The sequence below is a fragment of the Peromyscus maniculatus genome, chromosome 6 (genome assembly GCF_049852395.1).
Source record: "Peromyscus maniculatus bairdii isolate BWxNUB_F1_BW_parent chromosome 6, HU_Pman_BW_mat_3.1, whole genome shotgun sequence".
In the NCBI taxonomy this organism is placed as follows: domain Eukaryota; kingdom Metazoa; phylum Chordata; class Mammalia; order Rodentia; family Cricetidae; genus Peromyscus; species Peromyscus maniculatus.
This window is the reverse complement of record NC_134857.1, coordinates 81,262,778-81,406,277: the sequence shown is the minus strand read 5'-3', so window position 1 is coordinate 81,406,277 and position 143,500 is coordinate 81,262,778. Positions and strand designations below refer to the sequence as shown.

Below are 143,500 nucleotides of genomic sequence, written 5' to 3'. Positions count from 1 at the left end.
TTTCAAGTTCCATTCATTTCCTTGCAAATGTCAAAGTCTTATTTTTCTTTACAGGTGAATAGTAATTCATTGTGCATAGGTTGCATATTTTTATTGTCCATTCATCAGTTGACATATATTTAGGCTGATTCCATTTCCTAGCTATTGTGAATAAAGCAGCCAGGAATATGGATGCACTGATACATCCTTCACTAAGATATGGCATCCTCTGGATATATGTTGAGGAATGGTATAGTTGGGTCATATGGCAGTCTTACCTTTAGTTTTTTTGAGAAACCTCCACACTGATTTCTATAGTCGTTGTACCAATTTACATTTCTGCTAACAGTGGATAACAATTCTCCTTTTCCACGTCCTCACCAGTATTCATTGTTACCTGTTTTCTTGCTGATAGCCATTCTCCCTGGAGTGAGATAGGATCTCTAAGTAGTTTTAGTGATGGCTAACAGTGTTGGGTACTTTGTAAATGTTCATTAACTATTTGTATTTCTTCTTTAGTAGTTCAGGTCTTCATTGCATCATTTATCTTCTTGATGTTGGTTTCTTAAGTTCTTTGGATAGTCTAGGTAGTGATCCTCTGTGTAGCTGGCAGATTTTCTTCATTTTGTAGGCCACCTCTTCATGGCCATTGACACTTTCTTGTTCTGTACAGAAGCATTTACTCTTATGAGGTCTTAGTTGAGGCTGTCCTTCTTTCCTGACATATTATCATCCTATCCAGAAAGTCCTTGTCTCTGCTTACCTCTTGAAGGGCTCTCCCTCCCTTTTTCTCTAGTTCAGAGTTTCAGGCTTTACACTGGGGTCCTTTATCCACTTGGAGCTGATGGTTTGCGCAGGATGAAAGGTAAAACTCTATTTTTATTCTTCTATAGGTAGACATCCAGTTTCCTGGAACTACTTGTTAAAGACTTTTTTTTTCCAATGTGTATTTTTGTATTTTTTATTTATTATTTTGTATTTTTCAATGTATATTTTGTATTCTTTGTCAAAGATCGGGTGACTGCAGTTGTGTGGCTTCGTAAGCTCTGTTCTATTCCATTGATCTAGGGTTTGTTTGTTTGTTAATGCAGTAGCATGCTGTTGTATTACCATGGCTCTGTAGGATAACTTGAAATCACATATGAGGGATAACTCCAGCAGTGTTCCTTTTGTCCAGGATTGCTTTGGCTGTCCGGTGTCTTTTGTGCTTGCTTTTTGTTTCTGTGAATGTCACTGAAATTTTGATTGGGATTGCTTTTGGTAGGAAGACCATTTCCACAATATCGATTCTTCTGATCTGTGACACTGAAGGTCTTTCCGTCTTCTAATGTCTTCCTCAATCTCTCTCTTTAGTGTTTTAGAATGTTCATTGAAGTCTTTGGTGAGTTTTATTCTAAAGGTTTTTTTTTTTGTTGTTGTTGTTTGGCTATTGTGAATAGTATTGTTTGCCCGGTTTCTTTCTCAGTGTGTTTGTCGTTAGCAAATAGGATGGCTTCTGTATGGTAACTTTGTATCCTGACACTTTGCTGAGTAAGAGTTTCCTTGCATAAAAAAAAGTCCGTTATGTATAGAATCATATGTGCAAATGCAGATACTTTGATTTTTGTCTTTCCCATTAATATATTTTGTATTTGCTTCTCTAATCTTATTGCTCTAAGAATTCCAGCACTATATTGAATCAGAGTAGAGAAGATGAACATCCTTGTCTTATTCCTCATTTTATTGGAAATGCTTTGTGTTTTTCCCAGTTTAACATGATGTTGGCTATGTTTGTTATATACAGTCTTTATTATGTTGAGATACATCCTTCCAATTCTGAGTTTCTTCAGGACTTCTAGCATGAAAAAGTGTTGGATTTTGTCAAAAGCATTTTCTGCATCTATTAAAAATGACCATGTGATTTCTGTCCTTAAGTCCATTTTTGCAATGTTTAATATTTATTGATTTATATTGAACCATCCATGCACCTCAGTAATAAATCCAATTCAGCCATGGTAAGTGATCTTTTTTATATGTCCTTGAATTTGGTTGGCAAATCTCTTGTTAAGAATTTTTTTGTGTTTGTGTTCATCTGGGGGATTGGTCTATAAGTACGTTGTTGTTGTTGTATCTTTATCTGCTTTGGGCATCAGGATAGAACTAGCTTCATGAGAATTTGGTGATGTCCTTTCCTTTCTGATTTTGGGTAACACTTTGAGAAGCATCAGTTTATTTCTTCTTTAAAGATTTGGTAAAATTCACCAGGGAGTCCATCTGGAGCTGTTCTTTTTTTAGTTGGAAGATTTATAATCACCACTTCAATCCCACTGCTTGCTACAGATCTGTTTAAATAGTATATCTTGTCCTGGTTTAATTTTGGCAGGCCATATGCATCTAGAAATTCACGTATTTCTTTAGATTTCCAATGTACTGCAATATATGTCTTAAGGTAACATGCAATGATTTTCTGAATTTCAAAGGCATTTGTTTTGATGGCTCCATTTTCATCTCTAATTTTATTAATTTGAGTTTTCTCTCTTGCTATTTTGGCTAAAGGTTTGTCAGTCTTGTTTATCTTCTTAAGAACCAACTCTGTCATTCATTCTTTGTATTATTTTTTTCTTATTTCTGTTTAATTAATTTTGATATGAATTTGCTTTCTTTTCATATACTGAATAGAGATTTGGCCTGTTCTTTTCTCAGGGCCCTGTGGTACATTATTATTTCTTTCAGACCGCTCTGATTTCTTGATGTAGGCATTTAGAGCTATTTACTCCCCTCTTTGGACTCCTTTAATTGTCCCAAATAGATTTTTATATGTTGTGTATTCGTTTGATTCTATTTTTTCCCTTATTCCCATCTTGATTTCTTCAAGGACCCATTCATTGCTCAATAGGTTATTATTTAACCTCCAAGAGGTTGTATACATGTGGAGGGTTCTCTTGGTATTGATTTGTAGTCTTACTCCATTGTAATCAGATAGAATACATGGCATTATTTCACTTGCCCTGTATTTGTTAAGACTTACTTTGTGTCCTATTATGTGATCTACTTTACGTAAAGTTCCATAGGTTGCTGAGAAGAATGTATATTCTTCAGTGTTTGGATTGAATATTCTTAGATGTCTGTTAAATCCATTTCATCTGTGATGTCATTTAATTGGTCATTTAAATGTCATTTAATTTCTCTGTTAATTTTATTTTTGCAAAATGACATGTCAATTGATCAGAATTAGTTATTTTAATTACCAGCTGTGGTGATTTGAATGAGAATGCTCCCAGAGACCCATATTTGAGTGTTTGGTCTACCATTGGTGAAAATGCAAAGGATTAGGAATATGTCCTTATTGGAGGGGGTGTGTCCTTGGTGGAGAAGGTATGTCACTAGGGGTGGGCTTTGAGATTTCAAAAGCCCACACCTGCTGGGCATGGTGATGCATGCCTTTAATTTAAGTACTTGAGAGGCAGAGACAGGTGGATCTCCGGATCTCTGTGAGTTCAAGGCCAGCCTGGTCTACATAGTGAGTTCCAGGATAGCCAAAGCTAGGTTGAGAGACCTTGTCCCAAAAAATGGATATGTGTGTGTGTGTGTGTGTGTGTGTGTGTGTGTGTGTGTGTGTGTAAAATACCATTCACAGTTAGCTCTCTGCCTCTTGCCTCCCATTTGTAGATAAGATGTAAGCTCTCAGCTGCTGCTCCAGCACCATGTGTGCCTGCCTACTCCCAAGCTTCCCATCATGATGATCAGGGACTCATCCTCTGAAACTGGAAGTCCTCAATTAAATGCTTTCTTTTGTACCATTGCGTTGGTCATGGTGTCTCTTCACGACAACAGAAAAGTGAGACACTAACTCCTATCATGGTAGTGCTAACTTGTATTTTGTCTCATGAATCTGGATACACCTATGTTTGTGATGGATCTGTTTAGCATTGGGACATGCTCTCGATGGATTGCTCCCTGACAGCATGAAGCACACTTCTTTATCTTTTCTCACCAGTTTTTGTTTAAGCTTACGTTGTCAGATACTAGAGTCTGCTTGCCTCCTAGTTCCATTTGCTCCGAGTTCCTTTTCCCCCCTTTCTCCCTAAGGTAGCATCCATCTTTTGTCATGAGGTGGGTTTCATGGAGGCAGCAGATAGATGATTGCTGCTTTTTTTTTTTTAATTATTCAATCTATTAGTCAGTGCCTTTGGTTGGGAGACTCAGACCATTAATATTCATAGTTATTATCCAAAGATATGTATTGCTTCCTGTCATTTGTTATTTTGTAGCATTTATTTTTTCTCTTCTCTTGCTTTTGTTTGTTTTTGTTTAGCATGGTTTACTTTTTCTTGTGGCTTCACGGATAGATTTGTTTTTGTCTTCAACCTGACGGACACCTTCAAGTATCATCTGTAGCGTTGCCTTGCCAGGTATAAATCCCTCTATTTTTATCATGGAAAGTTGGGGTTTTCCTCCAATTATGAGAGGTAGCTTTGCTGGGTATAGTAGTCTGGGCCGGCAGCTCTTTCCTTTCAGAAACCGAAACACATCATTTCGAGACCTTCTGGCTGTTAGGGTTTCCGTTGAGTAATCTCTGTTACTCTGACAGCCTGCTGTCTTTCTGTGCGAGTCAGCGTTCTCTCTTCCCCTCTCAATGCACTTTCTTTGATTTGCATATTTATTATTTTATTATAGTATGGTAGGGGAAGTTCTTTTCCAGTTTTTCTATTTGGAGTCCTAAAAGCCTCCTGTACCTGCACTGGCATCTTTTTCCTAATTCTGGGAATTTTTCTCTTTTGATTCTTTTAAAAAAACGTTTCCTAAGTCTTTAGAAAGAGGGCCAACAACCCGTATACTTGGTCTCTTCAGAGGGTCCCGCAGACTTTGATATTCACGTTGGGACCGTTGTATTACTCGTCTTCATCCATGTTTGATTGCCTCAGTTCCTCCACCTTGTCCTCGGGCTCACATGATCTGTCATCTCCTTGATCCTTCCTGCTGGAGAGACTTTTCACCCGTCTTTTTTATTGATGTTTTTCATTTCCAACATTTCAGATTGTTTTTCCCCCAGTATTTCTTTCTCTTTGTTGACTTCCTCTTACATATGTAACATCATCTTCCTTATTTTATTCAGTTGTTTGTATTCTCAATCAGGATCTTGTTTTCCTCTTTCATTTCTTACAAGACACTTATGATCATTCTTTTGAGTTCTCTGCCTAGGAGTCCTCTCACTCATTCTCTTTGGATGATATTACCATCAGGGTTGCCTTGGTTTTTCATGTTTCTTGTGTCACTGAATTGGGATTTATGCATCTAGGGTTAGTTCTCTGAGTTTTTTATGTCAGCTCTATTCTTTCAATTGAAGTATTTTCATGTTCATGTGGGACTTGGATGTGATGGAGTTGAAATCCATTATTCAGAAAACAGTTGCTTGGTCCTGGAGCTCAGGGTGTTGCTGATGCTGTTTTAACCCCTGGGTAGAATATTAACTCATCCTGAAACCTTTGGCAGGTCCAGTCTCTTCTTCTCTACCTTTATTTTTAGGACCATGATGGGTCTTCACAGTGATGCAGATGAAAATCTGGGGCAAGGCTGAGATGCTATTTTCAACGTGGTGCGGGGTCCTCACGGTTTTCAAGTGCATCATCTGAAGGATGAAATTTTTAAAAGTAATTTTAGAAGCAAAAATATGCATGAGTGTGTGAGCACATGCCTGTCATCCTGGCACATGGGAGGCAGAAGCAGGAGCATTACCCTCCCTGGGCTACACAGCAAGACCCCATCTTAATAAATCAATGAATAATAAAGCAAAGCAATAAAAAAATTAAAAGGCCAATAAAGCGTGAACTGAGAAGCTCAAGTCCACCTCTGTACAACACACTAAGCTCTCACTCTCCAGGGGTTACCCTGGTAACAGAGTTTTGCATACCCTTCAAGAAAATGCTTCTGCATACATAAGCATCTGCAACCCAGATGTTCCTCACCCGTCTCATCTGTTTGGCTGACTCTCTTTTGGCTCCAAGCTGCACTTGACACAGAACTCAGCCCTTTGACCAGCATTTACAAGAAATCCAATGACACCAAATATATCCCGATTTTTAAAGCATTATTAAAGATTGATGGGGCCGAGGGGAAAGGTTCACGTTGCACAGCATCGGCTCCTCTCCCTCTCCAACCCAAACAAAGCTGTGTTGAATTGTTGCCACGGTCTTGTCAGCCCACACTACAAACGGGGACTGCTCTCCCCTGGCCTCCACTTATCCAATTTGACACATACACCGTGTTCCAAGGCCCCTGTCTTTGCACCACAACCCTTTCCCTCCCAGTCCCTGCCACCCCGGTTGTAAGGACACCCCACACTCCATCTCAACAGCTCTTGTCTGGCTGGCAGTTGGCTTGCTTCTGTTTTTTTTGTTTCTTTAGCTCGTTAACCCTTGTCATAATTAGTATGGCAGAAGCTACATCGCTGTGTACTTGTGAGGTGGCTAGGGGGCAAATTCTTAGAAGTGTAAAATCTGAATCAAGCATGCAGGCTTGATTTGCAGCTTGATGTATTGTGATAACTGGTTCTGGCAAAGAAAAAAAAAGTAGTGTGAATATTGTAACTTATAGATCATGGGAGTGGCCCCATGTCTCAGTGTCTTGTCCAACACTGAACGTTACCCAACGGTGTCATCCTCACCAATATAAAGGTGGAAATATGTATTCTTTTAATGATGAGTGGTATTAGGCAACTTCCATCTGTGTATCTGACACACACACACACACACACACACAGACACACACACACACACACACACACACAAACACACACAAACACACAGTATGAGAATGAGCCCATGCTTCACATGTGTGAGATAAGCTCTGCCTCTGAGTTCCACTCCCTCAATAGCCATTCATATTTCTTTCTTATCTTTTTTTTTTCTCTCTGATCTGTATCCCAGGCTGGACTCAAACTTGAGTTCCTCCTGCCTCAGCCTCCCCAAGTGCTAGAATTCCAGCCTCCTGTTGCTACACCCAGCTGTTGCATTTCTTTTCTCTGAAAGTTTTCATCCTCCCCATCTCCTCCTCCATCTCCCCCTCCTCCTCCATCTCCCCCTCCTCCTCCGTCTCCCCCTCCTCCTCTCCCTCTTCTCCCCCTCCTCCTCTTCTTCCTCCTTCCAGCTCTTTATCTAGGTGTCAGTCACATTAGGAAATCTTTCTCCTCTCTCCTCCTTGGAGGGATCAACTCCCTTTGCTTCCAAGCCACATCTATCTTCTGATTCTCTGACGCCCTTTTGTGGTTTCTCTGCTGGTTTTTTGTTGATCTGTCTCAAGAAGTCACTGTCTCAAGTTCCCCGAGGCAGGTGTCAGCCACATCCTGTCTCTCCTGTCCACCATACTGTGATCTCAACTCCTGGATAAGAGGAGTTATCTATTACTTATGTCATAGCTTGCCACCAGGCGCTCTGAGTGCGTATTATTGTGCAATAATTCTATGAGGTCAGTTTATCAGCCCCAGTTCTCCAAATAGGGAAATGGGGGTTACAGGCTAACCTGCATGCTGTTCTCCACTAGTAGATGGGACTGGATACCTGCTGTGACTCTCCACTGTCCCCTCCTGTCATTCACCTCACCGTGCCCTCATTTACCTCCAGGGAGATGACCCTGACCTGTACTGTCACTCAAGACCTCTTCCCTACCTTCCAACCTGTCTATCCAAATCTTCCATAGAAATCTCTACCTGGATATCTGCCTGAAATCTATGGAGCATGCTCCCAAACCTGCCTGAACCTGCCCTTGCAAGGAGGTCCCTCAGGCTCTGGCAAGAGTCTCCAAGCCCTATAGAGACAGCCCTCTCCTCCTCCCCTGTCACTCCCTACTCACAGATGCCACATGCCTCCTACCCTGCCTCTGCATCACCAAGCTCTGCACTCTGCTTCACCCCAGCTCTGCAGCCAGACGTGCTTCTCCTTCAAGCCGAAGAATCCCGATGCTCTGCCTCAGACTCTGTCAGAACAGCTCTTGTTGGGGTCACAAAGGTCCTTGTGCCCACAGGTCACTAGGGAAACCAGGAATGTTAAACAAGCAGGGGCTCTTCTCAGTGGAGGAAATAAAATACTTGTTTCCCCACCCAGAAGGCTGGGAGTGGATTTTAATGACTTGGTGACCTTTTTGCTATCCGTGGAGGCAGACCTTACCCTAACTCCCCAGAATGGTTATTCCAGACTCTTCTCTCCCTAGACCATCATCCGTCCTTGGGGGAGATGTCACATGCACTGTATGACCTGCTGACCTCTATGCTATAGGTCAGAAATCACATTAGATTCTTGGCCTTTTAGCTCTAGAGGCCACCCTCATGGTCACCTGTACTTTGTAAAAGAGTTTTTATGTAGTCACACCTTAAGAGGTATTGTACAGCTGGAATTGGAAAGACTGTTGCCTGGAAACCTTTTCCCAAATCATACTGTGTTTTAAAGATGCTGATAACGAACTGCCTGGCATTAGACTCCCCAAAGTCTGGTCCAGGTTGAGGAAGTCAATCAATCTGCACTGGGTTTTCATTCTTGTCTCTTCTCCAATCACTGCCTGTGCTGATGCCTACAGGGTCCCCTTCACGCTCTTAAAGGAAAAAGTGAAACAATCTGTGTAAAATAGATGCTTTATGCTAATTTCACAATCAGCTAGACTTCTCTCAGCACCCAGGAGGCAGAGGCAGGGGGATTGCCACAAGTCCTTAGCCAGGCTGCTCTACCTAATGAGTTCCCAGCCAGCCAGGGCTCCATAAGAAACTCCGTTTCAAGACAAAACAAATCTAATTTCTCAATCAATACCAGACTCTGACTCGCCTGGTGGAGAGTCAGTCCCTGTGGTCTAGAGAGGAACGTGGCAAGCCCCAGTTTTCAAGGCTCTGGTAGACAACCCTGGCTTTGCTGCACATCCCCATATCTGGTCAACCGAAGTCCTCTGTGCCTTTGCGCACATCGTTCTCGAAGCTGGGAACTCCCTTCCCTCACAGTGCTGGGAACTAAGCTCAGGTTTGTGGGGCAAATTCTCTGTCACTGAGCTGTGTCCCCCAGCTCCCATATTTATTTATATTTTGAAACACCGTCTCACTAAACGGCCCAGGCAGGTCTTAGCTTTCCTTTGTTGCTGTTTATTTTTAGAGGGCATGTCTCACCCATCTCAAGCTGCCTCTACCTTGCTATGTAGCAGAGGCTGGCCTTGAACCCCTGGCCCTCCCTTCTCCGCCTCCCAAATGATGTGGCTATAGGTATATGCCAGCATGCACGGTAACCTTGAGCTCCGGATCCTCCTGCCTCAGCCTCCAAGTATGTGAGTTTACAGGCCTGAGTCACCCAGCCCTGCTTAGCGAGTGAGCATTCTCACATCTTTCAGAGCTAGCTTAACGGGCACTTTCCTCACGGTGCGGCCTGCATCCCTCCATTCAGGTTCCCAGGCATCTTCTCTGGCCTCCTTTTCCATTCTTCTGACATTGCATCATCGCTCTTCTGTGTTCGACTCTCTCCAAGCCAAGGCTGCCAGCAAAGGCTTCGTTATCCATCCCCAGCTCTGAGTGTGGCGCTCACGAGGTGCCTTGGGAATGTGTGTGGAATTAACGTGTTCCACGCGTGAGTAAGTCTCATCACCTGTGCCCCACCCCTCAAGAACTAGAACTGTGAAGAAAAGGACCAACGGTGTGGTGGTACAGTGACAGAACACAGGGACACACGGGAGGACAACATCCCTATTTCCGCATCCTAGCCTGAGGTGGGAGCTTAGCCCCATCACCCCGCAAAGTTGTTCCCCCAAATCTAGATAGTCAAGAAGATCCATCTATATATGTTAGCGTACTTGGAAAGTAAAGCAAGAGGTTAGTAGTTCCGGGATAGCATGGACTACAGTGAGACCCTACCCCACAACAAACAAACAAACAAACAAACAAAATCAAGAGACACTTGGGAGCAGCCAAAAAATGCAACCAAGACTCAAGTAGATATGAAGTTGTAGCTGTCGGAGCAGGAAGGTGGGAAGCCTTTTCCTCCTCTCACCCATCATAAGGAGCGTGGCTGAAGCCTCGACGACAAAGGACAGGTTGGCGAGGAAAAGCCGTGATGAGTTTGTCTAATCAAAGCTTTATATCATGGAAGAATCCACAAATGAAGATCCAAAGACCCCAGGAAATGTCTTTACACTTGTGATTGATGAAGAAGAGATAGCCATGAGCAAATGGATCCGCCCAAAAGGTGTGACTGATATAAAAGACAGAGGGGACCCAGCGAGGCCTCTCTGGGCAGCCTTCCTTCCTCCCTGAATGAGACTGGACCCACTGGAGTGAGGGCTTCAGAGGAGAAGGGAAAGAGTGGCCTTGTGAGGTGGCTTTGGGGGAGAGATGTTCTAGTCTCAGTGCTACACTCTGGGGAAGGGGAATTCTGGGACCTATGATTCACTTTAGGGCACAGAGACAGGGAGACGACAGATGGGCAGAAGAAGGCCAGACAGAGCTTGCTTCTCGGGCTGCCTTGGAGGTTTCCAGTCTCCTGGTTTCAAAGTGTCCAGCAGATCCAAGTACTGTACTTCAAGATGTTTTGTCGTGTTTTTTCCTTTGTGCCCTAACATAGCCAAGGCCAGAAGACAGATAATCATTTTCAGGAAACAGATTGATACTTAGAAAGAATGGAGGTGCTAGAGACAAATTTAAATTTAGTGTCATCCTGTCCTGACAAATTAACCCTGAAGCACCCTTGACCTGACAAAACAAGAGTCGCTTTCACGCCGGGGACATGTCCACTACGGGTGGTGTGGGCCCTGCTCTATACATTATTTAGGGACCCACTCTAATGAAGTGTGGCAGATTGAGATTTTCCTCAAGAGCAGATTTTAAAAGGTTCCCAACTGAGAACTTGTCAGAATACACAAAAACGAACACATAGCATGTTAGTTACAGAGGTCCCCTGGGGTACCTTGGGGATCAACCCCCCTGAGAAAAAGCCAAAGGGAAGGGCCGAGGACTCAGGCAAAGCAGTCCTTTCCCCACTCAGGGGACAAAGAAAAGGTGGGCTGCGTCACCAAAGCCACTCCCAGAAATGGCCACTCTCTGACATTTGTCACCGGCCTTGGCCGCTTACACCAAACATTACAGGTCACTGGAGAAGGAAGCCGCTGATGTGAAGGGGCGCGAGGTGAAAACCAGCAGTGTCTGCCAGGCCAGCGGAGTCTAAGCCACCTCCAAGAATGACTCCTCAGCCCAGAGGTGGACACGTTCAGATGTCCACAAGGAGAGTCCATCACATGGTCTGCCTCCTGGTGATGGGGGCGGGACAGGGGGCCAGCCTTGCTTCCCTCGAGACCAGAGAAAGGGTTTTGTTGAGAACTGATAAGGTACACCCTGACACATCTCCTCCCTCTTAGCTGCATGAAACTGAGAAGGGCTTGTTTTTCTATGCCTCGGTTTACCAATCTGTAAAGTGGGAAGGCCGGCACCTATCTGACCAGAGTGTGGGAAATTATGTGATGCGCACAGCATTCCCGCTGTCTCCTGGTTCTAATCTGAATCAAATGAATGTAACGAACCTGACATAGCTCCTCCGATGCGATTGTTTTACCTTATAACACAAACGCATTATGGACGTTTTTATGTCTCAAACATAACATTAAGTGGCGAGGTGTGTGCATTTGACGTTAGGTATGCTTGACATTCTAGGACTGATTTCAAATATGCAAATCTCCCAAAATACTAAATGAAGGAGCACCTGTGAGTGCTAACTCAGCAAACTGACTAGGGTGCAAGCAAGAGGACCCCAAGTTTGGATCCCTAGTCCTGATACCAGAGGGTCGAGTGAGAGCAGGATGGAGATACCTGGATCCCTGAAGCTCACTGGCCAGCTAGCCACCTGCTGAACTGAGCCTCAGGTTCAGTGAGAAATCCCATCCCCACCCACAGGAAGACACCACTGTCAGCTCCTGGCCTCTACACTCATGCCAGCACATGAGCACACTCCACCCACCCACCCATCCACACATAAACACATTTTTAAAGCTGTAATGGTCAACCACAGTGCTTAGCTCATCCAGGGCCTTCACTAGACAGTGACTCATCATGGCTTGGGAACTTTGGAGCATCAATCTCATAAGTCCAAATCAGACAGGAGTGTGAGTCGCCCAGATAAACAACCGACTCTCAGGTCTCCTGCGGGAAGTGGAGGGCTGACCCACGCCTGGACTCGCCATGTAAACAAAAGTCACAGCCATTTACTAACAGTGAAGATCTACTTCCCACTGAGCTCTTGCAGTCGGGGCTCCAGGGCAAGGGGTCAAACACGCTCACGTGGAACCTGCTTTTCCTTCCCACCGGGTTCTGAGCTGCAAAGGCTCCAATGTCATTTGAATGAGACACAGAAATTCCTCACCTGCCAGAAGCTGGACAGAGCTTTTGAGATGCAAACCATATCAGTCCTCTGAGATGAGAAGTGAAACCAGAGAGAGAGAGAAGTCACTTTCAAAGCACTGCCCACCTCTTTCTTATACACACACACGCTAAGCATACACCGCTTGCTCAATCTGCTACGAAAACAGAATTCTAAAATAAGCCATCATCTACCCTCTCGAGTTGGGAATCTGGAAGAAGATGGATTCGTGTATTTGGGTGAGCATCACCCTGATGAGTGCACTCTCTACCCTCACCTCCGTTCCCACAAAGGGCAGCACTGGTTGGCAGAACCAGTTAAGAACAGGAGAGAGACACCAATAATTACAAGGGCAGGCTGCAAGGGCCGTGAAAATAAAATGCACAGAAGCCAGCAGATGGCACTTAATCATAATTTTTCCTACAATTTCTATTAATTGTCGAAGATCCTTCATTCTGTCTCCCCATAAGATGAATGATAGGCTAATGTGGCGTAGTAAGTAATGTTTCCCCTTTGAGATATTAAATAAGCTTGTTACATAAAGGATCCCCTCCCACATAACCAGCCCCAGACCCGCTTTTCTCATGCATATATTTATCATATCATAGCATGTCATGCATATGCATGCCCATATATCTGTGCACTTCCCAGCACGCTGCGAGCTTGATCAATGTATAAAGTCAAAGCTAACGCCTGGGTTTATCTCCAGAAGCGAGACTGAATCAAGGAACTGTTGTTTCTAAAACAGTGCCGAGAAACCATTTAAACCACATTGTTGGACAGAAATAGCGATGCAGAAATACCTTAGGGAGGCCACTGGGGCAGTTTCCTCCAAGGCTCTTATTACAAGCATTAACAAGGTGTGTGACCCCTTCCAGGCTGCTCTGCCTCACCTGCCAATCCTTCCCCCTCCCTCTCCCTCCATTTCCACAACGCCTCTCCTTTCCGATGTCTCGTTCCCTTCACTCTGCTTCTCTTGTTTTCTTTTGCACTCGTGTGTGTGTGTGTGTGTGTGTGTGTGTGTGTGTGTGTGTGTGTGTGCGCGCGCACGTCTTGCAGGGACAGATGCTGTACCAGGCAGGGTTCTTGATTTCCAACACTACAAATCGACTCTTGGTAGAAAAAAAAAAAAATTATTGGACAGCGCTCAAGTAGTTCACAGAATCGATGGGAAGCCTGGGAAATTTGGCTCAGTACACAGGCAAGAACCAAAGGATCTGGCACCCAAGAGCAGAGCCAAGGTCACACTACTGAAAACTACCCGGTGTGGCTGCCACTGGCATCCAGGCCACCAGTCACTAATGACCACCGCTGCCAGTTGACTCTGCGGAAAGGTGGTCTACACCCACCTGAGGCAAGGCCTCGCCTCCTGCAGTCTGGGCTGGAGACCAATGCCAAGGTCTAGAGGGAGAGGCTTGCGCACAGCTTTCCAAGAGCTGGGCTGTGGTTCCGGCTCAGACCACAGCAGGGTCAGGGCACACAGCCCAGAGGCTGAGAGGCTAGCAGAGTGCAGGACACATTGGGTCTGGAGGGGCATTAGGTGTCACTGGCAGGGCCCAGGTTAAAGTCACCCCCACCCCACCCTCTCCCCGCCCCCCACACGTGGAAAGGTGTGGAGATCTGTACTTTCTAGCTGATAATAACTCTGGGGAGAGGTATTTGGCCAGACACATCAGGATTAGCGATGCCTCCTCTGGAAAGATGATGTCTGGTGAAATCCTGCTGAAGCTGAGGCCCTCCCAGCCCACTCGGTCTCTCCACACATACTCAGGCCCAGGCTGAGCAAGGCGCTGGGATGTGAACGCTCTTTGTTCTCAGGTTCGCTTAGCCACTTTCCAGTCCTGCTCTCAAGGACTGCTCTCCTGACCTCCCACATTTTAACCCTTAATGGAGACTAGTTTTTTTTCTAGGGAGCGAATTTGCAACCAGATTCCTGGCCCAGCCCAGGGCCTTGCTCTCTCCTGCCAGCTGTTTTCAATTAGGAGCTGGTTTAAGTAATTTGAGCGACAGAGGGTGTCAGTCAACAGGAGTATTTATTTGTTAGTACCTAGTTTCCCTTAGGATCCCAGCCCCACGACTAATAGATTCTCTAATATCCCGAATTACGAGGTGATTTTTGTTGGTTTTCCAAGGAAGGAGAATAAAACATATGATTAAAGTCTCTAAGCTGTGGGCCCGATGGTCCCCGCCACTGCAGGGTGAGTGATGGAGACAGTTCTCTGTGTTATTCTGACAAGGCTCTGACTTTGTCGACTACATTTCTTGGGCGGTTACCTCAATTCTCCTCCATGTTTTAACGGAGGGTCTCTGTGTTGCAAGAAGCTTCCTGGAAAAGGACACCCAGGCAGGGCTCTAGGGGGCTCCGGCATAGCGTGAAAAGGACTCCACACACACCCGTGTTCACTTGGTTTCAGCCTGGTGTTTGTTGAGCATCTACTACAGCTGAAATACCTGCATATTTTGGAATTCAGAATGACATGAAAGCCACCATTTGGTAATACGGACCCCTTCTGACCAGCGTCATTTTCAGAGGATAGAAGACCAGTCTTTGGCTATATTTGTCGCCAACTGTTTGCCATGGCCATGGCCATGGTGATGATATAAACCAGATGGCTTTTAGTTGGTTTTAGTATTATTTTTAAACTCTGCAGACTAATATGGCCCTTATTGCCTGCACCTGGTTGGCTCCTTCCCCTGACTGCCTTCCAGAACTCACTGCTCTCAATCACTCTTCCAACTGACAGGAGCAGAGAAATGGAGGGGGAGGAAATGTTGCCCGAAGGCAAAGGGCCCTGGCTAAGCGGACTGTGCTGCTTGGCTGGTTAAACCGCTTTCTGTTGCTCTGGATCTGCATTTGGGAAGCTATCTGAGGCCCTCCCTCCATCTCTGCAAGCTGCTCCTATTAAGTGCAGACGTAGGCTCTGGGGACAGTCTACTCTTCTGGCGACACTCACATGTCCTCGGGGCACATTGTGGGCGTTAACAAGTCAGCTCCTTTTGTCTCTTATTGTTTACTGTCTTTGGGCCTGCACTGGTCTCACTGGTGGAATGTGCCTAAGCACGGTCTCTCCTGGAAGGACTCTTGTCAGGAGTCAGCCAATGAGCAAACACTCGTGAGATGACCAAGTCACGGCAGGGGCTCCGTGAACAAAAGCTGTAGTTACATCAGCATTCTGTCAGAAGATGTGATGCTGTGCTTACAGTTAAGGAGCGGTTTAAGAAAGCTGTAGAACTCAATTCGAGGTCATAAAGACAGGGCTCGGGAGTGATGGAGACAGCCTGGGGGACACACGGGACTGTGGACCCAGGTCAGCTGTCCAGGCGACAAAGACACAGTTCTGAAGGATGGAGGCGGAGTGGGTGGATCAGGGTCCCAAGTCCTCCCCTACTGGCCTCAACCACAGGGTCCCATCGTCACTGTCTTCTATTAACGTTTCTGGCCTTTGGTACCACAATGACGCCCCTCAGAGGGGGGCTTTCTCCTGCCATCATCTGCTCTATATTTATTAATAGACCTTGTACTTTGAGAAATACTTTCTGCATGTATTTGTTCATTCATAGAATTGTATCTGGGTGAGCATATGTGTTTGCATTTTATCAATGGACCTTTACTGTTATTTTGACCCTCAGATTGTTTCAGATTTAGCCAGTAGAAGTCCCTTAAAGGCCAGGCAGTGGTGGCACACGTCTTTAATCCCAGCACCCGGGAGGCAGAGCCAGGCGGATCTCTATGTGTTTGAGGCCAGCCTGGTCTATAGAGCGAGATCCAGGACAGGCACCAAAACTACACAAAGAAAAAGTCCCTTAAAGCTGGTTTCAGTGCTCTTTTAATATTGTCATCATTTGGGGGAAAACCTACAACATACAATCATGTGGGTTTTTGTTGTTGTTTTCTAATTTGTAGCTGAGAGGTAGACTGTCTGTCTGTCTGTCTCCCTGTCTATCTCATTATTTGCACTAGTAGCTTCAACTTTAATCCAGTACTAGTTAAGTTTCTGTCAACTGGCTTTCCCCTTTCTACATCTGTGCCTCTCTTCTCCAGTCCTGGGAAAGCAGGCTCCCACCACGTCAGTCTGTTTGTCCGTAGCCAGTCTCCAGCACCATTGGGCATGCCCCGGGCCCTCGGTGGGTAGCATCCTCTGAACTGGTTATCTACTTCCTTCGGATTTGTTTTCATGAAGAAAGAGGCAAGGATTCTGGGAGTGGAAAGGTCTGTATGGGGGTAGTGCCAGGGAGATTGGGAAAAGGAGAGCGTGGGGGGAGGCTGACCAAAACTAAGGATATATGGAAAGCTTTATGGAAACCCACTACTTTGCAAGCTAATTTCACAAATATAAGTAAAAAGAAAAAAGTTTGAGTGTCGGTATCCTGACTGAATGCATACTGCTGCTCCTATACAAGCTGTAGGTCATTAGACAAAACCCTAATGCTGGGAGTGGATACCTCCCTATGGTCAGAGAGGTCCCAGAGGCTCCCCCAAACAACAGAGGCCATTGCTATTGTTTTGCTTTTGCTCACCAGAACGAGATGGGAAGACCCTATTGCTGGCCTGGACAATCCCTTGTTAGTGAGCTCTCGTAGAGCCAGAATGGGCCACGCAGGCCGCTGAAGAACAGTCACCGATGGGCTTACCACAGTGGTGGGGCCGTGCATGCTATAATACTGACCTGCTAGGCAAGATGGACCTACTGGTGAAACAGACAACGGTTGTGAGGCTAACCAGGCACATTCTGGGTAGATATGAGGCCTGCTTCCCAGGAGGGAATTCATGCCTGGTGCTGGAAACCTGCTCAAAAGCCCAGGGCTGGGAGATCACAGGCCCTAGTGAGGGACTGTGACTGTTGTTTTGTTAAATGGCCATGTTGTTAGCTGCCTTCTCCATGTCAATGTTTATGCTGATGTATTAGTACTACCCTCAGCCTTGGGCAGAGAAGCTTCCTAGTGGCTGAAATGCTGAGAGCAAGTGAGGATGGAGTGCTCAGTCCTACCAGAGCATCTACTTACTCCCTCTGCCCCTAAGACTCAAGGAACATCCGGCAAGAGGGGTGGAAAGGGTGTTAGAGCTGGAAGATGGTGAGTGGGACTATGACACGTCATCCTCTGGACATGACATGGGGCTGGCACACATGAACTCACAGTGCTGTGGATACCTGCACAAGCCCATTAATAGTCCAGCATGGATGAAGGAGGGTCATATGAAACCCCGCCCCCAGCTGAGTTAGTTAATAGTTTCCTGAGGAGGGGGAGTCGTTTTTTCTTCGGAGGTACAGCCACTGGTGAATTACCCATGATGTAGGAAAACAAACAAACAAACACCTCACGCCCATGCACATGCCAGCGACCTTACCTAGACTCTGACTTTGTTTGTTTATTTTAAAGACATGGACGTAGGAACAGGGAGGTTCTGGGAAGAAGGGCTCCAGAGGAAGCAGGTTCAAAGTCCGTTATATACACGTATCAAATCCTTAAATACTAAATAAGAAATTAATGGTCAAAAAATAAACAAGGAACCAGTAAATACTTTTTAAAGAGAAGAAAAGCAGGAGAAAAGTCTGAAGAGAATAGGAAGAAAAGAAAGTGAATGGCCTGAGCGGCAGGAGAGGGACGGGGTGAGGGGGGGGGAGGAAGAAGGGAGATCTAGGTTCCATTTGGCGTAGCATTTTTGAAGGGCATCCTGGCGGTTCTGAAGAGAAGGAATTGAAGGGTAAGTTCTCCTCATACTTATTTTCTCACTTTGTAGCCCGTTCTGTGGAAGGCACTGTCTGTCTGAGGATGGAAGGCAGAATCGCATGTCCATGGTGGAGAACTCACAAGACAAAACCGTACTCAGTGTGTGTCTTCTTTGTGCTATAAAGACCCTCTTAAGTGGCTTCCCGTGGTTTCTGGTGTAAGATTGGACCCATTGTCTGGGGAAGGGTACATCATTTTGGAGTAGATATTCTTTGCTTGGTGACAAAGCACTCATAGTCTGTTAGTTATATACATGTAGGTCAGATACAAGCTTTGTCCTGGGAGACATTTTGGCAGGTCGTTTGTTTTTTTCTCCCCTCAATCTATTTCTGTTCAAGACTTTTCTCTTTCTTTTCTACACAAAGCTCACATTCTAGACATGGAGACCTATTTCCTTGAGAGCCCAGAGATCCTGGAAGAGAGGGGATTAAAGTTCAGGGCCCTGCTCCCTGAGTTCAAAGCTGGTAGACAGCACAGGTGTGGCTCACGCTGAAGCTAGAGTGACTAGGAAGCTGTGAGTCTGTGCTATTTGGGAGCTGGCTGGCTGGGTCATGCGAACTGAAGTTCTCCGAGGAAGCCCTGTCTCTACTGAAGACCTTTCGGACTGATTTATCTTGTGTATCTCCTTCCAGGAGAGAGTTAGAAACATCTACCCCTCCTCCTAGGGTCCCAAGGGCAAACTAAGGCACCGATGAATTCACTGGGCTTACTTAACAGAGCAATGAGTGAGGGATTGTGGGCAGGAGCACGGGTGACCTTAGGGTAGTCACACTGGAAGGTCTGCACCCGTCACGGAGGACGACCTCCCCAGGACCAGGTAGACGGGACTCCCTTTTTTCATCTTCCCCCACCTATATTCTCTAGCCCCTCCCCCAAGACAGAATTCCATCCAACTGGTTGGGAAGGGTGGCTAGAGTCTCAGGTGAGATTTCCATGACCCTCCCCGGCCCCTCCTTCAATGAGGGACCCAGCAGACTCCTGAAGACAGTGGCAGTTTGCCCAGAGGACAGTCTTGTACAACACCTTGGCTGAACATCGTGACTGTAGAGAGATGGACTATTGTAAATGGAGAGCTGAAGTTATCTTGGGCCCTCTGAGCCATTTACTATCAACTTCTGTTTCTGACCTAACTCCATCCTGACCACTAGATAACATTCCTAGAATGTCCCACTAAGCCTGTTAGACCTCTAGGCTCCACCCGGCCCCAAAGTAAGAATGCATCGAGATAATATCTGACGTCCATAGAACACATCGCCTCACCTTGCTGTAGTTGGCCCAGCTGATATTCCCACTGCTGTAACTGATAAATGTATTGATTCCTGGCTTTCTTTTATTCTGTGACTACAAATATTACACATAACATCTTCCATGGTGGGAAATGTCACTCAAGATAAGTTGAACCTGTGTTCGTATATCACGATCTTACTTCCTTTAACACAGGGTACCCATTGACACTTATATGAACTCTTACATGTTCTTAAATTTAGAAAGCTCCTTGTTAAACGTATCCTTTAGTAATTGTTGAATTATGTAAACTTTCAACTAAATAACTATATTTCAAGCTGTGAGTGGATAAAGGTTCTGCTTGCTTACTACTTGGAAGCCAGTATTTAGTAGTTGAGAGCTAGTTAAAAGAACTGGAATTTTTAAAGGGACAGTAATATTGAGGAGATGGGGGTGGGTGCCCTCTTTGAAGTTCTTTCTATCTTGGGTGTCTTTAGGGACAGGTCATAAAGGGCTTTTCCAGGAAGGGAAAGGAGGAACAGGAAAGCCACACACTGAGTGGGTCTCCATCATCATCATCATCATCATCATCATCATCATCATCATCATCATCAAAGCCCGTGTCTCTTTTGTTCTTCACTGGAGGATTGCAAGAGACTAACTTCCTCAAGCAAGTCCCTATACTTTACAGACAGATATATGTATAGAAAAAGACTTAAGGAAGGGTGTGGAGAGAGAGCTCAGGTGGTACAGTGCTTGCTATGTGTGCTGGCTAGTTTTACGTCAACTGGACACAAGATAGAGTTATCTGAAAGGAGGAAACCTCAAGTGAGAAAATGCCTCCAAAGATTTGGTTGCAAGGCATCTTCTTAATTAGTGATTGCTAGTGGTGGGTGGTGATATCCCTGGGCTGGTGGTCCTGGGTTCTGTAAGAAAACAGGCTGAGCAAGCCAATAAGCAGTACCCCTCCATGGCCTCTGCATCAACTCCCGCCTCCAGGTTCCTGCCCTGTTCGAGTTTTTGCCCTCATTGCTTTTAATGACAAACTGCTATATGGAACTGTGAGTGAAACAAACCCTTTCCTCCCCAAATTGCTTCTGGCCATGGTGTTTCATCACAGCAATAGTAACCTTAACTAAGACCACCATACAAGCGTGAGGACCCACCTTAGTTTGGATACTCTTGCTGTGATAAACATCATGACCCAAAGCAACTTGGGGAGGAAGGGGTTAATTTCATCTTACACTTCACAGTCTATCATCAAGAGAAGTGGGGGCCAGAACTCAAGTCAGGAACCTGGAGGCTTAAACTGAAGCAGAGGCCATGGAAGATGCTGCTTACTGGCTTGCTTTTCATTGCTTGTTCAGTTTGCTTTCTTTTTTTTTTTTTTTTTTTTTTTTTTGGTTTTTCGAGACAGGGTTTCTCTGTGTAGCTTTGCGCCTTTCCTGGAACTCACTTGGTAGCCCAGGCTGGCCTCGAACTCACAGAGATCCGCCTGGCTCTGCCTCCCGAGTGCTGGGATTAAAGGCGTGCGCCACCACCGCCCGGCTTCAGTTTGCTTTCTTACACACCTCGGGACCAGCAGCCCAGGGGTGGCACCACCCACCACAGTGGGCTGGGTCCTCCCATACCAGGAAAACTCCCCACAGACTTGCCTACAGGCCATCTGATGGAGGCATTTTCTCAGCTGAGTTCCTTCTTCCCAGATGAGTATAGTTATTGTTAATTACCATTATCCAGGTCTACAGTGAATCAAAGCCGAGTGGAGAAGAAAGATGTGGGAAATGTGCAGTTAGGAGTGCGAGCCAGTTAAAGCTGCAGACAAGGGTGCAAAACAGGCAGAATTGTTCAGGATGTTAGCACCGCGAAAGAGAAGCCTTGTGTTCTGCGCTGGGAAAATAGCAGAGCTGGTCTGAGGACAAAACCCCACCCAGGGATGGGTCCAACTTGTGAAAATAGAGATGAATTTAAAAGGAGAAAAATCTATACTGAGCATGCCACCACGGGGTTTGGGGTGGGGGTAGGGGTGGAGGGGGTCTATTCTCAAAACACATGTGTAGAAGTGTTTCCCCAGGATCAGACTCAGAGGCATGCAGAAGCCACTGCAAGCTAGGTTGTATCTTATCTGGCAGCAGAACTCGGCAGCATTACCCACATGGTACCCAACTGATTTTTGCAGGCATGAAAGCTACAGTGGTTTACAGGGGGTGGGGACTTGCAGCAATATTCTAGAAAGCCCCTGAGCCAGAGCCAGATTTCCTGAGGGAAGCTCCCCGGCCCTCCCCCGCCCCCCCATAGACCATTGCATGAACTTGGGAAGGTGAAACCCAAGTTTCAGTGAAGATCCTGGGATGTTAGAGATGCCTGGGATTTGTGAGATGTGTGTCCAGGAAGGTGACAGGCAGGAAGGGCAGCTGGTGGCCTATGGGAGAGTTTGCATGTGTGGTAGGTGGCAGAACGGGAGGGCCAGGCATGTCCAAGCCGTTGGAGTCCAGATGATTCCACCACAAGTATAGATATGGAACCTAAGGGTTTGGTGTGTACCTTGCTGGATATGGCTCTATCTTTGAGTCAATATTTTCTTGGTGTGCCTCTATTCCTCCATTTTGGAATAAGAATATTTATTCTGAGCCATTGTATACCAGAGTATGCAAGCTATCTTTTTTAAACTTTATAGGAGCTTATAATTAAGAAGTTGTCTTGAGTCTCAGAAGAATCTACTTTTGAACAGTGATTGAAACCATTAAAGACTGTGAACCAATTGCTTTCTGTGTTCCGAGCTGAAACTGAGTCCTTTGGGTCTTGGGATGGAATGTAAGATTATAAGTGTTGTGTTTGGTGTCAAGTGGACAGTGGGTAAGGATGTGGTGGCCGTTCTTCATTGTCGAATTGGCTGGATTTAGAACCATGGAAACACACTTCTGGGTGTGTCTTTATGGGGGTATTTCCAGAAAAGTCTGACTGAGGAGGGAAGACCCCTCTGTCGAGAGTCAGCCACCCCTTCCCATGGTCTGGGGCCCTGGACTAAATAGAAAGGAGAAAGTTTGCTGAGGACCAGCATTCATCTCTCTCTGCTTCCTGACTCAATGTGACCAGCTGTTTCACATCCCTGCCATGGCCATCACGATGGCCTGTAACTGTGAGCCAAAGCCCAGCTTTCCTTCCTTTAGTTGTTTCTTTTCGGGCATTTGGTCACAACAGGGAGAAAAGTAACCAATGCATTGTTCCTTCACTACACAAGAGAAGCTGTCGCTTCAGAGTCTGTGTGGTCAATGTCTGTTCCCTAAGACAATCTTCCCCTGGACAGCCACATTCCTAGCCCCCAACTTCTCTCTGCCCTTAATTCAAAAAGTCTGCTCTCAAGGGCTTGAGAGATGCTCAGCAGCTAAGAGCGCTTGTTGCTCTTGCAGAGGACCCAGGTTAGGTTCCCAGCACCCATATGGCAGCTTACAGCCATCTGTAACTCCAGTTCCAGGAGGTCCAAAGCCTCTTCTGACCTCCAAGGGCATGAATGTGGTGCATAGATATACATGCAAGCAAAAACACTTACACACATATAAAAAATTCAACCTTCTCAGGGAGCCCTACCCTAGCTACTCACTCTTCATATTCAACTTTGCCTCCCTATTTTTTTATTACACTGTCGGGGGGGGCACACACATTAATTGGCTCTCTCTCTCTCACTAGCATGTGACTTCATAGGGCACATTTGTTTATTATCTGGGTTCTAAAACATTGCCTCGTTCATGGGAAGCACACATTTCAACTGTCTACTGCTACATCATCAACTATCCCACGACACATTGACTTAAGACAACAGTTTATCATCATCTCACTCCCATGGGTTGAGAAGGATCAACTGGGACTTCTTCCTTGGGGATGCTATGTAGTTAGGGTCAGATGGTCACCTGAAACACATGGCTGTCACAGAATGCTAGCTGTTGACTAAAGTTGACTGAAGTCTGGAGTGGCTGCAGGTAGTGCTGCTGCTAAGTCCATCAGAGGAACCATGCCTAAGGGTTGGTCACAAAACATCAGTGAGCATTTGGGGGAGGAAGGAAGGCAGGACAGAAGAAGGGATCTCAAAGATTGGAAACAAAGAAATAAGGAAGGGGGTGGGGAGGAAGAGAAGGGGCAGAGAGGGGTTTCTGAGCCAACGGTAGCCTGGTAGCCCTGGAATACAAGCCCTGATTGCCTGGCTCTATTTCCCACCTCCCTCAAGTTACACAACGAGCTGGCTCAGAGGCAGAAATTCATCTCATACGGCCGATCAGAACTGGAGTGCTCTTGGCAGAATCTTTTACAATTTATGCCCCACGTTGAAAATCAAGCCAAGGCATAACTCCAGGGGAAGAACAACAGAGCACTTCATCTTGAGGTTGCTCCTTCCCCTTGATAAATTCAAGGCAGTTTTATAAACAAGTGTTATCATTGTCCGGGGAGGAAATGGAAAGGAACTGGCAATATTTAGGTAACGAATAACAAAATGCTTGAATCAACATACTGACATGATTAAGTAATTATGTGGAATCAGAGGCAGGCTACCAACTGCAGCAAATTAATAAAATATAATTTGGAGGAAAGAAAATGTTGGAAATTACACACACACACACACACACACACACACACACATACACACACACACACGTGAGTGGGGGAGGGAAGCAGGACAGCAGAAGTAGACTTAAACACAACCAGGTAGAGAGAAATGTAAACGGCGGAATGTTTAAAATGGACTAACTTTTAAAACAGCTTGGAAAGAGTCCGTCATTTTCCAGAGCCTCAGAGGGTCTCTGCCAGCTGGAGGCCTCTTCCTAAGCCAGCCTGGCAAGCCGTCGTCTAATAAGAGGCTTCACAGACAAGCTTCTGGCTAACACTCAGAGACCGTGGGCCTGTAGATCTCAGGTTTCACGGTCAACGATGGCGGATGTTCTCGGAACTGCAGCCCTCCTCTGCCCTGGACGTACCCAGGATGCAGTGTTGCTGTGCATACGGTAACCTTTGCTCCTACAGCTCAAATAGGCTCATTGTGGGGAAACCGGAGCAATTTAAAAAAAAATCAAATGACCATTCACCCCATCCATCTCTGCAAGAACAAGACAAAACACCACAAGCAAACAAACAAACAAACAAAAACAGCAGTGGAATAAGTAATTTACAAAGACTCTTCCCTTTCATACAAGCCTGGATATGGGACACAGACTATATTTTTCTTTTCTATCGAATCTGCATTGTCTAATCATCTATGGCCCAGCGTGACTGTGTTAGCCCGAGCTCTCACGTCCTCCTTCTATTCAGGAGAGAGAAGACACAGGTAAGGAGAAGGGACCACCTCCTCCTTTTAAAAACGGTTGCTGTGAGCTACTCACGTCACTGCCCCAGGCAGCCCTGTGCCCACACCTCCATCACCTCACCTCACCTGACTGGCAGGGAGTCTGGGAGCCCAGGAAGTAGGGTCTTTGTGGTATCATGCACCTGGCAAAGCATGAAGGATTATCATATTACTGAAGAGAGTAAAATGAAACAAATATTTGCTTGGGAGATGGAGACAGGGAGATCAAGAGTTCAAGGCCAGTCTCAGCCATGTATCGAGTTTGAAGGCCAGTCTGCTTTTTATAAGAACCCATCTCAAAAAAAAAAAAAAAAAAAAAAAACCTGAGGAAAGGTTGGGGGAGGGGCACAGATCAAACAGCCTCTGCCACAGTTCTACCCCTTTGTCATCTTAAAAATTCTTCTCTTACATAGGGCACGCCCCCTCCCCAAGAGAAGAAATCACAAAATCCTATCAAGAGTAAGATGATGATGATGATGGCGAAGAGCAAACTTTTAGGTACCGTTTCATCTCCCTCCTTGAGTCCAGACCACACTGTTATGCAAACCATCTTAGTCTTTTCAAGCTGCTTTAATAAAATGCCCTAGACGAGGTGCCCTCTTATACACACTAGAACTTTATTTCTCACAGTTCTGAAGACTGACAAATCCAAGATCAAAATGGCAGCAGATTTGGAGTTTGGTGAGGTCTTCAAAGACAATGGCCCCACGGAGCCTTTAGTCAACAGCTGGCATCCTGTGACAACCATGTGCTCGGGTGCTCAGGTGACTCCAGTCCTAGCTGCTATTTGGTCCCAACTACATAGAGATTCCTAAGGAAAAACTCTCAGCTGATCCTGCTAAACCCATGGGATTGTGAGATTATGATAAACTGTTATCTTGTCATTGTATAGTGGGATAGTTTATGGTGTGGCATTAGATCGCTGAAAAGTGGCCAAACAGACCTCCTTATGCCCTCTATAATAAGGGTGGTCCTATTCACAAGGACTAAGCTTTCACAGGTGTGTTCTATCTTTTGACATTGCAACATGCAACTAACACCTCCCCAAAAATTTATAATATATTAAGTGAGACTACAATTTTGGATTAGGCCACATCTATAGCTATCCCTGGACACATGTGGCCCCAGGACTGCAGGTTAAACACAGCTGAAAGTCTCCTTCTTATACTGTTGAATTGAGGATTAAGTTCTATGTGGACTTGGGAGAGAAAACATATAAACCATAACATAAACCATGAACCAAAAGACCAGTAATTTGCCCTCTGGTCCACTCCATATACTGTAAGACAGGAAAACTATAGTTAAAATTACCCTTCAGAAAATGCAAACCCCCAGAATGATCAGATCCCTGGGGAATCTTATAAGAATGATCAAACTCTGCTGGTAAAGAACAAAGGGAGTCCTTCTAACAGCTGACTTCCCTGGGGGAAGTGCTCAGAGTCCAGCATCCTCTACTGCCATGTTTGAAGCAGGAAGTAGAAAGTTTGCTCTCTTGGGACTTCATAGCTCCCAGAGCCCACTTTCTGCTGATAGAGATTTCTTGGCATGGGGGCTGCCTGAGGTATAGAACCATCTTGGGCTCCAGTAGGTTGGACTTATGGATTTGGGTTCATTTGGCTCTCCTAAATTTCAAGAGGCACCTCTTCCTTTTGCCTCCCATTATTTCCTTGCATGATTAACAACATCTAAAGACCTTGTATAAAAATATTTTCTAAGCTTAAAGACTCAAGTCTTTTATCTATAGTGGTGTGCCCTCTGATCACCTTCCCCCAAGTGTGATGCTAGTAAGTTGAGACTATCTTTAGCAACAGAATTTGGAAGGGAAGCAACGGCTTTAATTGGATAGTAGCCACGAAGCTGTCACCCATCACCTCACAGAGAGATTTTCATGCCACTTGGATGGAATTTAGCTTTGGAGCTGCTACCTACGAATGTATCTTTTCAGGGTCAGCACATCTGTCTTTTTTACTTTGAAGTTCTCAGATCACTGAATTGCTAGTCAGTTTAGGTGACAGTTAAGACAGAGGGCATAACCTGTGTCACCTCCCTAACATAAAAATTGGGAGGTTTAGCTTTTGTTTCTTACTCTCCTGCTGCTCACAGATTTTAGGGTTTCATAATGATATTTCTCCATTTATTTTAGGATTTTCTGATGATACTTTACCATCCTACTCCTGGTACCAATTTATGTTTTGATTGGAGTAAACTAAATTGCTCCAGCAATAGACCTAAGGGTTTAATTGCTCTTCTACAAAATGAAAGTATCTCCCTTTCATGTAACTGTCCAGGATAGGTACTTTAGAGATTCAGCAACTCTGACTGCTAGAGTCAGTGTCTTCATGCTGTGGATGACTGATTGATAAATAAAATTCTGATTGGCCAGTAGCCAGGCAGGAAGTATAGGCTGGACAAAGAGAGAGGAGAATTCTGGGAACAGGAGGGCTGACACAGAGAGACCCTGCCAGCCACCACCATGACAAGTGAGATGTAAGGTACCGGTAAGCCACGAGCCACATGGCAACTTATAGACTAATAAATATGGGTTAATTTGAGATATAGGAACTAGATAGCAAGAAGCCTGAGCCATTAGGCCAAACAGTTTAAATAATATAAGCGTCTGTGTGTTTATTTTATAAGTGGGCTGTGGAACTGCTGGGGCTTGGCGGGAGCTGGAGAGAAACTCTCCAACTACATCTTCACAAGCAAATCACCTCATATAACGTCTGATGAAGGCCTCCTGTCAGACTTACGATTTATCTAGATTTAAGAAATCTAGATCTGTGATCTACACAGCAGGAAAATAGATTTCACTAGGTAGAGAGTAAATAGAGTTTCATGCATTGACAATGGAGTGTCTGTATTTAAAAAAAAATGCCCATCTAACACTTCTCTCAGTCTCCTAATCTGAACCCCCAGCCTCATGGTGCTTTGAATAGACCTGCATTCAAATATCCACCCTATTACTTACTAGCTGTGTCTTTGGGCAAATTAGTTAATTCTTTTGAACTTCCGTTCTTAAATGTGGAATGCCATTTAAGAAACCTACTCTCTCTGCAGATTTGACATCATACCCCTCAAATACACACATACTTTTTAATATTTCATAAATGTTGAATAAGTGATTCTGACCCATCAGAGGAACACATGCTTAAGATGATAGAACTAGGGTTTGGATTTTTACAGACATGGGATGGATTTTCATCCCTCCCTCCCTTGTTTTATGGCCCTGGGAAAACTCTCCTCTTGTCTTCTTCTTGTCTATAAAATAGCAACCATGATATCCATTTTTGGGGTCCATTCTTGTTTTTATCTTTTGTTTTCTAATTAATAGGGCAATGTTTAGAAAACATAAATGTTATGGAGACGTAGGCTCCTACTGAACACCGACTGCTTGGATGGAACTGGCACTATTATAGCTTTGTGATTTCATTTCCATCATCCTTGGCTCGCAGGCTGTTACTTTTTACAGCTGAAGACCATGAGATGCCCTTTGGTTCTATCCACTGTGAGTTCCTTACTCTGTGCTATGAAAGAGGAGCCAGAAGTCCCTGCCAGTGTGGAAAGAACTACCTAAAGGCTCCAGTTAATATACGTGGGGGCTCCCAGTGAAAAGAGCTTCAGTTTGTCTAGACGGCCAGCCATCTTGGAAAGAGAAACTGGACCGTATGGGAATAGGAGATCCAGGGTGAGTGTGAGTCTGTAACTCCTGAGACCAGACATTTGCCCAATTCACAGCCTCGCCTTGGGCTAGTTCTGCTAAGGGAACAGTTAGTGCTTATTCCACTCAATGGGGGTATTCTCATCACAGAGGGATTGTGAGATTTGGCAAAGATCACAAAGGGGGAAAAATATCGACGGAAATACTCAAGAATTGCAACTCGGGATGGGACAGAAATAAAGCCCTGATTTTGATTCACATATTCTGTCATAGCCAGTTGATCTGGAACAAAGATCAAAAATTTAAATTGGACACTTCCCAGCCAGGACTTATTTCCTTCCCAATGGGCTGTGTAGTATTAACAACCAAGGAATCTCTTTTATAATCACCATTGATAAGCTGATAATGGAAAAGCAGACACATTTGTCATTTGTAATTTCTATACCTCCCCTTTTTATTATCAGAACCTCGACATTTTGCACCCATCTTTAAAATGTAAATTTACCTACAGCTATTCATCCCGCCTGTCCTAATGCCTGTCAAACTGAGATGAAAGAAAGCTGTACCAAGGCAAGGCTGAGATCCTCCTCTCAATCAGTAAAATCTTCCAGGGAACCTTGCATTACTCAAGCAAGACAGATCTGAGCTCTTGATACAGTCAGAAGAGGTGACCTACTTAAAAAGCCAGCAGCGTGTGTGTGTGTGTGTGTGTGTGTGTGTGTGTGTGTGTGTGATGAAACGAAAGTGAATTGTTTTGCTGAAATCTGACACTAAAAATAGGGCACTGGATCCTTCCCCTGCTGGAAAAAAAAAAAAAAAAGCATTAAAATGAGTGTGTCTGTATGTCTGGGAATATGTTTCCATAGCAACCATTGTCCCACCTCCCCTATCAGCAGCATTACCCTTCTCTACGAAAAGAGGGCATATGCACGCCTTTCCCAGCACCCCTCCCAATCCCTTACTCCATGAAATCTAATTAAAGAGTGAAATGAATTTTAGCGATGGTCCTAGAGGCTGGGAGAAGTCCAAGGCTGGGGAGGGAGGCACTTGGGAGGAGGCACAGGGAGACCTGCCCTTCCACGCTGGAGGAGCGGCATGCAACTCCTTCCTCATTTTTAAAAAGAGCCCCAGCTTCCAGGCTGAGGGGCTGCAAGGGAGCGATAAAGCCGCCATGCAATGATGTTATTACTTTAATGGATGCAGGACTGGGTGAGCACTTTATTTCCACCAGGGCTTCTTAGTTTGCAGCTTCTTCTCTTTATGCAGCGTCTAGTTTTCCTCAGACCCTCCTTCTGTTATTAATGAACGTTGTCCCCATTTCTTATGACACTTGGGCGAGGAAAGAGGAGGCGTCATTGGAGCAAAAACATCTGTCTCTAGAGTGAGGTGAGTCCATCACCATTAGGAACCTCCCCCACCTCCAACCTTAACCACTCTTCATTTAGATTGTGCCTAGAGGGGCACATCGGGCAGATACCCTAGGAGGCAGAAGCTGCTTCAGGCAAAAGCTGCAAGGTAGATTTTAGCATCTGCTAGGGACATTCCTTCAAGTCCTTCTAGGAACTGCTTTGCCTCCTTCCTTCTTCCTCCATCACCCACCTCAGTGTCTAGTCACCAGCAACCCAGCACCCCACAACCCCTCTGAATATCCCCGCCCTTGGCTCTGTGGTCACATGGTTCTGATCCTTACATTCAAATGTTTTCTCCAACTTGGCTGCTGGTCTGACTTTTGTTGTCTAGGTCCCCTCAGAAGCAAAATTGCCCTCACACAAGCATTTGGTCAGGTCTGGACTTGTCCCCCTAACATGCAGAAGTCTGTGGGGTCTTCTGGGGTGGAGGGGAGAGTTAGTTACTCATAGCACACAAGCTGGCATGTTTCGGAGCTGAGAGGAGCCACAGTCAGGAGAGCAGCTAGGCCCTGTCCTCCTTCCTGGTGGAATGGGCCCAGCCAGCTGTGTGCACAGGAAAAGTCAAAAGCTGTGAACTCACGCGGGATGGAGTGGCTGGCACAGGGCAGCCGGCATGTGACTCCGAGCTCTGGGCAGAGCCAGCTGTGGCATCTGCGGTAGCGTCCACCTCAGCTGCCAGCACTGCAGCTGCAGCAGCGGGCATCTCCCGTCCTTGGATGGGATAACCAGCCTCCCTGCTGGGGCCACTGGAGCCCCCCTTCTTGCTAGCCAGCTGAGGCAGCAAGAGCCCCTTGATTGCCAAATACCTGGGAAGCCTCCTGGAAAAAAAAAAAAAAAATTATGAAAGACCCAGAAGAACAGGTCCCGGTCAGGGGCCTCAATGCTGTCAATGACCTCAGTGCTTTTACCCAGGCTGACGTGGCTTAGAGCTCACTGCTTCCTTGCAGTAGAATCATGAGAACTAACATCTAACTGAGCACTCACTCTGGGCCAGGAGTTTCTCTGAGCACGTCTAAGGGTGATTTACGAAGAGGGAAACAGTTATCATTCTTATCTGTGTTTGACAGACACGGTAAGATGAAGGCTAAGTTCCCAGCCCAGACAGTTTGAAGCCAGAGCACACAAGCAGTCCGAGAAGGCTGGTGAGGGAGAGAGACCGCAAGAGAATGCTGCCCATCCACTGGCAATATCTTCAGTTTTCGGACCATCTTCATTTTTTTTCCTCCCCCAAAGTGCTGAGGGATTTTTTGACATCCCCAAAAATCTATCATATAATCGTTATGTAAAAAACATCATTAAATATTAGTGTTTAGATGAGAAGAAGAAGTCACCGTTAAGCTAACCATCCTGAAGCATCCACTGCCACCCCCACCACTTGCTTGTGAGTTCATGTTTCACACAGTGAAATAAAATTCTCTACTCTATTCCCACTGGTTTTATAACAGATGCTATAAGCGCATTTTCACAGGGTTGTATTTTAATTGCTGTATCATACTCATTCCTTCAAGTTCATGTACCGAAACTGACTCTGCCAGTCTCTCATTTTGGACTTTTAGATGACTTCCAGCTTGTCACCATTTAAAACTAACGAAAGCAAATCCTTTGCTCCTTTTTTTTCTTTGTTCTTTTTATAGATTCTTTACAGATTGGGGAGGGCTATTCACTCTGTGCATTCCGGTGACTTTGATAACCTTTGACCTACAGTCAAGGTTAACTCGAAGGTTAGAAGTACTCAGGCTGGAAGGATTTCACTCAGTGCTGCCCATTGCCAAAGGACTTGGAAGGAGTGAAGGTGTGAACAGAATTACCCTCAGCACCCCAGCACTACTGCCAACATGCTAGAAACGGCATACACACCAGTCCCAGGTTGAGCATCCATCCTGCAGAGGACATGCTGAACTTAGTAATAGATAGCCTGAGCTCAAAAGGCCAGCAGGACACAAGTATGTGATTCAAATATTCTCTGTAACCAGAGGGACGGATATTGTCCACTTGCCAAGGGCTGTTGTGGCTAGCAGTGATGCTAGGGAAGCAAACACATGGCAGTGTGTGTGTGTGTGTGTGTGTGTGTGTGTGTGTGAGAGAGAGAGAGAGAGAGAGAGAGAGAGAGAGAGAGAGAGAGAGAGAGAGAGAGAGAGAGAGAGAGAGAGAACGCTTTGGGATGTTCAGCTTAGCAGTGACTTCTCTTTCTACAGCTCTTTCCTATCCTAGGTTGGGGCTCTTCAAAGTAAAGGACCATGAACGGGGTCCTAGCCCCAGCTGGGCTCAGTCCTTATGAGAAACCTCAAGATCCAGTATATACCTGGGTTAGATGAGACTCAGCTTAAACCTCAGCAGAGACAATCCATTTCCCCCTGTTTTCAAGCTCAGTTCTGGGCAGTACATCAGTCTAAAGAGGCAGAGGGTCAAACTGAGTCAAAATGAGGCACATACAGGTGTGTCTAGTGCTCAAATCTTACTTTAAAAGTGTGCTTATTTTTATTTTCTGTGTGTGTGTGTATTTTACTGCATGTATGTCTATGTACCATATGCATATAATACCTGTAGAGGTCAGAAGAGGGAGGTGGATTCCCTAGGACTGGAATTAGACAGTTGCTAGCCACCAAGTAAGTGCTAAGAATTGAACCCAGGTCCTCTGCAAGAGCAAGTGCTCTTAACCTCTGATCCATCTCTCCAGCCCGACAGTATTCAGTTTTTAAAGATGCCTCCTTTGCAGGTACTGACCCTATACCCGTGTGACCCTGAGTGTGAAAGTCACTTAAACTTTGTGTCTTAGGCACAACCTCACTTGCCTCAGCCCTGTCCTGGCCTTGCCCTAAGTCACAGCAAGGTTCTGGCTTGTGCATTGCTGCATTTACCAAGTTCCTGCCCTGTTGGGCTCTGAATAGCTCAGTAAATCTGGCTTCCTGGCATCGGCAGGTTAAAAAAAATAAAATAAAATAAAGAAAGAAAGAAATAGGTGGCCACATCTATAACAGTAAGACAAAGGACTAGGCTGACCTCCTTTGCATGGTCAGCTGGAAAATGAAAACCCATGGATTTCAAGTGGCAGCCCAGGCCAATTGACAAAAGGACCAGACAACCCAAACCGTGAGTTCAGTATGGACTGGCGCTTGTGCTCTTAATCCTGCTGAGGGAATTAGCATTGAGCAGCTGTGCGTATTCACACTGCTGAATGAGTATTGCACAATATTATCAGATGTCCTCCTACGCAGAGCGGCAGTATTGGCCTGTTGGGTGATTCACCAGGATCCCACACAAGCTGCCAGAGAAAGGGAACCATCCAGACTTGGGTGAGGAGAGAAACCAGAACACATGGTCGCAGAGAAAGGCAGGCCGGGTAGCTTTCCAGGCTGGAGCAAGAAAAAGCTTTGACAGGATGGCATAACTTTCCTTTATCTAAATTCCTTCAGCTCCACAGATCCATAGTCCAGTGTTTGGACCAATTCGAGGAGTTACTCAATCCTCAACAGCTGAGAAAGGAGAAGGCTGTGAAAACCGAGGAGGCAGACAGTGAACTCGGGTTTGAATAATAGATAGCCTGCTTATATAAGTGCAGAGAAAGCCAGGGCTGACCCAGTCTTAGTCTCCCCCAGTTTACACTCCTAAATAGGCCACAGAGAGCAAGGCTACTCTAAGACAAGACCCTTCAGATCTCCCCTGTCGCCTGAGTCAGTGACCCACGGTGTGGGCAGTGTGCACCTGAATCTTCTAGGGCGGGAGGATATCAGAGTTATCTTTAACTCACTGCCTCAAGTTCTATTCTTGAATATTTTACACCTTTCCTTCATACAGGAGGAATGAGAGTCATCTGGACAGAAGGTAGTAATGAGATTCATTTTGACAGAAGTACTCCAAAAACTTCATGCTAATGGATTTCAGGATCAAACATGTTTGGAAATCCCTCATCTGATAAGAAGATGAAACTTCTTAGCCTAATGTTCAGAGTCCTCTGGATTTTACCCATTCAAACTCCTCTCTGGTTGATTCACTTCTTGGACCATCTAGTGCCATAAAAGGAATCTGGTTCTAGACCTATCTTCTTCAACGACAACAAACCAGTTTCTTGTTCTTTTTCTTTAAGATTGATTTATTCTTATTTTACATGTGTGAGTGCTTGTCTGTCTGTCTGTATGTATGTGTGCTCTGTGTGCACCCGTGCCTGCAGAGTCAGCCGAGGGTGTCAGATCCTTTGGAACAAGAGTTACAGATGGTTGTGAGTCACCCTGTGGGGGCTGTGAGTCAACTCTGGGTCTTCTGCAAGTGTCCTTAGCTGCCGAGCCATCTCTCCAGCCCCCACTTGCCTGTTCTAACTCTTGGCCAATGGAACAGCAACAGATGAGGTCACACTGCATTGAGCTCCCATCCATTTTACTTAGAGGAGTACCACTCTTGTCAGAGGACACTCCTTCACGGATGAGCTGTCCAGGGGAAAGGACCACTATTGCTCAATGAAACACAGCCCGCTATTGTCTGCTCAGGGGGCCCAGGTGTAAGAACTTGCATACATAAACTTAACTTCTGCCTCCTCCATTGGCAGCTGTCCTACTTCTGATAGGCCAGAATCATTAGATTAATATCAATCATGTACCACCACCACCACCACCACCACCCACCAGCATTGCTGCTAGGACTTGGGCAATGCCAAGCAAGAATGGTTCCAGATGGCATGGTATGGGGATCCAGAGAGCAGTTCCCCTACCTCTGCAGTTCACATCAGCGGATCTCCCAAATCAAAACTGCTGAGGGTGTCAGTGGTCCCTGCTCTGCAGACTTCTCATTACATAACGGTTCCAGGCAGACAACAGATGAACTCCGCCATCTACTGCTGTTTCCCCAAGGAACCTGGAAGCAAGTTGCTTCTTCCCAAGATGGCAGCCTCAATGGACCTCTCTTTCAAGATCTCTGACAGTGTGACATTGACACTCTTCTTAGGGAGTGCTGAGGTCAAGTGCCACCTCTCTTTCTACTTGAGGATCTTACAATGTTTGGCGGAGATGAGGATGTGACTTTCAAGGCTGGCCATTAAAATGCCACGGCCTCTACAAAGCGCCCCCTCCCTCCCCCCGCCGTAACCACTGTCTGTGGCCTTTAGTGCTGTCTGTTCCAGAGGAGCTGTGTGACTGTGGGTCCACCACCTATGTTAGCGGGCCTTCACTATCTCCATAAACTGGGGATAATATTGATCTCTATTTCCTGAGGATTGAATAGTTAACCCATGCAAGCCTGAAGTATAATGTCTAGCATTCCATAGCTACACACTTCTAGCAATCGATATCACTTCTTGACATTTGGGAGGGGACCAGTTGTTATCTGTTCATTGTTTGGTCAAAATTCACAGTGTATTCATGGGGAAAAAAAGGGGGGGTGAAGATCCAATCTGGAGACAGTGGCATAGAATTTGCTTGTGTCCAGGTTCCATCAGTGTCTCTAGTCTCAAGCCATGTACCAAGTGCCTTATACTAGCCACCGAAGGATGTCTCTCATCCTAACCCTTTCTACTTTTCTCTGGATTTCCCTCCAAACTCTGTTTTGCCAGAGTATTGCTTTGTGGTTCTCTCCTCCCAGAAGGTTCCCTTCAAGCCCCCGTCCCCCCTTCTGCTGATGCTCACTGGTGCTTCAGCCCACACACGGCCTTGGAATCCCTTCCAGACCTTAGGAGTAAATAAAGTGTCTATGTTAGTAACTTTTCTCATGCCGTGCGTGACCCGAAAGGAAACTTCAGGGAGGAAGAGCTCATTTTGGCTTGCAATTTAAGAAGGAATGCAGCCCATCACGGTGGTGGTGGGGTGGTGGGGTGGTGGGGTGGTGGGGTGGTGGGGTGGTGGGGTGGTGGGGTGGTGGGGTGGTGGCAGGTGTGATAGCAGGAGTGGGGAGCAGCTGGCCACACCGCCTCTGTATTCGGGAGCGAAGAGCAAGTGGAGAGTGGAGCCACACTATCAAGCCTCAAGACCCCAGTGACTCATTTCTTCCAGCTAGACTCCACTTCTTAGAGGTTCCACGGCCCCTCCCAAACAGCGTTTGGGCCTTGGGGAGACACTTCACATCCAAACCTCAGTGGTGTCCTCCACCAGCAGCAGAGCAGCTGTGGCTCCTGTCTATCTCCACCTTCTCCAGTTTCTGGATGGACGTGGAGGACAGGGTTGACAGATTGCCTTTGGCACTGCTCTCTGAGAACTTAGGAATGTACAGTCAGTAGAAGTCACTCAGCAAACCCTTGACTAAATGGTTGCAAATGAACAGCTATCCTAAAACATGAAAGAATGTTTAAAGAAAACCAGCAGGGTCTGGTATCATCACCATGGTAGCTCTGTTTTTCATTTTTTGAGAGATCTCCACACTGATTTCCATAATGGCTTTATTAATCTGTATCCTCACCAATAGTGACTAAGGTTTCTTCCTCTCTACTCCCTCTCCAACATTTGTTGATGATAGCCATTCTGAGGTGGGGAGACGTATCATATCAACGGAGTTTTAATTTGCATTATCCCAATGGCTTGGGATAGTGAACACTTTTAAAAATAATTTTTCACCATTTGGGCTTATTTGTTTGCAAACTTTCTATTCAGTTCATTTGCCCATTCGTTGACTGGCAGTTTGATTTCCTTGGTAGTTCATTTCTGGTGTTCCTTGTAAATTCTGTATATTAGCCCTTGTCTGAAGTGTACCTGCTAAAGACTCTCTCCCATCCTGTGGGCTCTGTTAACTCCGCTGATGGTTTCCTTGATGAACAGAACTGTTTATTTTCATGTAGTTTCGTCTGCTGATACTCAGGGTTAGTTCCTGTGCTGTTGGTGCTCTGTCTCACCAGCGCTTGCCTACCCCCAAAAGCTTGCGTTTTCTTTGCAAAGTTTCGGTGTGTCAGATTTTAAATTGTACAAGGCGAAAGAAAGATACAAATCTAATGCCTTCTTCTGCAGGTGGAAACCCAGTTTTGCCAGCACCATTTGTAGGAAATCTCTTTTCCAAAGCAGTTTTTGCCTTCTTTGTCAACATTTTTGTGAGCACAGCTCTACCATCTTATTTTCGGGTTCTCTTTTCCATGCCGTTGCTCTGCCAGGACCAGCCTGTGTTTATCACTGTAGCTCCATGGTATAATTTGAGGTAGGGCATTGTAGTACCTCCAGCAGTGTTCTTACTCTTTGGGATTGCTTGCTGTTCGTGGTCATTTGTGGTTCCTGATGAATTCTTATATTGTGTTTTCTAAACCTATGAAATATGACTTGGGAATTCTGACAGGTATTGCATTAATTCTGCAAATTGATTTTGACAGTATCGACATTTTCCCAATATTAATTATGCCTATCTAGGAACATAGAATATTTTTGCATTATCTGGTATCTTCTGGGATTTTTTTTCAATACCTCGATTTTTCATTATAGAGATCTTCCACTTCTTTGGTTAGATATCCTAAATACTTAAATTTGGAGGTTTTACTTTGAATGGAGTATTTTTTTTATTAATTTCTTTCTCAGGGAGTAGAATATTACTATAAAAGAAGGCTACTGGTTATGAGTATATAAATTTATGTATAATATATTCTTACATATAATGTATTTATATGTATCTATATAAGATAAATATATAGATAAATATAAATGTATAAGTATATATTTATATATTATCTATCACTAAATATAATATATTTATTTATATATAACAGTAGCCTTCTTTTATAGTATAGTATTATATATAAATTTATATATATCTTATATTATATAAATATATGATTTATTATATATACATTTCTCATATAAAAATATGTGTAAAAATAAAATATAAGTAGATATTTATACATGTGCTATATAATATATATGTTATATATAAAACAGTAGCCTTCTTTTTATAGTAACATTCTACTCTCTGAGAAAGAAATTATTCATATTTTTTTGGGATCCTGCCTAATTTACCATTATCACTTTTAAGGTGATGGGTAACATATTTTTAAAAGATTTGCATCAAAACAGACTCAAATATAACCTTGGCACATAGTAGAGTAAGCTTTGGCTGTGGAGAAGGCACTCACCTGCAGGGCTTCCGCAGAAAATGGGAGGTGAAGGAGGATGCTATTCTCTGTTTCTCACTGGTGCATCAGGTCGGCCTTGGAGGACAGGGCTGGGAGGAGTCCCTGCTGCCTGAGTGGTGCCCCAGGTCAGGTCTTAAATGCTGCCTTGCCCTGTGAATATCTGATGACTGAAACCTAAGTTTGAAGCTGAAATGAACCTTGATGACCGGCTGAAGATTGATTGAGAACTGAACCATTACAACCCTGGGGGATGGACCACAGAGCTGTCCCTGCCTCATAGGGGAAAGGAACACGTCCCTCTGAGCCAGTGATCTGACCCCAGGTGTCTGCACTGAGTGGCTTTCCAGGAACCAAGACACCCTGCCAAGTCTGTGTTCTCCGCTTTGACACTAAGGCTCTTCGCATGGAACAAGGGACTCTGCAGTGGTTTTTGTTGAAGTGTGTTTAGCACAGCATTCTGCGACATTCCTTTCCAAGGAAAGCATATCACACTTCACCTGCGAGAACACCCAGAATTTCCACTGTGAGAGAGAGATCCACCAGGGCAGAGCAAACAGCATGTGCTGACACCCCACAGAAGGTTCTGCCTGGGTTTCTCTGACCAGAACCAGCTGGAGTACTGCATGTCAGGACCCGAGCTCCTCGATCTGCTGCTTGTTCTATTCACAAAATCCCAAGACTATGACATAGTGACAATGACCTTTAGAATGAACAGTGGAGTTTCCTCCTAGCCTGGGAAAGTCTTCTGCTACACAGGCTAGCACGTGCCAGTCAGGGCTCATTTTATCTGCTTCTGCCCATGGAGACTGTGGAGGCAGGTGTGTCCACTTACGACTCCACCTGTCAGTTCTAAACCTTCCTCTTTTCCAACAGTGCACACCTCCGGGGACAGTTCCACCCAATGCAGTCTCGGGCAGGTGATTCAACACAAAGTCAAGCGTCACTAAGTACACCATGAAGAGATGCCTGACATCCCAAGGGACGAGCGCGGCTGTTGGACAACTCAGGGTCCCCCTTCACACAGGCCATCCCGCCAGTGCCCTGGCTTTGGGTGTTTTCCGTTGTTGCTCAGTTCTCTTGGTACAACCATAAAGTCTCAAATGTTTGATCCCTGGCTGCTTCTTACCATAGTCCATATCTCCTTCTTCAAGGCTCTGAACTTGACATTCCTGCTGGCGTAAAACGAGAGCATCTGACTTTCTCTTGTGCATTTTATAACACGTGCATACAGCAGTCTCCTGAGAGATGGGCAGTTATGACTACCCTGTTTTTTACTTTTTATTTTATTTTTAATTATGTGTGTGTGTGTTTGTGTGTAGACTTGCACATATGAGCACGGTGTCCACAGAGGTCAGAAGAGGGCGTCAGATTCCCTGGAGCTGCAGTTAAAAAACAATTGTGAGTTGCCCAGTCTTGGTCCTGGGAATGGATTACCAGTGGGTGCTGGAAATTGGGTCCTCTGCAAGAGCAGTACACATCCTTAACCTCTGAGCCATCTCTCCAGTCTTAATATAATCCTGTTTTACAAAGTGAGAGAGGTCAGGGTAAAAGATGTCATAACTGGCCGGCGGTCCCCCAACTAAGCGAGAGCAGAGGTCTTGACTTCTTGTGTGTAATTTATTCAATTTGAACTATAAAAAGGAATTATCCCAATAGCGCTGTGGCTGGGTTTCCAGTCGCCCTGTCTTTCCTGCTTATTTTTAAGATCCTAGGGGAACCGATGCATAGATGTGAACAAGAGCCGTCAGTGGTCACGTGACCCCTGCCATCCCGTTTGTACCTCTGGTCCTCTGTCAGTGTTGCCCATTGCTGGTGCCCACAGCAAGGAAGACTGAGCCGCTGCTGGGTCAGTCCTCCCCCACAGGGAGCAGGAGAAGGGAGGGCACCAGGAAACGTCCCCAAGGCCTTCCTGCTGTTGTAGGCACGTAGAGAATGCCAGGGACCCTGACAAGCCTATGTCTGACTCATCCGAAAGTCTCTCCTTCCAGAACCTTTCTCGACCCTTCTTGTCAAAAGCCTACTGGTGGCCACCTCCATCGGGATTGCAACCAGAGCAGGAAGAAGAGGCCCTGGAGTGACCGCCGGGATACCGAAACTGGTGCCGGAGGTACCGGTGTGACCTGGGAGCCACAGCCACTTGACTCACGTTCCCTCCCAGTGGTGTGAATACCGGTTCTTCCCCAGTAGTGCACGGCACCCTTGACAGGAAACGTACAACACTGCTGTGTTTCCTATCTCTGTGGACTACATGCTAGTGTCCGTGGAAACGGCTTAGTGCAACACTGCTGAAGTCATAACCCACACTTGGGTACATTGTGAACCGGAACAGGGGCAGCAGTACCACCCTCCGTGAGACCGGATCATCCCATGCTTCCTTCTCATGTGTATTTAGACCCTTTCGTATTCATGTTGTGAATCTTGCTTGGGAAACTGTGAAAGAAAGCTGCATTGAGAGCAACATTTAAAAAAAGGGTTGTATCTTGCCAAGTGTACCCAGTCAGTACCCAGACTCTGTTTGGGCCAGTGGAAATGGATCCATAGGAAAATCTCCTATGAAGAGCTTTTATTGATAGAAAAGTAATGTATTCTTGGAGTCACAAGCTAAATGTTGAACAAATATTTCAAGCATATAAACAAAATCAAGCTGGGCATGATGGCACACACCTTTGATCCCAGCACTCAGGCAGAGGCAGGTGGATCTCTGTGAGTCTGAGGCCAGCCTGGTCTGCATAGCAAGTTCCAGCTAGCCAGACCTGCATAGACAAGACTGTCTTTTCCTTTATTCCTTCCCTTCCCTTCCCTTCCCTTCCCTTCCCTTCCCTTCCCTTCCCTTCCCTTCCCTTCCCTTCCCTTCCCTTCCCTTCCCTTCCCTTCCCTTCCCTTCCCTTCCCTTCCCTTCCCTTCCCTTCCTTCCCTTCCCCTCCCTCCCTCCCTCCCTCCCTCCCTCCCTCCCTCCCTCCCTCCCTTCTTTCTTTCCTTCCTTCCTTCCTTCCTTCCTTCCTTCCTTCCTTCCTTCCTTCCTTCCTTCCTTTTTCTTTCTTTCCTTCCTTCTCTCTTTCTTTCTTTCCCTCTTTTGTAGTTCCATTTGTTTGATCCAGCCCCAGACAAGGGAGTGTGTCAGAGAACCTGCCTCCAGACTCACCTGGCCCTCACTTGCTCTGGCATGACAAGACAGAATGAAGATGGAGCTTAATCAGCACCTGGTAATGGAGTAGAACCTTTAGAACCACAGGCATCACTGAAGTCCTTCCAGAAAGAAGCCCTCAGCTGGAGTCCAGGAACATCTTGCATGAGGGATTTCCATGGCAGTGTTGCTGTGGTAATGAGATCTGAGTGAAAGCAGCAGCCACGTTCCACCACCCCACCAGGTGGGCTGGATTCCTCGACTTATGAAAAAACAAAAACCCAAACAACAACAATAACCGGCCTGGAGATGAAGCCCGGTTGTAGTAGAGCAAGTGCCGGCTGCTGGGTTACATGTTTGGTCTCCAACACTAAAAGACAAAGACCTGAAACTCGGTTTCCATTTGTGCCTTTATGGGTTCTCTGGACAAGGATGGGAAGGAGGGTAGTTGAATGTTATGATTGGAATGTGGGATCCTACAAACGCTTGTTTGAACACTTGGTCCCCGGCTGGTGGCACTGTTGGGGGAGAGTGTGGGGCCTTTGGGAAGTGGAGGAGGCAGGTTGGTGGTAGCAGGCCATGAGGTTTCTAGCCTGACCCTGCTCCTTGATGCGGCTCTGGTCCTGGCCTGCCCAGATGTGAGCAAGCAGCCTCATCTCCATGTCTTCCCCACTGTGACAGACAGCACTTTCAACCTATATGCCCTAGTAATCCCTTCCTCCACTACCAAGTGTGGTGGTGCATTCCAATAATCCCAGATCCTGAGGGTGCCCACCACCCCCTTCAGGGACATGATCCCAATGACCTATACACCTCTCATGAAGTCCAGCCTCTTGGAGGTTCTACTTCCTCCCAAAACTGCCACCCCAGAGACTTTGGGCCCATACATGGGTCTTTGGGGACATTCACCATCTACACTACAGAAAGTGGCAGCATCTCTGGGAGACACAAATGTCCTTTACTTACTCTGTGTCCTCTGCCTAGTTCGATGTTGGCATTTAAGGTCTCCACAGGAGCTTGCTGACAAAATGAATCAACCAATTTTGACATCCCACTGCCCCCCCCCCCCCCCCCCGCCCTCTGCAGTAGAATAAATGTAGCATAGATTTACCCTTTAAAGCACTTCAAGTGGAGAATTCCGTGGAGGTAAGAACAGTGGACAGCCAGCACTGTGTCTGTCTCCGGAAGTTTTCATCGCCCCAAACTGGCACTATTCCTGTCAAACAGTACAACCTGTTCCCGACTGCCCCTGCGCCCGGTAACCAGTCTTCCGTCTCCCGTCCCTGTGCCTGGCTCTTCCAACTCCACCAAACAAGCTGGATTATCCACTACCCATCCTTTCAGCATTGGCCCAGTTCAATTAGCTTGTCTTCAGCGTTCATCCATGTTGTGCGTGGTAGAGGTCGATGCTGGGTAATCTCAGTACTTGGGAGGCTCGGACCGGAGGATGACTTCACATTCCATTTCAGCTTGGGTTACATGGTGAGTTCCGGGTCAGCCGGGCCTGCATAACCAGACCCCGTTTTAAGACACTTAGGCTGAATACTACTCGGCGGCAAGCCCATGATACACCTAGTTGGCCACTCAGCCATCCGGGGGTCCTCTGGCCACTTGCACCTTTGAACTGTTGGGAGGGATGCCGCGTCCCTGCCTTCACATCTTTTCAGTATAGTCCTGGGAGTGGGTTATGGGCTCATACGTTCATTTTCTATTTAGTGTTTTCAGGAACTTCCTCATTATTTCAGTTTTGTTTTGGTGGTGTTCTGAGGCAGGGTCTTTCTACGTACTTCACCATGGACCATCCTCTTTTCTGCCTCCCAAGTGCTAGGATCATCAACCTGCCTTGCTCTCTCTTGTTGGTTTAGGACAGGTTTCATTCACTGTGTAGCCCAACCTGGCCTGGAACTCCTAATTCTTTCCACTCGGCCTCTAGTGTGCTGGAACGACGGATGTGGGCCACCATTCCCAGCTCTCAATTTTAAATTTTAAAAATATCAGTCTTTGCATAGTCCAGGAGTTGGGAATGTCAGTGGATTCTCTTTGCCTGGGGAGGCCTTCGACTGTGCTGACTGGTCGGAAGGTTCCCTCTTTTGGACCCTCCCCTGAGAGGCAGTGGTAACGCTGGTAGGTTGGCGGTGGTGGTGAGACCGTGGGTCACAAGGTTTTCTCCACACTGGACAGGCCAATCCTCACAGTGTCAGGTGGGCCCGCCAAGTTAGGCTTTCAGCAGCCAACTCTGAGAGTCCCCCACCCCGGGGAGGAACAGGATGGATTTCTCTCACAGAACACCTGAAGAGCAGAGCCAGCCTGGATCTTGTTTTCTACAAGCCGCAGCCCTGGCGGGAACATTTTCCAGGCAGGCATTGTACTCGCAGACAGCCAAGACAGGCGCACAGCTGCCCAGAAGCTTGGGGAGGGCGTGGCTGAGGCTCCTGCAGGCCGGAAAGGCTGATCCACAGCTGGAGGCCCTTAAAATGTGGCATGGGCTCTCTTCTTTGTTCTCAGGGTAAGTGTAAAGTGCTACCAGCCTGTAGGGCAGGGAGTGAGATTCTAGGAACAAATGGGGAGACTGAGGAATATCCTGACAAAATCCTGACTTTGAAACACAGTATGCCATTCTTCTAAAAGCTATTTATTGAAACAACAGACGTTTTAGAAAGCATCCAAGATACCAACCTTAGGTTTTGGGTGGTGGTGGCGGCGGCGGCGGCGGCGGCGGCGGCGGCGGCGGCGGCGGTGGCGGTGGTGTGTGTGTGTGTGCGTGTGCGTGTGCGTGTGTGGTGTGTGTGTGTGTGTGTGTGTGTGTGTGTGTGTGTGTGTGTGTGTGAGTGTGGGGGGGGTGGGAGGGTAGGTGAGTGTGTGTGACAGTGTTTTCATACATCCTGCTGCTGCCTCAAACTTGGCTGTGTAGCTGAGAATGACCTTGAACTCACGGCTCTCCTGCTTCCATCTTCCCTGATCTGGGCCTTCTACAAGCTACCTTTCCTGTCTCCCCTTATGTCTGAGGTGGTTTTATTTAAATTCTCATCATCTTTGGCTTTCTGGGATTGAAGGGGGAGGAAGGTAAGACCCTTCGCTGCTGTTTCCAGTTGCGTGGGTCCTTTGTCCAAGATCTGTGGGAAAGGTACCAGGAAGGGAGGAAATATGCCAGTTCAGCTTTATGATAGGTCTCCAGTCTGCCTGGAGTGATCATTACCAAAGCCATGAGGGGTCGTGGAGATGCCTCAGTGGGTAACGTGCCTGCCTCAGACCCCTGACACATATAGGAAAAAGCTGGCCAAGGTGAACGCTCTGGAACCTTGTGTGGGTAGAGACAGGCAGATACCTGAAGCTTGCTGGCCAGAGCACCTGTTGGCAATCCTGATGACCCAGTTCCATCTCCAGGTCCCACATGTTGAAAGGAGCAAACCAATTCCCACAAGCTGGGCTCAGACCTCCACCATGGCATGCATGCACCCACATACATGCACTAATAAATCAGTGGAATTTAAATTGTTTAATAAGGTAAAGAGCAGTAGAGGAAAGCCCCAATGCCAACCACTGATCTACACACACACACACACACACACACACACACACACACTCGAGACATGGGGACGCCCTCTTGCAGCTCAGTGCCAACCATTCCACACTGTATCAGAAGAACCGTTTTACTGATCCTGCTTGTGGATTTTTTTTCTTCTCGTCTTTTTTCCCCCTTGAGACAGGGTTTCTTTGTGGAGTCCTGGCTGTCCCGGGACTCACTCTGTAGACCAGGCTGGCCGCGAACTCACAGAGATCTGTCTGCCTCTGCCTCCCGAGTGCTGGGATTAAAGGCGTGTGCCACCCTCCCACCCCAGTGGTCCTGAGTTTTTTGAGTGACAGCTCAGGACAGAAACAGAAGATGAAGATGCTCCTGACACCAGACGGGACTAAGAGCAGAGGTGAGCAGTAGGAGCGTCCAGCAAATCCCTGGGAGCCCTCAGCCTCCACCAATCAGAAGCAGGGATCAAAAAAAATCTGCAAGGATGAGATAAGCTTTTGAAGGGCCATAAAAAATGCAGGCCCCGGCAGCTCAGCACACTGGTCCCCAACATTCCTCAACACACAGGGGCCACTTGTCCTAGCAACAGGGGACCCTTCCCAATCTTTGCCTCTGGCCTGGCTCTGGCTTTGGTGTCCAGCACCGTGGCTGACCTGACTGAGTACAACTGAGGCCATGACGACCAGCAATCCTCCATTGCTCTCATCTGCTGCAGAGCCCGCATCCATTCACTGTCCTTCCCATCAGTGGATGTGGATGTGGTGGCATCGGACAATTGGACTTGTGGCCCACTGGTGCCCCCTCTGCCTGCTGTCCCTGAGTGAACTCTGTTTCTAGCTATCAGTGGCATCCCTTGGAGCTGGATTTCTAGGCGGTCAGAGTCGTTTGCTCTGTGCACCGTTTCTCTTTTCCTAATGTGTGAACGATGAACCGTGGGTTTGAAAGAGATAACTATCAGCCTCTGTGATGTGTAAGTCACGTTCAGGGAGGGTTTCTCTGTGACACAGCTCTCAGAAGCTCCTCTTGCACTGAGTGGCTGAGCCTTTGCAAGAAGAATTACAGTGTTTGCACACGGCCATAACATAGTTCGTTTTTCACGTCTCCCAACGTCTTAAAACTGTGACTTTGGCGGCATTCCGAGCAGAGACCAGGAAAGATTTAGGGGCCATAGGCTCTTTCTAGCACCTCCAAGCTGGCATCACCCAGGTCTTGTGCAGAGCAGAGTCAGCACACAGGGCCTGGGGCATCCCCCTGTGGCTTTTGCCGTCCGTGTATCTGACCCTGACCGAGAACCGTTCTTCAGTAGCACCCACAGGCCCTGGCTACTTTATTTCATCCTCCATGCAAGGATTGGGGCCTGTCAACCCAGGAAGACACAGTTCTTACCTCAAAGGAAATAAGAGATGGTTTATTCTTAAGGCAAACATGAGAGGTCACGGCCCAGGAATCCAGATTCATATTGCTGGATCGATACGTTCCAATGTAGACAAATTTTCATGAAGTTTTTATACTGACTGAACAAAACAAAGTCATGAATCAGGTTATTTTCCAAATGCATTTGTGGCACACCCAGTAGAGGAGTTTTAGCAAAGCAGGGGAGGGTGTCCTTCGAGAGTTCCAGGTGTTAGTTTATGAGGCTTGGGTCTTGGGTCGGCAGAAGTAGTGATCTGCTAAGGACACAGTCTAAAGGTTTTACCCAATAAATGAAAGCATGTTAAGTCAGACACAGAGGTGGTCAATGAATGGCTACTAAAGAGACTAAAAATAATTCGGCTCTGGATTTGCAGAATTCCAACTCTCCACAATTATGACGTTCTTGTAAATCATCCCTGTACAACCTTCAACATGGATTTCACTTTTTTCTTTCTTAAAGTTTACAAGACCTAATATTAGCTCCTCATTGCTTATTCCTTCTGCGTCGGCTCAATTCACAAATCTCTTTCCTCAGAAGTGCCCAGGCAGGGTTAAGTTAGGAGCCCTGGCCCAGGCTAGAACTTTCTCTATGTAGTTGACTCATTTGTAAAGTTCCCCTTTCTTGATCAATTTTTCTTCGAAGTGAAAAGAACTATGTTTCTGAGATTCAGAAAAAGTAAAAGTTCATCTGGGTCGGAGCCTGACTGTGCCATGGATTAAACTTTGTAAGCTTGGAAATGTGCAGTTTCCTCAACCTTAATGTGTGTGCACTGGGGTTAACACTGCTACCGCCATGCTAGGCCCTCTAGGCATCGGGAAGCAAAGGTGTGTGGCCCTCAGTATACTGTCTGTTCGGTGTTGTGTCATCGTATCCAGAATTAGTTGCTAATGATGATCAAGTGCTGACTCTTGCTACTGTGTTAACACACTAATTTGTACTAAGTGGTGTGGTGATATTGTGTTCCCCAAAATATTGTACACTCGAATAAACTTATCTGAGGTCAGAGAACAGAACAGCCACCATATTAAACATAGCACAGGCCTTTAATCCTAGCATTCCAGAAGAAATCTGCCTGGATCTCTGTGAGTTCAAGGCCACACTGGAAACAGCCAAGCATGGTGACTCACGCCTTTAATCCCAGGAAGTGATGGCAGGAGGCAGAAAGGTATTTAAGGCTTGAGGACGAGGAACTATAGGCTGGTTAAGCTTTTAGGCTTTGGAGCAGCATAGTTCAGCTGAGAGGAATCCAGTCTGAGGAAACAGGATCAGCTGAGGAACTGGCGAGGTGAGGAAGCTGTGGCTTGTTCTGCTTCTCTGATCTTCTAGCATTCACCCTAATACTAGGCCCTGGGTTTGATTTTACTAATAAGACCTGTTAAGATTCATGCTACAAAGTGGGGTATGTTTTATTGCAAATAAAACCCAGTTCAATTGGCTGAAAACTTAAGAAGTGTTTTCTTACTCTGCCATGATTTTCCATGGCTGGATGGCTCAGTGTATACTTGTCTTTAAAAACATAGGTAATGTCAGGCATGGCCACACGTGCCTTAGTCCAACCTGATACCTGGAGTTTAGGGCAAGAGGATTGTGGAGAGTTTGAGGTTAGTCTGGGCTACATAGCAATATCCTCTCAAAAATAGACACACAATGCCTGATGGTGGTGGCGCATGCCTTTAGCAACCCTTGGGAGGCAGAGGCAGGCAGATCTCTATGAGTTTGAGAACAGCCTGGTCTACAGAGCTGGTTCTAAGATAGCCAAGGCTACACAGAGAAACCCTGTCAAGAAGAAAAGAAAAAAAAGGAAAGAAAAGAAAAGAAAGAAAGGAAGGAATGAAGAAAGAAAGACAGACAGATAGAAAAGGACATGCTTCTGTCTTTGAGCATGAAGAGTCATACATGCCCTCCTGACAAAAGGAACTTGGAAACCAGACAGAGCAAGCGAACCCTGGGTAGGGGCTCTCAGGGTCACCCCAACAGAAGGGCACCATAGCAGTGGCCTTCTACCACCTGGTTTTCTTCATGAAGTCATTTCCTAGACTACAGAGAGGTGCAAAGTCCCCTGGGGAGCACTGTAGCTCTAAATTTGGGGTGAAAAACCAGGGTTTGGAGAGGTTTTAAAATACACAGTTCTGCCATTTTTCAGTTTCTGGGCTTGTAGGAGGGGAGTCCCTTCTTGCTCTGTTTGTAACGTGTTTTTACCTATCTCTCTGTGGGGATGGAGGCTGGAGAGGAAGTTTCACAGGAAGAGAAAATCCAAGGACCATGCATAAAGGGAAGCTTGGAGTGTTTGGCTTAATATGAAGTTGGACCAATTCCAGCTGAAACCGCATAGGATAGGGAATCAAAATGTCTCTTGGAGGTCAGTACCCTGAACCATCTCTCTGTTCATACAGGAAAGAGAATTATTTGTATTTCATCTAGGTAAAAAGGAGAGCTGAGCATTCTCTAAGGGCCAGAAGGGTCACATCTTCAAAGAGAGCTTCAGTTAACCCTACAGTGGAGGCTATCTTCCTCAACAAAGCTCAGCAACGGTCCTAAAGAGAATCTAGACGCCGACCTGCAGGCCACTCGACTGTCCACCCAACAAAGCCTTTACCCTTTAAAGGAAGACAACCAAGTTCAGATAATCTGCAGTAACAGTTGCGATGCTTAGCAACCAAGAGTTGCCACATACACAAAGAAGCAGGAAAATAGGACCAGTACCAGGAGAGGAGGCCAACAGGAACAAACTTGGTTTTGAGAATTCCCTCCCTAGGGAGATTTATACACTGTCTACCCCTCCTCCTAAACTCCCAATGACCCACTGATGTGACACTCCACCAAAGGTCACTCTGGGAATCAATGAGTCTATTGGATTTACTTACAGAGCATGGGAGAAGGGTTATCTACAGGAGGAGGAGCATGGGTGACCCCCAAACAACACGCTAGGAGTCTTCACCTAGTGTGGGTGATGGCTTCCCTCCAAGCCACACACACACACACACACACACACACACACACACACACACACACACACACCCTTCCCCAAGCCACACACACATACACACACACACACACACACACACACACACACACCCTTCCCCAGTCTGAGCACTCTGCTCCTCCAGAGTCTCTGAGGTCACCTGCAGTGAGGAATTGCATACAAATGCCTGGGATGAAAGGCTGGAGTCCTGTGAAGGGTTCAGTGACGTTCCTTATGTCAAGCATAGTCTATGAAGGGATGTCAGCAGCCAACAAGACAGTTTGTGATGGAATCGTGAAAGCAGCGCAACTGACTTGACAAAATGGTGAGTGATCTCAGAGGGTCCTGTCCTACAACAGACTTAAGGTGACCCATAGAGTTCTCCAAAGAGCACAGAGACACAGCACAGAGACAGGAATGACCACAAACTTCCTGTCATAAGTCCCCAAAACTAGACAACATTGAAACTATATCTTCAAAAAGCTGAAAGGAAAAGAACCCCCCCCACACACACACACACGGTTTGTACATGTATTATATATACCACATATATACTATTACAAACTATAATTCTACATTCAGGGGAAATAGATTTAAAAAGTGAAGACAAAGGCATCTTCAGGCAAACAAAAGCCGAAGGGAATTCTTCAAGCAGAAGGAGAATAAGCAGATGGAATTTGGGAATCACACAAAGAAACAAAGAGCTCTGCAAAGGGAAACATTTTAATGACTACAAAAGATTTTTCAATGTGCTCGAGTTTCTGACTTTTTGACTGCTTAAAACAAAAACATCATTAACATAGTCTGAGATCGACGGTCTATGTAGAAGGAATGTAAAGGAGGACAGCCCTAGAAGGAAAGACACAGGTCGGGGTGCAGCCTCCCATCTGACCTGAGATGGAGACTGGGGACTGTGGAGAGATGAAACTGCAGCTTGTAGACACAGAGGCCAGGTTATAAAAGCAGAGGGACAGTAAAGCCCGAGTGAGAACCCAGTGTACTACAAAACAGAACAAAGCCGCATCCAAGGAGAGGCAGAGAAAGAACAGATGGGGCACACGGAAAAAGTCACAGACCCAGAGATGTAAACGTTCATCAGCAACTACGTTAAAGGGGAGTGTTTTAAATACTCCACTTACAAAAGAAAGCAAAATCCAACTGCACAGTATTTACTAGACTCAAATTTTTATATCCATCTATTTATTTGTGTACATACCCCCATACTCCTTGTGTGTGTGTGTGTGTGTGTGTGTGTGTGTGTGTGTGTGTGTGTGTGTGTGTGTGTGTACCCTGTACATGCAGATGTGAATACTATGCATGCAAAAGTCAGAGGACAACTTGCAGGAATCAGTGCTCTCCGCTCTCCCTCTATCATGCGGGTCCTGGGGATTGAACTCAGGCTGCCAGGCTTGGCAGCAAGCTCCTTTACCTGCTGAGCCAAGAAAACACCTGCAAAATGTATCTGATTTTTTTTTTTCCAGTAGTGAGGATTGAACGCATGCTAGGCACATACTCAATCACTGGGCTACACTCCAACCCCCTGACAAATGGTTTATATTCAAAATATATAATGAACTCATAACTTATTAATAATAAACCAATTAAAAGTGGGAAATATTTTAACAGACATTTCCCCAAGGAAAATATCTAGATGGCAAAAAGCACACAAAAGGATGCTACATATAATTAGTCACAAGGGGAATGCAAATCAAAGCCACAATGAGATCCCATGCTGTACCACGGAGTCCTTTAAAACTATCTGACAATACCAAGTGTTGACAAGGGGCAGAGGAGCTAAAATGTTCATGCATTTCCACTGATAATGCTCAATAAGTTATTCCAAAATGTTACTTGGGGGAAATGTGCTATAAATCTAAATGTAAACCTACTACGTGGTCCTATAATTCCACTCCCAAGGTTTTTCCTAGGAGAGCGTGTGTTCACACACAAACTTGCTTACAAGCATTCATAATATCCTGGTTCCTAGAAGCAGAAGGCATCTAAATCTGCATCAGCCAGTGAATGGATGAGCCAAGTGTGTTGCAGCTGCAGATGGGAATAACTCCCAGCACTAATAAGGAACGGTACGTAGAACAACGTTGGTAAACCTCCAGGCAGGTACGGGGACGATGGCCAGGTTCTAGGCCAGTGTGAGCTACACAGTAAATTCCAGGTAGCCCAGGAGACCATGTGAGACCCTGACTCAAACAAAAATAAGTATATCTACATGAGTTGATTTATATAAAATGTTAGAAAAAGAAAAACAAACAAACAAACAAAAAACCCATGGTGATAGCCAACAAACAGTGTTTTCAGGGGCTGGGTGTGGAGGCAGGGTGTTGACTATAATCAGGTGCAGTGAACTTCAGGGAGGATTGGAGACTCCTTATAATTGCAGCAGTAAGACTACATTTATCAAAATTCATCAAACATTTAAACTGATAGATTTTATCTTGTATCACGCTTAACAGTGAAAAAGAAACCAAAGAACAACCTCCCCTCCTTGAAAAAAATAAAACAAACTCCAACAGTCATAGGGAAACTAAAGAACCATACAACAGAAGGCAAAGGCCTCTCTAAGAATCCTTCCTAGGAGACATCTCAAATCTCAATGCCTGCATTCCCTCCCACATCCACGCTTAAGCCGATCACCGGCAAGGAATGAGGATTAACCTTTCCGTGTACAGTGCTCAGGTATACAAAAGTCAAAAATCACACCCTGGGCTGGGAATGGAGCCAACCTCCCTTAAATAGAGATGAGCAGATCTGTGAAGAACATTGAGGCCCCGTTAGGAAAGAAGGAGGTTTGTTCCTGAGGTGACCATAACCATTGTAACAAGGGAGCCCCAGGTTTTGGTTGCTTACCACCATCAAAACTTTTCAGGCCCCATGTGACAGAATAGTCCCTGCATTCTTGACAGGGCCAGCTTTCTTCTGTGTGGACTCTCAGGGGGGCGCTGAGGAGTCGTCATCCTAGGCCTCTGGTTCCACCTAATAGACAAAGGGTGTGAAGAAGCCAAAGAACTCTTTCTTAGCATGGCCATCTTGAAGTTAATGCATACAACTTCTGCTCGACGCTGTGGCAAGAAGAACCATATCCGGTCGCATCAAGGGGGTGGTAACTACTGCTTCTGGCAAGAAAGCTGGTTCCCAGTGGGGACTGTACATACTAAATGTCCGAATTACTGACAAAGCACCAGCTCCTACTGTAGACTTTATCCTTCCTCAGTCATCCCCTAAGCCTTTATTACATGCTCACTTTACACATGTGTGGCCTGAGGCCCAGGGGAGCTAAATAAGGTATCCAAGGTTGGATAGCTTACCCAACTGGCTGAGCTAGGGCATGCTTCCCAGGGTTCTGAGACCCAATGCTTTGTTCTATTAACCTTTTTTTTTTTTTTTTTTTTTTTTTTTTTTTTTTTTTTTTTGTGTGTGTGTGTGTGTGTGCACTTTGGGAGTGGGGTAGAGCTTTACCATTTCTCTTCATCATTTGACATCATGGTTCCACTCAGGTCAGTGTCAGAAGGAAATCTTTTGGGGCTGAGCCACACAGACAGGGCTGGGTATGTGCCTCCCACTCCCTAACTGCTTTTGTATCAGCTACTCTTTACCAGAGTAATGTTGACCCTTGTCTGTGCAAATAAAACAAGCTTAGTATGAGTGTGTCTGTTCAAATAAATCCTACTTCTCTCATTTGGCAGGGACAACTAGTCCTCAGGACTCTCAGGGAAACCCCCACCATCACTGTTTATTCCCCTGGCTTTCTATGCTAGCATACAGGGAGAAATGGTATACCTTTGATTTTGGTAGGTTTGTGTGTAGAGTGTGTGTGTGTGTGTGTGTGTGTGTGTGTGTATACATGTTTCTGCATGTAGTGCGTGTATGAGTGTGCATCTAGAGGTCAGAAATTGACATTAAGTGTCTTCCTCAGTTATTCTCTTTTGAAACATATATATTTATTTTTAATTATGTGTATGTGTGTGTGTATCTATGTGTGAGTGTGTGCATGTATGAGTGCAGGTGCTCTTAGAGTCCAGAAGAGGGCGCCAGAGCCCCTGAAGTTGGAGTTACAGGCAGTTGTGAGCTGCCCAGTGTGGGTGCTGGGAACCAAACTTGGGTCCTCTACAAATAAAGTATAACATGCACTACTCTAAACCACTAAGCCCTCTCTCCATCCCCCACCTTAGTTTTTAAAAGAGGGCCTCTTACTGAACCTGGAGCTCACCGATTTGGCCAAACCAGCTAGCCATCAAGCTCCCCAGGTCTACCTCTCTACCACTCCTGCCGTGAGATTTTTTTTTTTTTTAAAGATTTTATTTATTTATTATGTATACAGAGGAGGGTGCCAGATCTCATTACAGATGGTTGTGAGCCACCATGTGGTTGCTGGGAATTGAACTCAGGACCTCTGGAAGAGCAGTCGGTGCTCTTAACCTCTGAGCCATCTCTCCAGCCCAGCCGTGAGATTTTGGTATGTGCTGCACATGGTTTTTTCCTAACCCTCTGAATTTTTGGTTTCCCTGTAATCTTTGAAAGTCCCTGGCATTGTGTGCCTTACAAATGTGTTAAAGGTAGCAGGGGAAGCACACAGAGGTAGGGAAGGGTCAGCACACTGAGGAGGTGGGAGACTCTGGAGGGCTCTTATAATTTATTGAGTTAGTGGAACATTCTAGAACTTCAATTTGACTTTAAACAAAGCCACCACCGTCTCCATGCTGCCATTGTTGCTAAACAAGTTGGAGGAAGAGAACTCTCAGAGAGTTTGCACTCCTTCAAAACCCATGCTACCTTACCTAGCATACTGTCCTGGTCACTGTTCCACTGCTGTGAAGAGACACCGTGACCAAGGCAACTCTTATAAAAGAGAGCATTTAAGTGAGGCTTGCTTACAGTTTCAGAGGTTGCGTTTACTATCGTGGCAGAAAACGTGGTGGCACGCAGGAAGACATGGTGTTGGAGAAGCAGCTGAGAGCTTTACAACCTAGAGAGCCACTGGGCCTGGTTTGGGCTTTTGAAACCTCAAAGCCCATCCCCAGTAATACAATTCCACCAACAAGGCCACACCCACTCCAGTAAAACCACACCTCCTAGTCCTTCTCAAATAGTGCCACTCCCAGATGACTGAACATTCAAATATATGAGCCTATGGGGGCCATATTTATTCAAACCACCACACTTATAGAGGGTCAATGTCTTTTTCTTGGATGGAAAGCCTCACTCATATTGCTCATCTTCTTAATCAGAGCTCAGGAACTTTCCAAGTTCATTTATTTCAAGCAATTTCCTATTGGAAATTCAGCAGAGAGGTGGTCAAAGCGTCCATCTCAAGTGTTAACAGCGCACACTGCAGCTCCAATTGGCTCCCTGATCTGCCTTTGGCTTGCTTTGTGGACTCGTTTTAATATTCCACAATTACTTTAATGTGCTGAGTAATCTCAGATAAGTTGCTTAGGTTCTCTGAGCCTCACTTGGGCAAATTTAGTGGTTTCAGATGATTTCTTCCCACCCACCCCCCTTCAAACGAACATCCATGTAGCACTCAGGTCTATAATAATGATAAAAGCAGAACTCATAGCCAGACCTGAAGCATTTACTGAGCAGACCTACTGTGTGTTGGGCATGGTGCCAGAAGTGCAGGACACAGCCTCTTGTATCATCCCAGTGGAGGAGGGCGTCAGACAACATCTGGGTGCTGGGCTCAGGAGGATGCTGACCAGAGGAAGGAGAGTCAGTGCCACTGTGAGCTAACCTCAGAAGCAGAGAGTGGGGACCAAAGAGTCAAAGCCTGCGAAGGACGCTGCCAGGGCCCCTTTACAGGGTGGGGGCCCAGCAGGGCACACTTCCACAGCACACCTCATTGGTTCTTCAGCTTCCCTGCTGTCTCCTTGCTGATTTCTGAGATCGTTTCTTAAGGGAAGGACACAACCACAGGGGCATCTGGACCTTTCCTGGGCCAGGTGAAGAGCGGGAGAGGCACTGTCAAGGCAGGAGACAACGAGAGACAGCAGGGAGCAGGAGGGAGGTCTGGGCAGCTCCACAATGGCCAGACCGTCCTGATTCTGGGCAGTTAGCATTGTGGCATTGGACTAGCTTGCCACCCATTGGCCTGGACACTCAGGCCACTCCAACCCCTCCATGACTGTGTGCTTAGAGAAAGCAAACCACTCCTAACATTTACTCACCCCTTGCAGATGGATAACTGCGCCCGCTCCTAGATTAGAAGAGGCACAGCCCCTGTTGGCTGCTCCTGGAAACGAGGCTCTTTGTCCAGAGCTTGGTGGCCCTCTGTGGGTCCCAGTGCCCTCCTCACCACACAGGCCTCATCTCACTCTCAAGGCAGCCCTTCCCAGCCAAGCAGAGCTCATTGAGATGATTACCTCATTGCATGTCGTCTGCAAACGGGGAGTTCTGATTTAAAATGTCTTTTGAAGGGCAGGAGCTGCGGACTGGATTTTACAACAAGGAACAGAGCAAGACAGCACCTATCCAAGGAAATGGGAGTAAAATGGGGGGAGGGGACCCAAGGGCGGGGAGGTGAGGAGGAGCTGGGAGGGAGGACCTGCAGGGGGTCCTGTCTGTGTGGTAGTGGGGAGTTACAGCTCTCACCACAAGCATTCTAGCCACCGTGTACTGTGGAAAGGAAAACACCAACAGTTCCATATTTACAGAGTCCAGGAGGCGAACAGAAGCCGGTCCCTACCAAAAGAGCATCCGAGCAGCTGAGACCAGAATGCCATTTCTGCGTCGTTGTAGGCAAAGAGACTGCTGCCTGGCGTGACAGAGGGCATCTGTAAACCTGTCCTGTGCACAACACAATGACAAAGTGCTCGGGGCTCTTTCTGAGGACATCCTTCATAAGGGCTGATGGCATCTTGACAAAGAGCAATCTGTAAAGACAACTTTATGGGGGTGCCGATGTGATGTATCCGAGTATTAAGCTCACTGACAGTCTCTTTAATTCATAACTCAGGGGAAGATCTTAGGGACTCTAGAATGTACAGGCTGCATCTTCTTCAAGTAATCTTCCATAAATATTGCCTTTCTTAGCTGAGCTTTTAAAAAAAATATTGAGAGACAGTAAGTTTGAAATCATCTTCTGGATGTTGGCTGTTCTCTGTTGTGGGTTAAGCATAAAATCATTTGTTTTGCTGATCAATCCTCCCAACCAGGGCAAACCTGCCATCACCTGGTGAAGGGCAGCTGGCTATGGCTCGGAAGTAGACCTCAGTGTTCCAATGGGCAGGGTACCCCAGAAAGTCACTGCATTCTACCTCAGGCCTCACAAGCTCTGTGGAATAAGGTATGGATGTAGCCACCGTTGGGATGAGAAGTCATTCCCTAAGTACCCATAAAATCACTGACAGCAAAATACCCACTCCTGTAGACCCTCCAAGACAGACAAAGTAGCAAATTGTACCCTGCAAGGCAGGGGCTGGCTGACCTGGAGGGGACAATGAGTTACCAAGAAGTCAAAAATGTGGAGATCAGGGCCATGGAGATGGTTCAGGGGGTAGAGACTCTTGGCCTCAAACCTGACAACCAGAGCACCACCCCTGGGACCCATATGATGGAAGCAGAGGACCAGACTGTTCCTACACGTTGTCCTCTGGCTTCCATATGCACCATGTTCCATACGCACACATGTGCATGCTAATCATAAATGATATTTTTAAAAAAGAGGACTAAAGAGAAATGATTCCATGGTTAAGAGTGAGTACTGCTCTGGCCTAGGATCTGAGTTTGGTTCCCAGCTCACGTCAGGCAGATCACACCTGCCTGTAACTCCAGCTCAAAGGAGATTTTGACTCCTCCAAACTCCATGGGCACTTGCAACTCACATGGACATAACCCCTGTCCCTCCAACTCCATACACATAATTGAAAAAAAAAAAACCCTTCTTTCTTTTCAGAGATGTGTACTGAAAATGTAGCTTGGGTTTCCAACAGTAATAGATGGGTTCTCTTATGTAGACGGCAGGTAGGTAGCAAGAAGAGTAGACCTATGTCTTCCCAGTAAAACAGTCACAGGTGAGCCTCTCTGTAACTAAAGCTGCAGGATGAACGCAGCTCAGCCCTTGTTTTTGTTAGCTCAAAGAATGAATAATTAGAACAAAGGCTGAACTTTTAGAGTAAGCTGGGCGTGGATGAACTGCCCATTTTAAGGAAAGGACATCCTTCAAGTTAGCTGGTCCGTGGTTCCTCCTCCTAATGCAGCAAAGTGTGTAATGGCTCCCTTCTCGGGAAGGCACTTAACTTAAGGATGAATGTGTTTTAGAGACGAAGGGATGCCACCACACAGGGTAGCTCCAAGCAGCTTTGAGCTAACTCTGGCCTTTATAAACTAGGCAGGTTCTCTAGGCATTTTCTATCTACCAGAGACCCCATGGAATAACCCCAAACAAATAGGATTCCTTTCCTAAAACACAAAACTTCAAAACAATCTGAAGATGGCTTACTCAGAGAAGCCATATTGTCTTCTACAATCCTTCAGTAGGATTCATTTCCATATAAGGCAACTCCTCTGTGGAAGAGGGTTGACAGATAAAAACATGGGATGCTGAGCTGCACTGGAGTTTCAGATAAACAAGGGATGACTTTTTAGTATAAGTGTTCTTTGTATAATATTTAGGCATATTTGCCTGGTGGCGGTGGTGGCGCACGCCTTTAATCCCAGCACTCGGGAGGCAGAACTAGGTGGAGCTCTGTGAGTTCAAGGCCAGCCTGGTCTACAGAGCAAGATCCAGGATAGGCATCAAAACTACACAGAGAAACCCTGTCTCAAAACTCCGAGATATATATATATATATATATATATATATATATATATATACAAGTTATTGTTTGATTATTTGAAAGTCAGATTTTAGTGGACATCCTGTCTCTTGGCCGATGACCCTACAGCCGGTGTAGTCTAGTTTGAAAATATCATTTTAAAGACTTAGTACTTGGGACTCAGGTCCCACTCGGACCCTCAGTGTAGATGGGGAGGGGGGCATGGGAACGGTGAAGGAAAGGGAAGAGCACACCCCGTTCTTCCCAGCCCTGTACCCCTTAGAGCTTATAGGCATAAGCAGGGTAAAGACTGTCCTGAGAGATGGGAAGCTTTCTCCCTGGCCTCAGCTGGATGTGAGGGCAAGAGGTGGGCCAGAAGGGGTAGCCTCGGGTACAAACCAGCTATTCCTTCCTCTCTCCCTCCACGTTTCCTTCTGCCCTCCCCTCCCTTCCTCCTGCTCCCTTTCCTTCCCACCCCCACCTTCTCACTGCTGGAGAATGAACCCAAAGGCAGGTGTCCTACCTCTGAGCCATGCTCCAACCTTTACATTTCTCTTAAATGAGTAATCCCTTCATTTCCATGGGGAAGTTACCTGCAGACACAGAGGGCAGTCTTGAGTGAAAGTGACTAATGGGATAAAATGTTGCAATAGAACACACTCCTTTTCCTAGGGCCCACCGCCCTGGTGGTCAGTTTGGATACATACCATGCGTGGGCTGTGGGCAGTAACAGGGTAAACTTACCACATCTGGATGAATCTTTAGAAAAATGATCAAATTCACCTATTTGGAACCTTTTAACATTTCATGGTGAAATTTAAATGATACAGTGTTTTTGTTGTTGTTGTTATTTTTGTTTGTTTTGACAGATTTCAATAGGAAAACCGTTTGAGAGGAGAGAATGTGAGGACTTTTGTAGGATATTCAAGGGCCACAGCTGCAGGCTGATATTCATTATCAAGAGCTAATAAAGGGTGGTTGGTGCCCTTGATGGTCACTGAATCACAGTGACACCCGGGCTGGGATTCATCCTCCTTGGGCGTGGGGGAGGGCTAATCAGGATTACTAGAAATGAGTCTTGTTGCTTCAGGCAAGCCTGTGCATGAACTGAACAGAACCACTGGCTGGGGCAAGAGGCTTACCTGTGTAGAAAGTTACTCACACTGGCAAATAAATGTCTATCAGAATCGAAGCCTCATCAGATCCCACAGAGATGAATGGAGCTACTATGGGCCTCCGCAGCAGGTGCCGGGCTTCTGAGTTGGAAACATTGTATCTGTTGGTAGTCAGCCCGAAGGGTGGTAATAGGATCAAGTGTCTGGTGTTATTAATTTGTGCTTGTTTTCTGCTACATCAATGGCTCATCGGTGGATTCTCACGACACAGTTGACTGGCTGCCAATCAGTCAGTCAGGTGACAGCCATCCACTTAGTCTCCTTTGCACTCGCCTTACCAGGATAGTCTCATTCATTCCTACCAGTCCAGTTGTTCACCACAGTTATTACTGCGATTATAAAGTGTACATTTGTTTAATAACACGTGGGGGCCGGGATGGGAGGAGAGAAGGCTCTTCCATAGCATATGTGTACCCTTATTGTTAACCTCGTGTACCGCACATCTAGCAAGCTCCTGGTCTGTAGGGCTCACTGCACAATCATCCTTCTGTGAACTCTGTAAACCTCCTCTAGCGCTGACCACTCCTTAGGTGTGTCGGGACTGGACTTTGCACCTGCTATCACACTAAGTCACGGGGCCCACTATAAACACCGCAAGGGCAGGAACTGACTCATGGCTGCAGTTCCGGGGTCTAGCTCAGAGACTCTGCACTCAGCGGGCTTTCCAAGTTCCAGACTTTTTGTTTGTTTCTTAAACAAAGAACACAGGAGTCCCCCCCAGCAATGTGAGGACGCACGATGACAATGTGCCAGCCTCTTTGGACCCCGAGTTATGAGACAGAGGGGGAAGCAGTATCCACCCTGTGCTGAGCTCACTGTGATCAAGTGACAAAATGTGCAGCCCAGACCTTAAGCATTCTGGGTGGTAAGAAAGCAGAAAGATTGATGAGCTGAAATCCGAGCTTCTGGAGGAGCCAGGCCTTACGTTTCTCCATACTTCCAGCAGATTTCATGACTTCACATCAGGCTTGTATTCAAGACGGGTAGAATGGAGAGAAACAAAAGCAAAGGAAACTTCCCTCAGAAATACTAGGAACAGGGGGTGGGGAGGGAAAAGGGATGATGGGGGCAGGGGTGTGGGTGGGGAAGCCCTGGGAAAGGCTTGGTGGCAAGACTGAAATTAAAAGAAAAAAAATTATTGAGGTAAACTATACTTAACACCAAAGTTACCATTTTTAATTCTGCTTAACTGTTGCCGCTGTGGCAGTGAGTAAATTCCCCTTGTTGAACCACCAGGGCTTTATTTATTTAGGTCTCATGACCAACCGGGGTCTCATGAAGTGCATGCTTAGTCCTGAGCTCTGTTTGAAGCCAAGGATGACCTTGAACTGGTCCTACCTCTACCTCCAAAGTGCAGTGGAGGCCACCATGCCTGGCTGGAAATAAATTTTTAAGAGTCTCTTTTGGAAGGCTTCACACCTGGCTAGTCACATGTCAGTTAACAGAAATGAGAAACACTTGTGGAAATCAGAACAAGAGCGATGTTCTGCACCAAGGAGGGCAGTTTCCCCAGGAACATCTGTGATTTGTTTTGCATGTATTAATGAAAGGCCGGGGCGAGGGGGGTCACTGGATACCAGTGAGCCTTTTTGAGTGTCTGAATCATCCTTGTGAAGTTTTAAACAAGGAGCACTGATTTTTTTTTCCCCCAGCACTGTGGAGCCTTTTGTATTCAAATCCAAAGCACAAAACTCTATTGTGGGAGGAAAAAGAGTCTTTAATAGAAACCCAGACGTGTCCACTTAAAGCAATGAATATAGTCTCACGTGGCAGACATACCATTTGAGCACTACAGCTAATAATAGGATGCTGTGGGCTTTCTTTTTCTTTTTTTTATGGGTACCTTTGTTGGAAGTTGTTCTAATTAGTACCACAGGGACAGACCCTGGAGAGGAGGGAGGTGGGCCAGGAGGAAGGCAGGCCCACCCAACTACATGGTGGTGGACACTCAGGCCAGAGCCTTGGAGGATCTGATGCGTGGCTGAGAGTCCCTGGCCAACTCTTCCCCAGCACATCAGGTCTCTGGACCATGAGGGGGTGGGAATTCACAGCCTTTGAAGCCCTTTCAATCCTATCTGAGTAATTATTTTTAGCAAGGGCTAAGCAGGTGGCGGGTGGCATGCTCAGCTGGGGACCGGAAGGTGTACGTGTGGGTTGCTGGCTGCTAGACACTCGTGGGGATTCCACAGCGAAGGAATGCCGGACGTCCCGGGATGGGGCCCAGGCGATGAGGTTTCCAGACAAGTCTTCCAGGCCAACTTTTAAAGGTCGGAGGAAAGTTTCTCGAGGAGTGGGGACCCGAGGGGAAGGCAGGGTGGGCTCGGGCATCTCCTCCCCTTTAAGCGGGTGGCCCCGACGCCTCCTCCGTTACCTGGAGCGGGGAGGGGCTTGGGAAAGTTTGTGTTTGTTGCTGGCAAAGCGCCGAGTGGGAGGCGCGGGCGGGCGGACGCCACGGCTCTTCCTTTTTGCTTTCGGGAGGCGGTCGGGCTGTGCCCTGGGATCGGCGGGGCCGGCTCCGGGGCCCGGCGACTGGCGGAGGGCGGGAGGGGAGGAGGCGGAGGGCCGCGCCGAGCCAGGTGCGCACGTCCGCGCCGGCGCTGGGTTTGCTCGGCCCGCAGGGAGAGCGGAGCAGGCGCGCGGCCCGGCGGAGCAGCCGACTCTGGAGCAGCCGGAGCTGGAGGAGGAGGAGGAGGAGCGGCGGCGGGGAAGGAGGAGGAGGCGGAGAGTCGCTCCCGCCGGCCGAGCATGGGGCGCCCGGCGCCGAGGCCCCTGCTGCTGGCGCTCCTGTCGCTGGGTGAGTGCGCGTGGGGTGCGGCGGGGCGCGGGGTCCTGGGGGTGGGGGCGCGGCTGCAGCACGGGGCCTGGGGCGCCCGGGGTGCCCGGGGCGGCTCCCGGGAGACCCGGCTCCGGAGTGCGGGGTCGCCGGCCCGGTGGGGAACGGTGTGCGGCCGCCGGGAGCCCGGTGCACATCCTCCTGGGCCCGCGCGCGGAGTACCCGGAGCCGCCCGGCCTGGCGGAGCCGGGTCCTCACGTGTGCCGGGGGAGTGGCCCGTGGCCGGTTCCCCGACAGCGCTCTCTACCTGTTGGCCGCCGGGAACCGGGCTCACCTTGAACTCCCGGCCCCGGAAGATGCGGGCGGCCCCGGCCCGCGTGCACGGCTGGGCGGAAATATGAGCCTTTGCTGTGCCCCGCCATAGCCGCGGCTGGTCCGGATCGCTCTGCACTCCTTAGCCCATGCTGAGTTGCTTTTCTAGGGGAGCAAGAGAATCCAACTTCCTTCCACGAAGGTCACTGGGTGGCCCAGAGCGTTACAGTGACAATCGTGTACCGTCCCCGTCATTTTAGTTGTGGCTAGATCTGCCTCAGTGTTTCCTTCCAGCTTTTCCTGAAGCCGACTAGGCTCTGATTTATACACAAAGACCCGAGAGCCCTGCTTCCCCAACTTTTCTACCTGTTACTTCCCTTGTTACTGCCCCTTTCTCTTCTACCCTCCGGAAACCCTTGGTGCCTTCCCGATGTCCTCCCCCCACCCTAGGAATCTTTCCTGGGCTTCCCCACCTCTCTCCATTTTCCATTCACTCCTTACACAGACACCATCTTCACGTAGATACACACAGGGTGATCTTAACCAGCCACGAGATGTATTTATTTAGTGCCTGCCGTGGTACAGGAAGGCAGATCCCCAAGTGCGGTTATATGGTTGGATCCTTGTGATCAGTGTCATCTAGGACAAGCGGAATTCCAGACTCAGCCCTAGGTTCCCTTCCAAGCCTCTGCAGAAGACAGAGCTCAGTCCTTAGCAGGGCACGTGTTGTGTGTTGTCTATCCCAGCCAGGCCTCAGCTGCATATAGGCTAAATTACTGCACTTCTGGTGGCCTGAGGGTCCCAGTGGAGGCCTCCCTCCACCACCCCCTTCCTGCTGGCATTAGGACTTCACTGTCCCAGCCCCCATGAGTCCTGGCTGCCTGCAAACTAGTCTTTCTTAGCTGCTAGTGTGATGCTTTACCTCTGAGGGCTTTTCTGGAAATGACTCCCTCCAAGACCTCATCTAGCCACAATTCTTCAGCCACAGCCCATATACAGAAGGCATCCCGTGGTCCTCTGGTTTCTGATTCACACTTTTTAAATTTTCCCCTGCTAGGCGCCTGCCCTTGGAAGTTCTGTGTTTGTTGCAAATTGCTGGGGATGGTCCACACCATGTAATTGGCTTTCGTGTCCGGGTCAAGCAGGGCCACGGCCCTATGGCTGCACAGATTGTGCAGGGCACCACTCCCATCTGCTACTCACTTTGTGGTTTATGTGAATGACTTTTCCTAGAGTGGTCAGTTTGCAGTCTGTGTATGGACCAGTTAGGAGGGTAGCATGGGGTAGAAGTTTAAAAAGAATGCCCTGGAGCGCGTTGGGGTTGTAGCTCTGTGGAAGAGGGCTTGTGTAGCTTTGCTAGGCTCTGGATTCCGTCTCTCATTCCAAACAAATACACAAACAAACCACAGCCAACAACACAGGGAAAAAAAGCACAGCTTGGGGAAATTGTGGTAGTATACTCATGCATCCAACCTTGATGAGACGTAAGGAGTTTTGGGAGTCACTGGCTAGTGCAGATTCACCAACAATTCTCTGAACTATTGATGTGCTGCCTGCAAACTGCCCCTTGGCACCTCACTGGGTGCAGCTTCCGTCTGAACCCAGAGGCAGCCTCCCAGTCTTCCATCATTCTCCAGACACATTGAATCCGGAAATGGAGTGTGTTGGTAAGCACGATCATCTTCCCTCAGGTCTTGCTCCCAGGATAGAATCTTGATGTCACTGCTACTTGCTTGGCAATCGTCTGTTCTGTGACCTCCACCTGTACCCGGGCCCTTTGTTTTGTAGCTTTTCCCAAGCCACAGGTTCAAGCTGTGTCCACCTTCTGAGGGAGCCCCACACCCCACTCATTCCACAACCCCGTCTTAGCCAAGGTCCTGGAGGTGCCCCACCAAGCCAGCTTCTGACCCCTCATGTTGACCTTTTTTCCTCCAGCTCCCTTCTAAGGTGACCATTTTTCCGGTGGATGATTTTGGGGCTCTCTCCTGTGTGCACTGAGCTCTTGTGATTTTCCTACCAGAGACGCCTCTTGTGCTCACTCCCTACTCTTTCTGCTTTAGCTCTTTCATTCTAAGCACCTGTTTGCTAACATTCATGGCCTCCCTTGGGCCTTCTAGCCCTCCTCCTGGCTTCTTCCCTGTGTATCTCCCTTTGCCCCGGAAGCTCACATCCCCCTTGAAGCTCTCTAAGCCCACCGACCAGGATCAGGCCAGAACTGCTCAGTCTCAGCTCCTTGTCTGTGTCGCTCCTTCATCCCTTATTCGACATGCCATTTCTTAAGTGCCTGCTCTCTGTGACAGTGTGTTGAGTATTGGGAGTCCCCCAGCAAATGACCAGGGTATAGCGCCGCCTCATTGAGTGTTTGATGAAGCTGAGTGGTCAGGTGATAAAAATAATACCACCCCTGACACCAGCCCGGCACTGGGGGAGAAGCAGGGAGGAGGGGGGGGCGATTCATTTTGTCTTGGGTTGGGGTTGCTTTTGCTGAAGAGGTGACATTTGAGCTGAGCCTTGAGGATAATTAGAATTTTGAAAGGAAGGCTAGAAGAGCGTCGCGGGCTCTGGGGAAAAGCAGAAAGTGTGGGTGAGTGAAGTGTGTGGCTCCTTCAGAAATGGCACCCGAGTTCCGTGTAATGGGATGGGAAGAGGATGAGATGATTGGGCTTGGGGGTGGGGTGGCTTAGGGGGAGGTGCCGGAGACTCTGTGCGCTGTGTGGACTAGTCTGGCCTGTGAATTGTTGGCTCCCTGGGGGTGGCCAGGCAGCCTGTGTTTTATGTCATGGCTTCAGTTCATGACACTGATTGTCATTGTCTGTCCCTGGGTCTTACGTCTCCACCTGATTTATCTCCCAGGGCCAGGGACCCCATTGGTCTTGCTCTCTTTCTATTCTCTTAATAATAGGTGGTCTAACACATAGGGAGTGTTTGACCACCTGGACACCTGTAAGTAGGTAGCCATGAAGAGCTTGCTGGGTGAGACTAACACGACACGGGCCGGCTAAGTCCTCAACTGGTGTGCAGCGTCAGACCTAGAGATTGTGGAGGGTGATTGATATATTCTCTATAGCTTAAAAGAAGTTGCAAATCCACTGAAATAGCTTTTAAGTGACACAAGCATCACATCCATATTTTCAAATTCAATTTCTGTAAAAGAGTATTATGCTAATTAGGCAGGTTAAACTGCCTTAACAGATACACTCCCGCTCCTACCTAGCACGGTGGCTCAAACAATAGGACTTTATTTTTTTCTGTAACAGTGGCCAGGGAGTGCTCCTGAGGGAAAGCTTGGGTGGGCTCTTGTTTCCTCGACACTCTTCTGGTCCCAGGTTGGTGACCCCTTTAGCTCCCGGTTTTTAAGATCACTATATTTTTTCATGCTTACTTTTCCAGCCCCTCCAAGGATATCCTTTTCCAGCTTGGATATCGTAATGGACACTTCATAGGCCAAGCTTGGGAGTGATGCCATTTTTGTGCATATTCCGTGGGAGACAGAGTGTATCTGTTAAGTTCCATGTCACACTAGCTGCAAGGGAAGCTGAAAAACACAGAGGAACCTAGCAGCCATCTGCCAGCCACTGCAGAAAACGGAAGGATGGATTTGGGATTTGGAGGGGCACCAAGCAGTCCTTGTCAATTTTAGAGGATGCATGGTACAAGATAAACTAAGTCCTTTTTTGGGTGGTATTAGAGAATGAAACCAGGACCTGTACACTCTGCTGTTGATCATCCTCCCCAGCCTTGTTCTTTTCCGGTGGCCTTCTGTGAGGGTTTTACAACCTGAAAGGCACGGAGCACCAGTAGCTGTCACTTGAGTGTCAGGCTTTTGGATACGCTCTGGCTCTGTCAGTCATCAAATCTTGGGAAAGGTTCAGTTATTGTCATCTTCTAGATGAGGGACTAGGTGCCCAGAATAGTGGAAGAACATGTTCAATCATGGCCAAACTCCATCTTGTCTATGCTAAGGATCACCTGACCATGGTTCACCATGCCCATTATGCTGCAGACTGTTTGAGATTCATTTAGATGAAGAAAAGATGATCATGGGTAGACAACAAAGCAGTCATTAAAAATAGGATCCGGGGCGTGCAGGGCCCAGGTGCCATCCAGAAGGGAGTAGTGGTGTCAGCATGCACCTCTCAGATGTGACAGTCTGCAGCCCGTGCAGGTCCTCATGCCTGCTCAGAGGAATGGGGCTGATGTGAAGCTGGCTGCTCCACAGGGCACTGGATAAGGAGGAAAGCTCGCAGGAGAACCATGCGTGAATCCCTCTAGCTTAAACAGCCTTTGAAGTGCTGTGGTCTTCAGAGATTCCTTGGCACTTATTTCAGCCTTGTTAACAGAATTCCTGTATCTGCCAAGCTGATGAATGCTTGCCCTGGCTATAATTATTCTTATTAGCTTGCTGGATAGGAGCTGTAGCTGTCGGTGATATTCCTTACAAGGCAGTTGGGCTAGGCGGCTTTTATATGGCTATTTGGTTGTAGTGATGAGCTGCTGAGCTGATTTCTCTCCCTATAGCTGAATCTATACTTACGTATTGGTGCAGCGTCTGGCAGTGAATAAAGTGTGGGCTTGTCTGTCGGAGTGTGTCTGCGTCTGCGTCTCACTTTATCAAATGAAGTTGGTGGAAGCTGTCAGGACCAGTTCATAGCTGTTTGGTTTAATTGCATTGGTTTCTTTAAGGCAGGGCTGCTGCTAGGCCATTTGACTCGGCTTTGGGAAAATAACTCGAACTGGCAAAAAATTCTAAATAATTTATCTTCTGGAAAAGGCGAAGTGCTGGAGTTGGCACATTCGGTGTTTTTTTGTGTTTTGTTTTTTGTTTTTTAGGTTTTTTTAGATCTTGGACTACCCCCCACCAACACATCCACACATCAGTTGTAGTCTTTGGGAAGCAGCAGGCTCAGACCCAGTGGCAAATGCTGTCCCATCCCAACAGTGTGATTTCCAGGAGACAAAAAGACAATGGAAGGGTGTATTTCTGTTCTTTGAATGCTGATGTCTCCCAGTGCTCCCGGAGTGTGTGTGCTGGATCACGGAGTCGCTAAGTGGCACGATTCAAGTTTAAGCACGACATTCCGATGCTGTACCTGCAGTCTGTTTTACACCTCTGTAAGCAGGAACGTGGAAGTGTTGGCATCGCTTGGAAGGTTTCGGGGGATCGAGGGACCGGGCATCATCAGGTGCTCTGCTCTATCTTGGGTGAAGCTGGCTGAGAACGTTAAAGAGCGTCCGTGCTCACAGGTTCAAGGTTCGTTGCAGAGTGTGTGCTGCCGTGGAATCTAAATGATACAGAAGCACTTTGCGGACAGAGAGGTTACGTCTCAGACCTTAAAAGCAGCCATGAGCCAAGAATGTCTTGGAAATGGTTCTTCCTTAAAGCTGGAGTAGGCCAGCACTTCGCAGCCTGTGGGCTGGGTGAGGGATCCCCGTCCGTTTCATGTGGGTTGCAGGTGTATCTGTATTCTGGTGGCCGGCCCTGGGAGCCCATGATCAAAGGTGGTCTCTAAGCCCTTGAACCTTGGAGACAGTATCATTGCTGAATGCGATGATGAAGGCTAGTGGATATCGCTTTCACTTAGGGAACCTCAGCACTCCCACCCCTGCCTCAGGATGAGCTATTTGAAGATGGAAATGGAGTCAGGTTTGATGGTCTCTGCTGCTAATCCCAGCTTTATAGAGGCAGAAGCAGAAGGTTCAGGGCTAGCCTGGGTTGTATAGGGAGACTTTGGGGGCCGGCGGGGGGCGGGGAGAGAAGAGAAGCAGCAGCAGAAGAAAGTAGGAAGGGAAGGAAGAAGCTAAGCAGCTTGGTGGCAGATCCTGAGCCCGGGTCGGTTTACACAGGTCGGCATCTTGAGTGCTGGGGGACTCAGAAGTGACCGGAGCAGGGCAAACTCAGGTCTCCCTTACGTGGTGACACAGCGTACTAGCTGTGAGGTTAGGACCTTCACGGAAAGTGGGTCCAAGAGTTGGTTTGACAGCAGATCAGGAGGGAAAGTTCTAGAAGTAGTCATCCGAGGCTTGGGAAAAGAGCGATGAGCGCACCCCCTTGGAAGTGAGGCAGAGATGAGTGGGAGCGTGCTAAAGGAGGGAGTGGGGGCGGAGAGCGCTGCTGCAAACCAGGATAAAGAGAGAAAAGCGTGGGCCCGGCGTGGAGGTTCTCGTCTGTGGATGCAGGCCCCGAAAGGCTGTCCTTGGGTTGGGACCCTGAAGTTTGACTACGCAGTCAAGGTGGGGTTGAAAACAAATGCTGAGGAGTCAGTGGGTCAGGGAGGACATTCTTGACACCGGGGGGCCCACTCACGGAGGGGCAGGTGGAAGACTGCTGTGGAGGTGGCATCTGTTCAGTGTGGTCCAGGGGACACGGGCGTGTGGAAGAGGCACCTGGGAAACCAACCCGAGAGAGGAATAAGCATGGCTGAGTCCTAGGTGGACTCTAGAGAACAGGGACACGAAGTTGGAGCCCAACGCAAGTTCTTGGCTTTGCACGGTCCAGGGAGAGTTGGGGGGAGGAACAGGCAGAATTTGTGAGCAGTGGTTTAGTGTGGAACATGGTTCCTGAAGTCCTCTCAGCCTCCGAAGCCCTAGAATGTCCCCACAGTCCCCAGACATTGTAGGGAGAAGTTTTCTGTATGGTTTTTTCTTTCTTCTCTGCCTGTCTAAAGTTTTTGGGTATTATCTAACGTCTGAATCAGTAGAATTAACTTACTCCCTGGCATTTATTTTTGTGTCTTGTGGGGGTGCATGCGTGCATGCATGCATGTATGTATGTGTGTGCGCACGCATGCGTGCGTGCATGGCTTGCTGGCCCGAGAGCCCCAGGGATTCACCTATCTCCCCCGCACTAGTGCTGGCCTTACTAATGTGCGTCACACCTGGCTTTTTACCTGCGTGCTAGGAATCAGACTCAGGTCTTTGTGGATGTGTGGCAAGTCCTCAGCTTACTGAGACATCTCATTTAGCTCCTCCCTTGGGTGAGTTTTGGAAAAATTATTTTAAAACAGAGAAAGAAAAGTACTTGTGGTCCTGGGCTTTGTGCATGCTCTGCCACTGAGCCACACGTCCAGCCCATCAGTGCCATTGTGTCACCCATCTCTTTCCGTCCGTATTACCGAAGAAGGCTTCAGGAATTTGTTACAGACAAATGATTACATGTATGATCTACAAACTCTGTACTCAGTACCCTTCCCACCCCACCCCAACTCCCAGTTGAAAAGAACTTACGTGGAGAAAAAACAATTGGGTCTAGGTTTTCAACCAGCCTTCCCTTGAACCCTGCCTCCTGGACTGTGTGTGGACCGTAGGCAAGTTGCTTTACTACTTTGAACCCCACTTTCCATCTCTGGGAAATGGGAAGAGTGCCTCTCTTGTAGGATTATCATCAGTATAAAAATTATCTTTAAAACGCAAGCATTCCAGTTAATACATACACATTTCTAGTGTTGTCTGGGACCACAGCAGCTCCCCGGGGGGACTTTCTAGACCCAGTCTAATCTGCTGAATCTGAGTCTGCCTTTGAACATATTCCTAGGAGGCTCGGCTGCACACTAATGAGTGGGAAGTTCTGGTCTGTGAGGGTGCTTAGCACACAGAATATATGGCAGCCCGGCTTTCTCAGTGAGCACTGGGGCAGAGGTCACGGCGGTGGAGCGGGTCAGCGCTGGGCTTTGTGGACGTGGGAGGTACTCAGTCAGCAAGGAAGGACGGGGATAGTGTGGGCACGCAGCGGAAACGGCCAGCTTGGTTTTGTGTTTAATCCACCAAATTTGGCACCTAGGAGGGATGACATCATGCCTTTCCATGGAATGAGGTTAGAAGGAAGGGGGGACCAAGGACTCGAGGGAGCCGCTGAGAACATCACAGGGAAGGTTGGCCAAGGAGAGCAAGCAGGACAGACAGGTGACTGAGACTTCAAGGCTTGGTGACTCGGCATGGGATTTGAGGGTCCAGAATCTAGAAGCTCCAATATTAGAAGTCTGTGGGGCGATAGATGGGACAGCCAGTCGCCAAGGAAGCATCTCATCAGTCTTCCTGCGGTTTTGGTCAGTTTAGCTCCAATAGCGGACTAGGGTGGGCCTCAGCAAGAGCCATGCAACTTTTTAGAAGCCTCAGTTCCGGGTGTGGTGGGGAAAATGGTGAAAACTGGTGAATGCGATAAGCCAGGGCTGGGGAGCAACCGATAGAAGAATTCTCTAGGAAATTCCTTCTCTCCTCTATGTAGTGTTTGGCGTGGACCAGGCTTTACACTTTCCGTGTATTGACTTGTTGAATAGGCTTTGTAACCACACCATTATTAACCTCACTCGGTAGGTGAGGGAACCAAGGCACAGTGAAGTAAATTGCCCAGGGTCACACTGGAAGTGACAGCTGTTGAAACAAACGCACACGTCAGTCAAATGGATCTCTACACACGAGGAGGAGCTGATACAAGCAGCTAGCGTGTGCTAACAATCGTCTCACTGTCTTTTAAGACCCGAGGCTTGGATCCTGGCCTCCTTCCTTCTCCTCACTAGTTTCTTGACCTTGAACAAATTGCTGAGTAGCTCTTAGCCCCTGTGAAAAGGATTAGTTTAGCTGGTCCTGAAGGGCTCCCCTTCCATCTCCAGACTCCTTGGAGCGTGTGGACTCCCACGGTCGGCCATATGGGCCTCTTGGTTGGTCCTGGCTTTGCTGGCTGCTTGCCATCTTCCCCAGACCTGTTCAAGTCTGCAGCTCATGCCTGGGTGTTGTGTCCCGCTTGGCTGGCCTGGGGCTGGGCACCGGTTGGTGCCACCAAGGGCTTTTCTGTCTGTAGTGTAGAAGGAGCCACTGGCCCTCCTCCCAGCTCATTTCCTGTGCTGTGAGATGAGATCTCTTTCTAGGCTCTCTGGGGTTCAGGGGTCCTCATCCCCAGGTTAGCCAGGCTTCCGGACTGATGTCTAGGGGAAAAGAAAACCATCCCAGAAATGGTAAAACCCATACAGCATTTGAAAGTGGCTGACTGTTAATTATATTACTGCCCATTTACGTGTTGGCGCTGTAAAGTTTTGATTGAGGATATTCAGGGTTAGTAGGTGGGGATTATGTGATTAAGTCCCGACCTTCCGAAATGTAACTTGTGTTTTCTTCTACCTTTATCCTTTGGGTCTCCTACAGAGCCTGATGGATGGCTCTGCCCTACAGGAATGTGCTTGCGCCTGTGCGCTTACCCAGCTGGTGCCCTCTCCTTGTTTATCTCCCTCTCCCCTCCCTCCCTTACTGCTCTCTGTTTCCCTGCCTGCTCCTGCCCATGCTGGCTTCAAATGCATGGTGTCCCTGCTTCCGCCTCCCAAGGGTTGCAAGCATGTGTCACCCTGTCCATACAGCAAGAAGGGATACAGGTATTTAGATGCATCTCACCACTGACACAGTTCTGGATTTGACACCCTTCCTGGAGGGGTAGGAGCGTTCAAATTCTGACACCCTCTCCCTCCTCCCACACGAGCCCTGGGGTTCCTGAGCGTTTTCCTTCTCCCTTGGTCTGAAAGGGGAGGGTTCAAGATTGTTGCTAGGCGCCAACCCACTGAGGGAGGCGTCCTAGAAAGCTTGTGAGATACTGGGAGGAGCCTGTGCTTCTGGCCTATGACTTGATGCGTCTTGGCTGTTGCCCAGCCCTCCCTGGCTGCTTTGAGGTGCAGCTAAGTCCAGCAATGCTGTCTCACTTGTTTTGTGTGCTGATATTGACAAAAGAGCCCCCTTTAGGAGTGAATTCTGTGTGCTAATAGCTTGCTACTTTGCCTTGATCTAGAGGTGATGGGGTCAGCCCTGCTTTCTAAATGCATTGTCTCTCAGGATGACCAGGGGTGACGTTGGACTTGGTGTTGATCCAGGGTGTTGCCTCTTAGCTTATATTGCAGTGAGGAGCTTTAAAAAAAAAAAAAAAAAAAAAAAAGCACTTGGCACAGCTATTCATTTTTCCATTTTTCTGAAAGCTGGCACATCCAAATGTTTTTTATTTATTAGAAGACATTACAGTCTGTCATCCTTGATTGAGAAATCCATACTGTAAATCCAAGTTAAGACGATGATGCCTGACCCAGGGCCGGGTACATGGCGGACACTTTGTCATGTTAGTCAGTGGGCACAGCTGTGGCTCTAGGAACAAATGATTTGTGCCTGACTGCTGGTCTCCTCTGCAATCCAAGGCATTCCTGCTTCCCCTCAGCAGCACCGGGGAATATTTACCACGTTCCCGACACCATGACACATTACAAAGGAATTAAACGCAGCTCCAAGAAGAAATGGAGCCAGTTGTAACTGAGCAGAGGGGTGGATCCTAGGTGATTCTAAGGGTCTGAGCGAATCAGTTATTTGATGGCTGTGCACATGGCCATCAGAATTCAAGGGGTGTAACTGGGGCCAGGGGCTGTTAGGGGACAGTGTCACAGAGCAGGTGGGCCAGAGAGTGGAGAGGTGTTCAGATAGGAAAATGACCACTGGGAGGAGATGAATGTGTCCAGCTTGGCATCCCATTTAGGGATTAGCTGACTTAAGCTGAGAAAGTAAGAGACCTCAGGGGCTGTGGATATTAAATTCCGGGAAGGGGAGTGGGTGGAGCGGAAGACTGTGTGTGCAAAGTCACCCTGAAAGGTGTTGGCAGCGTCGTCAGCGCCCACAGAGCATCCTGAGCCGCACGCGCGCGCGCACACACGGCACGTGAAGTCTTCTGGGGCTTCCAGGAAGCCAGCCTGTTAAATGAAGGTGATAAGTCAAGCCATAAGCCTATTTTTGGTTGTTTCTTACAAGGAAAACAGCTCACCAAACAATTACTGATGTTCCCCTTAGGTCGTTTAACACAGCGTTTCTTCAGAGGACTATCACCCGAGGAGAGGAAGGCTGGGGCGTTAGTTAGTTTTCTACGGAAACAAGGTTTATGGAGTCGAGTAGCTTATTTGTTGGAGTCCCACTTTAATAACCATTTATCCCACAAACAGGTTTATCTGAAACATCGGTATGAGTCCCAGGAAGTGCAGTGTGGTGCCTGGTGCATAAGTAAATGGGGAAGTTCCTCTCTTTGGGCATCCCTGGAGGGTCACAGAGGCAGAGAGGCTTCTTGCTCATCTAAGTGTGTAGTGTAGAGTCTTTGTATGCTTGGATGTACCTATATGCTTTGAAAGTACCTCAGGTTTATGTGAATATTACATAGTATTCATATGGTACACACACACCCACACATCACATATGTTTTTGTATTGGAAACTGAACCTCGGACTTCACCCATGCTAAGAAAGCACTCTACCACTGAGCTATCCCTAGCCACCACGTCCCCGCCTTTTGATTTTGAGACAGGGTGCCCTTACGTTACTGAGGCTGGTCTCTCACTCACACTGTAACCTAGGCGGACCTTGAACTTGGGATCTTCCTGTCTCAGCCTTTTGAGTAGCTGAGGTCATAGACACAGCTAGTTTTGCTGTCTCGTGTGTGTGTGTGTGTGTGTGTGTGTGTGTGTGTGTGTGTGTGTGTGTGAGAGAGCACGCATGCGCGTGTGATCTGTTTTTGTTATTACTACAGTATTTAGGAAGAATTGCTTGTGACTTGATCTCTAAAACAAAAACTTGTAGAAGAGGAAAAATAGAGTCCACACAAGCACGCGCGCGCGCGCACACACACACACACACACACACACACACACACACACACACACACACACACGCACAGTGAGAAAGTCTCCGTCCTTCCCGTGGATCGCCTCTGTTCTCTTGGCAGCTTGTGTGGAAGACACGCCACTCTTAGATTCTCAGTATTGTCCCCTCACTGTCCCCACCCCTTCCTCCCTTTGTGGGGTTGGTGTAGCCTCTCCCGCCCCAACAACAGCACCCCCCCCCCCCGAACCTCCCCAAGCCTCATCCTGATGTCCACAGTGAGGAGAAGAGACTTCCTTCTCCCCAGTGCTTGCTTCCAGCATCTTGTGGCTTGGTTGGTCCCAGCCACAGCCCGTCTGCTTGTCATCGCTGTTGTAGCAAGCAGCCAGCTCCGAGCCACGTCTCAGGGTAGGGCAGTGAGGCCGCTGCCTGCCGCCTGCAGCCTGCGCCACGTCTCACTGTCTGCCTCATTCAGACCCGCTATTTATTATCTACCCTGTGCCAGTCATTATTCTAGAACCTGGGGCACATAAGGACATAGACACGGTCCCCTGACTCCTTAACTGACAGGTTTGACATCCATGGGAGGAGAGGTGGCATTGGAGAAATGGCCGAGGGTCATTAAAGACTGGAAGTTTGGAAACAGTCAAGGAAGTTGCGGAGCGTTCTGCTACTTCAGGTAGCGGTGCTTTTGCAGAAAGGCTAAGAAAGCAGGTGTGTAGGTGGATTTTTCTTTGGGCCCGCAGTTCACAAAAAACAAAAACAAAAACAAAAAACCAAACCAAAAAAAACCCCCACAACAACACAGAGACATTTATTAATTATGAAAGCTCAGCTTTAGCTTAGGCTTGTTTCTAACTAGGTCTTATAACTTAAAATAATCAATTTCTATCAACCTACATGCTGCCACACAGCTCATGGCTTTTACCTCTCCTCCTGCGTGCTCTGCAGGTATCCCCCACCTAGATTCATCTCCTTGTCTTTCCTCTCTGTCTGCAAGTCCTGCCTAACCTCTTCTTGCCTAGCTATTGGCCATTCAGCTCTTTATTAAACCAATTGTTGTTGTTTGTTTTCTGCTCTTTTAGGGGGCTGCCACCCAGCTCCCAAATAAATCACACATGGAAGCTTAGTCTTAATTATGAATGTCTGGCCTTAGCTTGGCTTGTTTCTTGCCAGCTTTCTTTAAATTATCCCATATACCTTTGCCTCTGGCCTTTTCCTGTTCTCTTACTTCTGTAAATCTTAGTCTTACTCCGTGACTTGCTGTGTAGCTGGATGGCTGGTCCCTGGGTCCTCCTCCTTCTCTGGCTACTACTACTTCTTCCCAGATTTCTCCTTCTATATATTCTCTCTGCCTGCCAGCCCTGCCTATCCTTTCTCCTGCCTTGCTATTGGCTATTCAGTTCTTTGTTAGGCCATCAGGTGTTTTAGACAGGCACAGTAACACAGCTTCACAGAGTTAAACAAATGCAACATAAACAAAAGTAGCACACCTTAAAATAATATTCTACAACAACCAATCACAGTGACACATCTTCACCCCATGTAAAGGAACAGTCCACAACACAGGTGTGCTTCTTTGCCCATTTGTGTCACTGCTCGGGTTACCTCTGCATCTGTCCATGCATTCTAAAGGCTTTAGTGGCATGCCCATGGAGAGAACCTTTCATTAAGGCTCTAAGCACCCAGGCATTGGCTGTTACTATCCCAAAGACGAGTGCTCTGGCATGGTGGGGAGTTGGTGTTGAGAACATTGAGATTGACAGGATATCACTTGCTGTGGTGCTTGTAGCCCATCTCATTGACTCTGCCATGTGTCATCCTTGCTCCAGACATGTGCCCTTCACTTCCTGTGATGAGCTCAGCCAAGAGCTTGGTTGAAAATGTCTCAGTGAGGGACTCTTTCTAAAATTAATGAGGTTAAATACTCCTATTAACCCACCTGGATGAGGAACCAAAGGTCCAATATTCCTTTCAAATTCCAGGAACTCGTGGAGATCAGAGTGACCACAGTTACTACGTCATCAAGCTGGGCTGGGGATGTGGTGTGCCATCTGTCCCTGTAGGTCTCACACCCAGCGAGGATGGGAGACAGACTGCTTTAAGTCTGGAATGCTGATGGGCGGGCGGCTCTCTGCAGCCACTTTGTGAATTCTCCCTGGGTGGGTGCTGGGGCTTCAGCAATGTGGACTCCTTTGCGCTCATGAAGTCATGCTATTCAGTAGGTTTTGTCTGGCTGGGAAGAGATGGGTTTTCTAAGCAGATGGAAGAATGTGGGGAGAGAAATACCTGATTTATAAATGCTTCTTAGCTTTTTTGTTTTGTGTGTGGGTTTTTTGTTTGTTTGTTTTGGTTTTGTTGTTTTGTTTTGTTTGGACAAGGTTTCCTATTTAGCACAGGCTGGTCCTAAACACATTATATATCTCAGACTGGCCTTGAACTTATGCTCTTTCTGTCTTAATCTCCCACGTGTTGGAATTACAGGTGTGTCCCATTCCACCCAATCCAAAGCTTGCAGCTGAAATAAAGAATGACTTGTAGGCAGGGTGTGTGTTGTATGCAGCCAAGAAGAGCTGTGCATGTGGCCCAACACAAAATCATAGACTAACTGAAAACATAATAGATTTTTATTTTAAATTTACTTATTTACTTACTTATTTTTTTGGTAACTTGATCTCATGGTTTCTGAGTTGGGCTTTATGGAGGTCATTGTTCTCTGTCGAAAGGGAAAGGCTGAGGCTGGAGAAAATGTCATATGATTGAGAAGAGTCCCACGCATCACCTGAAAGGCTTTAGGTCCCTCTGTTCCTTTAACTACTTGATACTTATTGCAGGATTCCTCTGCCTCAAGCTGTGCTGTACCACTGACCTGTTCATCAACCAACAGGGATCCTATCAATTCACATGGCTCTATACACAAGAGGTGTGCAGTGAAGAGTTTGTGAAGGCAAGGCATTTTCATTCCTATCTCACTGATGTAATCTTTTCTTTAAAAGCCATGCAGACTAACCCAGAATCTTTCCATTTAATTCCTTGCATGATAAACAGTCACACTCAGCCCTTTACTGCGCCTCATCAGGGAAGCTGGCATAGACCCCATGCCACCCACGGTACCTGGCAAAGTCTTTGAACCTCAAGAACAGGTTCTAGGTCTTGCAGGCTTGCTGGGGAGGAGGGACACACCAGTCAGGAAGAGGAGAGACTGGTTTAAGAAATAGGAAGACAAAAAAGCTAACCAAGTAGTGAGTGGGGGAGCGTTGCCCTAGAATCAGCTCAGGTGTCTTTCATGCCTGTCTGCAGGTTGAAGCTCGGCGCTCTCCCGTTCTCTTTAAGCACACAGCTCAGAGGAGGACCAGGTGTTCACACGGAACTTGGCAGGCAAAGCCGGCCAGTGTGTACGTGGAGAGGATGGAGAATGGCTGAGTAGCAAGGGATGCTAGGCAGTGCCCGGGCCCCTGGCAGCTGTTAATTTTGTAGAATGTGCTGAACTAATCCTTGTGGGTAGGTGGTGCTTCAGCCTTTTCCGTCTGTGGTCCACGGACAGAGAATCAGTTTAAATCATTGTGTGTTTATTGGGTTATTCTGTTTAGTCAACGGTACAGATTGCCTCAAAGTGGTATTTTTACATCTCTTTCTCTCTCTCTTGCTCTTGCTCTCTCTCTTTTGTGAAACTTATCATTTGGTCATATGACTTTTTGGAACCTCAGTTGCCTTATTTAATCCTCTCCAGGGTGAATATTAAATCCTGTGAGCACAGTGTGCAAACTGTAGGGAGCAGCGTTCTGTCAGGCGGTTCTGCTAGGTTCTGAGTCCTTAGGGTGTAGATGTCTACTCAACACTTGGGTAAGTTCCAGCAGGGAAGTGGAGCCATGATGAATATTATGGGATAGGAGTTAGAGTTCACACAACTACAACGGGAAGAGCTAGAGTCTCAAAGCGGGGTTGGAAGCCAGTCACTGATTGGCCCTCCTGTGCTTGGGTGAGTGGACAAGTTGAGGACTGTGGAGGAATCTGGAACCCAGCAGTGTGGAGTCTCCAGGGGAACTGTTGTAGGGATCTGAAGGGGCTGTGGGATGTTCTGTATGGCAAATGTGTTGCTCTGATTGGTCAGTAAATAAAACATTGATTGGCCAGTGGCTAGGCAGGAAGTATAGGCGGGACTAACAGAGAGGAGAAAAGAAAGAACAGGAAGGCAGAAGGAGTCACTGCCAGCCGCCGCCAGGACAAGCATGTGAAAACGCCGGTAAGCCACGAGCCACATGGCAAGGTATAGATTTATGGAAATGGATTAATTTAAGCTATAAGAACAGTTAGCAAGAAGCCTGCCACAGCCATACAGTTTGTAAGCAATATAAGTCTCTGTGTTTACTTGGTTGGGTCTGAGCGGCTGTGGGACTGGTGGGTGACAGAGATTTGTCCTGACTGTGGGCCAGGCAGGAAAACTCTAGCTACATGAAGGGTCTCTACCTCACTGTTTACTTCTGAGCTTGCATCCAAGTACCCAGTGTTTTGGGGAGTCATGGGGTTCATAAGAGCAACATCTGGGAAGAAGCAGGAGAGAAAGAGAAAGGGTCTGCTCTGTCCCCCTGCCTGTCACGTGAGGACCGCCAGAGCGGAAGGCCTGCAGCTTCTCCCCTACTGCCCCACTCCCACACAGAGCCTGTCTCGGCCAACTCAAACCTGGAGTTACAGAGAGAAGAGGATTCTGGAAAATGTCATTTGAGCTTAGCCGAGGTGACACAATCCAAACCCCACTGTTCCGGAATGTAACATTAAAGATTTATGTGGCTTCAGCCTGCCACAGTTTCTCCAAGGCCCCAGAACTGGAAGCATGGCCAGGTTGAGTTCAGTAATCCAGGCTGTGAAATGTGGCCCGAGAGTTTGTTCCTCGGCTGCGGTGGTTCCCCCATCTCTGACAGTCTTCCTGCGGTGGTCCTCTGTCTCCGAAAGTCTTCCTACGATGGTCCCCCATCTCAGACAGTCTTCCTGCGGTGGTCCCCCGTCTCCGACAGTCTTCCTGCGGTGGTCCTCCATCTCCGACAGTCTTCTTACGGTGGTCCCCCGTCTCCGACAGCCTTCCTGCGGTGGTCCCCCATCTCCAACAGTCTTCCTACGGTGGTCCCCCGTCTCCGACAGCCTTCCTGCGGTGGTCCCCCGTCTCCGACAGTCTTCCTTACCGTGATGCCGAAGGTCATGGCCACCTAGGCAGTGGAAGAAGCAGTGACTGAAGAGCCCATTAGTTCTAGTTCAGGTGGTTACAGTCTCCTGATAGCCACGCCCTTTTCCTCTGAAGGACCCAGGGAATGTCGTCTGAAGGCTGAGAGACTTGTGGACTTGTGGATGTCAAGGACAGCAGAGGTCTGCAGACCTGGGAACTATTGTTGAGAGAATCAGGTTTTACTCTCTGGACCACCTCACTTCATCACTGTGGCCTGCTAGTCACACCGCCCCTTCCAGCTGCCTGGTGGACAGACGACCTGTCTGAACCTCACTGGTTTTCTGGTGTTTCCTTTGGGAAACAGTTTTTTATTGGCTAATCGTTTCCCGTTGACTTCTCTCCCCACAGCCCTTCAGCGCAGCGGAGAGCCGCTGCCTCAGTTGGATCGTTCCCGTGGCTTTGACGCTCATCTTATTCCGTAGAGGAGAGGCCCCGGTGTAATCCACGGGCTCCCACATCTGCTCCGGGCACACGCTCTACACATAGGTCTTTGTTCAGGCCACTACCTTTATCTTAGTCACCTTCTTCTTGCATGCGTCTGCTCAGCCTTCCCAGTCACCCCGCCCCTTCTGAAAGGTCCAGTTGGGATAATGACCCTGCCTGAAGCCCCCTTCACCAACCCCTGCGGATGGGGATGCTCCCGGCTCTGTTTTGCTTTTGTGGTTTTGAACCCCACAGCACTTGTTAGCACTTCCCTTCATTATACTGCGTACCCCTCAAGACTCCAGGCTCACGCCATGTGCCTATGGCCCAGCACAGGGCCTTCTTGCACTGTGGTTGTTTATTGAATTATTTATATTTGTCTAGTGTATCTTAGTGAGTACATCGGTCATTTTTGTTGTGTGACCAAATGCCAACAGGAAGCAATTTCAAGAGAGGAGGGGCATTGGTTCACAGATTCGGTTGCTGTGATGGAGGGTGGCGGGTGGTTCGGTGGCCAGAGTGTGTATCTGCTATTCTTTACCATCTCATTTCTCGGTGGAACAAGAGGTAAAGAGCAGGCAGGATGGGGAGCCAGACTATATTTCCAGCTAGGTTCCACGTCTTAAAGATTCCACAACCCTCCAAAACCCACCACTGTGTTGAGACACATGAGCACAGAGAAGACATTGCATGTCCACCCCACTGCAGTGAGGTCTTAGCTGAGCTTTGTCTTTTAAAGGCTCCTTCTAGTAGAACCGTATTTGCTTTGGGATGGCATTTTTGAAGTACTGGCCGTGTGTGACTTTAAAACCACATTCTCTGCTGGCTGTAACTTGTTTAATGTGTACATTGCAGAGTCCCATCACTTAGGGACTGTCTTGATGAACATTGGCATGCTCCCTCGATGCCAGGTCTCTCAGAGGCAGACTTAAGGGAGACAAAGGATTTTCATTTGTTGAGGCGGGAACTCTGGCAGAGGCATTCACTATAAGGTTTGTAAGTTGGTGCTTCTGTGTGTATTCCTGTCTAGCTCACACAAGGACTGGGACATCCTTGCAGGACTCCATGGGCCCCTGGGCTCCTGCAAGGGCAGCTGGGGAAGAACAGTTTCGGGGTCTTTGATAACGGAAGCACCACGAGCTTCTCATTTCAGGGCTCAGCTTTGCCAATACCGCTGTCGTCATTGCAGCCGATACATACCTTACAAATGGCTCCAATCTGAAAGCCAGATGATAAAAATTTGAGCAATAATAGGAACAGATTGCAAGAATGCTTTGTAGCTAGGCCGCACTCTGCAGGTCTTGATTTAGAATAATGTTGGTGATAACCCGAGAAATAAAATTATTTCCCGTGGCTATCAGGGGGAGGTGGGAAGGGATCGATAAATAAAGCTTGGTCTTCATCGTCTCTTTGCTCTTAATGATTCCACCGGTTGCTGACAGAACTTACCGACGCACATGTGGCATGTGTGGTTGTTTACCTTGAAAGCCTTGCCTGGCGTTTCCTGCCTCACCGCAGCAGCTATTCCAGATACAGCCAACCCGAAGGCATCTAATTACTTTCTTGACTAGTCTAAAGGGAGGAATATGGTAATCTGGAAAGAGTCAGCTCTCTCTATTGTTAACTGTCTGCTGCTGAGATGTCAGAGCCTAGGGCTTCCAGGCACCCTTCTGAGAGGACTTTGAGATACGGCTTGCGCTGCCTTTCCCCTGTGTGTGTGTGTGTGTGTGTGTGTGTGTGTGTGTGTGTGTGTTAGAGTTGCCATCACTTCCGAAACAAAGTGAGCATAGGTGGGGGAGCAACGTAAAGAAACTTGGGATTATTTTTTGATTTTAAATTGTTTTGATTGATGTCTATGTGTATGCACACGTTTGTGTGGGTGCCCCTGGAGTCCAGAAGAGGGAGTCAGGTGCCCTGGAGCTAGAGTTACAGGGGCTTGTGAGCCACCCACTGCGGGTGTGGGGAACCAAACCTCAGTCCTGGAAGAGTGGTAACCAGTGAGCCGTCTTGCCAACCCCTGACACTTTCATTTCTCACCTACCTACTTAGCATTCTCCTCTCCTCTTTATGACGCATTTTTCTGTTGCTTTGTTACCCACCTGCCTCACACTGCCATTGGGGAGTAGGAAATATTTCAGAAGGAATGTCCAGCTGTGCCTCTCCTTCCCTCAGAGCAAACAGAGCCAACAGAGGCAGAACCAGCCCAGCTTGTGGTTGCTGGATAGCTCAGCATATAAGCAGCTGGGGCGGGGACTCTGTTCCTCACTTAAGCTGGCTGGTGCCAATCATCCAGCTTCCTCCTAGTCTGTGGCAGGCTGGGAACACCTACCTCCTGGTCTGTTTGCAGGACTGGAGGTCTCCTAAACAGTGCCCAGCTCAGAGCATGGCATATTGGAGACACACAGACCGCATATTACGAAGTCGACCCCTGAGCAATGCCGCAGTGACGTCAGGTGGAAGTTTGGGTATCTTTCTATCCCTTCTCCATCCCACCCTCGGTTTTTGTTTGGTTGTCTGAGATAGACTCTTATGTAGCCCAGGTTGGCTTCTAATCTTTCTGCCTTCACAAGTGCTGCGATTTCAGATGCACTATGTGAACCCAGCCTTTCATCTTGACGGTTATCCTAGAGATTAAAACACACATTGTTACACAGGTAACCAGTAACTGTTTCAGCCACATTTACCGTTGGCTGAATGAATGCAGAAAAGTTGAAATTGGCTAAGCTTTGTATTATGCTTGAATGTTTATGGATGTTTAACTAAATATGTGGTGTATATGTGAGCCCACAAGGTCCGAGACAGTTTGCGGGGGTCAGTCCCCAGATCTGGCTCAGGTCATCAGGATCGGTGGCAAGTGTCCTTACTCCAGTACTGAGCTGTCCTAGCACTGAACCCTTTACCACTTCTGGGGTAGGGACAGTTCATTGACATCTAAGCTCCAGTTCACCCTACCCCCTACTACTACTTTGTATGCTGTGGATCTCGTATGTTTTTGTTAAGTATATAGACTGAAATCCAAAAGATGTCACTGACATTTGGTCAGACTCTGTAGTGCCACCCACGGAGTCATTTCTCTCTTTTTGCCTCCTTGTGTTTTCATGGTTTCAAGATGAACCAGCTATTTCTGTCTGAAGAACTCGGTTTAGTGTTTCTTTTGGATGCCAATTAATTATCTTTCTTGTTGTGGATTGGTTAAAAGCATATCTATTTTGCTTTCCATTTAACAGTAACACCCCCCCACACACACACACACACCCTTTTACTGCATGGGCAACTCTAGGTTGACAGTTATGTTTTAAAAAATCTCTTGAAGACTGCCGTTCCATGGTTTCCCGAGCATTGTCTCCATTGAATGGCAGTTATCACATGTGCTGTGGCTCCCTTCTCTGCCTCAGCAGTCTGACTGGGCTGCACTCGGAATTTATCCTGCTTGAGATATGTAATATAGCTTGCTTTTGCAGCAGAGTATCGTTCAGTTTAAGAAAAATCTTCTTTTGAGAATTCTCTGTTTAGCTCTTTAGCCCATTTTTTAATTGGATTGTTCAGTATTTTGAAGTCTAGTTTCTTGAGTTCTTTATATATTCTGGATATCAGCCCGCTGTCAGATGTGGGGTTGGTGAAGATCTTTTCCCATTCTGTTGGCTGTCTTTTTGTCTTATTGACCGTGTCTTTTGCTCTACAAAAGCTTCTCAGTTTCAAGAGGTTCCATTTATTAATTGTTGTGCTCAGTGTCTGTGCTGCTGGTGTTATATTTAGGAAGTGATCTCCTGTGCCAATGCATTCAAGAATACTTCCTGCTTTCTCTTCTATTAAGTTTAGTGTAACTGGATTTTTGTTGAGGTCTTTGATCTACTTGGACTTGAGTTTTGTGCATGGCAACAGATATGGATCTATTTGTAATTTTTTACATATTGACATCCAGTTATGCCAGCACCATTTGTTGAAGATACTTTATTTTTTCCATAGTTTATGTATAGTTTTGTATAGTTTTGGCTTCTTTGTCAAAAATCATGTGTTCATATGTGCGTGGATTAATATCAGGGTCTTCAATTCAATTCCATTGGTCTGTATGTTCAGTACCAAGCTGTTTTTATTACTATAGCTCTATAGTAGAGCTTGAGGTCAGGGATGGTGATGCCTCCAGAGGTTGTTTTATTGTACAGGATTCTTTTAGCTATCCTGGGTCTTTTGTTTTTTCCATATTCTCAAAAGAAGAAATACAAGTGGCTGAAAGATATTTAAAGAAATGTTCAACATTTTTAATTATCAGAGAAATGCAAATCAAAATGACTCTGAGATACCACCTTACACCTGTCAGAATGGCTATGATCAAAAACACTAATAACAGTCTATGTTGGAGAGGATGCAAAGGGAACACTCCTCTACTGTTGGTGGGAATGCAAGCTTGTGCAACCACTGTGGAAATCAGTATAGCAGTTTCTCAGAAAATTGGGAATTGATCTACCTCAAGACCCAACCATGCTACTCTTGGGCATATAACCAAGGAATGCTCAATCATACCACAAAGATACATGCTCAACTATGTTCATAACAGCACTATTTATAATAGCCAGAACCTGGAAACAACCTAGATGCCCCGTCAACTGAAGAATGGATTAAGAAAATGTGGTACATATACACAATGGAGTACTACTCAGCAGAGAAAAACAGTGACAGCATGAAATTTGCAGGCAAATGGATGGAACTAGAAAAAATCAACCTAAGTGAGGTAACCCAAACCCAGAAGGACAAACATAGTATGTACTCACTCATAAGTGGATACTAGATATAAAGCAAAGAACAATCAGACTGCAACCCACAGATCCAGGGAGGCTATAGAGCAGGGGGGACCCTAGGATGACTGTGGCTTATCATAAGTTTTGGTTTTACTCAATTACTGGGCAAACCTCAATGAAACATTTCACTATTAGGATAAGAATTTATACTGTATCAAGCTGATAATAGAAAAATAAATAAATAAAAATGAAAAAGAAAAAGAAAAATCTTAACCATTATCAAGAATTTCCTCCCTCTCACACCGTCTGGGACTTTGGTACACATATTTGTGACCTTTTTACTGTGCCCCATGTGTTTCACATCCTCCCTTTTGGGGTTGTTTTTGGATTTTGGTTTTTTGTTTGTTTTGGTTTTGTTTGTTTGTCTTTTGATTTTTTGAGACAGAGTTTCTCTGTGTAGCTCTGGCTGTCCTAGAACTCACTCTGTAGACCAGGCTGGCCCTCGAACTCACAGAGATCCACCTGTCTGGCTCCGGAGTGCTGGGATTAAAGGTGTGCACTGCCACCGCCGCCCGGCCTTTGTATGTTTTTTATCCTTTTTCCACCCTGGAGTTCAGATGGATTACTTACACTGACTGCTTTTCTGCTGCCTCTAAACTGCTATCAGAACCACTTAGTGAACTCTTTAATTAGTTACTGTATTTTTTACTTCTGGAATTTAAATTTCCATTTTAATGGATCCTAGTTTAGCAGGTAAAATCCTGCTTGTTACTTCTTTAATAAATCACGGTTATTTTAATATACGTGTCTGCCTCAGTATGTCCGTCCCTTCGGCTCTGTCTCTGCTGTGTACTTTTTCCCTTTTACTTTTAGCTGTGTGGTTCTGTCGTCTCATTTTTTAAAAACTTTTGTTTTATTACTATCTCTCTTCATGCATATGTGTATATGTTCGTGTGCGTATGCACATGTATGTGCAAGTGCCCTCAGAGGCCAGAAGACGGTGTCAGATCTCCCAGAGCTGGAGTTACAAGTGATTATAAGCTTCTCAGAAGTGGATGCTGGGACCTGAACTCTGCTCCTTTACAAGATCAGTGCATGTTCTTAACTGCCGAGCTGTCTCTGCAGCTCAGTGTTTTAATTTAATCTTTGTGGTAGTGGGGATTGATCCCAGGGGCCTTTCACTGGCCAGGCAGGTGATCTCCCATGGAACCGCGCCTCCAGCCCTGGCTCTGGCATTGTGACTGTCTCACAAGCAGCAGCTGAACGTGGAGCAGCTGTCCAGTCCCTGGATGACCTCATCTTCTCCCCAAGAAGATAGACGCTTGCCCTGGTGCACCATTGGCGCAGGAAGCGTCCCTTTCTCCTATGAGGAGCTCGGAGGCTGTTGGTCTGGATTCCAGTCCTGCTGCCTCGATTTCCCCTTTCAGCGTTGCTTTTGATCCAAGAGCATGGGGTGGGGCGGGGACCTTCCAGGCTTATAGCTCAAAGTCAAAAGATTTGCCCACCTTGCTTTGTGGATTCAGAATTGCAGTTTTGACGTCTTCATCCCGTGAGTTGTTTTAAAAAAAAAAAAAAAAAAAACACTGCTTGCTTTACGTGCTTTAAGCAACTTGTTGCTTGAAGCAGGGTCTTACTCTGTTGCCCAGGCTGACCTAACATTCACTATGCTTGCCCTCAAACTCTTGGGGATCCTTCTACTTAGCCTCCTGAGTGCTGGGAGCACACATGTGGTTTAACCCGTTGGTTTTCCTTTTGTGATTAACCTCCGGGCCACTTAGCCTGCCCTCGGACATGATCTGTCTTTTAAGATATCCATTGTGTGAGAGGAGAAGCCCTGTATGATGCCAGGGTCACTTCTTGGCTCTCCCCCCCCCCCCACCGCCCCTAAGTAGAATTTTGGCTCTTCAGATTAGCTCTCTGTGTGTTCCTGAACCTGTGAGTTATTTCTTGGCCCCGTGAGGTGTTCGAAGCTCTCCGTTTAGACATATATTTTGTGGTCTAAACCACTTGAGAATTGGCATATTTCTAAAGAGCGGAAGAAGCGTGGGGCATCATTGGGATCAGTGACTGATTCATCCCTCAGGAGACATTGATCTAGGCTGTTCCAGTTTTAACCTGACTACCATGGCTGCTTCTCAAAGGCGGCTCTCTGATCTACACTACTCTATTATACCAGAAACAGTACAAGGGCAAATCTGAGTTACCCACTTTTTAGATTTATGCCTACTTACCCCTCCCCCAAATATTTGAGGCAACTTATAATGAAATACACGGACAAGTGCAAAGGGAACCTTGAAATAAGATAAAAAAACTAAGCTTACAAGGCATCATGGGAAGTAAAAAAGGAGATAATTATTTGAAATTTAAGCTAAATGATTTTCGTAGTTGAATGTTGTATTTTATACTGACAAAAAGAAACATGAATTTTATTTTTTTGGGGGGTGGGGAGATGACTTATAAGTTGGAATAATGACAGATGAAGTTAGCTGTGGTTGTATTAAGTGATTTTTTTTCCCTATAGACTTAAAAACATTTAAACGAGATTCTGTTTACTGCTGTAATTGGCAGTGGGACCAGGGAGAATGGAGCCTAAAAATGAGGCGGACTAATGGCTCATGCAATAGCTAACTTTTTCCACAGCATCAGACAATTCTGATGGTTAAGAAGGATATATTCTGAGGGTTAAGAAGAATCACATGAGTAAAGTGTAGAATCCCAAGGATAAGCCACACGTGACGAAAACATGTTTTTTTCACAGAGGCATTTAATTACTAGCAAGCAGTAACGAGTAATCTGGAGTAAACTCAATCCTTTCTGCTACAGTTAAGAGGATCTTGAAAACACACCCCAAGAACAAGTCCAGGTTTTGAAGAAACTGAGGCCACACGAGTCTTGTTTTCTTGGCGTTTTCTCACAAGCACTCAGGATTCCATCCTTGGACCCTGTTCCACCACAGATCCAAAGGCAGTGGGTAGGGAGGCTCCAGGGTTGTGCAGCTCACCTCAGGGGGGCTAAGCTGAGCAGGTTGTCACGGCAAGTGCAGGGTTCTTAGCCATGGGGATTGGAACTCATTTGGTGTAGACGCCTTCTCCACATCCTCGGATAAAGCACCCTTATTTCTTGAGGATTTAAAATGTTCTGAGACGATCATAAGTGGCCCAGAAAGTCAAAGATAACTGTGTAGTTTATGTTTTCTCAATATGAAGATACAGTTGTCCTACAATTCTGTTTTATTTGTCTTATTGTTATTCTGTTTGGGTGGTTTTTTTTTGTTTGTTTGTTTTTTTAACTAAACTTTAGTGGGTTTTATCAGGTGGATTTTTGTAATGCAACATGATAATATTCTTGATAGTACTTTATTTTTTGAGGCAGGCTCTTCTGTAGTCTAGTCTTATTTGGCTGTGGAGCTGAGGATGCCCTTGAACTTCTGACCCTTCTGCCTCCAGGCTCAGTTTATTCAGTGCTGGGGATTGAACCCAGAACTTTAAGCCTGTTAAACAAGCACTCTACCAGCTAATCCTCTGTAGTACCTTTGAAATTAGTAGAAAAATGGTTTCCAGTGGGTATGGTCACACAAGCGCTTACTCCCAGAATTCAAGGGACTGAGGCCAGCGTGGACTATAAACCAAACCAAACAAAACTTTAAATGGCTTTCATATAAAGGGTTCTTTTACTCACCCTGGGAAACAAATGAAACCTTCATTAAAAAAAAAATTATTAAAAACAAAAGAAAACATGGATTACTGCCATGTGCCCTCCTGTCCGTGTGTGGGCACGTGTGCCCCAGCATGCAGGTGGAGGTCGGAGGACAGCCTATGGAGTGAGTTTTCTCCATCCACCTCTGCAAGCCCTTTGAGGATGGAGCTAGGTGGCCAGACTGGCCTCAGGCTCAGGAGCTCCGCCCGCCTCTGCGGATTAAAGGCGTGCGCCACCACGGCCGGGTATCCAGGACCTTTTTATGTGGAGTTCTGGTAACACTGTTTTGGATCAGAAATGTCTAGGACTCTTGACTCGAAACACTGGTAGCACTTGGAAACTCGGAAGAAGCTTGTCTTTTCCTCTTTCTCTCAGTTATCAGCTGTTACCAAAGGTTGTGACAAAAATTGGCAAGTGTGGCTCTGAGATATTCTTCTTGATTTGAGAAAAGCCATATGCCTTCCCTTTTACAAGTTATATTTATTTTTAAGTATCGTTTGCCGCTATTTAACAATATTAAGGGGAATCTGTACTAAATACCAGATTGCTGCTGGCAAGTTGAAATTCTGCTACCAAAATCTTGGATCTCCGTATGCTCGGATGAGAGGACACCCTGGTTCTTGCATGCATGACATTGCTCAGGCTTATAGGTTTTCGGATTAAAATCTGCTCTTTCAGGCATCCGCTTCTACTGTTTCCTTTCCCAGTGGTACCATGACATAGCTTCCATCCAGGTACTTGTCCAAGTTGCCATAGAATTTGAGGAAGGAGTGTGTGAGTGATCCCAGGAGAAGGGGATGCCTCACTGAGGAGAAAGTGATACTGAAGTCTCCTCTTGGCAAGAGGATTGCTGGGAAGGCATGCTGGCCGGAGGAGACAATGAAGCAGACCCTGGGTTCCACAGGGCATGGTGGCATTTCTAGAATGGGAGGTCGTTTGGCTTTGTTGAAGTATAAGCATGAGCGGGGAAGGATGTTAGGAGATGAACTAGAGTGGTAGACTCGGGCCAGGTCATGCAGACTCCTGTGTGTCTTCCATTCATCAGGTACTTACTGGATAGATAGCTTGTGCACCAGGCCCTGCTGAGACACACAGTGCTCACAATGGGAAGAGACAGATGATAAACAGGAACGGATGAGTGCATAGGAGATACATTAGTGACCGCTGGTAAGAGAAGTTTTGAAGTGAGTAAAAACAGGAGTTACCGTATTAGGGGGTCAGGAAAGGTTGGTTAAAGACCCAGCAGGGTGAATGACTTCAGTGTTCAGGCTCAAAGAGATATGCCAGTGCCCTGAGGTTGGGACTGGAGAAATGGCTGGCTGTCCCTGAGTTCAGTTCTCAGCACCCATGTTAGGCAGCTCACAACTGCCTGATGCAGGGGGTCTGATGGGTCTATCCTCCATGGGTACCTAGACACATGCGCACACGCACGCGCGCGCGCGCGCGCGCGCGCACACACACACACACACACACACACACACACAAAAGCATGCACGCACACACATGTGTGAGTGTGCATAATTTTAAAAATTTGTTTTTTAAAGCCCTGAAGTTAGACGGTCTCTAGCCTGTTAAAGGAACTGTTAGGAGTTAAGCATGGCTGAATATCATGAGGGGGAGGAACAGAATCTAGGACTCAGGAAACAAAGCAGGGATTTGGGGTGAAATGTGAGAATGACTAGAGATTTTGGCACTGAGGAAAAATATAATCTACTGTATATTTTTAAAAGATTGCTTTGTAGTGGATAGAAAGCCAAGAAACCAGTGAGGGAGTTCTTTTCATAATCGTGTGAGAGGTAGTAGCTTGAATCAGGGTGGCCACAGTGTAGGGGAGGCAGTTTTGCCATCTATGATAAGCAGTCATTGACGAATTCTGATCCACAGGACTGGAAAGATGGCCCAGTGGTTAAGAGCAGTGGCTGTTCTTCCAGAGGACCCAGGTTTGATTCCCAGCACCCACATACCATCCCACAACTGTGTAACTCTAGATCCAGGGGCTCCGACACCATCTTTTGGCCTCTACAGACACCAGGAATGCACATAGTGTACAGATATACATGTGGACAAAATATTCATACACATAAAATAAAAATAAATAAATACTAAAAAAAAAAAAAAAAGAATTATCCATGGAACAACAGGTTGTGTTTGTTTAAAAAGAAAAAGAAAGAAAGAAAGGTTCTGGAGCTGGGTGGTGGTGGCACACGCCTTTAATCCCAGCACTCGGGAGGCAGAGGCAGTTGGATCTCTGTGAGTTTGAGGCCAGCCTGGACTAACAAGTGAGTTCCAAGAAAAGGCGCAAAGCTACACAGAGAAACCCTGTCTCGAGAAAAAAAAAAAAAAGAAAGAAAGAAAGAAAGAAAGAAAGAAAGAAAGAAAGAAAGAAAGAAAGAAAGAAAGAAAGAAAGAAAGAAAGAAAGAAAGAAAGGTAGGTAGGTAGGTAGGTAGGTTCTGGTAGCCATGTGGGAGAAAGCTTGGCAGATTGAGATACTGAGCTGGATTCATTTTTAAAAGTTCAGTCACTAGGAATAAAGATAGAGACCTCAGAAGGGAAGTAGGCTCAGGCCTGAAGGCCCTGGGAACCAACTTTTTGCCAGGGGGTAGAAATAGGAAATAGTCACCCATTTGGAAAATCTTTTGTGAGCCTTGCAAAGTGACTGTGGTTAGGTTTATTCTAGGGGTGTCTGTCCCACCTCAAATGTTACCTGTGATACACCACATGCCAGGCACTGTTGTGAGTGCTGTGTATTGGTTCATCTGAACCTTACCATGGCCCAGGGGTGAGGGTTGGGACAGAGTGCCGATCACGGTCCAATTTTGTTTTTTCATTTTCTACATGTGCAATGTGTATGTGTATGTGGTGTATGTATATGTACATATTCTTATGTGGGAGTGTGCATGTATTCAGGTGTGCATTCATATGTGTGCATGTGTGGAGGCTATAAGTGTATATTGAATGTCTTCCTCAATAGCTTTCCACATTTTGGAGGTTAGAGTCTCCCACCACTTAGCTAGACTGAAGCTGACCATCTACCCCGCTCCCACCCCACCCCAAACACACTAGATTACTGTTGTACAAGCTTTTTATGTGGGCACTGGGGATCTGAACTCAGATTCCCATGCTTGCGTGGCAAGTACTGCATTGACTGAGGCGTCTCCCCAGGTACTGTGGTTCCCACTTTATAGAGACTTGGGCAAGGGGCTGGTGGGTCTCTGTCACTAATGTATCTCCTATGTACTTATCTGCTCTTGTTTATCATCTGTCTCTTCCCATTGTGAGCACTGTGTGTCTAAGCAGGGCCTGGTGCACAAGCTATCTATCCAGTAAGTACCTGATGAATGGAAGACACACAGGATTCTTCATGACCTGGCCTGAGTCTACCACTCTAGTTCATCTCCTAACATCCTTCCCCGCTCATGCTTATACTTCAACAAAGCCAAACGACCGTCCTTTCTGGAAATGGCACCATGCCCTGCAGGTTCTGTTTTTGAGCCAGGGTTTTGCAATATCAAGGCGCTGCCAGCTCCTAGACTCAAGTGATCCTCAACTTCTTGACTAGCTGGGGTTATAAGCATATAATGCTTTTTAATTTAATTTATTTTTTAAGCTTTATTTTCAGTGCTAGCAGCCCTGGGCCTCGCATATGCAAGGCAGACAGGCTAGTGCTGAGCTGCATACCACCCCAGCCCGACTTTATTTGATTTTTAAGGACAGTGATATGATTTGGGGTTCCACGGCCTTTCTTAAGTTGGGAACTTAGATAGACCTGCCCCAGCTCAGTTAGGACAGGAAGACAGCTGATCCCCGTCTTAGTTAGGGTTTTCATTGCTGTGTAGAGACATCATGACCATGGCAACTCTTACAAAGAAAACATTTAGTTGGGTCTGGCTTACAGTTTCAAAGGTTCAGTTTATTATCATGATGGGGAGCATGGCAGCGTGCAGGCAGATGTGGTGCTGGAGCCGAGAGCGCTACATCTTGCAGGCAACAGGAAGTTCACTGAGATACTCCGTGGTATCTGAACATAGGAAACCTCAAAGCTCACCCCTCCCCACGGGGACGCACTTCCTCCAACAAGGCCACACCCACTCCAACAAAGCCACACCTCCTCATAGTGCCCCTCCCTGTGAGCTTGGGGGGGGGGACAGTTATATTCACACCACCACAGTCCCCTTCCTTGAACAGTGTCTTGCACGGTCTCTGTCAATATTTCTCTTACACAGTTGCTTCTTTTTTCCTTTCCCAAAGGAAACGATAGTTGATAATGCTTTTGAGGTTAGAGAAAACGAGAGTTAGGTTTTAAAAAAAATGGCCCTTTTTTTTTGTCCAACCCTGACCCAAATTTATGTCAGGTTTTCATTATAATCTGGTTCGCACATACCTTTGTTTACCTAACAAAGTGCTGTAGATGGCAATACTTATCCCTTACCAAGTGCATCGCCCTCTAATCGCTCCTGTTCATTTAAAATTCCATTTTTAAAAGCACACACAACCACTATAAATTCATTTTGGAATCCACTAATAGGCGGCCACAGAGTTTGAAAAACATGAATTACACCAGCAATAAACAAGCAGCCCTGGTGCGCTGGCTTCCTGGGAATGATGCTGTCTGTAGACTAGGTGGCTTCAACAAGAGACCCCTTTCCCTGCAAGCTAGAGGTCAAAGCAAGGTGGCCAGAGTCTGTGCCTTCTAAGGGCTGGGAGGGAGGATTGGGCCGGCAGCCTCTTCTGAGTCTGTGTTGGCTGGCTGCCAGTCTGGGGTATTCTTACCTCTCGGGTGCCTCCCCTTGATCTCCCCCTCCATCCGCTGTGCATTATTCTCCCTGTGTGTCCAAATTAGCTCCCCTTTAAGGACACCAGTCATACTGGCTCAGAGGCCTACCCTATGCCATATGACCGCATCACAGCTTGCCTGATGACATCCTCTGTGACCCTGTTCCCAATTAAGGCTGTGTTCTGACATACTGGATTTCAGGATTCAGCGTATGAATTTTGGGTGAGGCACACACAGATCAGCTCATCACAGATGAGAGAAATACAATAGTGACCACAGGAAGCCCCATCATATTGAACCCACATTGCATAGAGGACTCCCGGTTATGCCGTCTTATCTTATTTTATAATCAAGGAAACCAAACCAAGAGAGATTTTCTTCTGATCTCCTTGATTCAGAGCCCATGTTATCTCCTGACTCATGGCTCTACCTGTTTGCAGAATATCAAGAGAGAGGTACACTTAGTCATTTGGTCTCAATGGAAATGCAAAATCCAGGTCGTAAACACTACAGGATTGTGCTGAATGGAGTTCATTGTAGTGAGACCCTCTGAAGGGGCAGGCAGGTGCCTGTCCCCGAGGGCCCTGCCCCAGAGGTCTGTGGCCCCCAGGCTCTCCTGGCAGGTCATGCCCGCCAACCGCCAACCGTTGGTTCTGTCCACTCCGTTCCTTCCCCACCACAAGTTGCTGTTTTCCTGACAACACCAGGCGGCCTCCCTCCCTCCCTCCCTCCCTCCGAGCTTCCCCATCCGCCTCTGAATTTAGATCAGGGTGAAGAGTACAGGGAAGGAAATGAGCCAGAAAATAGAAAATTAATACTTGGTGGAATTGTCATATTTTAAAAATAATTTATAACCAATGTCAGATAACAGGAGTTAAATCATTTTATCAGCAGGCTGCTCGAGGATTTGAAAATTGGCATCCATCATTATAAATCGGGTCTTGGGAATGGTCTCCAGGGATGCAGGTTGATGTGGGGTGGGCAGGAATGTAAATATGTGCTGATCTGGGTCCTTTTCTTTCACACAGACCCTTCCCAAATCTCATTGCATGATAATGGCATGTTAAACGCTAACAGGAGAGACAAAGCTATTTGAGGCCATAGTTAGCCCACTTTTCATATTTAGTCTGCCTGTCAGCTCTGGGGAACTGGTTCTGTGGAAGACATTCATTTCAAGGTGCTACTTCCAACCCATAATTTCAGATTTCAGGAGTGGGTTCATCCTCTTCTATGGGGGTTCCATTTTTTTTTTTTTGAGATTCAGATGCCACATTCTACCCTTGGGCCCCTGAGCAGACGTGCCCTTCAGAAGTCCCTTTCCTACCAAGAAGGGCCTCCACGATTAAAGGTCCACCTTTCATTTCCTGTCGTTACAGCTGTTTGCCGTGGCCGTGTGGTGAGAGTCCCTGCGGGCAGCCTGGTTCGAGTGGTGGGCACCGAACTGGTGATCCCCTGTAACGTCAGCGACTACGATGGCCCCAGCGAGCAAAACTTTGACTGGAGCTTCTCGTCTTCGGGGAGCAGCTTTGTGGAGCTGGCCAGCACCTGGGAAGTGGGCTTCCCAGCACAGCTGTACCGGGAGCGGCTGCAGCGGGGCGACATCCTGTTGAGGAGAACTGCCAATGATGCCGTGGAGCTGCACATAAAGAACGTCCAGCCCTCAGACCAGGGCCACTACAAGTGCTCAACCCCGAGCACGGACGCCACCGTCCAGGGCAACTATGAGGACACGGTGCAGGTTAAAGGTACAGTCCTCCCCCGGGGCCAGACCTTCCTCTGCCATTCTGCTGCTGTAGAGAGACTCAGTTTCCCCTGTCCATCGCAGTGATGGTGTCTTACCTCATGATAGGCAGAGGGTGGACCAGGTGACCCCTGGCAGCCTCTTTCCCTTTCCCAGTATAATTCTAACGCATCCTGTGGCCGGTGAAGGGTAGGCACCGTGGTGTGGTCACCTGTGAGAGCCCGGCTCTGGATCCAGCTTGCCTGTGCCGTCGGCTCCTGGCTCTGCCACTCGTCAGCTAAATGGCTCCTGGCTCACCCCATGCCTCAGCTTCCTCTGTCCAACAGAGCTTGCCTTAAAAGGTCTGGGGACAGGAGAGCTAGCCATGCCAGGCCTCTCCCGCCATGTCATAGCAAGTATTCAGCTTAAAGACAAGCTGGAGGGCATTGCCTAGGAGGTTCAGCTTTATGGGAGAAATAGGTAGCTCCAAGTTGCTGTCTTTTTCTCTGGGACCCTCTTGAGCTAATGTTTGTTTGCAGCAGAAGTTGTGCTTGCTGTTTATAGATGATAAGACCACGTGGTTACAGCTGTTTGATGAACCCAGCTGTGCAAAGCTGACATCATAGGTGTCTGGAATATCTTGGGTTCGGGTTTTCCTTGTCTTGTAAGTGCTGTTGGACTTGCTCCCGCGTTCAATGATCTGAATCCGGTGAAGAAGACAGGGCAGGCTAGTTCCCTCATTTACACATGAGATGGGAGTGCATAGGTTAATTACTTGCTTAAAATGACACAGCTCGTTAGTGAGTGAGCAAGAAGAAGCTGTTTTCATTTGAGGCTAGCAAAACAAGAAACATAATTATTGTTATTATTAGTTGTACATTTATTTGGGCCCTGCTTTGTTTCTGAAAATATTTGTATCGGGGCAGGAGTGTGTATAATTACCTGGAAAGTAGAAAATGGTAATAGAAAAGGAATGGGCCGATCCAGGCACCCACCCTGCCGTGGTTGGTAGAAACCGATCCTGCTCAGCTCTTGCTGTTCCTTCACCAAACCAGGAGGGGATGAAATGCCAGCCACACCCATCAAGTAGGAACCAAAGCATTAAGCCACCAAATCTACCTCTTCCATCCTCCCATGAAAGGTACAGAATGTAGGTGGGTGTGGTGGCGTGCACCTGTAAACCTAGTGCTTGGGAAGCTGAGGCAGGAGGATTGAAACTTTGAGGCTAGCCTGGGCTAGTTCAAAGCTAGCTTGAGCTACATAGTGAGACTCCATGGGGAGGGGGTGGGGATTGGGGTATAGGAAACGCGAAAGTTCAGTGGTAGAGTGATTGCCTAGATATGTAAGGCCCTGGATTTGACTTCTAGAATTGGGGGGAGGGGGGGTCCTGACCTTTTTTTTTTCTTGCAAGACTTCCCCTAAGGCACTTTTGCACTGAGTTAAGCAGACAACAGATCACCCCTCCCTCAGTCAGACACTCTTGTGACTTAACTGTAAGAAGTGGAGGGTGACAGAGCCCCTACCCCTCCCCAGTATCTGCCTGTTTCCTTACCGGTCTTTGAAGGCAAGAGAGGCAAGAAGAGGCTTTTCTTGGCTCAGGAGAGCAGAAGGACAGTGTGAGAGGCTGGCTGGCTGCCGAGATAGAGTCTCTGGCAGGAGCCCGACGTGGTCCAGCATCTGTCTGGCCTTCAACTTCACAGGTCCTGAAGCTGCCTCAGTGAGGAGCTGGCCTTGAGAATGAAGCCGTGCTAGCCACACCCACAGACTGATGTATGTACTGGAAGGCCACTCTATTAGGGCTGTAGAAGGGATGGACCTGTGGGAAGTGTTCTTCTGAAGGAGCAACGTGCCTGTTATCTGAGTGTGGGCTTGGAAGGTTTTCCCAGCCCTTGGTAGACAGCCCCCACCTGACTCTTACCAGATCACCAGCATCGGCCGCCGTCCCTTCTCCTGAACCCACCCTCTTTTCTAGACTGTAGCAGTGGTGGCTTCTCCCCGTTGGTGCTAAGAATTAGCAGCAGAACGGTCAGCATTTCTTGGCCCCTGCCTGTCCTGTGGATGTCCTACTCAGGACACGAGCCACAGGCAGCTCCTGCCGTCATCTCTCTCCCTGGAGATCCTGAGTCTTGGCAGCTCACTTGTCTCTAGAGTGCAGGCTCCTCCTCCAGTCCCGTGTCCTAACCGAAGTATTGTTTGGGCATTGTGCCAGTCTGTTTCATCCTGGTGCCGGGCACTGTCCTGCCCTGCCACTCTAGGCACTGTCCTGGCATTCACTGGACTCCTCTTGGCTCCGTGAAGCAGGTACAGTCATCATCCTCCTTTCTGGGAAACTGAGGCACAGAGCTCAAGGTAAACCTGCATCATGGTGACCGAAACAACTCACAAACCCATTTTAGCTGGAGTTTCATTATTGTCGCATTTTTCTTTTTTGCTTTCCCAAGTCGGAAAGTCGTTTGAGATCATGGGTAGATCAGAGTAGATGACTTGCCTCTCTAGGCCTTAGAACCAGAAATGGAGTGAGGACTCTTTCTTAGGTAGCTGCCGTGGCTCAAGGCCAGAGTCATGGGATAGGTAGCCTGTTCCTTCCTGATGGGACAGGACCAGTGGTGACCACTGACTGACACCTTCCCTCTGTCCTCCACAGTGCTGGCAGATGCCCTGGCGGTGGGCCCCAGCTCCCGGCCTCCTCCAGGCCTGAGCCTGCGTGAGGGGGAGCCTTTTGAGCTCCGCTGTGTCGCCTCGACCACGTCACCGTTGCACACTCACCTGGCACTTCGGTGGGAGCTGCACCGCGGCCCAGCGCTCCGCAGCATCATAGCCCTGAGCCACGAGGGCAGGTTTCACCCAGGCCCTGGCTATGAGCAGCGCTACCACAGTGGGGATGTACGCCTGGACACCGCGGGCAGCGACGCCTACCGCCTCTCTGTGGCCCGGGCGCTCTCTGCAGACCAGGGATCCTACAGGTGTGTGGTCAGCGAGTGGATCACAGAGCAAGGCAGCTGGCAAGAAATCCAGGAGAAAGCTGTGGAAGTGGCTACCGTGGTGATCCAGCCGACAGGTGAGGTTTTGAAAACGGGTCACCAGTGACCGGTTACGGGACTAGACCAGGAAAGGGCTAACCCCGCTTCCCCTCCTTGGGCAAGGGGAGCAGAGTGGTGTTGGTAGCTTGGGGAAGAGTATCTCTGCTGTGAGCGGTGTGCTGGTACTAGTTTTGCCTTCCTGCAAACCTGGGAACCTGGGCTGTTGCTCACCGTGTAGAGGAAGGACTCAGAGGTGAAGAATGACGTCCTGTCAGGGCCCACCTGATGTTCCCTGGAGGTATGGGGACATTCGTTCACACCTGCTGCTTTGGCTTTTGCTTGTTTACTATTCCCTTGAGTCCTTGGGTGTGCCTTCCCTGGTGGCTGTGGTGTTGTGTGTGTGTGTGGCTGACTCCAAACCCCTTGCCAGTGTGGCCCCCTGGACGTGCCTTTCCACCCCCATCAGGTGCACCATCCCCGGCCGAGTGACACACGCCCCATGGATGAGGTTTCTTCCTGCTTCCTGTGCCATATGTACTCCAGAAAGTCCAGCCATGGTCCATATAAATTAATCTTTGTCCTGCAATTTGCAAATCTACCCCCTTTTAAAATCTCCGACTACAGAAACAAGATAGAAGAGACGTATTACGGAGTACACAAAAACAGAAGAAAATTGAGAGAAAACAATTATTGACCTACTCTTCAACAAGCATTGGTAGGGAGCCTACTGATTTCAGTACTGTGCCTGGCCCTGGCCCCCGAGCTACTGCGGGCTCAATCCCAGGGGACTGGAGCCTGAAGCTCCAGAGTCCAAAGAGACCGTGGCAGGTTAATGTCACTGCTGGCGATATCTGGGCATGCTTGGTTGTCTAAGAGTCTACCATCTTCAGATCGCAGTCTTCCCTGCTTCCTGGGAGACCTTGGCCGGACTCACTCCCTACGCAAGAATGTGAGTGTGTGGCCTGCTCTGTTCACTGGGAAGGAAAGTGGGAAGCTGTAACCAGTGATTGCTTTTGTAGCTTGCATGGTCCTGGGCAGCATTCCCCGCATCTGAAAATGAGTGTGACTGTCTTCATGAGTGACTTGCGGCAGCCGAGGTGTGGCCATTACTGTGGGCCTTGGCTCCCTTGGCTGCAAAAATGACTTTCCAGATGGACTAAGGTCACCTTCTGTAGCCAAAGTGACTGGAGTCTGCCATAGGAAACCTCTAGCCATTCAGTGTTTACCAAGCAACTACTTGACTGAGGCAGGAGGGCTACACCGTTTAATGGAGGGATTTCAGTCGGGAAGGTGGTGCTTGTTTCAAACATACCACAAACCCATAGCATCTAGTTACATGACTGGGACTCAAGACTGGGTCATGCAGCTCCATCCTGAGACTGAGGCTGCACCTCTTCTCTGGTTTCGAACTCAGAGCCTCCCACTTGCTAGGCAAGCACCTATGGCTTAGCTATATTGATTGCCCTTTTGATTTTGGGGTAGGACCTTGCTAAGTTCCGCCAGCAGGCCTTGAACTTGTGCTCTTCCAGCCTCAGCTTCCAGAATGGCTAGGATCGCAAGCCTGCACCAGCATACTTGGCCTTGTGATCTTTTCCTGTATGATGGGACTCTTTGACAGCCTTGTGAAGCCCGGAACTCTCTTAATTCGTGAAACATAATACATAAGGTGACGGGAAAGAATTATACTGGAGTGGTTATCAAAATATCTTTAAGACAAATTTGTTTTATACTAAATTATACTTCATTATTAACACATGAATAATAAGCCATATTGGCAGGCCTAACAGCCCTCATAATTTCTAGGGAGCAGTGAATGCAAATGATGTTTCCTATGTCTACAGCTCCTGTCAAGTGATGTATGAAGATATGTTATTTCTGTTGAGGACCGAGCCCCCAAGCCATCCTATCCCGCCTTGTTGCTTTTATAAAGGGAAGATTTGTAATGTATCAGCAAAGGTTCATGAAAATGAAAGTAGGAATGGATCTTCCCATCCACATGCCCAGACTCCATGTGTAGTCCACTTGGTAATAATGTGTAAATTTTCGGTGCACTGTAGGTTAAGAATCCCTGTGCGCGAGGGCTGTGAGCTCGCTTGCATGTGCCTCCACTTCCCTGGCCTCCTTCCTCTCTCCCTCCATCCTTGTAGCCCTCTTCCTCTACTTATTTATGTGTTTCGACAGGGTCTTGCTGACCTCACACTCACAGGCTTATCTTGAACTCACAGAGATCTGCCTGCCTCTGCCTCCCAAGTGCTGGGGTTGCAGACACGTCTCTCCATCCCCGGCCGAGGGATGGTCTTTTGTTTATTATCAGCCTGGGCATGGGTTGCAGGTGCTTGCTCATGTCCTCTGACCACGGTGGCGTTGTAAATGGCACAGAGCCGCTCAGGTAGCAAAGCTGTGTCACCCATGGGGCAGGTCCTCCCTATGGTGGGAGTGGCTGGTGATACAAATCTTAGTATGTAACTTGAGGATTTAGCAACAGTCTACAAGAGAAAACCTGGATTGCCACAGGCTTTGCCCAGGTCTCCTCTTGCATTCTGAATCCTTAGAACTGTCCCCTCCCTCCCCCACCCCCCACTCTAGTTCATCTCCCATTGCCAAACCCTGCAATCTGGAATACCAGGACCCATGGTTACCGATCGGACAGATACTTAGCCGCTTTCACCCAGAGAGTGGACCGCACAGCTGAACAGACATTGGTGGACCCTAGGAAGGCATTTCTTGATCTATACAGAGGAGAGAGAGAGGGACGAACCAGACTTTTAAACTCTTTTTCCTCATATTGTGTCCACCCCATTCTCTGTCCTGTGTTGGGATGGATGTTGAACTTGGCTTGAAACAGTTATTTGAAATATCGTCAAGATTTGGAAGTATTCACAAGGAAGCAGTATCTGTTGGAGGGCATGGGCTTGGTGTTGTCTGGACACTAGCCTTTGTCCCTGAGCTTCCTGGCAACGGCAGTGGATGCTGAACGGGTTCTGCTGGAAGGTGGGGACTGTGTCTCACTTGACTCCACTGGGAGAAGTTGGCTGTCATTGAGTGACGGTTCCCAGAGCATCACTGTAGCGTGAATTCTTCCACTCTGATTACAGATGTTCGACATTTTAAAAACTCCCTGAATAGACTACAATATTTCCATTTAAAAGCTTTGACAGTGGAATACTAAACAAGACCTTCCTTGAGTCTGTGACACCCAATACTTTAAGGCTTCCCCTAAATATAGGTTACTTTTAATTGTCCACAGTCATGAGAGGATGGTGGCATGGAGAATGCAGAACTCATTGGGTTGGGGGTTTAGAGTATGTCTCATGTTTGACTTTCAGCTGGGCATGTCTAATGAAATGACAGTCTACGTGCATCACATTGTGAAGGACTGACTCATGAGGAGAGATGTCTGGTTTCACTTTCCTGGCTCATCTGTATAGGGTTTTCCACCCCCACCCCCAGGGTGCTGGAGCCAGTGATGGTAGAGGAGGGCGCTACCATGGAACCACTGGGCTTCAGTCTCCGTGTCAGTAAGATGACCATAACAGTACCCACCTCACATTGTTAATTTCAGAATTAATGTCCAGTAAGTACATAAAAGCAATATAAGTGTTTGCTGGTGTTCATTGCTTCTCTTTTCCAAAACCAATTTAGTGTGTGTCATGAATTTATTCATTAACTATTCCTCAAGTGCTTTCAACTGCACAAAGCCTTCTAATTTTAACACAATAAATCAGTTTAAAAGGAGGTGATCTAGAGGGTGGTAAGGGGAAGGGAGGGTCTGGAAAGGGCAAACCACTCGATCACTTGACAGACTTGATTTTCCTCTTTTAGCGCTGCAGTTGGCTGTGCCCAGGACAGTGTCTGTGACTGAAGGGAAGGACCTGGACCTTTCTTGCAACATCACGACAGACCGGGTGGATGATGTCCGACCCGAGGTGACATGGTACTTCAGAAAGACACCCGATGCCTCCTTGCTTGCCTCCCACATGCTGGCTCGGCTGGACCGTGACTCCCTGGTACACAGTTCACCACACGTTGCTCTCAGCCATGTGGATACCCGCTCCTACCATCTACTGGTGCGAGATGCTAGCAAAGAAAACTCTGGGTACTACCTTTGCCTCGTGGCCCTCTGGGCTCCCGGACACAACAGGAGCTGGCACAAGGTGGCAGAGGCCATGTCTGCCCCGGCTGGTGTAAGCGTGACCTGGCTAGGTGAGTAGCTTGAAGAGCGCCTTTTAAGCCGTCTGCCTAATTCTTCCTGTGCACTCGGGAAGCCCGTGGTATGCTGGGCATTCTGCCTCGTTTAGATGTTTGGATCAGACAAGTGTCCTTGAGCTCCCCGGCTCCCGGGCTGGAGGGTAGCATGACAGACTCAAACAGCCTGGCCAGCGAGGGAAAGCGTGCTGATGTTTGTTCCAGTACCTTTGCTGGAGAATGTGGGTTCCTTTGTGGTTGAGAGCCACCTGCCTGTGAGAGCTGAGCTAGCTGAATGACTCTTTGTGGTGGCTCTTCGTTGAGGGGAGAGACAGCCATCTTCTTCTCCTTACTTAGGCATTTGTGCCCTGGGCTAGTGCGTCCTGAAGCGCAACGAGAAAGAGCAGTCACCTCCTCCAGCTACCAAGAATGTTCTCTCCTCCTCCTGCTTTGGAAGCCCACAGTGGTTTTCTCTGCAGATACAGTTTACAGTAGCGGCCATCCACCTCCCTGTCTCTCCTCAGGCTCTCAGCCCAGGCGCTGCTCCCTTGGTGGAGGGGCAGAGGGGTCATCTCACCCCATGTTTTATAGCAGTTTGTAACATGGGAGGATGACTGATGTGTCCTCATAATGTTACCCCATTGTCATACATGTGATCCCTTATCACATATGTTATTGTGGTCATGTTCTACCTTGTCATATGTCAACTGATAGATCCTCATCTTGCCATCGTGTGTGCTCTCTGGAGAGTGCTCACTTTGTCATGTGTGTGCTCCCTTGGGACTCCTCACTTTACCATGTGTGTGCTCCCTTGGGACTCCTCACTTTACCATGCATGTGTTCCCTGCTGTCCTCACTTTACCATGCAAGGTCTCTTCACCTTGTCTTCCATGTGATTGCTGTCTTACCTGTGAATCCCGCTGTGTCCTCGCCTTAGGAATGATTTGACTCGACTTCCTGCGTGCCCTCTTTCTCATCTCTTTTTCCCTGTGTCTGCCCACAGGGAGGAGTGTGTCCTAGCCCTTCCTGTTGTTCATCAAGGCTTGTAATTGCAGTCCGGCTTAGGAGGGATGGGCCTGTGGGGTGCGGCTCGCTCCCCACCGGCATCATTTCCCAGCGGCCAGGCCTGTGGTCAGCTCTTCTGCTTCCAGTGCTGTGGGCCTGACCAAGGCATTTGAGTTTTTTGTTAAGAAGGCAGCACAGATCTTAAAGGCCAGGAAATGACTTCCCCTTCTGCCTGATGCTAAACCTCCTCCTGCATGTGCACGTCTTCAGCTCCCATAGAGTTCTTCTCTACCTTCCAGAGAGGTCCTCTACTAGCTCAAGGGTGAGCTCCCTGTCTGGCTGTCCCTAACAAGCCTCTCTTTGGCACAGATGGGAACTTGGCAAGTGGTAACAGGGGGGTGCAGGGGGAAGAGTCCTTAGAGAGTATGCAGTAGGAAAAGTCCAATCAGGGCTGAGATAGGGTGAGCGGGGTGTGGGGGTGCTAGTCAGCCCCACGAGCAAAATGGAGCTTTGATATCTGGAGGGCGAAAGGAGCAGGCTTATCTGGAAAGCTTTCATTCCCGCAGTCAGAAGCCTGCACGAGCGAGCAAGCGAGCGAGGCGCACTGTGAAGTCCTGAGCTGGAACAATGCTGGCCCAGCTAGGACTCTCCTTAGCAACCTTCAAAATAAAACAGATGTTGTCAGCACCAAGAGAAGAGTTTTCATCTCTGGAGTTGAATCTGTCTCCTGGCTCTGATCCTAGTGCATTGTGTGGCTCTGTTAAATTCCCACTCTGGCTCTCTCCCCTCCTCTCCCCTCCAACTTCTGAATCCTAGCTCCAGGATTTTTTTTTTTTTTTTGAAAATTCTGCCTGCACTTCAATTCGAGGGCTTCTTTGAAGTCCTGGCGTATTGATCCCACATACCCTGGGGGAAGTATAGGCACTGTCAGACATCAGGGGCAAGCTCTGGGAGGGAACGGGCTTTGGAACGGGAAGGGATTTGTCGGTGACGCGTTCTCCAGAGATCGAGAGCAATAAAGAGGCTAAACTGTGGGAAAGACTCCTTTATTATCCCAAGGATCCTGCCACTTGTTTTCCTGCAGCGTGCCAGCGCCGTTGTGAGAGTCATCTGTGCGCGTCTCCAGTGCACTAGACCTCCAGTGGAACCCAGCCCTTCCTGCCCGTGCTTTACACGGAACAGGCGCTCCATCAGCGTTGGCTGAGTGGGGGGGAAAATGTCAGCCCCAACCCACAGATCACATAAAACCTATGCAGATAAAAACCAGACATGTATGTGGGCCTAGCCAGGGCTGAGAATAGTCAGAGACCCTTGTGCACACGGGAACTCACCCGGAGTGGAAATACTGTGGAAGACAACTGTGCTCTTCTCTTTCTGCCTCTTAAGTCTTCCCTCCTCTTCCCTGTCGGTGACTCATGCTTTGCAGCTGCGTGGACACTCGTCTGGAGACGACTCAGGCCCGACTACAGCCACAGGCCTTTAGTCACAGTCTGCAGACTGCATTCTCTGCCCAGATCCTGAGGCAACTAGCTGACTTTAAATGTTGTCTCTAGAGATGTAGTTTGTGCATGCCATCAAATACAATTGAGCCTGTGTAGGATAATGAAGATGTGACACCCCCCCCCCCAAAAAAAAAAGCCAGGAAGACAGATGACCTGCTTAGAGTTGTGTGACATGGACTGTTGTCACAGAGGCATTTTTTTTGGGGGGGGGGAGGGGATGAGGCAGGGCTTCTCTGTGTAACTGTCCTGGCTGTCCTAGAACTTACTCATTCCATAGACCAGGCTGGCCTTGAACTCACAGAGATCTGCCCGCCTCTGCCTCCTGAGTGCTGGGATTAAAGGCGTGCGTCACCACCACCCAGCTCACAGGGGCATTGTTAAGAAAGTTGGACCCCTGTGCAGATATGACACAGCACTCAGTTTTGCACTGGACATGTTAAGAATTATAATTACCGTTATTGGACACTTACTTTTTCAGGCACTGATGGAGAACTTCCTATGCACTAAATGGTCAGGTGGGAAGTGCTATTGACCATCTTTGGAAAATGTACTCTTCTCCCAGTGGGAGCTAAACATGAGGCTAATTTTTGTTTGGGAGTGGCTTAGAATTATGGCCTGGGTTGAGTCTGTCCTAAGCATTGTTGTTGTATGTGGGGCATATCTTTGGCTTTGGAAATCAGCTTCACCACCTGAGATGGCCAGCATCAAGTCTTGAAGATGAGCTGTTCCTGTCTTCGTCTTCAGAGCTGTTGTGCCGACTGATGAGGGGGTGGGATGGTCGTCTCAGGTCGGTCGTGTTACATGGGCCTGATAGTGATGGTCTGAAAAGCGAAAGATCCTTCGTAGCAGGGCAGGGATTTTTTTTTGTTTGTTTTGTTTTGTTTTTCGAGACAGGGTTTCTCTGTGTAGCTTTGCGCCTTTCCTGGGACTCACTTGGTAGCCCAAGCTGGCCTCGAACTCACAGAGATCCGCCTGGCTCTGCCTCCTGAGTGCTGGGATTAAAGGCGTGTGCCACCACCGCCCGGCCAGGGATTTTTTTTTAAAGAGGGTCTAAAAAAGATCTTTTGCTACGATTTGTGTCCACCTTTGAAGGAGGAAAAGATATAAGTTGGTTTGCAAAATGAAGAACAAAGCAGCTGACATAAAAATATAATCAAGATCAAAAGGGGCGAAGAGAATCTAAGAATAGATATTGCGAGGTGGTTGGGATGAATTAGTTGCTGCATTTGAGCGCTGAATTTGTGAGTTTGGAAATCGAGACAAAAAGATGTGATTATCCAGTTCTCTGAGGAAAGAAAACATAAACTCTTTCAGAGAGGCAAACTTTTTCTTGGCACTGAATTTGTCCCATGCTCTTTCATTTCGGGGGCAGTGGATAATAATTTAATGGACAGTGCTTTCGACTGTTCTTTTACCAAAGGCCTTCGGTGATTGTTCAAATGGATGTTTCTTATACCCACACTTTCTCAGAGCCGAGGGTATGAGTTCTAAGTGTGGAAAGGAGTTTTTCTTGTAAAGAACTTGAATTGCTTCAGGAAACAAATGTTGCTTTGTGTTGATCCAATTTAGTGTATGGCTAAAATGTAGAGAGCCAAGCAGAATGGCCAGTTAATCCGCACATTAAGCCATCTCTCTCTGCTATCAGATATCTTAAACGAGCCTTTGGCAAGAGTTGGATACTAATCAGTTTATGGTTGAGCTCTCAGCCCAAAGTACCAGACTTCTGCGGTGTTAATTAGAGATGGTTCCAAAGGCTTGGGATGGGGCGGGAGGGGGGCAGAGCTGAGCTCCACTGTTCAGTCTTAAGAACCTGATTTGCATTCTCCCCCACCGGAGAACCATCCCCTCTTCAGCAGTGTGCCAGCAAGGAGGGCAATTATTTTTTCTTTAAAAGGACTGTTAATCTGCTAAGTACTTAGAAGAAATTTGAATTCTGTGCTGTCTCTAGGACATCCTGTTTAGATCTATGGAATTTATAGCATGGCTATTGCCCATGTCTGTCCAGGATTATTCCAGAAGTGTAAGTGGTGGAGCATTGGTGTCAGAGAGACTTGTGGGGTTTTCTTGGTTTAATAGGAAAATGCATCAAGGGCTTAGCATAGTAGCTGGTGTTATATGCTTGGTACATTCTTTGGTGGTAGTGATGATGATTTAGTAGTCCTCGAGGGTCTTCTCCACCAAGTCGTTAGCCAGTTGGGATGTAGGAATATGTGTTTGGGCACCGGGGATTCCAGCATGGAGGAACCGGGAGTGTATATCCCGGAAGTAGCATTCCCAGGAGGTGCTGGGGCACAGGGGTTGGGCTAAGCACACCCAGCCCTTCCTACTGCGCTCACAGATCTGGATTTTTATTTCCCTCTCTGAGAGGAGTAGATGAGGATGAAGAGAGTCGAGGGCATCGGTGTTCCGTTTGAATCATCGTATTGCTCTGAAATGGCTAATGCTGACTTCTGTCATGATAGTAATTCTGCTTAGGCTCTGCACAGCAATTCCCCCACCCCAGGACTGTATTTGTAGCCACCTCTGTAAATATTAGAGAATCTTTATTATACAAATGACCGTGCTATCTCTTAGACAGTCAGCTGTGCGTTTGGCTCCTCTGAAGTACCTGTCTGCTGCAAGACGGAGAATGTTTCTCTAACTGGTGCCTTCCATCCTTTCCTCTCATGAGCCATACCAAGAGTGCAGTTCGAAAAGAGGCGCTAGAACATGCCCCTGTGGAAGACAGTGGGGGGATCAGAGCTTCTCAGCTATCGCTCGGGGCTCCTGGGAGGGAGCAGGCTGTGAGAAAGCCTTGGTATCCCAGGGGTGGAATGAACTTGTCCAGGTAGGTTGGGTTGGGAGCCAGGCCATGTAGAGATAAAGTCTCCCCTGTAGTTCTGCTCAAACTCGAGGCAGACATTCTCGAACTTAGCTCGCCTGGGCTTCAGTCTTGTTTAAAATGTATAGAGAAGTAATACTAATCCCATAACGTTGTTGTAAAGATTAATCAAAATAACAAGGAAAGTATTGTGATCTGCTGCCTGGGATCTATCTAGAAGGCCTTCAATAAATGCTAGCTGTCACCATTATTATTGTAGAATGTAGGATAAGGTTATATTCCTTCTCTATAGAATTGTTAGAGTAAATGAATGACATCTGTATACCTTGCTGACACACTGTAAGGAAAGTGGGTGGCTCCTGAAAACAATAGACACAAAATGCTTGAGTCTGTAACTTAGCCTGTGATTCTCAGGGTGTTTCATTGTTTTGAAAGTTACGACAAAGAAATGTAACTAACGATCCTTGTTTTCAGTAGAATCTTTCTTCTGAGGAGGGTCACCTGGGAGTCGACAGCTTTGGAGACAGTGTTTGTGTGTGAGCAGGTGTGGGCCTGGTACCCAGATTAGAAAGCGGGTCCCTGTTTTCACATGCTGCTGGCATTCGGCTTGGAGTGGCTCCGTGTTCTGTAAAAGAGCTGATAGCGTGGGTTGTTGTTTGTTTTCAGCTTTTCAAAACAAATTTACAAACATTCACAGTAGAAGAAATAATCACCAGCTTTAACTGTTAGTATCTTGCTCATCTGATTTAGCTCTCTTTCCTCCCTTGGAGACACACCTACCCATACACACACACACACACACACACACACACACACACACACACACACACACACACACACATTTTCTCTCTCTCTTACACTTGGTTTTTTATCTGCAGGAGCATAAACCATACCTGAGACGCCATATCTTTTCTTTTTTGGACAGGATCTCTTTCCTTCTGTAGCCCACACTGGCCTTGAGCTCAGCACCCTCCTGCCTCTGCCTCTCACGTGCTGGAATTACAGGCGTGTACTACCACACACAGCCTCCAGATACCACTTTACTACTAAATACTTCGGGGTGCATCTTATCTGATGAGCATTCTTCAAACATAACTCTCCTTGCATTCTTAGCTGATTTCTTGATGAGATCAGGCAGAACGTAGCAGTAATCAGTGGTGAAATACCATGCCAAAAATGAGCATTTTTATGCAAAATATTGAATTTAGTCCAATTCAGCCTGTATGCTAATATCTTTGATGTAGAAGGCGCTTTATGCATAGCATGTGCAGATGGATGCTCTGGGTAGTCCATAGCCTTGGAAGGAGTCCTGTAAGGTTCCATGAGATACACATACAAATAACAGAGTTCAAGGCAGTGTTCTAGCAAAATCTCCAGAGAGTGAGGAGCCTGGCAGGTGGCAGGATCTGTGCTGAACACTTTCTGAATGAGAAGTGGGGACATGGGGTGATGTGCCGAGCGAGATCAGAGGAGGCATTCTGTGTTGCCAAGGTGAGGCCACAAAGAAGGGGTGTTGTACCAGAGGCCTACAGAAAGACACAATCCCCACAAAGGGTATTTAAAATTGTGAAAGAGCATAAAAGGACACCTTCTGCACATGCACAAAACAGAACAAAACAGGAACCCACACCCTGACTCCTGTCACTCCTGACTCCTGATGCTGTCATAGGCAGCATCCTGTCTTCTCTGAGAGTGTTCATCTGAAATTGACCCACAATGCTGGTAGACGGCTCAAACTAACCTGCACTTTGACATGTCACAAGCCAAGAACCCACGAGTCTGTGCATTCGGTCTGAGGCTGTTGGTGGTGGGGGCGGGGCTCAGGCTAGCTTCCACGGGAGTAGGAGAGCGGCCACCCACGCCCATGGGGACATTTTCCTGTCCTGCCAGTGAGATTCTTAGAACCGGATGTGAGTGCTCTGCAGCCTCACTGTCTTGTGCCCCTCCCCGTCTCCTGGAATCCCAGGAGGGAGACAGATCCCTTGCAGGGTGGAGGGTGGAGTAGAGCGGGAGAATCTGTTCAGCTGTTTCCTCAACAGCATGCTGAGCAGGTGCCCCAGGTGACGAGGTAGAGGGTGTGACAGGGAGGACGGCAGAAATGAGGAGCCGCGGAGTGCTGAGAGAATGGAGGGAGGCAGTGTTGGCGTTAGGTTGGGTTCCAATGGTGAAGGTCTTGAATGCAGGCCAGGGCACAGGCTCTGAACCAAGCAGGTGTCAGGAGGCCTGCTGGGAGGTCTGGCTGTGACTTGGCAAGTCGTTCAGGGTAGAGGGCCACAGTGAGGGTGGTGGTCCCTGTGATTTCACTCTTAACTGCCATGCCAGGCTTGGAGTGGGAAGAACGGGAGGGACACTGAGGAGGCTTACTCTCTCGGGGTGTGGAGGCAGGAGGAAGAGGGGAAGTGGGAGGTGGAACACTCCACCCCAACCTGGGGCAGCCAGGAGAAAGGGCCGTGAGAGTGTGGTCCTAGGAATAGGCAGTGGAGAGCTGGGGAGGGGGAGCTGGCTGTGCTGCTTTGGAGTGGGTTCCAGCTGTGTTCTCCCCCATGTGCGCACTGGGGAGGGAAGATGAGGGCTGAGGTGGGTTACATTGTGACCTGGCTGCACTTGGGGTGCTACGGAGCCCCAGTCAGTGTGCCTGGCACAGCTCCGCACCTGTGTTGGGTTGTGACGTCTATACAACACTGAATGAGTTTGGGGGAGAGCCCGGGAGGGAAGGAGAAGAGGGTAGGGGAGAGGTACCCGGTGGAGCTCTTTCCCACTGACCACTAAAAGGTCAGTTAGTCATGTTTCCACTTCTTAATCTTCTTAATTTAACTGACTGACCAACTGAAATTATATATACATATTATACATATGTGTTATGTCTGTGTCTCTGTGTGTATGTGGTTTTGTTTTTTGGTATTTTGGTTTTGTCTTTACTTTTGAAACAGGGTCTCACCATTGAACTCTGGCTGGCCTGGTACTCACAGTGGTTCTCATTTGCTTCGGGAGTGCTGGGATTAAAGATCTCCACTACCACATCTGGCTTAACATTGTATATATTTATGGTGTACACCGTGATCCTTGATGTATGTCTGCAGGGTGGAATGGCTGAATTAAGCTAATTCACGTATCTGTTAGCAGTGATGACGCTGACTCTTTGTGTGGTGAGAACGTTTAAAATCCATCCTCTTAGCCGTTCTCAAGCACCTGTAGACAGTCACCTAAGAAGAGTTACCATGTTGTAAATGAGCTTTCTGGATTCTCTTATGTCCAACAGAAGTTTGACAAACCCCCGCCCCTTCCCTGCCCCGGCCTCTGAGAACTACCGTTTTATTCTTGGATGCTATGAGTTGGACGTTTTTAGGTTCTCTGAGACATTTGTCTTTCTGATTTTGATTAACACACTCTATCAGGTTCATCCACATTGTTGCTGATGACAGGATTCCCTCTGTTTTAAAAGCCGAAAGGTACTGTAGTGTGTACCTGTCTCCTACACTGCCTTTCTCTGTTCCTCTGTTGACACTCGGGTGGACTCCCTCTCCTGGCGACTGTGGACGGTGCTGCGACGAGCATCCCCTGTCATTCCTCATCATTTTAACAGCCTTTAGAAAGGGGTCGCTTGGGAAGAAAGCGCCTGTGGGTGGAAGTAAACCGTGAAAGACAGGAAGGTTTATTATTAAAAAGGACATGATCTGAGAACAGAAGTCCTGAGGGGAGCGGCAGGTCAGCGCGGTTCCTCCGGTCAGCCGGGCCAGGGTGCAGGCCCATGGGAAGCCGTCCTCCGGTCACATTCCCTGTGGCAGTAATTGGCAATGTCATGGCCAGCGCAGCCTTCGGTGTCCTGGAAATTGTCCTGGTAGAGCTTTGAAACTGTAAAGTTTGGAAGAGAACAGCTTGGGCTTTAGAGAGATGCTGGCCGTGAAAGGTAGGAAGGGTACAGCCCTGGGACTAGAGTTCCCACCCGTGAGGAAGTCACTGGACTTTGAAAGGTGTTCCTTCAGGGCATGAAATGGGAACTGGGAGTAGTAAACATTGTATGTGTGTGCTCATGTGTGTTGGTGTGTACCCCAGGAACCAGGCTGCGCACCTATTTGTGTTGGGGGGAGGGTCCAAGCACAGTCATGCCACAGCAGAGGTGTGGAGGTCAGAGAACAGCTGTCCTTTCTACATTGTTGAGGACGCTCTCCTGCTGTTTCTGCCATTGATGTGTACTCCAGACTAGCAGGCCTGTGAGCCTCCAGGTAATTCTCCTGTCTGTGCCTTCCATCTTGCCATGTAAGTGCTGGGATTACCAACGAGTACCACCAGGCTGGCCCCCTACATTGGTTCTAGAGATTGAACTCAGGTCGTTCAGTCTGGCATAACTAGTGTTTTTACTTGCCAAGCCATTCCCCCCGCCCCTCTTAAGGATATTTCTAATTCTTATCCTTGTGGTGATGTTAGGAGGCATTGTTATAGTCATTGTCTGCATCGTTACAGATGAGGTATCAGAGAGCTCATGAAATGTGTTCAAGATTGCGGGTCGATGGCTGAAGCAGGGTCAGCACCCAGTCCGCCTGCTGACCCCTGGCGCTTCACAGCTGCAGACCATTTTCATAGCTCTCCATGGCCTCAGGAAGCAGTGCCCAGGTTGATGCCGTTGCATCAGAAAGTGTTACCCAGACCACACTCCAAGGAGACCGAGTTCTGTAAAGGGCAGCCAGAGTGGCTGCTGCCGCACGAAGTTGAGAGCACTGTCTAGGGTGGCTGTGTTGTGTATTTCTATCTCGCTGGCTCCGAGCTTCCTCCACACTTGCCAAGAAACTCAGGCTAAAGCCCCTTGCTAGCCTTCCTTCTTCCTCCTGCCCCCTCCACATCACCCGAGCTTCTCCAGTCGCCACACGCTCCTGCCACTGTGGTGCCCCAGTGTGTGGGACGCTCTGAAGCTTCAATGTCACCAGCGGTGACGCTTTTCCTCCAAGCTCCCTTGTGTTCTCTTGTCTGGCAGTTGCCCACTCCACAGCGACTACACCGTTCGAGTGTCTCAACCCCAAGCTTCAAATATATTGCCTTGTGCACAGCAGGCACCCAGCGGTTTTGCTAATTTCATGGTCAGGTTTCTAGAAACCGGTGTGCCACCTTGCTGTGTGCACAGCCAGTTCAACTCTGTCATTTCCACGTGAGATGAACTTGGTCATTCTGTTCTGCTTTTCAGTCTGAACCACATTTGGGCACAACAGAAGGGTCTAAAGCCTTGAATGTGGGGAGCCGAGAGTCTTTCACAAGTTCCTGGGAGGTTACCCCACAATCACTTGCTGCCGGGAAAGCTTATGACGTGTTAGCCCCCTTCGGGGAGGTGGGAAGACAATCTCAGAGCCCACCCCCCCTGCACTGCTGTCCCCCCACACAGTGAAGTGACGCAGCCTGGTCCTCTCTACCACTGATGTCCCAGCAACCTACGGTCCCTGCTTACACAGCATCCACGTCACAGCAGGCTGCTCACACAGCCACTCAGGGGCCCTGTGGGTTTACTTCTATGGCGCAGCCTAGTCTAACACACGATTAAATGCTTGTGAAGACGGCATTTGAGAGAATTAAGATTTTGAGTTCTTTCCATTTCCTAGCCCTGTTAGTCATTCTCGGAGAAGTCATGATGTTATAAATTTCATTAGAAGTGTAAATCACAAAAGAACAGTTCCTTGACCTCAGCAGTCTATAATCCATGTGAGTCATAAATAAAAGCAGCAAGAAATAAAACAAAATTGCTAAAGGTGATGGAGATAAAGAGAGCACTGGAAAGTGGAAGGCTCTGTTTAAGTTGAATGATTTTTTTTTTTCCTCATCGAAGGCAAAGCGCTTGGAGGGGAAAAAATGTAGACATTCTAATAACCTTACCATCAATCCAGGGGATATATCTTGAGTTCTTCCTGTGTTCCAGGATCTTGGGGATGAGACTTCCAAGCAAAGAGTAGCTGCAGAGTGGCTAACTGGTGTAGGAAAGCATATGGGAGTTCAGAGAAAGAGCGCCATCCCCAGGGACACTGAGGCTTGCAGAACATCCCAAACGCTGTTGTCCCACAAGGGCATCGGCCTGTGGAGGGGCAGTGGGGAGCAAGGCAGGCTACCCAGGGGTTCTAATGCAGGTTCCTTAAGGAGGCAAGTGTGGAGGAGGCCTGCAGCGGTGAGGATACCAACACGGAAACACCGTAGGGAAGTGGGCGGTGATACTGGGCAGACTTAACCAGGGCCGGGTTCACTGTGGGGTGGTTTCACGGTTGGCAGAGTCACAGGGTGAGGTATTCGTGGCAGTGAAAAGAATGTCCTTTGGGGGAGTCTAAGCCGGGGGTGTTGGCTGACTGAATACAGATTCAGTGGAAAATAGCAAATGAGGATAAGAATATGTATGAGGATAGGGACCTGGGGGCCTTGCATTTGGGGCACGGCCAGGAGTGGTCAGAACCTGAGTCCTCGTGGGCCTCGGAATGTCGGTTGTTCTCTAGGTTAGAACTTGGCATTACTCTTCCAGTGGGAGCCTCGGAGGTCTGTGGGCTTGCATGGCCTCCCAGAGACAGTCTTGATAGAATGTGGACACTAGGTTTCTGAGATCCTCCCCAAAGACTCCAGCTGCCCGGAGTCCCTGTCAGTTTCCCTCATTCTGTGCAAAAGTGGGGGTTCTGACCCAGGACATCGGGCTCCTCTGGCCGTGGGTGTTTTCTTTCTATTTTTAGTCTTATTTTTTTTTTTAATGTGTATGGGTATTTTGCCTGTATGTATGTCTGTGCACCCCATGTGTACCGTGTCCTCAGGGGCTATAAGAGGGGGTTGGGTCCCCTGGAACTGGAGTCACAGATGGTTGTAATTGCAGTATGGGTTTTGGGAGTTGACCCCAGGTCCTCTGCAAGAGCAGCACATGTTCTTAGCCTCCGATTCATCTCTCCGGCCACCTTGGCTGTTTCCTTAAGGCAGATCTAGGAAGAAGTGATTTACAAGCATTGAGAAACACTCTTGTAGGGTCTATGCCACCCAATACAAAAACGTGATTTCTATCCCAGAAGCTGGCGGGATGCACAGTTTGTCCAGACTATGAGCGGTCCTAGCTCGTTCCTTTGGCTGCTTCTTACATTGCTGTGTTTTTTCTCTCTCTCTCTCCTTCAGAGCCAGAATACCAGGTCTACTTGAACGCGTCTAAGGTCCCTGGATTTTCAGATGACCCCACAGAACTGCAATGCCGGGTGGTGGACATGAAGCGCGTGGAGGCTGGCGTCCGACTTACCGTGTCGTGGTACTACCGAATGAACCGTCGCAGTGACGATGTGGTGGCCAGTGAGCTTCTTGCAGTCATGGATGGGGACTGGACTCTGAGATACGGAGAGAGGAGCAAGCAGCGGGCCCAGGGTGGAGAGTTTATTTTTTCTAAGGAGCACACAGACACGTTCAGTTTCCGGATCCAAAGGACTACAGAGGAAGACAGGGGCAATTACTACTGTGTTGTGTCTGCCTGGACCAGGCAGAGAAACAACAGCTGGGTAAAAAGTAAGGACGTCTTCTCCAAGCCGGTCAACATATTCTGGGCCTCAGAAGGTAGGAACTTCATGCTGGTCATTGTTCAGTTTTGTTTAGTTTCTTACGTCATCTGTCTGGGTCTGTTTCAGTTACCACCTCCCTCCCCCGCAACTCACTCTGGAAACCCATGTGATGCTCTAGGGAGCTGTAGTCACCCCACGACCCTCTTTAGACTCACTGCCACTTCTCGTGTGTCCCCAAGCTAAGACACTGTCAGTAGCAAAGCCTTGCATCTCCTGAACTCCATTGTTTCTTTTTCTTTTCAGTCACCAGCCTCCTCTCTGAGAACAGTTGTCCCAGAAGCCCTCCTAAGTGGTAGTGTTTTCTTCCCACATTCCGTCAAGAGGAGCCGGGTACCCTCCTTGTTCCTCAGGGCAGTTTCTACCATTTCCCTTGAGCCCCAGAAGTCCCCCCCTGCATCTCTTTGCCCAGGGCTAGACCTTTCCTCCTCTCCACTCCTGTCAAGAACTGCATTGACTCCTGGGTCTTCTGCTCATTTGCTGGAGATGCCAGCCTGGCTTTCACGGCCACTCTGTTACTACTCCTGGCTGGCTGGCTTTGTTGAAGTCATCCTGGGAGCTTTCACAAAGAAAAGACCCCGGGAGAAATTATGTTTGAATTGGTCTGAGGTGTGTGTGGTCTGGACACTGGTATTGAATCGTCTAGAGTAGCCACTGTGGAGAACCCTGACGGAGACAAGGCTTTTGTTCTCGGTCCCCTGTCTCTGTCTCTCTGAGTGTCACATCCTCTGTCCTTTTCAGTCCTTCACTCCTGATTCTGGACATCAGACCTGCTCACTTCTGATAGCTGAAACCTAACCCCCCACCCCTCACCCCCACCCCCCGGTAGCTGAAGCTTCGCATGCCTGGTTCTCTCTGCACACAGGCTTTCTGGATCCTTCCCTGTAGTGTTTCTGTCCTGGTGATCCTGCCATCTCTTTCCTCTCACTGGGGCTTCACTTCTCTCTCACCAGGAAGTCCAGCATGTACTTGTAGCTCTCCTGATGTGTGTCCAGGGCCAAGGGGTAAGGAGAATTAGATGATCACCTACTGATAGCTAAGCCTCGGTTCCCAGTCAGTCATGCCCCTCCTTGGCATCCTTAACTCTTGTGCCCCTGGCTTGGTCTGCCCTATATTCTGCTTACAGCACAGCCCGATTCAAAGCCAGCCTGGCTGTCTCCTTGGCTGCGTGTGCAGAGCTGGATGCAGTCGAAGGAAAAAAACATTCCAACAGTGGTCTGGTCTCTCTTGAAATCTCCAGTCCCTTCTGTCACATGGGCTCTCAACATGGAGAGCCATTCTGGTTCCCTTCATGTGTTTACTTCCCCACTCTCCTAAGTGCTAATTGCATGCCACCTGCTCTCTCTGCAAACATCCTCCCCCCGCCTCCATCAGCTTCTGGCCTTGCCTCTCCACCCCCTATAAAAAGACAGTCAAAGGAGAACTTACATCTGCCATGTCCAGCATTGAACCTGTTCCTCACCCTTACGTCTTAGCAAAGGTCAGCCCCTCTCACAGCCCAGGCCCATGACCCTCTCTCTCATGTCTTCCATATTCTCTCTCCTCTGGTCCTTTCCCACCAGCCTGTTAACAGTGCTGTTAGGGAAACTAATTTTCTTCTTCCTCCATCTTTCTGTTTCGAACAACCCTTGCCCACCACTCTGTCCTCGTGTGGCGGCGGCGCATTTGATTGAGCTATATTTAATATCTCTAGTTTCTCCTCCATTTCTCTTTGGTACCCGCTTTCCCCTTCACGGCACATGTTAAGATCACCAGACATCAGCGCACTGCAGACACCTATTGTCAGTGTCCTTCCTGGACCGGGACTGTTTCTTCCGTCCAGAAGTGCTTTGGCTTTTCCCATGGCTGGTGGGCTGCCTTTCCCAGACTTGTTTCCATTCTCTTTGGCTGCTGCATCTCAGCCTTCTTTGCCGCTTCCTGTCTGTTCTCCCAGTTCCCGTACAGGACACCGCATCAGGCGTGGTCCCCGAGTTCCTGCTCACCTCCCTTCGCAGTGTCTTCACACTCCACAGAGCAATGCCTGACTCCCAGTTCTGCATGTTTATCCCAGCATGTTCTAGAACTCTAGACTCTGTGATATGCTGCCTGCCTGCTTGCCTAGCAGGCACCTCTCAGACTTGTGTCCGAAGTGGAACCCCTGGCCTCTGTAACTTATCTTCTTCCATCTTTAGTTGCCGACCTAAGCCTTTGCCTCTGATTCCTCATTCTCTTTATTTTGTCTTGCTTTGTTTTGTTTAATGTGCTGGAGATTGAACCTAGGTAGGACTTTACAAGTGTTATGCAAGCTGGCCATGCCCTGACCCCTTACTTCCCCTTTTGGGTTATTGTTTGATGATTTGTGGCCTTTTTGTGTTAGAGGTTAAGGTCTCATGTATCTAGTCATCCTCAAACTCACCATGTAGTGAGAGGTGGCTTTGATCTCCTGACTCTCCTGTCAGTACCTCCTAAGTGCTGGGGTGACAGACACCACCATGCCCAGTTCTAACTCCTCATTCTTGGGACTGGTTTGGAGTCTAACGGCTTCTCATGCTTCACTCTTAATGAGCACTGCTAGCTCTCACTTGTATTTACATTGGCTGCCTCTTCTCTGGGCTCCTTGCAGCCACCCTTAACTACACCCTCAGCAGTTGGACAGTGGTGGCGCACGCCCTTAATCCCAGTGCTTGGGAGGCAGAAGCAGGCGAATCTCTGAGTTCAAGGCCAGCCTTGTCTACAGAGAGAGAGTTCCAGAACAGCCAGGCCTACACAGAGAAACTCTGTCTAGAAAGAAAAAAAAAAATCACACCCTTAGTGCTGTGGGATGTTCTGTATGGCAAATGTGTTGCTCTGATTGGTCAATAAATAAAACACTGATTGGCCAGTGGCAGGAAGTATAGGCAGGACTAACAGAGAGGAGAAAAGAAAGAACAGGAAGGCAGAAGGAGTCACTGCCAGCCGCCGCCATGACAAGCAGCATGTGAAGACGCCGGTAAGCCACGAGCCACATGGCAAGGTGGAATTAATTTGGAAATGGATTAATTTAAGCTATAAGAACAGTTAGCAAGAAGCCTGCCACAGCCGGGCGGTGGTGGCGCACGCCTTTAATCCCAGCACTGGGGAGGCAGAGCCAGGTGGATCTCTGTGAGTTCGAGGCCAGCCTGGGCTACCAAGTGAGCTCCAGGAAAGGCGCAAAACTACGCAGAGAAACCCTGTCTCGAAAAACCAAAAAAAAAAAAAAAACAACAAAAAAAAGAAGCCTGCCACAGCCATACAGCTTGTAAGCAATATAAGTCTCTGTGTTTACTTGGTTGGGTCTGAGCGGCTGTGGGACTGGCGGGTGACAGAGATTTGTCCTGACTGTGGGCCAGGTAGGAAAACTCTAACTACACCTTAGCATCCAGTCAGATCATGACAGTCTTCCACCCTGAACCTTCACAGGTTCCCTGTCTTCAGTGGCCTTGAGTGACTGTCCAGCTTCTGCCACAGCTCTACCCATTCCTCTGCCCTTCCCATGGTTCCCCTCAACACCTGACAAGCTCTGTAGCTCACCATTGCTGTCTCCTCTGCCTAGAAAGCTTTCCCACCTCCCTCAGGGGGCAGAAAAATGTTGCCTTCTTAGTGGGACCTTCCTGGGCCACTCTGTCCATAACTCTGCTCCCTTCCCCATATCCGGTCCTCCGCTTTCTCTTTCTTGTCTGTTTTTCTTCTGTGGTGGTTCTTACGTTCTTACCATCTAGGCACGCTGTGTACTTCATCTGCTCGTCTTCCTCTACTGGTACATGAAGTGAAGGGTCGCTGCGCCTTTGGCTTACCGTTTCATCACCAGAGCCTGTGATAGGAAGGCTGTCAGTCATTACGTCTGATTCATGAATGGAAGGCCAAGCTCACAGGAGAAGTTTCATCACCAGAGCCTGTGATAGGAAGGCTGTCAGTCATTACGTCTGATTCATGAATGGAAGGCCAAGTTCACAGGAGAAGCAATGATGAGTATGGCTGGGCCAGTGGCCCCTCTGAAATCATCTCTCCCAAGACAGTATAGCACCTACGTGGTGCTGATAGGATTGATGGGACAGATTGTTCCCCAAGTCCCAGCTTAAAATTCTTAACTGGATAGATTTTTAGATTAATTTTTATATTAAAAGATTTTTTTTTAGAGCCAGGCTGTGGTGGCACACGCCTTTGATCTCAGTACTCAGGAGGCAGAGGCAGGTAAATCTCTGAGTTTGAGGTCGGTCTCAGAGTGAATTCAAGGATAGCCAAGGCTACACAGAGAACCCCTGTCTTGAAAAAATAAAAATAAACAAAAAAATAAAAATAAAAATAAAAATAAAACCAAGACCAAAAGTCTTTTAAAGGAATGGGCATGATTGATTTCATCTTTTAGTGGCTATTTGAGTACCTTCCACATACCTGACTGTGTTCCAGTGTGACCTATGAGACCTCATGTCTACATGCTTAGGGATTAGTGTTCGACAGAGAAGCCGAAAGAACGGCCAGATCCACTGCTAGTGTGGCCATAGACATCGGCTCAAAACCTTAAAACCACGTCTCTGAAGTTGAAGGTGTAAACCAGGTAGAAGGGGTCGTATCTGCGGATGCATTTAGTGATAGAGGGTCAGGTAGAGAAGAGCCATGCTGGCACTCAGGCTAACACTCAGCAGACAAAGCTGTGGTGTGGCTAGCCTAGCCTGGCTTCCCTGGCTCGCTGAATCTTGAGAGATTAACTCTCTGGGTTCTCTCCATGAAACATCTCAAGGATTTGAAATTCCTCCAGTCCACACTTTCCCTGTCCATTGCACCTCAGATCACTCCTGACTGCTGCTTCCCCTGTGGCCGTTTTCAGCCTGTTCACAGACACGTTATTTTCTTTTGGAGTTTCCGCATTTTCCTTAGTGTTATCGTGTGGCAAATTGCAAATAAATCCCTATTTCCTGGATGCTTTGATTTTTCTTTTTTTTTTTAGATGCATATCTGTTTTAGCCAAATCTGTTGGAAATGACCTCCCTCTGATTCTTCTCTCTAGATTCTGTGCTCGTGGTAAAGGCGCGACAGCCAAAGCCCTTCTTTGCTGCGGGGAATACATTTGAGATGACTTGCAAAGTGTCTTCCAAGAATATTAAGTCACCACGCTACTCTGTTCTCATCACGGCTGAGAAGCCTGTTGGGGACCTCTCCAGTCCCAATGAAACCAAGTACATCATCTCCCTGGACCAGGATTCCGTGGTGAAGCTGGAGAACTGGACCGACGCCTCGCGGGTGGACGGCGTCGTGCTAGAGAAGGTCCAAGAGGATGAGTTTCGATACCGAATGTACCAGACTCAGGTCTCTGATGCAGGGCTCTACCGCTGCGTGGTGACAGCCTGGTCTCCCATTGGGGGTAGCTTGTGGCGAGAAGCAGCAACCAGTCTCTCCAATCCAATTGAGATTGACTTCCAAACCTCAGGTGAGCGGAGAACTCTGTGAAGTCATGGATGGAGCTGTAAGACCAGCCTGATATTTTAATCCAGGGTCCTTATTATTTGTTTACTTGTGTGTGTGTGTGTGTGTGTGTGTGTGTGTGTGTGTGTGTGTGTGTGTGTGTGTGTATAGTATATGTGTGTGGTTTATGTGCACATGTGTGTGCTTGGGAAGGCAGAGGAGGATGTCGGGTGTCTTGCTCAGTCACTCAGCCTTCTTCCCTTGAAACAGTTTCCCACTGAGCCTGGAACTAGGCTGATGGCTAGAAAGCCAGGGATGCTTCCCTGTGCCCGCCACTGACAACAGGTGGCAGTGCTGGGGTTACTGGCAGATGTGACCTCACCCTGCTTTTTAAACGGGGGCTGGGGATTTGAACTCAGGTACTCATTATTAGGCGGCCATCCCTCTTCTATATTGTGCCGCCTCCCAAGACCCTGTCCTTGCTTTTTTCGAATAGCTTGTGAAGTAGAATTCGTCTGCCATTTCGTTTATCCATTTAAGGTCCATAATTCTGTGGCTTTTCATATATCCACAGGATTGTGTGGCAATCAGTCACCATAGTCAGTTACAGAATATTTCTGCGGTACCCAAATGAAACTCGGACCCATTACCCAACAGTGTCCAGCCTCCCACCTCCAGCAACCACTCTGCTTCCCTTGTGTATGGATTTTCCTGCACTGTGTGCTTGACACAGAGGTCACCTTTGAGTCTGGCTGACTTGACTGGGCATAGTGTTTTCCCACGTCACCCGTGTGGCAGCATGTTGCCCTTCCGCTTCATCTTTATGACTGAGTACTGTCCCACTCCATGGTGAGGCCACACTTTATCATTTTGTCAGCTGATGGACAGTTTGGGTGTTTTCAGGTCCCCACTGTCTTAATTCACTCATGTGTAAGTTATTGTTTCTGGTTTGGAAATATATGTTTTTATTAAAAAAAAAAAAAAAAAAAAAAGACTGGAACTCAGACTTCAGTCTTTGGAGAACACAGTGGAGAGAAAAGCACATGGCCTGTCAGAGCGGATGGTTCAGAACGGGAGCCTGAATCCAGTCTCGTTCTATGGCTTCCAGTTCCAGGACTGGAGGTGGCGATTGCAGCTCTGGACCTCTAGGACTCTCTCCACCCAGAGATGGCCCTCAGCCTTACTCCTTCCCTCCGTTTTAGACGGGATAAACTTCCTGAAATTAGGTGTTACCAGAGTTGCTGTGGTGCTGTGTATCGGTGACTGTCAGCTTGGTGTGTTAAGAATGGTTATTGATGATGTTTCTCTTTGGTGCTTATTGTGTCTGCTCAGAAAGGAATTTATCCTCAGCAACTAGAAGATTATCATGTTGTAAGGCAGAAAAGCCTACATTTCTGAACTGCATAGCTACAAGGTGTATGTTCTCAAGTGGAAATATTTCACACTTACGTGTGACTCACTAGGCTCTGACACACCTTCAGTGTGTGTGTCTTTCGATGGGAAGACGGCTTTTAAAGCTTCAAACCCCCAATCTCATTTAGATGACCCTGGTGAGAATTACCTTCTGTGACAGACTAACAGTGCTCACTAGTATGCCCTGCATACTAGTTAGGGAGTTTTAGGGTTTTGTTTTGTTTTATACTTTGAGAGTTTTGAATGCATACATTTATACTCATCTGTAAAAAATCTGTCATTAGCTGAATCATTATAACACATGCAAGATGCTTTAATTAAATTATTCACATTTGGAGGGTGGAGAGATGGCTCAGTGGTTAAAAGCACATAACTGCTTTTGCAGAGGACCCAAGTGTGGTTCCCAGCACCCATGTTGAGCATATCACACCCACCAGTAACTTGAATCTTTTTAAAAAAGAAATTGTTAAACCATTCACATCTGTTTATAGGTAAGTCAGAATCTGCCTGCCTTTGCCTCGGGGATGCTGGGATTAAAGGCCTGTGCCACCACACTTGGCCCTTCTTGGGCAATTTTGTCATGGAAAAGACTTATCAAATAATATCCCCTCCCATCCTCTGTATTTGTGTTTGTTGAGCTGATTACATACTTATTTTACATTAGTTATATCAATTATGTGGTAGAGGGGAGATATAAAATCCTTTGTATATATTTCTGGGTTAGGGATGGATATTGGGTCTATTTCTTAATTCTTTAAATCTCAGTATGGCAGCTAGTCATCTCTTTACTTCCAGGTTGAATAGATTGCCTAAAAACTGTATTCTGTCTGTAGAATTGTCAGTCTGTCCCCATCTGAATTAGAAGCTGCCACCTGATGATTGACAGCCCAATGCTAGGGACCCAGATCACCTCCCTAGTAAACAACTGATTTGGTCCCAAAGAACCTTTACTTCCTACACATCAGCACTCTCCTTAAGATCCATGACAAAGTCCACCCTGGCTCCACCCTCCTGTCACCCAATCTCCAGCCTTGGTCTCTTGTTAGATCATGGCTTAGGTGCTGACCTAAGTATCAGGGTTCAAATGAGATTAAAGCATAATGAGGTAGGCATCATCCTTTTAAAAGAGTAGCAAATTTTTTCTTTTTAATACAGGAGTTTGTAAATAGAGTGAAGGTGCTCAGAAGTTAAAGGCACTCCTTCTGAGGTCAATTCCTAGTGCCCACATTGCCGTTCACAACTGTGCATAACTCCAGTCCCAGGGGAGCTGACGCCCTTTGCTGGCCTCCATGGGAACGACACATGTGATGCTCAGACATACACACAGGAAAAACGGGCATACACTTCAGATAAAAATAGTACTTAAAAAATTAAAATAGAGCCATGCCATAGAAAGTAGAGCAGTCACACCCCCACCCTCGCCCTGCCCTATGAACGCTAATTTAGGTTGTTCATCTTTCTGGAGCTTTTCCTCTGGTGGTCTCTTCATGACTTGGGAATCTTGGCTATCCGTAAAATTCTGTGACCCACTTCCTCCCCCCTTTAATCGTTTTTTCCTGTTACAATAAATGCCAGGTAGACGCTCTCGTAGTGACTGCAGAGAGTGGCATCACTGAGCTGAGACCCCATGGCTGGGGACCAGATGGGTTACACCATTTGCTTACACACAAATGCTGCCTTTCCAGCCTTTTTCTAGGGTGGGGGTGTCCATGTTTGTATTTGAAAGGTAAGTGGTCCCTATACTCTCAGCTGACTAGGAATTCAGGGACCCCTAGTGACTCTGGCCGTTCACCGAATTCTCAAGACGTAGTCTGTGGTCTGCAAAGTTAACCAGACAAATTCCCTCACAAAACAGCATTGCCACAAAAATTGAGCATAATGAAAATATTTCTAAATATCCCATTATTCTGGGATAATGGCCATATTACCATTGAGCTATTGATTTCATTAGAAGGAAATCCACCACTGTGAGCTGTTCACCACAATGAAGGCCTTCTTTCCCAGCCCTGTCTGCAGTGTGAGACAGAGCACAGACCCTCCCTTGGTTCCCACGGCAGCCACCAGTAGGGAAATGGGAGTTATGACTTGTGCTCCAGAAGGCATTTGGGGTTCTCTTTGGAAAAATAAAGAAAAGTGACATTTGTTCAAATTAGGTAAGTCTTTCTTCATTGTTTCAGATAAGAAAAATACATATATCAGTTGAGCATTTCAGTGTTTGGTCACTTGGGGTCCTCTTAGAAGGGGCCTGAATACTTTCAAAGAAAGCCCTTAGCCAGAGTTATTACAATGAAGTTTCTAATCTACGGGAAAATTATAATCCTCTTGTTCACCATGGCCACTGACACCCTGAACCGACAGAACAACATTCCCAGTCATTTCCTCAGAACAGGTTCAGAGCAGTGAGGCTGGCCCTGTCCTCCACACAGCTGTGGGCAGAGTGGGGCCAGAGCATGAGAACCTAAGGGAGCTGGGGCCAGAGCTGAGTGTCTGTAGGAGATGATGTCCCCTGGGACTGCCATCCTGCCATGTTCTCAGCCCCTCTGGAGTGAAGTCCCCAGGTCTCCCTAACACACTTACCTCCATAACCACCTTTTCTTTACCTTTCTCTCTGAACTACACAAATTATTCATATCCTTAGTGCTAGGAAAGCAATTTAATGACTTCTTATTAGTCATCAAATTGAAGGGAAAAGAGAGCCAGAGTCATTTCAGCTCATTGCCTCATGACGGTGTAACCTTTCACACACTCTCCTGAGCGAGTACCTTTTTATGGATGCTTAAAAACACACTTTGGGGTACATTTTCCTTTCCAGTAATCTGAACAAGAAAACAGTAATGTCCCTGTTCCTCAAGTAAGCTTTACCTCAGCTTCCCAGGCCATCTATCTGTGCTCTACTGAAAATCCAAGTAGAATCCCATAGCACTGATGTTCTAGAACATTCTTTCAGTTTTTCCTATTCCTAGATTTTAGAAGTTGGGATGATAAGGTTAAATATTAAGCTGTGGGGCTGTAGAGATGGCTCAGCTGCTCTTCTAGGAGACTCAGGTTCGATTCCCAGCACCCACATGGCAGCTCACAACTGTAACTCCAGTTCCAGGAGATCTGACACCCTCCTACAGACATGCAGGCAGGCAAAACACCAATGCATATAAAATAAAAATAAATAAATCATTTTAAAAAAGCATTAAGCTGTTAGGATCAGTTTGGCTTGAGCTATGTAACGCCCTTAACCTAGGAGGGAATCAGAGATAGGTTCATAGTGATCATTAGGCCACTGTATTCTTGTGGGGAGACAAAGCCTATCTCAGTGGAGGTTGAGATTGTGTGTGTGTGTGTGTGTGTGTGTGTGTGTGTGTGTGTGTGTGTGTGTGTGTGTGTATCTCAGTTATAGTTCCGCAGCAGAATTGACTCCAAAATATGGCGCACTCCTATACGCACCCTGCCTCCTCCAAATTGGTTGGTCTTTTAAATGACTCTCCAGGCTGTCTCTGTTCCCTGAAATTGTAGTATCCTCTCAGTGCCCCCTACTATACTTTATCTAAACATTGGCATTGTTGGGGCACGGGCGGTGTGTGTTCCGTCTCCTAACTGGGTTTCAGCCCTTTAACTCTGGGGTCTCTGTCCCCATCAGTACTGCAGAACATACTGAGGCGGTGAACATGTTCAAGGTCTGCCCCAGAGAGCTTGCAGCCTTAGAGACACCCGTGAAGACAGACAGACCAGAGGAAGAATGACACCATTAGAACTTTCAGGATGGCTCTGTAAAGCCCTTCCTCCCATTGTCCTGGAGATGAAACCTTGCCCATGCTAAGCCTGTCCCAAGCTGTGTTCCTAGCTCTGTGAATCTCTGTAGAAAAGATTAGCCTTGCCAACAGATGCCTCAGGATTGTGGGCCCATCCCTCCTACATTCTCTGCTTGGTGCATTCAGCAGCCAGGTGACGTCCCTCTCTCATTGGTTGCTCTGGTCTTAAAGGAGCATTAAAGGCATTAGGGTGTTGTCCCTGTTCCTGAGCAGTCACCCAACTGGGACCAAAAGCATGTGTGGTTCAGTTCCTGACCCTCTGGCTCTAACCCACCCCGGCTAGTTTGAACTGCATGGAACCAGGAACCAGCCTAAGCTTACCAGCAGGGAGGGGAGCATATTCTACCAAAGGAGCTGTGGTCGTCAGGCAGAGACAGTTCAGTTCAGGTTTAGTCAGGACTGAATTCGGGTAGGTGTGCCCCATGCCGGTGTCTCTGAGTAGAGAAAAGAGATCGTAGAGTAGACCTGCTTTCTGAGCCCTCTAGACCAGGTCCCAGGAAAGAGAGCCACATTTGAGACGCTGTTGGAGCTTCAGGAATGGGATTTGAACGTGTGCGAAAGAGTAATGCAGCTGAAATGTCACTCTCTTCCAGGTCCCGTATTTAATGCCTCTGTGCACTCAGACACGCCGTCAGTCACCCGGGGAGATCTCATCAAGTTGTTCTGTATTGTCACTCTGGAAGGAGCAGTGCTGGATCCAGGTACCTCCCTCCGCTCTGTCCCCTCCTCCAGTTGCCTTCTGTAAATGTTGTCCTTGTCATTCTCAGTGTGTCACTCAGGTGTGGGGACTAGGGTTTGGGTTGTCTGTCGATCTCCATGTGTCTTAGGTAAGTAGGGTTTCTGTTGATGTGAAGAAACACCATGACCCAAAAGCAAGTTGGGGAGGAAAGGGTTTATTTGGCTTACACTTGCACATCACAGTCCATCATTGAAGGAAGTCAGGATAGGAACTCAAACAGGGCAGAAACCATAGATAGAGTGGTGCTGTTCACTGGCTTGCTCTCTATGGCTTGCTCAGCCTGCTTTCTTATAGAACCCAGGGGTGGCACCACCCACGATGGACTTGGCCTTCCTCCATCAGTGACTAATTCGAAAATGCCCTACAGCTGGATCTTACAGAGGCATTTTCTCAGTTGAGGCTCCCTTCTCTCAGATGACTCCAGCTTGTGTCAGGTTGACAAAAGATTAGCCAGGACACCTCTTTTCCTGACTTGGTGCCGGCTTGGGTCTCTGAGGCCGTCTATCTGCTGTGAGATTTGAAAACACTTTTCAGGGCCATCAGGAGATCTCTTCCTGGGTTACTGTGACCTGCCTAGAGACCCACTCACAGGGTCCTCCTTCTCTATGTCATGCATTCATTATTTCTGAGTTCCTTCAGTGCACAAGAGCAGCTGTAGAGCAGTGAACATGTTCAAGGTCTGCCCCAGAGAGTTTGCAGCCTTAGAGACACCCGTGACGACAGACAGACCAGAGGAAGAATGACACCATTAGAACTTTCAGGATGGCTCTGTAAAGCCCTTCCTCCCATTGTCCTGGAGATGAAACCTTGCCCATGCTAAGCCTGTCCCAAGCTGTGTGTCCCTAGCTCTATGAATCTCTGTAGAAAAGATTAGCCTTGCCAACAGATGCCTCAGGATTGTGGGCCCATCCCTCCTACATTCTCTGCTTGGTGCATTGAGCAGCCAGGTGATGTCCCTCTCTCATTGGTTGCTCTGGTCTTGAAGGAGCATTAAAGGCATTAGGGTGTTGTCCCTGTTGCTGAGCAGGACTGTACCCACCTTTGCCTTTTCTCGAAGGTTCTGTGACGAGCCTAGCTTGCTGAGGCCTGCCCTCCTCCCTTACACCCGTTGTGACCCTGACCCTGTCTCGCCCCACCCCATTCCTAACAGAGTCATTCACTTTAGAGCAGCCAGCCGAATCGTGTGAGTTCTTGTGTGGTTGTGTGTGTGTAGACGCCTGGAAGTATGGCCCTGGGGGCACGCAGGCAGGATTTGTTGTTCTCTGTGAAGTGCTGATACACGGGATGGGATGGTGGACCATGCAGGCCTCACCGGTATCTGGAAGTAATCTACTGAGTAGCCCCCACTGTCAGGGTGGATGCCTGGCTCCTTCAGGACTATACCGTTCAGAGGTTCAGATGAACCTGAACATGCTTCCTATGAAGGACCCAGTAGGAAATAGTTTGGGCTCTGCGGGTCATATGGTCCCAGCCACTCAGCTCTGCCTCGGACACAGGGAAGCAGCAGTGGGTGACAATATAAACAAACGAGCATGGCTGAGGAGCAGGAAAACCGATCTCCAGAACAAGGTAGGCTGCATTTGACCTGCGGGCATGGTTTCTTGCCGATACCAGCCTTTGCTCTCCAACGTCCATGTGCTTTAGAAGAGGTGGGAGAAAGGCGTTTGTAGGAGGAAAGGAAGAGAAAGAACCCTCCCCCACCCCCAGCACACACACTTGCACACCCAGGGGCTGCTTAGCTTGTTCACCGGGGTAAGGCGTGAAGAGACTGAAGCAAGCGAGCGGCCACTGCCGTCCTGAAGCTGGAAAGCATAGAGACACAAAGGTACCTTTGCACGTGGAAATGAAGGTAAACGTAGAAAAGATTGTCAGGGAAAGGCATGCAAAACCCCTTTAAAAGTCTGCCTCGGGCATTGCTGTTCTAAAGCTCACTTATGATATATTCAGAAATAAACCCTCCGAATGCTCTTTCTCAGCAAATTAATAGGTCGCCGGTTGTGCCTTTCATGTAGAACTCTTTTCTCCAAGTGTAATTGCAAAAGCTATAGGTAGCCGGTATCTTGCAAATCACAATTTTCCAGAACTTTGCACTCTTGGTCTGTGTGGGTGGAAGAGTCTGAATAATTAAACACAAATTGTGATTTCTTTCTTTTTTTTCCTTTTTTTCATTCATCCTATGGGCTCTGAGAGGGAATTCTCTGTGGGAAAGTTGCATAAGTGGGCTGAGAGCCAAGGCACTCCTGTACCAGGGCAGGAGGGGAGCAGCCAAGCGTGGGTGGCGCCATGGTCCGGCTCCGCAGCAAAGCAGAGTGAGGATGAGTCATGGAGGGCTTTCTCCAGAGTGTGCTGTGAGGGCGCGAAGGAGCGGAGCCCCAGCAGCCATACTAGTGGGACTTGGAGCTGAGGGCCACAAAGGAGCTGGGCTTTCGTGTCCTTGGCGGAAGTTAACAGTGTCTTGTAGCCTCCATGAGGCATTTCTAGCAAGTAAGGTGGCTCTGGAGAGGTACGGTTAGAGAGTGTCAGCATCTAGAACCTACACCAGTGTATGCGGTGGGATGAGGTGGCTCCGCACAGCAGCTGTCCACATGAGGGACCCACAGCCTTGACAGCAGAGAGTCATGCCCTTCCTCCCAGCAGCAGCTACTTGTCTGGCCAGGTATGGAGATGAGGCCAGTCACTTAATTATTAAGCACTCACTGTGGTCCAGCGGGGGTTCTTGCAGTGTTTGCCCATGCTCTTAGATTTATTTTTTTAGTGTGTGTGTGTGTGTCTGTGTCTGTGTCTATGTGTGTCTGTATACAAGTGTGTGTCTGTCTGTCTGTCTGTGGAGGCCAGAAGAGAGCGTCAGACCTCCTGGAGTTGGAGTTACAAGCAGTTGTGAGCCACTTGACATGGGTGCTGGGAACTGAACCCGGGTCCTCTGCAAGAGCAGTGAAGTGCTCTTCACTGCTGAACTGTCTCTCCAGACCCCTATCAATTGCACTTTACAGATGAGGAAATTAAGTTGCCGTGAACTAACATGGCTTGTTCAGGTCATGTGGCCAGTAGGCTCTGGGGTTCTAGCCAGGCTAGCTCACCCTACCATCCTATAATGCACAGTGGGGAATACAGTAATGGGAACACCCCTATGCCTAGAGTTTCCATGGGTAGAAGTGCCCACTGTGCCTGGCCCTGGCGGGGAATGAGACAGTTCGCAGTATTCCCTCCATTTCCTGCCCAGCTGGTCTCAGAGACTTACATACTGGGAACTGTTTGTGCCGATGTATGTAGAGTGGAGGAGAGAGATGATCTGCCTTAGTAGTGAGCCGAGAAGGAATTTTCATTTGGACACGTTAGGAAATGCCTACTTTGGGTTCCGCTCAGTCTGTCTTACATGGGTCGGGATAGCATTTGTTTGCCTTGTAGTGTGTTTTCCAAAGTTACTGGTCTATTTCCACTGAATTAATGTGTGTTATTTTTTGTTGTTCAACAAAAACTGACATATAAAAAGTCCCATGCCAGGGGTGTAGCTTACCAGCAGAGTGCTTGCCCAGCACGGCCCTGGGTTCAATACTCGTAGTGGTTGTTTTTTTTTTTTTAAGGAATTTTGTCAAGCAGATTTAAGACGTAATTGTGTTTCTGATCCACAGTTCTCACATGCCTTCTGGATGAATTTCTCAGCTCAACAGCTGGTATTGGTTGGTACGGTCAGGGGGGGTCTGAGTTCAGCATGTGGCCTCAGTTTCCACAGTCTCTGTAACCACGCCCTTTCTCTTTGCCCATCTTAATTCATTTGAGGCTGTTGGAATCTCAGTTGCACAGCGTACTTCATGATCCAACAGCTTTGCTCTCTGGGACTATTAACTAGGTTCAATTTTCTCAGCTTGATTTTTTTTTCCCCTCTTGTTTTGAACTTAAAACACTTCTGCAAGGGGGAAGAAAAAAAAAAAAAAAACTACAGTGAACAATAAAATCCAAACTGTCTACAGCTTTTAATTTGGTACCGATCATTTTGTGTACATTTTGTTCCTTCACACTTCCACCCTTCCCAGTCTCCTGTTCTTTGGCTTGAAGTGCCCCGGGACCCTGCACACCATACCCTTCACACACAGGGCTGTCTGTGGAGCCAGAGTGACCCCAGGTCTTTGTCCTGTGGTTCCTTAGGGTGGTGGTTAGGTTGGACACTTTGTCATAAGCTCACACACTACTACCTGTGGCTGTGTGGCATTGCCACAGGGGTGAATGTGACACAGTTCATCATCACAGGCTGCTTGAGGCTTCATCTAGAACAGACCCGGCCTGGAATAAGGGTTCCAGACATGGGAGTGTGTAAATCACTTCTGCTCACACACTGACCTCAGCGTTTTGGCTTGTTAATCCACAGACGACATGGCCTTCGATGTATCCTGGTTTGCAGTACACTCCTTTGGCTTGGACAAGGATCCCGTCCTCCTATCCTCCCTGGACCGGAAGGGAGTCGTGACTACAGGCCAGAGGAACTGGAAGAGTACTCTCAGCCTGGAGCGAGTGAGCGTGCTGGAATTCCTGCTGCAAGTGCACGGCTCTGAGGACCAGGACTTTGGCAACTACTACTGTTCTGTGACTCCGTGGGTGAGGTCACCGACAGGTTCCTGGCAGAGGGAGGCCGAGATCCACTCCAGGCCCATCTTTATAACTGTGAAGATGGATGGTGAGCTCCCTCGCTGAGTTTCTGGAGTATCTTCTTGTGTTTTGCTGCAGCACATAGAATCCAGGTTTCCATAGTTTGGTCCAGCTTATTTTTTTTTTTTATCTAGGGCCTGGCTTGGGCCAAAGCAGTTTTGCAAGTTGCTAGCTTTGCAGTTCTGGCCTGGTGACTGCACTGGGAGAAGATTTTTAGGAGCGTTGGCTCTTCTGTGGCTCTGTGGAAACCCACTTCACTGTGGTTCCTAAGGCTGGCGGGGCTCCTGCCGTGTGGGGGCAGAGAGGTCTTCAGGCGAGGCTGTAAAGACTGACTACTCTTGCCCACCTGCTGCCTTTTTGTGATCTCATGTGGCCCAGGCTTGCTTCACAGTCACTGTCTAGCCCAAGGCTGGCCTCGAACTCCTGATCTTCTCACGTCTCTCTCCCATCACATATTGTTTTACTTCTTGGAAAAGAAAGGTTCCCCCAGAGCCACTAGCACAGAGTGGGGACCTCTTGGAACCCCGAGATGGGAGAGTGTCTCTTAGCTTTATTGACCCATACCAACTCCACCCCATCCGGACCAACCTAACCAATCATATCTCTGCCCCTTGAGCATCTCAGAACTGGGCACTTATCCCTTTATTCTCAAGAAACATGTCTGTCCTGTGAAAGCCGCAGAAAGCTACTCCATTTGGAACAACTCCGTGGAGAGAATTGATTCCAGATGCTCCAAGGGTTAGGAGAAGCTTCGACCAAGTGTGTTTCCCTAGTGGCAAATCAGTTTGAGGAGAGGGGCCTTCCAACTCCAGCTCCTCCTCAGGTCCCTCAGTCTTTCTGCTGTGTGACCTTTCCTGGGGAAGTCTACTTTCTAGTCACTGCCAATGAAAACAATGACTAGCCAGAGAAACGATCTCACCCAAGTCCAACTTGGTGACCCAGTGAGTTCATTAGTGCTCCAGGAGTATGGGCAGCCTACAGGCAGCTGGACCAGTGAAGAAGAATCGTCCTCCCACACACACCCCATACACCCACACACCCCACACACTCACACCCCCACACACACTCACACCCCCCACACGCCCCCCCCACACCCACACCCCACACACTCACACCCCCCACATGCCCCACACACATCCACACCCCACACACATCCACACCCCCCCACACCTCACCCCACACACCCACACATACCCACACACCCCATACACCTCACCCACACACACACACCCACACTCACACCCCCCACACGCCCCACACCCCCCACACCCCCCTACACCCACACACCCCACACACCCACACCCACACACCCCACACATACCCACACACCCCACACACCTCACCCCACACACCACACCCCCCCCACATACCCACACATACCCACACACCCACACCCCCCACACATACCCACACACCCACACCCCCCACACATACCCACACACCCACACCCCCCATACCCCCCACACACCCACACACCCCACACACTTCACCCCACACACCTTACCCCACACCCCCACACACCCCACACACCCACACCCCCACACACCCACACCCCCACACACCCCACACACCCCACTACCACCCACTTACATATTGGAATAGAGGGCCTCATGAGGTCCTCCTCCACCCTCTCCAAAAGGGACTGTTAGTAAGCCTGTTCTTCAGAGGGCCTCAAGCAGGTGAGCACAGCCAGTCTGACTTGAAGATGGCAACAACCATGCCCAGCTTGGAGGACAGAGCTCCACAATACTTCCTGAAAAATGTGACAGTAGTCTCGCATGGGGCTGTTAGGAAAATTAGACCATTCTAAACAGTAGGGACCTGGCCAGGGGCAGCATCTGCACCGAATGCTGGTGCTTAGTGGGACTTTGTGGGAGGGAAGATGGGATGGGAGGGATGCTCCTGGGGTGGGATCTCAACTTCTGTCATCTCTGCCTCATTTGCATCTTCAACTCTGCTTGAAGTAACTCCATATGAAAACCCAGATTTACCAAACAAGGAGGGGAGCGATTATTCACTTTGCTCGATAATTTACTATAGTGTTACTTAAAATAGCATCTTTAGTACACTTCAGTTATTTGATGCATAGAATTGATTTATTCAGGTTTTTTTTTTTTTTAAGGATGCATCTGCTGCTCAATGTGCGGTGCCCTTATACTGACTTTTAAAAATCAATCTCCTGCCAAAACCCTAAAAAGAAGCTGACATTCAAAGGCATCAAGTAAAATCTCTTTGCGGTGTTCCCAGCTCTGAAGAACTGAGTGGGGGGACGTTTGCTCATTTTCTTCAATGGAGCTGGGCTACTCCTTTCTGAATCATGTGCCAGGTGCAGGATATGGGATTTATGAGCTCTGATCTCTGCAGAGACCCGACTGGGGGGGGGGGGGGGGGCGGACACAGACAGGGGAGGGAGGGAGGGATCCAGTGCTCCCCAGCACCCTCCCTCTCAGCATTAACCCTTCCGCTTCCTCTCCTCCCCAGTGCTGAATGCCTTCAAGTACCCGCTGCTGATCGGCGTGGGCCTGTCTACAGTCATCGGGCTCCTGTCCTGCCTCATCGGGTACTGCAGTTCCCACTGGTGCTGTAAGAAGGAGGTGCGGGAGACGCGTCGGGAGCGCCGCAGGCTCATGTCCATGGAGATGGACTAAGCGGCCAGCCGCGGAGACAGGGACAGAGAAACATTGTAGGAATGGTGGGAGGGGTGAGAAGAGGACCAGTGATATTTTCAGACAAAGTGTGTTACACTAAAACCAGTCCTCTCTAATCTCAGGTGGGACTTGGCGCTCTCTCTTTTCTGCATGTCAAGTTCTGAGCGCGGACACGTTTACCAGCAGCACACGGCTCTTCTTCCCACGGCACTTTCTGACATGTAACAATCGAGTGTGTGTTTCCCCAGCTGCAGCTTTTTAATGGTTAACCCTGGTCTAATTAGTTTTCTCCTAGAGGCTTATTGACCCTCTGATTTTGTGTGTGTTGATCACTTTTGATTTGAGGGATTGCGGTGAGGAAGGGTGGAGGCGTTCAGAGTTGGTCATCGTGGGTGAGAGGGTAGGTACCTGCTCACCCGAGAGCCAGCATCCATCCACGAGGGACTGGCATCTGTAGAGTTGCTACCTACTGCCCTCCACGCTGGCCCGGAGCTGATAAAGACCTGCTACAAGGCAAGCTGTGGCTTTGACTACCCTGCCCATCCCCCATTTTCAGGAGTTTAAACTATATTAGAACCTAAACTCAAGAGTCCATGACTTCTTGATCCACATGCCTTTTGTGTTTTCCCTTCTTCTCTAGCGTCTTCCGTTTTCGGGTTTGTTTCTGTGAGAATGAGGAAATGGCAGCCCTGGAGTCTAGAATTTGGCTTTCCACCAAGCACCTTATCTTGCCACCTTAGCCTTAAGAATGAGTATGAAGAAAAATCCACTGCCACCTCTGTCCAGGGCAGAAGGTCTGTGAACAGGAGGACACGGGGCACAAGGGAAGGAATAGATGCTCTCTCTCCCTGACAGTTCGAGGCCACTGTGCCCCCAGGGACCCAGGAGGGTAGGAGCAGAGGGCAGCTGAGCCAGGTCCCCTGTCCCTCCTGAGAGGCGCTGTTGCTGGTTGCCACGGGACCGGCACAGTGCCCCACCCCCTCCCCCTTGCCTCGTGAGCTCCTTCACACACAAGCAGATTGCTGCCTGCAGTACTGACTGGCTTCAAGGAATCAGAAATTGCCTAGAGCAAATGTGTGTTTTCGGTGACCTTTGCAGTCCTTGAAGTCTTCAAGATCCCTGCAGGGGGTAGTGAAGAGGGGTGTATTTTGTGGACGTTTGCCTTCGCATTAGGAATATGAAGGGAACCCAGCAACATGTGAGTGGCCTGTAAAATAGGGGTGCGAGCTGCTGGCGCTGCCTGACTGGGCCCAGCAGGGATTAGGACATCAGCCAGACACACCTTGCAGGTCCCCAGGGCCTGCTCCATCCGGCCTCGGCCACTCCGAGTCTCTCACCCCAACACAGCACTGGCCTTCCACAAGCCTCCCCTGGGTGCCAAGGCTGGCAGCCAACTGGTGCCCTCACTCTTCCCTCTGGCTCTGAAGGATTTAACACTGTTGTCTTCCAAAGTGGGGGGTGGGGTGGGGAGAGACTCCTTTGTTTTGAGCAATAAAGTAATCCACATCGTTGGCCATTCACAGGCAGCTCTTTGTCACTGTGGGCCGGGATGGCTGAGCTCCCTCCCCACCTCCCCCTCCCCACCTCCTCCCCTGTGGCCCACGGTGGCCTCTGTCTTCTCCACCCAGGTTCCTCTGCTGGCTGTGCCCACCTGGCGACTGTTCTGCTCCTCTGCGGAGTCTCTCAGCCAGAGGGTCCAACCCAGGTGGGTCCAGCCCAGCCAGAAGGGAGACAGCCATTGCACCCCACGCGAGCAAGAGAGGCCAGCGGAAGAGGGGGAGGCCTTGGCAGATATGGGTGTTTCTGTATGTTACTTCCTTCCTGCTGGTTCAGAGGTGGGGTACAGGTGACTGTACAAACAGGAATTAGGGGAGTGGAGCCAGGTACAGTGTTAGTGACAGCCTTTGAGCCCTGCAGTTACTGAAGAAGATTCCGAGTCATTGTAGCGCAGCCCTCCTTAGGAGGAGAGAGAGACTTAGCCTTGGGTGAGATGGGCCCTGGGTGCACATACAGCCACTGATGGGTCCGAGCCGGCCCTTGATGGGGAGACAGAGTAGTGTTCGGGCCTACCTTTCCCTTTCTCAACTGGTGTTGAGATTTGAGCCTGAGTTGCCGAGGCGCTGGCCTTTATCTTCTGGCCATGCCCAAACCCCCAAGTTGCTTAGGGCTGGGAGATGGGCCAGAAACCCCAGGACCTAGTTCCTTTTGGGACTATTAACATTCTGGGAACGCAAGTCTTTTTAAGTGTGGTCAAACACTCTTGATGTACCAAATAGGGTTCCCCCCATGAAGTGCTCTTCCTGAGCCACACTCCGCCACCCCACCTCCCCATTCCCCGGAAGTACTGGTATGAGGGAAGGCTAAGCCACGCCTTGGCAGATGAAATTGCACTTCTTAAATAGGAACTTTATAGAAGGTTGGGTTTTTTCCCCTAATGGCAAAGATCCTCCCCCCCCCCCCCCGAAAGAGCCTAAGCTACATTCAGATTGAAGCCTAGAAATTACTTTAAATTGTTTACTTTATGATGTTTACACACACGATTCACTTTTTTAAAAAATAAGAAAAATGCAAACTCTGGCTTTTTAACAACTTTTCCGATTTTTCATGCATGGGATATGCTGGCCCCCTGACTCACCAGCTGGATTAAATCCTCATTTAGAAATGTCCCGGTGTGTGTGTGTGTCTTCCCCCTCCCAGCCGCAGGGCTTCCTCCTGCCCAGACCTCTGTCTGTCTCTCTGGTGGCTTTTGCCTCCTGCTTTGCAGACCGCCTGCAGCCATGATTTTGTGACGGCATCTGTGAGCCAAAGACTGCGCCTTTGGAGCAGGAACCATAAGCAATACTACACGACTCGCTACTTCCGGGGGAATTTTTTTTTTCCTTTTTTAGCTTCACCGATGACAACAGAGGAAGAAGGGAACTAGGGTTTAGGTAAGTTCTCCACTGTGTGACCATATTCTCAGTGACACACACGCGTGCAGATCACCAGGAGAACAAGGTTGGGTTTCTTTTCTAGCGTATAACACGAGAATCTGCAGACTTTTCCGTAGACAAAGAGAAGATCTTGTGTATTTTTGTCCATATCCAGTGTTATACAAACTAATTGTGTTGTTTTATACTGTGGCCACAAATATTATGCAATGCACCATTTGTTTTTTGTTTTTTATTTCATTAAAGGAAGTTTAATTTAAATTGAAGTTGTGTGAGGAAGTTGGTGTTGGCTTCCGGGGGCCTTCCTCTCACCAATAGGAGGAATTGTGGCTAATTCCAGGTGCGACGTCAGAACCTTCTGGTCTCTGCCAGTCCTGTGAAAGCATTGTCAGGCGAGGGAGGGGGTTCCGTCAGTACAGTCCTTGCCTTGCCAGCATGGGGACCTGAACACCATCCTCTGAACCCACTGGGTTGAGGGGTGGCTGGAGAAATGGCTAAGTTGCTCTTGCAGAGGATCCCAGTTCAATTCCTAGTACCTGCATGGTGGTTTATAACCATATATATATATATATATATATATATATATATATATATATATATATTATGTACGTGTGTGTGTGTGTGTGTGTGTGTGTGTGTGTGTGTGTGTGTGTGTGTATAAAATGTATGTATGTATATGTATAAAGCTGGGCATGGTAGCACACACTTCCAGCACTAAGGAAGTGGTAGGGACAGGTGGTTCCCTATCCAGTGAGAGATCCTGTCTCAGAAAAAAAGCTGGGCAACAGTAGAGGTTCTTCTGGCCTCCACATGTACATGCAAGCCACACACACACACACACACACACACACACACACACACACACACACTCACACACTCACACACTCACACACTCACACACAGACAGCATTGTAGATTTTGACCTACAATGAAACAAGTGCATTTCCTAGAGTCCACTGGGGTTCCCTACAGGAACCTCACATATAAAATGGATACACACACACATATAAAGGGGATTTATTAGAATGGTTTACAGGCTGTGGTCCAGCTAGTCCAACAATGGCTGTCTACAAATAGAAGATCCAGGAATCCCATCTTGAAGTTGGATGTCTCAGCTGGTCGTCAGTATATGATGGAATCTCAAAGAAGTAGACTCGAATGCCAGTGAGGGAATGGACTTGCTAGCGAGAGCAAGCTTCCTTCTTTCATGTCCTTTTTTATTTTTTGGTTTTTTATTTTTTTTATTTTTTCGAGACAGGGTTTCTCTGTGTAGCTTTGGCGCCTTTCCTGGATCTCGCTCTGTAGACCAGGCTGGCCTCGAACTCACAGAGATCTGCCTGCCTCTGCCTCCTGAGTACTGGGATTAAAGGCATGCACCACCACCACCACCACCACCACCACCACCACCACCACCACCCAGCTTCTTTCATGTCCTTTTTTATACAGGCAACTACCAGAAGGTGTGGCCCAGATTAAAGGTGGATCGTCCCACCTGAAAAGATCGGGATTAGAAGTGAAATTTGAAATTTAATTATGAAAACAATCCCTCACAGGTGTGCCCAGCAGCTTGGTGAGTTTTAGTTCCAGATGCAGTTACATTGACAACCAAGAACAGCCATCACATCTGTGATACCTCAGTAAAACCCCCCACTCTATCCCCTACAGACAAAGAGAAGCTTAAACCAGGATTCCTAAGTGTAGATAAGAACTTAGACCCCTTTTCCCCAGGTGGCTGTATCTGCTACAGGGACTTTGGAAAACAGTCAGGATATTCGACCAAAAGACTAAAAAGGGAGGCGGGTTAAAATAAATTATATGGTCTGTGCCTTTAAGAACTAGCCTCACAAAGAAAGGGGAGTGCTCCTTCCAACCTCCCTGCTGTGAGTGAGAAATTTGGAAGAGCCTCCCTGGAGACTTGTAAACTTAGAAAACACCTTACTTTTGCATTCTGTACCTAAAGTCTCCAGTGGCGGCTTTGGGGACTGTGATCTAGGCCAGGCCAGTTTCAAGTCCCCAGAAATGATGGCGCCAGCCCCAGGAACAAAAGAACAGAGTTGGGATGTCTGATGGTAACCAATTAACCACGAGATGCCCCTCTCCAGAGATAACAAGACCAGACCCTAGAGATGAGTTGTAAAACTCCTGACAGGGCAAACAGATAAGATAAAATAAGATAAAGTCCAGGCCCGGGAAAAACTTGACCAATCAAGGATGGACCCGTACTAATCCCCTCCCCTCTAAGAAATTTTATGGGTTTTGCCTATAAAAACTAACTTCCCCAAGAAAGAGGCACTCCTCCCTGCCTCACTGTATTAGGTGTAGGAATGAGTCCCTGTCTAGACTTGTATCTGCAGAATAAACCTTGCTGTTGCATTCTGGGCATCCAAGGTCTACGGTGGTCTCTTTGGGGGGTCACAATCTGGGCATAACACATCCATGATAAGGTTCCCAGCAAGCAGAAAGGTGTAGAGGCTGGGATCTTGTTGCTCGGGGCCCTCTTTGTCCCCTGCTGAATTCCCATGACCTTTAGAGGCCTCTTTTTCAGGAAAGAGAAGTTGGAAACCATCCCCCTGTGCAGATGAGGAAACACACACTCGCGTTCTGTGACCAGCTGGAGACTGGAACAGGTGGTTTTTCTGACTCACTCGGCAGTCCCAGCTCTGGAAGGCACCAGCCTCAACAACATAAAAGCCACACTGTACCCCAGCAGATCTGGGCAGCCCACCTCCCGGACTGACACTCCCCTTGGCCTTGCTTTGTACCCTGTACTTCTGTGTCCCTTTTAGTAACCACCTCATGTGAGTTACCCAGATGGGGTGTATGTCCCAGTCACTCACATCCTGCAGTTAAATGATCTGCTGTCAAAATGACCTGTCATTACATCCCCTTCAGTCCCAGCACTGATGCAAGCGGAGCCTGGCTTGGGCAACCCTTTACTGTTACTGAAACAGTTCCTTTCTCGAGTGTCAAAAGCAAAACAAACGTTCTCACACACCTGCCATGTGCTCAAGCTCTGCTGAGGCTGGTCGCCTGCCACAGGCCTGCTCCTGGGCTGGGCTGGTTTGGAAGAAAATGGCCCCCCAATGGAAGTGGCACTATTAGGAGATGTGGCTTTGTTGGAGCAGGTGTGGTCTTGTTGGAGGAAGTGTGTCACTGCTGAAGCTGACCACCTGTTCCTGGGCCTTTCCTCACACTGGCTGCTGCAGAAATCTAACTTGTACTTACTTCTCCAGGGATGTAGCTCTACCCATTGGGTCTAAGAGGCTGCCTGACAGATGTCCTGATAGTCTGATAGAACCATGAGGATGGGAGCATTAGCCGCTGTGGCCAGTGCTCAGGGATTCTTTCGGATGTGCCCTGCATTGGAACAGTCACCACATCGATGTGACCTCATCTTCCTGTAACGACAGGCCAGTGTTCATGGGATGCTGGAGTAACAGCTGTGTAAGGACCGCCACACCAGCAGTGGCTGCCACTGAGCAGATGGCTGTGCTCACAGATGGCATTGGAGGATACATACTTGCATCACACTTGGAGGCCATGTGGGATGACACATCAGAGAGGAGAAAGTATGTAAAATGGGCAATTTACATGTGTTAGTACACAGAAAGGGCAGGCTTCAGAGTGGTTAGGCACAGTCATTTCAAGCTGTTGGGGCCACAGAGACCACCCCTACCTGTCTAGACCTAACCTTGGTATAGGGCAGGAGGAGGGTGCCTCTGAGTGCACAATAAAGGAAGTGAGTCGCCCTGAACTGGGTGGCATGTTCCCGGCAACCGTATTCCTCTCTGTCTCTGGCCAACCCAGAGAAATGAGCAAAACTTCAAATGTTAAAACATGGCAAGTTGTCAGGTGATGGTGGCGCATGCCTTTAATCCCAGCACTCAGGAGGCAGAGGCAGGCAGATTTCTGAGTTCAAGGCCAGCCTGGTCTACAAAGCTAGATCCATGAAGCCAGGGCTACACAGTGAAACCTTGTCTAGGGGAAAAAAAACAAAAATCAAAAACATCTGAAGTCTGCAAGGAAAACAGCATGGTGAACACCCACACCCTATGAGTGCAGGCCAGCTGAGACCCTGCTCCATCTGCTCACCTGAGTCCTCCCTATTCTGTGCATTCTCAAACGTATTGGGCCAGCAGCACTGGTTAGTGTGGCTATCTAGAGTCCTTTGATGGTTGGGGAAGCAATACATTGTTGAGATCAGAGTATTATCAAAGCATGTTGATAAGACTGGATGTCCATATGCAAGAGAATGAAGTTGGACCTCACATTATATACAAACATGGTCCCAAATGGGTAAAATCCCCAAATGTAAGATGAAAGCTATATATATATATATAAAAAATCTCAGGAGAAAATGTGGGGGAAATGTTTGGACTTGGGATTTGATAATTATTTCTTGGGTATGACACCAAAAACATAAGTAGCAAAATTAAAAAATGGCCTCATGGGACCATATCAAATTTTAAAATGTTCTTGTGTGAAAGGAGAAAATATTTACAACATATATGTGATACAGGGTCAACATTCAGACTGTGTAAGATATTTGATTATTGGCTGGACAGTGGCAGCGCATGCCTTTAATCCCAGCACTCAGGAGGCAGAGGCCAGAGGATCTCTATGAGTTTGAGGCCAGCCTGGTCTACAAAGCAGATGCCATGACAGCCAGGACTGTTATACAGAGAAACTTTGTCTTAAAAAAACCACAAAAGAAAAAGAAAAAAGAAATTTGATCATTAAAATTAAAAATTGGGAAAGGACTTGCATAGAAAACTGTAAAGAATACATATAATAAGATGCCCATCGTCATTGCCCATAAGACACCAGGAGATGTCACCTGACATGTGTTAGGACAGCCACTCTCAAAAAGGAAGTGCCTGGTGTTATTCTTGCGCAAGAATGCAGGGAAGGGGCTGAAGAGATGGTTCAGTGGTTAAGGGTACTTGATGCTCTTACAGAGGACCCACAGTTTCTAACCCACACTGGGTGGCTCACAACTGCCTGTAACTCCAGCTCAGAGGATCCACTGCCCTCTTCTGACTCCCAAGAGCACTCATGTGAGCATGAGCGCATACACACACACACACACACACACACACACACACACACACACACACACACACACACACACACACCATGTAAGTGAAAACTCTTTAAAAGATGCAAAAGAGTTGGAATAAGCTGTGTTGGTGTAGATGTTAAGTACAGCCATTATGCAAAAGAGTATGGAGGTTCTTCAAGAGATTAAAAATAGACCTGCCAGATGATTTAGCAATCCCACTTCTGGGAATATGTCCTAAAGAAAATATGTTCTTAAAGCAATGTCTCCAAGAGACACATATGTTCATTATATTCACAATAGCCAAGAGGTAGAAGCAACTTTAGTTTCTATCAGCAGATGAATGAGTAAACAAAATGGAATATTGTTTAGCCTTTAAAAAGAAAATCCTGGGGCTGGGTATATGGCTTAGTTGGTAAAGTACCATGCAAGCATGAGGTTCTGATCCTGGACACCATGCAGACGCTGGGCATGGCAGCACATGCCTGAAATCCCAGCACTGGGAAGGCAGCGACAAGAGGCTCCCTGGGACTTTCTGGCCAGCCAACCCAGCTGAATCCACCAGCTCCACTGTAAGTGATAGGCCTTGCCTCAAAAAACAAGACAGAGTGATCAAGGAAGACCCCGATTGCTTCCATGTGCATGTTTATTCTCGCACAGGTGCATGAGGCCCCCATCCCCCAACACACACACACACACACACACACACACACACACACACACACACACACACACCAAAATACAAAGGTAGGTAGGTGGATGGATGGATGGACAGACGGACGGATGGGTGGATAGATGATAAATAATCCTTGAGCATGCTGCAACATGATTGAACCTTAATACTACTACACCACACGAAATACACCAGATACAAGAACTATTGTGTTGGATTCCTCATACAGAGCATCTAACGACTACAGGAGAATGCCAGGGGGTGCTGTAAAAACCGTGGAAGGGCTCAGTGCTCCATGGCACCACAAATATTTTTTAACTTCTTCCACATTAAGGAAAAGGTGTTAGTGGTTGTGCATGCTGCAAGACAGTACATTCTAGACAAGTTGGATGTGGTGGCATACCCTTGTCATCTTGGAACTTGGGAGGCTGAGGCAGAAGCATCGCCAAGGTCAGCCTGCTCTGCATAGTGAGTTTGAGGCTGGCCTGGGCTATGTATCCCTAGAGTGGCTTGGAACGAGGGCAAAAAGGTGGGTGATTAGGGTTGGCAACATGGCTTAGCAGGTTCAAAGCACTTGCTGCCAATGCCAACTCCCTGAATTCAGTCCACAGAACCCACAGCGTAAGCAGCGAACCTCCATATGGGTACTCCAACACATGTGCACCCCACCGGCATACACACAAATACATTTAAAAAACATTTTAAAGCTGCTGTGTAATACAATGGACACTTGAGCTTTGCAGACTGAGAAAGCCACAACAGATGGGTGTTGGTCCCTAAGGGTGGGTACGGGATCTTCCTGTCCCCACTCCTTCCCTCCTATTTAGGGCCTATTCTGAGCCGTCTTCTCTTAACTGTACATCAAAGTTGCTTGTCAATCAGGAAGTTTATGGAGTCGCCCTTCCCTGGGGAATGTTCACTTAGCAAGAAATGACCTAGGACTCCCTGCTGTGGCTTCTTCCTGTCTTTTACAGGAAGCTAAGTCTATCTCCAGCTCTCCACCCGCTGTGCCCACCCTGCTTATGTGCCAAGCCCTGGCCTTAGCCTTTGCCCACAGGAATTCAGTCCACACTTGGAAAACTTCTTATAGTAAATGTATTAATGGAGCCAGGGTAGCAAGGAGTCAGAACAAAGGGGCGCCTTGGTTTCTTCTTCCGGGTCAGGGGAGGGTTGACTGAGGTCACAGTGGTCTCTTGTGGAGTGGCTGGTATTCTGAACTGTTGTCCTTTTTTTTAAATGGTTGCTGCCTTTTTTTTTTTTTTTTTTTTTGGTTTTTCGAGACAGGGTTTCTCTGTGTAGCTTTGCGCCTTTCCTAGAACTCGCTTTGGAGACCAGGCTGGCCTCGAACTCACAGAGATCCGCCTGCCTCTGCCTCCCGAGTGCTGGGATTAAAGGCGTGCTCCACCTTTTTAAGCCACAGCTGTCCGAATCAGCAAATGCAACTCCACTGCGGTTAGGTTGCAAGGGCTGTAACCAGAGGGAAATCTGTTCCCTCCGGCTCCAACTCTCACAAAGCTACGAAGGGAGCTTAACTAAACCTCTCTCCTTCTAAAGAACTCAACATTCAAAGGTTAAGGTGGAATTCTGCTCTTCAGAGGCTGAGTAGCAATTAGCTCACCTCCTCTCCTTACTCGAGTGTTCCCAAAAGCCTTCCTGTTTCTCCTGGCCCCTCCTCATAATCCCTTTCTCACCTGGCTTCTCCCCAGCACTTCCTGTCAGCTAGCTGCTGACTCAGCTTCCTGACCGCAGGTGAATTTTATTTAATCAAACACATCTTTGCATCATTAAACAAATATTCCAGAGCATAAACAAAAGTAACACACCTTGAAATAGTATTCTACAACACTGAACAGGTAGCCATGGGGCTTAGCCGCAGGCTGCCTGACATTAGCAAGTCTGAGTTTAAGGGAACATAATGGCAGTCAGTTTACTGCTGACCCCTTAGGCTGTTCGGTTTTCTTAAATTCCTCTTCAAGCCACACACGATCCTACCCTTGCCTTCATTAGCAACACACATCCTCAATTCCAGCACTTGGGAGGCAGAGGCAGGTGGATCTCTAAGTTCAAGGCCAGCCTGGTCTAAGGAGTGAATTCCAGGACAGCCAGGGCTACACAGATAAACTCTGTCTTGAAACAAACAAACAAAAAACCCAACCCCCCCCCCCAAAAAAAAAACATAACAACAACAACAAA

General features: G+C 47.7%; 1 protein-coding gene and 1 long non-coding RNA gene across 3 annotated transcripts in view; one reads left to right on the top strand and one right to left on the bottom strand.

The window, feature by feature from the left end:
* LOC143273934 (uncharacterized) overlaps positions 1 to 7,902 on the bottom strand; it is a 7,941-nt gene extending 39 nt beyond the window's left edge. Inside the window, exons 1-2 of the long non-coding RNA XR_013052271.1 lie at positions 7,807 to 7,902; positions 1 to 5,587 (exon numbers count right to left, since the gene is read on the bottom strand). The exon at positions 1 to 5,587 is cut by the window's left edge and continues 39 nt beyond it. This is a non-coding gene — a long non-coding RNA (uncharacterized LOC143273934). The remainder of the gene's footprint in view (positions 5,588 to 7,806) is intronic.
* Positions 7,903 to 60,778: 52,876 nt separating this feature from the next.
* Ptgfrn (prostaglandin F2 receptor inhibitor) lies at positions 60,779 to 135,836 on the top strand. 2 transcript variants are annotated; one of them, XM_042279607.2, is made up of 9 exons: positions 60,779 to 60,941; positions 93,584 to 93,952; positions 96,572 to 96,985; positions 100,770 to 101,150; positions 113,577 to 114,002; positions 119,007 to 119,426; positions 125,211 to 125,318; positions 129,720 to 130,025; positions 132,479 to 135,836. In XM_042279607.2, exons 1-9 carry the CDS (start codon positions 60,794 to 60,796, stop codon positions 132,643 to 132,645), a joined length of 2,739 nt encoding a protein of 912 aa, XP_042135541.2. In that variant the 5' UTR covers positions 60,779 to 60,793; the 3' UTR covers positions 132,646 to 135,836. The 2 variants fall into 2 exon arrangements, with proteins under 2 accessions (XP_042135541.2, XP_006989151.2); XM_006989089.4 differs by lacking the exon at positions 60,779 to 60,941 and adding an exon at positions 61,000 to 61,468.
* The last annotated feature ends 7,664 nt before the right edge of the window (positions 135,837 to 143,500 follow it).

What these genes read in the sequence shown, in the direction of transcription:
- Ptgfrn (XM_042279607.2), top strand. Translation starts at nt 60,794, where the DNA reads ATGCTCAGCTGGGGACCGGAAGGTGTACGTGTGGGTTGCTGGCTGCTA. An exon ending in GGACACGGTGCAGGTTAAAG is followed by an intron (nt 93,953 to 96,571) that starts GTACAGTCCTCC and finishes TGTCCTCCACAG; the next exon opens with TGCTGGCAGATGCCCTGGCG. An exon ending in CATATTCTGGGCCTCAGAAG is followed by an intron (nt 114,003 to 119,006) that starts GTAGGAACTTCA and finishes TCTTCTCTCTAG; the next exon opens with ATTCTGTGCTCGTGGTAAAG.